General features: G+C 44.6%; 3 protein-coding genes across 11 annotated transcripts; all 3 read right to left on the bottom strand.

The window, feature by feature from the left end:
• Window positions 1-27606: 27606 nt before the first annotated feature.
• PDZK1IP1 (PDZK1 interacting protein 1) lies at window positions 27607-33201 on the bottom strand. The gene is made up of 4 exons (XM_004438515.3): window positions 33094-33201; window positions 30573-30681; window positions 28661-28756; window positions 27607-28023 (listed from the first exon to the last, which is right to left on the bottom strand). Exons 1-4 carry the CDS (start codon window positions 33158-33160, stop codon window positions 27951-27953), a joined length of 345 nt encoding a protein of 114 aa, XP_004438572.1. The 5' UTR covers window positions 33161-33201; the 3' UTR covers window positions 27607-27950.
• Window positions 33202-49628: 16427 nt separating this feature from the next.
• Window positions 49629-64982, bottom strand: TAL1 (TAL bHLH transcription factor 1, erythroid differentiation factor). Of its 5 annotated transcripts, none has more exons than XR_015555755.1 (5): window positions 62051-64059; window positions 58273-58713; window positions 56951-57045; window positions 51162-53189; window positions 49629-49783 (listed from the first exon to the last, which is right to left on the bottom strand). XR_015555755.1 is itself a non-coding variant. In XM_087445986.1 (5 exons), the coding sequence occupies exons 3-5, from the start codon at window positions 58710-58712 to the stop codon at window positions 52735-52737; spliced, it is 990 nt and encodes a 329-aa protein (XP_087302112.1). In that variant the 5' UTR covers window position 58713; window positions 62051-62210; window positions 64900-64982; the 3' UTR covers window positions 49629-52734. The 5 variants fall into 5 exon arrangements, 4 of the variants coding, with proteins under 4 accessions (XP_087302112.1, XP_087302111.1, XP_087302113.1 ...); XM_087445986.1 differs by adding an exon at window positions 64900-64982 and having other exon boundaries at window positions 49629-53189; window positions 62051-62210; XM_087445985.1 differs by having other exon boundaries at window positions 49629-53189; window positions 62051-62210; window positions 63824-64059.
• A 10354-nt stretch (window positions 64983-75336) lies between these two features.
• On the bottom strand, window positions 75337-133491 carry STIL (STIL centriolar assembly protein). Of its 5 annotated transcripts, none has more exons than XM_087445981.1 (18): window positions 133293-133491; window positions 132472-132642; window positions 131075-131160; window positions 119873-119980; window positions 117400-117512; window positions 116897-117084; window positions 115688-115935; window positions 112532-112615; window positions 111141-111227; window positions 107712-107862; window positions 105821-105930; window positions 101918-102032; window positions 99789-100751; window positions 93935-94100; window positions 90477-90708; window positions 85692-85902; window positions 83833-84086; window positions 75337-76842 (listed from the first exon to the last, which is right to left on the bottom strand). In XM_087445981.1, the coding sequence occupies exons 3-18, from the start codon at window positions 131116-131118 to the stop codon at window positions 76053-76055; spliced, it is 3864 nt and encodes a 1287-aa protein (XP_087302107.1). In that variant the 5' UTR covers window positions 131119-131160; window positions 132472-132642; window positions 133293-133491; the 3' UTR covers window positions 75337-76052. The 5 variants fall into 5 exon arrangements, with proteins under 5 accessions (XP_087302107.1, XP_087302108.1, XP_014649316.2 ...); XM_087445982.1 differs by having other exon boundaries at window positions 133298-133491; XM_014793830.2 differs by lacking the exon at window positions 132472-132642.
• Window positions 133492-144179: the final 10688 nt, after the last annotated feature.

Below are 144179 nucleotides of genomic sequence, written 5' to 3'. Positions count from 1 at the left end.
GTTCCCAGGGCAGCTTGCTGGAGCCAGGGTGGACAAATAAGGCCTTGTCCTCCCTGAGTTGCAGTTGTGTGTTTGGGTAACTGGTTGCTGCTATTGGATGCTGAGGGACTAACACAAATTGTTTTGGCCCCCACAGGCTGAAGTGGCTTCCCAGCTAAGAGGGGATTTGAAGTGACAGGATCTATTTATCCCCATCTTGTGAGCCAGACTTTAAAGAAATATTTGTCAGGTCACTGGCTGAACACAGAGACAATGGAAAACAACTGGCTGCCCACACACAACAAGGAATCACACTTTGCAAAAATAGTTTGCATGAGTCACAAAAGGATAGCTCCAGCCCTCAAAAGCAAAATCCAAGTAATCACTGAGCAATGAGAGAATTAGACTTCCAAGTTGCTACAACATAATAGTCAGAACTTCTAGTTTTCAACAAAAAATTACAAAACATACAAAGAAACAGGAAAATATGGCCCACTCACAGGAGGTAAAGAAAATGATATAAACCATTGCTGAGGAAGCTCAGACATTGGAATTATTAGGCAAAGATGTTAATCAATACTCTTAAATATATTCAAGGAGCTAAAGAAAACCATGGACAAAGAACTGAAGGAAATCATGAAAATGATGTCTGAACAAAATGAGAATATCAACAAAAAAAATTACAAAATTACAAAAAGAATTACAAAAAGGAATCAAACAGAAATTCTGGAGCTGAAAAATACGATAACTTAGAGGCCATATATGACAAACCCACAGCCAACATCATACTCAACAGGGAAAAACTGAAAGCCATTCCTCTGAGAACAGGAACAAGACAAGGGTGCCCACTCTCACCACTCTTATTCAACACAGTACTGGAGGTTTTGGCCAGAACATTTAGGCAAGAAAGGGGAACAAAAAGAATACAAATAGGCAACAAAGAGGTGAAACTCTTGCTGTTTGCATACAACATGACTCTATATATAGAAAGCCCTAAAGAATCCATTGGAAAACTATTAGAAATAATGAACAACTACAGCCAAGTGGCAGGGTACAAAATCAGCCTAAAAAAATCAGTTGCATTTCTATATGCTAATAACAAACTAACAAAGAGAACTCAAAAAGACAATCCCATTTACAATTTCAACAAAAATAATAAAATGTCTAGGAATAAATTTAACCAAGGAGGTGAAAGACCTATACAATGAAAACTATAAGACATTATTGAAAGAAATCGATGAAGACATAAAGAAATGGAAAAACATCCCATGCACATGGATTGGAAGAATAAACATAGTTAAAATGTCCATACTACCTAAAGCAATCTACAGATTCAATGCAATCCCAATCAGAATCCCGATGACATTCTTCACTGAAATAGAACAAAGAATCCTAAGATTCATATGGGGCAATAAAAGGCCCCAAATAGCTGAAGCAATCTTGAGAAAAAACAACAAAGTTGGAGGCATCACAATCCCCGACTTCAAAACATACTACAAAGTCATAGTAATCAAAACAGCATGGTTCTGGTATGAAAACAGACACACAGATCAATGGAACAGAATTGAAAGTCCAGAAATAAAACCTCACATCTACAGGCAGCTAATCTTTGACAAAGGAGCTAAGAACATACAATGGAGAAAGGAAAGTCTCTTCAATAAATGGTGTTGGGAAAACTGGAGAGCCACATGCAAAAGAATGAAAGTAGACCAGTTCCTTTCACCATACACAAAAATTAACTCAAAATGGATCAAAGACCTGAAGGTGAGACCCGAAACTATAAAACTCCTGGAAGAGAATGTAGGCAGTACACTATTTGTCATTGGTGATAAAGGGATCTTTTCGAATTCCATGTCTACTCGGACAAGGGAAAAGAAAGAAAAAATAAACAAGTGGGACTTCATCAGATTAAAGAACTTCTACAAGGCAAATGAAACCAGGATCAAAATGAAAGGACAACCCACCAGCTAGGAGAAAATATTTGCAAATCATACATCTGACAAGGCGTTAATCTCCATAATATATACAGAACTCACACAACTGAACAACAACAGAAAAAAACAATCCGATGAAAAAATGGGCAGAGGATATGAAAAGACACATTTCCAAGGAAGATATACAGATGGCCAATAGGCACATGAAAAGATAGTCAACATCACTAATCATCAGGGAAATGCAAATCAAAACAACACTAAGATATCACCTTACACCCATTAGAATGGCTGTAATCACCAAGACAAAAAACAACAAATGTTGGAGAGGTTGTGGAGAAATGGGAACCCTAATTCATTGCTGGTGGGAATGCAAACTAGTGCAGCCTTTGTGGAAAACAGTATGGAGATTCCTCAAAAAATTAAAAATAGTAATACCATATAACCCAGCTATCCCACTACCGGGTGTCTATCCAACGAACCTGAAATTAACAATCCAGAGAGGCTTATGAATCCCCTATGTTCATATATAGGGGTTTCATTGGCCTTATTCACTATAGCCAAGAAGTGGAAGCAACCCAAGTGTCCCTCAACTGATGACTGGATAAAGAAGATGTGGTATATATATACAATGGAATATTACTCATCCATAAAAAAAGACAAAATCGTCCCATTTGTAACAACATGGAGGTACCTGGAGGGTATTATGTTAAACGAAATAAGCCAGAGAAAGAAAGACAAGCACCACATGATTTCACTCATAAGTGGAAGATAAACTAACACACAGGCAGAGAGAACTATTGGTGGTTACCAGGGGCAAGGGGGTTAGGGGGTGGGCATAAAGGGGGAAGGGATGCATTTATACAGCGACTCACAAACAATAATGTACAACTAAAATTTCACAATGTTATAAACTATTATGACATCAGTAAGAAAGTTTTTTAAAAGTACAATAACTGAAAAGAAAAACTCACTAAAGGGATTCAACAGCAGATTTAAGCAGGTAGAAGAAAGAATCAGCAAACTTGAAGATAAGACATTTGAAATTTTCCAGTCTGAGGAGCAGAAAAAAAAGAATGAAAAAATAAACAAGCCGGGGCCTGCCCCATGGCTTGGCTGTTAAGTGGGCGTGCTCTGCTACTGGCGGCCTGGGTTCGGATCCAGGGTGTGCACTGACGCACCACTTCTCCGGCCATGCTGAGGCCCTGCCCCACATACAGCAACTAGAAGGATGTGCAACTATGACATACAACTATCTACTGGGGGGCTTTGGGGGAAAAAAAGGGGAGGATTAGTCAATGGATGTTAGCTCAGAGCCGGTGTTCCTCAGCAAAAAGAGGAGGATTAGCACGGATGTTAGCTCAGGGCTGATCTTCCTCACAAAAAATAAAAATAAAAATAAAAAAAATAAACAGCCTGAGATCTCTGGGAAACCATCACTGATACTAACATTTGCATTATAGGAATCAGAAGGAGAAGAGAGACAGAAAGGGGCAGAAAACATATTTGAGGAAATAATGGCCAAAAACTTCCCAAATCTGATGAAAGATATGAATACAGGCATCCCTCAGAGATATCACAGGTAGTTCCAGCCACTGCAATAAAGTGAAAGCAAGTCACCCAAGTTTTTTGGTTTCCCAGGGAATATAAAAGTTATGTTTACACTACACTGTAGTCTATTAGGTGTGCAATAGCATTATGTCTAAAAAAAACAGTGTACATATCTTAATTAAAAAATACTTATTGCTAAAAAATGCTATCCATTCTGAGCCTTCAGGGAGTCATAATCTTTTTGCTGGTGGAGGGTCTTGCCTGGATGTTGCTGGCTGCTGACTGATCAGGGTGGTGGTTGCTGAAGGTGGGTGGCTGTGGCAATTTCTTAACATAAGACAATAATGAAGTTTGCAGCATCAACTAACTCTTCCTTTCACAAACGGTTTCTCTGTAGCATGCGATGCTGTTTGATAACATTTTACCCACAGTAGAACTTCTTTCAAAATTGAAGTCAATCCTCTCAAACCCTGTCGCTGCTTTATCAAATAAGTTTATGTAATATTCTAAATCCTTTGTCATCATTGCAACAATCTTCAAGCATCTTCACCAGGAGTAGATTCCATCTCACGAAACCACTTTCTTTGCTCATCCATAGGAAATAACTCTTTATCCATTAAAAGTTTATCATGAGAGGAAGTCAAGATGGTGGCGTAGGCAGACTCTGAACTCACCTCCTCCCTCGGACACAGCCAATTTACAACTACTCGTGGAAAAATTACCCCTGAGACAGAACTCAAAACTGGATAAGAGGAACTCCTGCAACAATGACAATCCTAACTGAGGTAGAAGAGGCAGAAACTCCCTTCTGGAGAGGAAAAATGCCACCCTCACAAGCCGCAGCGCCTCACGGCCACCTGGGAACAGCCCAAAGTTACATAGCCTCCCTGGAGGCACGGGGTCCCAAGCCGGGGAGTGCCCCCACTGTGGGAATTTTGTGGACCCAGCACAATGGAGACCAGTGGCATAATATCTGATTTTGCCTGCTCCTAAAACATTGGGGAGTACCCCCAGAAAACCCGATTCACAAAGAAACTAAAAACGGCTCTTAAAGGGCCCGCGCGCAAACTCACCCGTTTCAGAAAGCATCCTAAAATCACCAGAAAGAAAGGTGCACAGTGCTTTGGTGAAAAGAGACCCACCCGATAGGCCCTGAGTGCATCTCAGTGAGAGGGGAGACCTCTCCAGGAACTGGGAAATTGGCGGCGACCATTGCTGTGGCCTGGTGTGGGCATGCTGACACAGACGCCATTGAAGTTCTCCCTGAGGCCTGCTAGCCCAGGGTCTGCCCCACTCACTAGAGCATCGATTTAATCCAGCTCAGCCAGGGCAAGCAGCCCACCCTAAAGACTGGCCTCATCCAACAACAAGCTCTCAGGCAACTTGTGGGCCTGCATAGGTTGGTGACTGGATTCTCTGCAGCCTGGCACCTGAACCAACTTCAGTGTGGCAGGGCATGCAAAAGGAGTGGATGAGGAGTGTGGGGCAGTGGTGGAGTGTGTGGGGCTCCCGCCATGGAGAGACTGGGTCCGCTTCGGGAGGTCAGGGCGTGCACACGGAGCAGGACTGTGTTGACTGTGTGTGGACCTGTGGGCAGCAGCGCTTGTCAGCTGCAGAAGACTTGTGCTTCTCAAAGACCCACATAGGGGGTTTGCCCCACCTTCCAAAGCCTGAAAAATTGGGTGCTCCTGTGCCTGAGGCCAGCCACACTCAGCTGCAATCCTCAGAGAGCTGACAAGAGACCTAAAGGCTGGGGGCTTATAGCAATTATAAGCCCCTGAGCCTAATAACCTGCCACGCTGGGGGCCTACTCACTTAAAAGAAATACTGCAACACAAATGTGGTATTAGAACTTGCAGCCAACTGTGCTGGGGCTCCCCACACCTGATAAAGAGACTGAAGAGCCCACAACAACTACAAACAGCTGAGCATGACAACAGCTGGCCAGGAGCATAACTCGGCCAGCCTGGGTGCCTAAGGGAGAGCAAACAGGTGACAACAGAAGGACACACATAGCCCACATATGGGTCACCCCTGGAACATTGAGAACAGAGGGAAGCACACTTCAGGCCTCCTAAGCCATCACTTACATAAGGTTACCTATCCAAGAGCAGGAGACGTAGCTGACCTACCTAATACGTAGACACAGGCACAGGGAAAGAGGCAAAATGAGGAGGCAAAGGAATACATTCCAAGTAAGGGAACAGAACAAAACCCCAGAAAAGGAACTAAGTGAAACAGAAATGAGCAACCTACCCAACAGGGAGTTCAAACTAAGAGTGTTAAGGATGCTGACTTATCTGGGGAGAAGAATAGATGAACTCAGTGAGAATGTCAACAAAGAAATGGAAGATATAAAAAAGAACCAATCAGAAATGAAGAATACAATACTGGAAGTGAAAAATTCGCTAGAGGGACTCAAAAGCAGAGTAGAGGATACAGAAGAACGGATCTGTGAGCTGGACAAAAGACTAGAAGTAATTACCCAAGCTGAACAGGTAAAAGAGAAAAGAATTAAAAAGAGTGAGGACAGTCTAAGGGACCTCTGGACAACATCAAGCACACTAACATCCGTGTTATACGTGTCCCGGAAGGAGAAGAGCGAGACAAAGGGGCAGAGAATTTATTTCAAGAAATAATAGATGAAAACTTCCCTAACCTAAGGAAGGAAACAGACATCCAGGTACAGGAGCACAGAGAGCCCCAAACAAGATAAACCCAAAGAGGCCCACAACAAGACACATCATAATCAAAATGTCCAGAATTAAAGATAAAGAGAGAATCCTAAAAGCCACAAGAGAAAGTCAAGTTACATACAAAGGAAACCCCATAAGGCTATCAGCTGACTTCTCAGCAGAAACATTACAGGCTAGAAAAGAATGGTATGATATATTCAAAGCGCTAAAAGGAAAAAACTTACAGACAAGAATACTCTACCCAGCAAGGTTATCATTCAAAATGGAAGGAGAGCTCAAAAATTTCCCAGACAAGTAAAAATTAAAAGAGTTTGTCACCAAGAAACCAGTGCTACAAGAAATGTTAAAGGGGAAAAGAGAAGACCACAAATAGGAAAAATTATCTATTTCCATGATAAGAGGGCAATGGATACAAATGCACAAAAAAGAGGTTAGATATGATATCAAAAACATAAAAGGAGGGAGGAAGGGAGTTAAAGAGTAGAGCTTTCAGACAGAGGTCAAACTAAAGAGACCATCAATTCTGTATATAAGGAGAAAGGAACAGAGAAGGACTACTAAAACACTGAGAAAAAAAAAGTTAAAAAATTGCGGTAAGTACATACTTATCAATAGCTACTTTAAATGTCAATGGACTAAATGCTCCAATTAAAAGGCATAGGGTGGCTGATTGGATAAAACACCAAGACCCATATATATGCTGCATACAAGAGACACACTTCAGACCTAAAGACACTCACAAACTGAAAGTGAAGGGATGGAAAAAGATACTCCATGCAAATGGCAATGAAAAGAAAGCTGGGGTAGCAGTACTCATATCATACAAAATAGACTTTAAAACAAAAACTGTAAAAAGAGACAAAGAAGGGCATGACATAATGATCAAGGGAACAATCCAACAAGAGGATATAACACTTGTAAATATCTACGCACCCAATATAGGTGCACCTAAATATACAAAGCAATTATTAACAGACATAAAAAGAGAAATAGACAGTAACACCATAATAGTAGGGAACATTAACACTCCACTTACACCAACGGATAGATCATCCAAACAGAAGATCAATAAGGAAACATTGGCCTTAAATGATACACTAGAACAGATGGACCTAGTAGATATATACAGAGCATTCCATCCAAAAACCAAAGAATACACGTTCTTTTCAAAGGCACATGGAACATTCTCCAGGATTGATCACATATTAGGCCACAAAACAAGTCTCCATAAATTTAAGAAGATTGAAATAATACCAAGCGGGCCGGCCCCGTGGCTTGGCGGTTAGGTGCGTGCGCTCCGCTGCCGGTGGCCCGGGTTCGGATCCCGGGTGCGCACCGAGGCACCACTCCTCCAGCCATGCTGAGGCCGCGTCCCACATACAGCAACTAGAAGGATGTGCAGCTATGACAGACAACTGTGTACTGGGGCTTTGGGGGAAAAATAAATAAATAAAATCTTTAAAAAAAAAAAAAAAAAGAAATAATACCAAGCATCTTTTCTGACCACAACGGTATGAAACTAGAAATCAACTATAGGAAGAAAATCAGAAAAGCCACAAATACGTGGAGATTAAACAAAATGCCACTGAACAACGACTGGGTCAACAAAGAAATCAAAGAAGAAATCAGAAAATACCTGGAGACAAATGAAATGAAAATACGACATGCCAGAATTTATGGGATACAGCAAAAGTGGTTCTAAGAGGGAAGTTTATAGCAGTACAGTCCTCCCTCAACAGAAAAGAAAAATCTCAAACAATCTAACAATTCACCTAAAGGAACTGGAAAAAGAAGAACAAACCAAGCCCAAAATCAGTAGAAGAAGGGAAATAATAAAAATCAGAGCAGAAATAAATGAAATAGAGACCAAAAAAACAATAGAAAAAATTAATAAAACCAAGAGCTGGTTTTTTGAAAAGATAAACAAAATTGACAAACCTTTAGCTAGACTCACCAAGAGAAAAAGAGAGAAGGCACAAATAAGTAAAATCAGAAATGAAAGAGGAGAAATTACAACAGACATCTCAGAAATACAAAAGATTATAAGAGAATACTGTGAAAAGCTATATGCCAACCAATTAGACAATCTGGAAGAAATGGATAAATTCTTAGAACCATACAACCTTCCAAAACTGGATCAAGAAGAAGTAGAGAATTTGAATAGACCAATCACCAGTAAGGAGATTGAAACAGTAATCACAAACCTCCCCAAAAATAAAAGTCCAGGACCAGATGGCTTCCCTGGTGAATTCTACCAAACATTCAAAGAAGAATTAATACCTATCCTTCTCAAACTCTTCCAAAAAATTGAGGAGAGGGGGAAGCTCCCTAACTCATTCTACGAAGCCAACATTACCCTGATACCAAAACCAGACAACGACAACACTAAAAAAGAAAATTACAGGCCAATATCACTGATGAACATCGATGCAAAAATCCTCAACAAAATACTAGCAAATCGCATACAACAATACGTTAAAAAGATCATACACCATGATCAAGTGGGATTTATTCCAGGTATGCAGGGATGGTTTAACATTCGCAAATCAATCAACATGATACACCACATTAATAAAATGAAGAATAAAAATCACATCATCATCTCAATAGATGCAGAGAAAGCATTTGACAAGATACAGCATCCATTTATGATAAAAACTCTGAATAGAATGGGTATAGAAGGAAAGTACCTCAACACAATAAAGATCATATATGAGAAACCCACAGCTAATATCATCCTCAATGGTGAAAAACTGAAAGCTATCCCTCTAAGAACAGGAACCAGACAAGGATGCCCACTGTCACCACTCCTATTTAACATAGTACTGGAAGTCCTAGCCAGAGCAATCAGGCAAGAGAAAGAAATAAAAGGGATCCAAATTGGAAAGGAAGAAGTGAAACTGTCACTATTTGCAGATGACATGATTTTATATATAGAAAACTCTAAAGAATCCACCAGAAAACTTTTAGAAGTAATAAACGAATATGGTAAAGTTGCAGGATACAAAATCAACATACAAAAATCAGTTGCATTTCTGTACACTAACAACGAAGTAGCAGAAAGAGAAATTAAGAATACCATCCCATTTACAATTGCAACAAAAAGAATAAAATGCCTAGGAAGAAACTTAACCAAAGAGGAGAAAGAACTGTACACGAAAACTATAAAGCATTGCTAAAAGAAATTGAAGAAGACACAAAGAAATGGAAAGATATTCCATGCTCTTGGATTGGAAGAATTAACATAGTTAAGATGTCCATACTTCCTAAAGCCATCTATAGATTCAATGCAATCCCTATCAAAGTTCCAATGACATTTTTCACAGAAATAGAACAAAGAATCCTAAAATTTATATGGAACAACAAAAGACCCCGAATAGCTAAAGGAATCCTGAGAAAAAAGAACAAAGCTGGAGGTATCACACGCCCTGATTTCAAAATATACTACAAAGCTATAGTAACCAAAACAGCATGGTACTGGCACAAAAACAGACACACAGATCAATGGAATAGAATCGAAAGCCCAGAAATGAACCCACACATCTATGGACAGCTAATCTTTGACAAAGGAGCCAAGACCATACAATGGAGAAAAGAAAGTCTCTTCAACAAATGGTGTTGGAAAAACTGGATAGCCATATGCAAAAAAATGAAAGTAGACCCTTACCTTACACCATACACAAAACTTAACTCCAAATGGATTAAAGACTTGAATGTAAGACCTGAAACTATGAAACTTCTAGAAGAAAACATAGGCAGTACGCTCTTTGACATTGGTCTTAGCAACATATTTTCAAGCACCATGTCTGACTGGGCAAGAGAAACCATAGAAAAAATAAACAAATGGGACTACATCAAACTAAAAAGCTTCTGCACAGCAAAGGAAACCATCAACAAAACGAAAAGACAACCTAACAATTAGGATAAGATATTTATAAACCATACATCTGATAAGTGCTTAATCTCCAAAATATATAAAGAACACATGCATCTCAACAACAAAAAAACTAACAACCCAATTAAAAAATGGGCAAAAGACCTGAACAGACATTTCTCCAAAGAAGATATACAGATGGCCAACAGACACAGGAAAAGATGTTCCAAATCATTAACTATCAGGGAAATGCAAATCAAAACTACAATGAGATATCACCTCACGCCCGTCAGAATGGCTATAATTAACAAGACAGGAAACAACATGTGTTGGAGAGGATGTGGAGAGAAGGGAACTCTCATACACTGCTGGTGGGAGTGCAAACTGGTGCAGCCACTATTGAAAACCGTATGGAGATTCCTCAAAAATTCAAGGATAGAACTACCATATGATCCAGCTATTCCACTGCTGGGTATTTATCCAAAGAACTTGAAAACACCAATGCATAAAGATACATGCACCCCTGTGTTCATTGCAGCGTTATTCACAATAACCAAGACTTGGAAGCCACCTAAGTGCCCATCAAGGGACGAATGGATAAAGAAGATGTGGTATATATACACAATGGAATACTACTCAGCCATAAGAAACGATGAAATCCAGCCATTTGTGACAACATGGATGGACATTGAGGGTATTATGCAAAGTGAAATAAGTCAGAGGGAGGAGGTCAAATACCATATGATTTCCTTCATTAAGTAGTAGATAATAACAACAATAAATAAACACATAGAGACAGAGATTGGATTGGTGGTTACCAGAGGGGAAGGGGGGAGGGAGGAGGGTGAAAGGGATAATTTGGCACGTGTGTGTGGTGATGGGTTGTAATTAGTATTTGGGTGGTGAACATGATGTAATCTATGCAGAAATAGAAGTATAATGATGTACACCTGAAATTTATATAATGTTATAAACCAATGTTACTGCAATAAACAAAAAATTTTTTTTAAAAAGTTTATCATGACATTGCAGCAATTCAGTCTCATCATCAGGCTCCACTTCTAATTCTAGTTCTCTTGCCATTTCTGCCACATTTGCAGTTGCTTCCTCCACTACAGTCTTGAACCCCTCAAAGTCATCCATGGAGGTTGGAATCAACTTCTTCCAAACTCCTGTTAATGTTGATATTTTTGACCTGTTCCATGAATTTCAAATTTCAAATTTCATCTAGAATGGTGAATCCTTTCCGGAAGTTTTTCGATTTACTCTTCCTGGACCCCTCAGAGGAATCCCTATCTATGCAGCTATAGCCTTACAAAATGTATTTCTTAAATAATAAGACTTGAAAGTTGAAATTACTCCGTGATTCATGGGCAACAGGATGAATGTTGTGTTAGCAGGATGAAGCCAACATTCATCTCATTGCACATCTCCATTGGAGCTCTTGGGTGACCAGGTGCATTGCCAATGAGCAGTAATTTTATGAAAGAAATCTTTTTTTCTCAGCAATAAGTCTTAACAGTGGGCTTAAAATACTCACTGAACCGTGTTTTAAACAGATGTGCTGTCATCCAGGCTTTGCAGTTCCATTTCTAGAGCATCATTCTTAAGGGCCCTAGGATCTTCAGAATGGTAAATGAGCGCTGGCTTCAACTGAAAGTCACCAACTGCATTAGCCCCTAGGAAGAGAGTCAGCCAGTCCTTTGAAGCTTTGAAGCCAGTCATTGACTTCTCCTCTCTAGCTATGAAAGTCCCAGATGGCATCTTCTTCCAATATAAGGCTGTTTTCCTACATTGAAAATCTGTTGTTTAGTGTAGCCACCTTCATTAATTATCTTAGCTAGGTCTTCTGGATAACTTGCTGCAGCTTCTACATCAGCACTTGCTGCTTCCCCTTGCACTTTTATGTTATGGAGACAGCTTCTTTCCTTAAACCTCATGAATCAACCTCTGCTAGCTTCAGACTTTTCTTCTGCAGCTTCCTTGCCTCTCTTGGCCTTCAGAGAATTGAAGAGAGTGAGGGCCTTGCTCTGGATTAGGCTTTGGCTTAAAGGAATATTGTGGTTGGTTTGATCTTCTATCCAGACCACTAAAACTTTCTCCAGGTCAGCAATAAGGCTATTTTGCTTTCTCATCATTTGTGTGTTCACTGGAGTAGCACTTTTAATTTCCTTCAAGAACATTTCCTTTGCAGTCACAGCTTGGCTAACTGGCGCAAGAGGCTTAGCTTTCAGCCTATCTCAGCTTCTGACATGCCTTCCTGACTAAGCTTAATCATTTCTAGCTTTTGATTTACAGTGAGAGATGTGTGACTCACTCTTTCACTTGAACACTTAGAGGCCATTATAGGGTTATTAATTGGTCTAATTTCAATATTGCTGTGTCTCAGGGAATAGGGAGGCCTTGGGGGGTGGGGCGGAGTACCAGCTGGTGGAGCAGTCAGAACACACATAACATTTATCAATTAAGTTTGCTGTCTTTTATGGGCATGGTTAGTGGCACCCCAAAATAATTACAATAGTAACATCAAAGATTACAATCACAGATCACTGATCGCAGATCACCATAACAAATATAATAATAATGATAAAATTTGAAACTTGTGAGAATTACCAAAATGTGACACAGAGACACGAAGTGAGCAAATGCTGTTGGAAAATTGGCACTGATAGACTTGCTCGACGCAGGGTTGCCACAAACCTTCAATTTGTAAAAAGACATTATCTGCAAAGTGCAATAAAGTGAAGTGCAATAAAACGAAGGTGCCTGTATCTGAGAACAACTGATATTTTTCCCATATTGAGTCTGACAATCCATAAACATGGAATATCCCTCCATCCATCTTGGTCTTCTTAAATTTACCTCAGTTATGTCTGATAGCTTTTACGTAGAGACCATATACATTTTTTGTTCGATTTATTCATAGATATTTGATATTCTGAGTGAAAAAATAAATTGTATGGCTGTTTAATTTTCTAAGTACACATTGGTGATGTACAATTTTATTTATTTATTTATTTTTCCCCCAAAGCCCCAGTAGATAGTTGTATGTCATGGCTGCACATCCTTCTAGTTGCTGTATATGGGATGCGGCCTCAGCATGGCTGGAGAAGCGGTGCGTCGGTGCGCACCTGGGATCTGAACCCGGGCCGCCAGTAGCAGAGTGTGCACATTTAACCATTAAGCCACGGGGCCGGCCCCACATTGGTGATATATAAAATGCAATTAAGTTTTGTTCGCAGACATATCCAACAACCTTGTTAAACTAGCTACTAAATCTATTAATTTACCTGGATCTTCTACAATATCACTCACATCATCCAAAAATAATGAGAGTTTTATATCTTCCTTTCCAGTCCTCATGCTGTGTGTGTGCGTATGTGTGGTTTTTGTATGTGGAGTTTTCCTTTTTTGGCCTTACAGCATTGCCTAGGAATTCTAGCATAATGTTAAACAGAAGTGGATGGAATAGTGGACACCCTTGTCTAACTCCTGATCGGGGGACAAATTTCTATATTGCACTATTAAGTATAATGTCTCTGTTGAGTTTTTTGTATAATTTCTTTATTAGAGCACATTAGTTATCTAAGTCCACATTTAAAAAATACCCCAAAATTTGCCAGCTCAAACAACAAACATTTATTGCTGTTTCTGAGGGTCAGGAATTCAGCAACTTAGCCGGTGGTCCTGGCTGAGAGTCACTCGTGAGGTTCAGTCAGCAAGGCTAGTACCCCTTCCAAAGGGCTTCCTCACAGGCCTCAGCTCCTCACCACACGGGTCTCTCCATAAGCTTCTTGAGTATCCTCTCGGTACATCAATTGGCTTCCCCTGGAGCAAGTGATCCAAGAGAGAGTGAGGAGCAAGGAGGGAGCCACAGTACCTTTTCCTACCTGGTCTCTGAGGTCACACACACTGTCACTGCTGCTTTATTCTATTTGTTAGATGGGAGTCACTAAGTCCAGCCCACAGTCAAGGGGAGGGGAACTGGGCTCCACATCTTGAAGAGAGCAATGTCAAAGCATTTGTACACATAGCCTGTTGGTTGTTCATAGGGCATAATGAAATTGTGACTTTATATCTTCATTAGTTCAGGAAAACTCTCAGATATCATTTCTTCAAATATTGCTTGATTCCCTTCCTTCTTCTCACTCTGGGACTCCAGTTGCACATGTATTAGACCTTGTCACCTATCCTCAATGTCTCTATTACATTTTTTTCCTATATTTTCCATCTTCTGTCTCTCTGAGCTTCAGTCTGAATATAGTAATCTGATATATCATACTATTCACTAATTCTCTTGAGTGAAATCATGCCAATGTATCCACTGAGATCTTATTTTTTGGTATTAATATTTCAATTATAGAATTTCTTTCATATTTTTGATAATTTCCAATTACCCATTGAAATTTTCAGTCATGTCTTTTATCTCCTACTTAGTAAGAAAAAATATTTTTAAATTGTCTCATAATTCCAATATCTGGAACTCCTGTGGATCTGTGCTTGTTGTGTGTTGTTTCTGCTGGGTTTTTTTTTTTTTTTTCATGTTGTCTGTGCTCGTTTTGTACCCGGCTACTTTTTACTGTGTACCAGATAAATTGTTGGCAAAATTACTTCTAGACTTAAGATGATGTAACCTTCTTCCAAAGAGGATTAACATTTGTTTATGCCAGGTGCCTGCAATCATGCAATTCAGAATCCCCTGAATCTAAATATAAGAATTTGGATAATTAAAGCTGAGCTGTAGATCCAGTAACCATTTGTGTACTTGAAGTTTATTCCTTTTACTAAGGTGCCCCTTTGAACTCCCAATTCAAAGTAGGTGGATTCCCCAGGCACCTTCCCCAGGGGGGTCTGGAATCTGTTCCTTGTCCACATAGCCACATGAAGCTGCCCACAACACTTCTAAGCTTCTTGGCTCACCTTTTTGGAATTGGCAAGCTACCAAACATCTCCAAATCCCAGGATCGAATCTCTTCTCCCCCTAGCCCAACAGCTCTTCACTACATTATTAGCTTTCTGATGCATTCAAGTAGTATGTGCAACCTACTGACATTAAACGAATAATTAGGAAATATTACAAACAACCATATGCCAAAAAATACAACAATATAATTGACCAAACTGCCTGAGAAGAAATAGAATACCTGAAGAGCCCTTTATCTACTAAAGAAATTGAATTCATAATTTAAAATCTTTCCACAAAGCAAACACCAGTTTCCAGTGGCTCCATTGGCAAATTCTATCAAATATTTAAGGAAGAAATGATATAAAGCCTTTCAAACTCTTTGAGAAAATAGAGGAAGAAAACTCACCAACTCATTTTATAAGGCCAGATTTACTCTAATATGAAAACCAGAAAAAGACATTACAAGGAAAAAGAAAAACTACAGACCAATTTTGTTCAAGAGCATAGCCATAAAACCCTTATCACAATATTACCCAGTAAGTCCAGCAATATATAAAAAGAGTGATACACTATGACCAAATGGGGTTCATCCAACAAGCAAGTTAGGTTTGACATTTAAAAATCATTCAACGTTAAAAAAGAAAACCATATGTTCATCTCAGTAGATGTAGAAAAGCATTTGACAAAATTCAACATCTATTAATCTTTAAAACGCTCAGCAAATTAAGAATAAAAAAGAATTCCCTTAACCTGATAAAAGTCATCTATTAAGAACTCACAGCTAACTTTCTACTTAGTGGTGTAGACTGGGTGCTTTCCCCCTAAGACTAGGAGTAAGATAAGGATGTCCTCTTATCATTTCTATTCAGTGTTGTATTGCAGGTCCTAACCATTGCAAAAAGACAAGAAAAAGTAATAAAAAGTATACTTATAAAGAAGGAAAACTTAAGTCTACCTTTGTCACCTAGAAAAATGTACATTTAACTATCCTAAGTGTACCTCGCACCCATTGGCATGGCTACTATCAAAAAAAACAAATAAACAGAAAATAACAAGTGTTGGTGAGGATGTGGAGAAATTGGAACTCTTGTACACTGTTGATGGAATTGTAAAATGATGCCACCACTATGGAAAACAGTATGCTGTTCTCTCAAAAAATTAAGAATAGAACTACCCTACCATATGATCCAGCAATCCCACGTCTGGCTATTTATCCAAAAGAATTGAAAGTAGGATCTCAAAGAGATATTCATACACCCATGTTCATAGCAGCATTATTCATAATAACCATGAGGTGGAAGCAGCCCAGATGTTCATTGATGGATGAATGGACTAACAAAATGTGGTGTATGCATATACCATATATATTACATGGAATGATCCATGTAATAACAGAGTAGAGTCAGAAACATCAGTAAGAACTCATATTTAATTTAATATAGATAAAGATGATTACATATAGAGATATTTATAGATACGTGTATATACCCAGGATCCCATATATATCTTTGCTCTGTCAGATAAGAGAGCCTAAAAAAAGTAACACCCCAGTAGCAACGACCACACCTAGCACTCAGATCTTGGTTTCTAATACCCTTCTCCAAGAAAAGGACCGAAGGCTTCCTGGAGAAATGGCTGACTCTAGGACTGGGGCAGGAAATACACAAGATGATCCTGGAGTATCTTGTAGTGCCAGAAAGTAAGCAAAAAAGAAACAAACAAAACCCCATTGATGGGTACATGTCAAAGAAGCGCAGGAACCAGCTGAAAGAGCTCTCAATAGCCAAAGCCAGAACAATTTGAACCAGATAAATAAAGTAGTAACGCACTATAACCCAAAATATAAAATAAATTCCCATGAGTTCATACTGCCATAAATAAATGATAGAATAAATTAATAAAAGGAGAGAAAAAGATAGATCTCCCATGCAGAAGAATTCCAAATAATTTATGTAGATACTCTGCCCCCAAGGGAGGGAAACATAACTCCCCACTCCTTAGGTGTGAGCTGTACCTAGTGACTTCCTTGCAAAGAGTATAGTGCGAAAAGAGGAAAGGAAAAAGTAACTTTACAGAGGAGAGAGCTGACAAACACTACCTTAGCCAGGTGGCCGAGGTCAACATCGACAGTCAGAAATCACGTTAACAGCATGTACGAAGTGATAAAAACGTCACTTTATCTCTGTAGTCTTCTTCCCAATGACCCATAATCCAGTCTTATCATGAAAAAGAAGATCAAATTCCAATAATGGGGCACCTTAAAAAACACCTGACCAGTACTCCTGAAAACGGGTGAAGTCATCCAAAACAAGGAAAGTCTCAGAAACTCTCCCAGCCAAGTGGAGCCATAGGAGACGTGACAACTAAATACAACATAGAACAGAAAAAGGACATTAGGTAAAAACTAAAGGAATTTGAATAAACTATAGATGTAACAACCATGTATCAATATTGGTTCACTAATTGTAACAAATGGACCACATTAATGTAAGGTGTCAATAACAGGAAAAACTGGGTACAAGATATATGGGAACTTTGTACTATCGTCTCAATTTTTCTGTAAATATGAGACTACTCTAAAAAATAAAGTCAATTAGGGGCTGGCCCCATGGCGTAGTGGTTGGGTTCATGCACTCCGCTTTGGTGGCCTGGGGTTCACAGGTTCAGATCCTGGGCGCGGACTACGCACCGCTTGTCAGGCTGTGCTGAGGCAGGAGTCCTACATATAGGGTGGAGGAAGATGGGTGCGGATGTTAGCCCAGGGCCAATCTTCCTCAGCAAAAAGAGGAGGAGTGGCAACAGATGTTGGCTCAGGGCTAATCTTCCTCACCAAAATAAATAAATATATGAATAAGTCAATTTAAAAACCCTAAGGGCTCTACAAAAAAGCTGCTAAAACTATTAAATGAGTTGGGAAGGTTGTGCAGTAAAGAGTTAACTCGACAGTCTTGAGATGTCCAAACACTTCACATTCCAAAAGACAGACTGGCTTTTGACTGACTCCCGGGAGATAAACTCTCAGCTCTTGGAACATCTTGCCTGATGAGAGTGTCTTTGTACACCTGCAGCCTGGGGCCACACCAGAAAGTTTATGCTAAACTGTGATTTATGGTGGAGGCCAGGGGCTACGCTGGATCAGCTCCACCTCTGGAGAGGCAGGAGACTGAGTAACTAAAGTCAGTCACACTCTCCATTCTTACACTACTGACTCCCAATGAAAAGAAACCCTGGACACCAAGGCTTGGGTGAGCTCCCCTGGTTGGCCATCCTTTGTACGTGTGGTCACATATCATTGCTGGGAAAATTAAGTGCTGTGCATTGACTCTACTGGACCACAACAGGAATCTCACTTCTGGTCTCTCCTGGACCCCGCCCTATGTGTCTTCTTCCTTTGCTGATTTTCATCTGTGTCCTTTCACCGTCATAAACTGTACTGTGAGTATAGCAGCTTTTGTGAACTCTCTGAGTCCTTCCAGTGAATCATCCATCCTGATGGTGGTCTTGGGGACCCCCAACACAAAGGTCAATAGGTCAACATACAAAAATCAGTTATATTTGTATATACTAGAAATGAACAGCTATAAAACGAAATTACAAACACGATTCCACTTACAATAGCACCCAAAAGTATAAAATATGTAGGAACAAATTTTACAAAAATGTGTTCAAGCCTATAGACTCAAACTACAAAACGTTTGCTAAATAATTCCAGAATTTGCATTTCACTCTTTTTTATAGAATAAATGATTTGATGAAACTCCATTTTTCCCTTTCTATTCTAAAACACATTAGTCATCGTTATTTTAATGTCTCTATCTGGCTCCTCACTATCTGGATCACCAATGGGACTATTCACTGCCCGGACGTTTTTTTCTTTCACTCTTTTGGTCAATTGGACCGTTTCTTGGCATGCCTGCTGAGTTTGTATGAACTGCTGAACATTGTGTATAATGAATTGTAGAGACTCTGCTTAGTGTTATCTTCAGCTTACGAGGGTTAGGTTATCTTCTGGTAGTCACGGGGAACACCGGCAGAGCCTCGTGGTGCCGTTGACGGGAAGGGGGCAATTGGGACGTGGCATTTCCTTTTGGTTATAATACTTGTAATTATACTGTACACTTATTTTGTACCATCTCTCTCCACTTCAGAGCCCAGAAAAGCTCTAAAAGACACCTATAAAAGTTTGAGGGTTAGGGATATGTGGAGAAAGGGACCGATAGACATAGACGAGCATTTTGTGTAATGTGATCTTCATCTCTCTTTCAGGACAAATGGGAAAGGCTCATTAGCCAGAGCTCATATCTTACGTTCTTTGAACACGTTTCCTAATGACCTGGACAACATTACAAGTGTGCCTTCAGTCACCAGTCAGTGCCCAGACAAACAGCTCAGTGACTGAAGGACAGGAAGTAAACTCCTTCGCCATCAGCTATTTCATCCGTTAGCATGCTGCTCCACCTCTTCTCTTCCAATATCTCCAGATCCTACCTAGAAGCAGTGTTTGACAAGACGAAATTCACTCATCTTGGCCAGCACACTTTCCTGCATCACAATGACCTGGTTTACAAATTCAGCCATCAGAACTTCCATTTTAATAAATATTGCCTAGTGGCCCACGAGCGCACAAGTTTGTCTTGGGCTTTGTATTGCCTGAGACCTCCATAAAACAACCAGCTGCCTCAGACACAAACCCTGGTGATGGATGCTTCCGCTGTGCTGGTTGAACAAATTGTAGCATACAGGTGGTCCTCAAGAAATAAATGGTAGCTAAACTTGAGGCAGGGCAGAGCCAGTTCTACAATCTCAAACTCCTGACTTCCAGCTAGAGCTCTATCCTTTAGGGCCACCCCCACGTCTCCCCAGGGATCCCATCAATGGCCACTCCACTCAGACCCCAGCTTGGGCACACTCTGTCCTGCGCAGGAAAAGATGGGGTTGCTGGTCCTGCATTGATCTTCTCAGGGACTATGTAAGCTCTGCCATCTGGTGGCTGTTCAAGATATTACAAGCACAGGGAAAAAGGATGGAGAACAGGAACAGACATTTGCAAGAAAAAGCACTGTACTTTGTGAATGAGCTTTTAGAAAGTGTTTGTCCTCAAAGCAAACTGGAATGTTTCCCTCCTCCCTTATGGGTTACACTGTGGTGTAACTGATTAAGTGTAAATGGATTCAACCCTTAGGTAAACCAACAGAAAGCATGTACCTTACAAGAGCCTCAGAAATGCTCATATTCTTTGATGGAGTCATTCCACTCCTGGGATTTTGTTCTAAGGAAGAGTCATTGCTTCAGGGCTTTGATGGAAGAGGCAGAAGAACTAGGGTCATCCAGGAGGCACGGCGGGGCTTCTGGGACAGGGAGGCTGAGGCTATGCTTTCCAGGCAGTGGGAGCCCACTGGACTCAGCCGATCCGTCGACCAAGCCTAGGTTCACCCAGCCTAGCCAGCTTGCAGACTAATTCCAGACCCTACTTGGTAAAGAAGGACTTTGGGAAAAGGTAAAACCATTTTTAATAACCTTAACTGGGCCAGGTGACAGGAGTGAGCATAGGGTGGGCAATAGCTGGTGGGTGATGGGAATGGGCAGTGGTTGGTAGGCGGGTGGCTGTGCATAAAGGCCCTGGGTCTACAGCATGCCAGGTCTTATGCTAGGGCTTTACACCAGATGCTTACCACAAATATGAAGCAGATCTTCTTTTTAATGTCCGTTTAAGGAAACGAAAACTGAGACCCAAAGAGGATAAGTGATTTGCCCAAGGTCACACAACTGATTTAACTGACTGAACTGGGACTGGCTGACACATCTTCATTCAACAAACACTAAGCACTTGCTCTATGCAGGGATGTCCTGGGGATGTCCTGCCCTCCAGGAGCTCGCAGACATAGGACATAGCCCACCTGGTGAGCGTGGGGAGGGAACGAGGTGTCAGAGAGCCGTCCTGAAGGAGGTGAGGCTGCCAGAAGGAAAATCATGGGCCCTGAACGTGAAGAACATACACACTCAGTTGTGAAACAGCGAGGAGGGGAGGGGAGGGGAGGGGAGCTTGGAGAACTTCAAGGCGTGTCAAGTGGGCGGCAAAGAGCAGGGAGAATAGAGGCTTGGGGAGGAGGTCGTGGCGCAGTGTGGCCATCTAGTGGCTGCTCAAGATAATGACGGCGGCTGTTGCCAACGTTCACTGAGCATTTGCCACACGCCTTCTGTACGTATAGTAACTCATCGCTCTTCACCGCAACCCTGTCAGACGGGCACCATTTTAGCCCTGATTTGAAGACCCAGGTGCTGAGATACCTTTGATACTAACTTGTCCGACATCACACTGATGTAAGATTGGCAGGGGGAATTTCCACCGGGAAGTCTGGCTTCACCCCCACGCCCACGGCCCCTCCCTGAGGAGAGAGGTGCGTCTCGCAGGTGAAGGCTGGACCCCGGCTGGCGCTGTGTTTGGGAAAGCTCTCTCTCGTGGCAGTGTGGAGGACGGTTTGAGCGTGCAGCGGGGGGGAAACAAGGAGCCTGGAGGGCTGCTGCCCATTACGTGGCGCAGAGCAGGAGGCTCGGGTAGGCGATTGCGCCTTGCGACGAGGAGACGGCCGTTGGTGAGAGCAGTCGCAGCGAGTGCTGGCGGTGAAAGTCACGGAGCAGCGAGGGCCAAGGATGGAGGCAGACACAGCGAATGTCGACCGCTCCTCTCAGATGCTTGAAGGGACCTCTCTCCACTTTCCCAGACGCATCTTTCTACGTGGACTGGAAGCTGCACTGGCAGGCATTCCGTCTTCTCCTCAGCAACCCCTTTCACACACGCCCGGCAGGGAGCCCTGTGCTGGGGTAGAATTCGCAATGGATTTAAAGTCAAAAGACCAGGGTCCGATGCCACTGACGGGCTGTGTGACCTTGAGCAAGTCACCTCCCTCCCTGAGTCTGAATATTCTCCTCAAGAAAATGGGCCCGGTTATACCAACCTGATAAGATCAGAATGAGGCTCCAGTCAGAAAGCATCCTACACACCATATGGTGACCCTCAGCCTCAAGTCAACTCCACTCCCACCACCGTTACTGTGCTTGGTTTGCGGGAAGGTCCTTCCCTGTCTCTTGTTCCAGCGCGTTAGCTCTTAGGGCCCAGAAGATTCTTCCATCAGCTTCTCCCCATCCCTCTCTCTCCCTTTCCTCTCTGCTCACTGGAGCTCCCTCTCCTCCCTGACCCTTTCCCCCACTTTGCCAGCACCTGTCCCTACCACCCCCTTCCCACACCCCCAAGCTCACAGCTGGAACCAGTCCAGAGCCCGGTTATTCATTTGCAAAGTCCACATGCAGAACCGTACTGGTCTCAGCAATGCAGAACAAACCCATGAAACCAGCCCCATTATGTTGGTGCCTCCAGAGGTCCAGGAGAGCAGCTGGGCCCAGCCTGTTCTATAACCACCAGCCATGCAGAGCCACTGGCCTCTCACTCAGTCCAACTTGGTACATGCCCTTGGGCAGGTGCCATCCCTTCCTTGGGCTGCAGATTGCACAGTGCAATGTTAGTAAATTGAGCTAAATGATTCTAAGGATTTTGCTAGCTCTGACACACTGCGGTCTTGCATCCAATTCAGTTCATCCTGTAATAATAATAGAAATCAAAAACAGTAGCTAACATTTATTGTGCACTAACAGTGTCCCAGGCACTATTCTATGTGCTGTGTGCATTGTTACTTTTAATCGTCACAACATCTTGTATTAGATAGATGCTGTTTACTGCCCCCAATTTACAGATAAGTAAACTTGAGCTCGGCAAGTTGAGTTGGTGTATCCAAGGTCACATGGTATTAAATGTCAGGGTAGTGTTGTACCCAAGCTGCCTGACCCAGACCCAAGCTCTTCACTTCCCAGTGGGCATCCAGCTCTAAGGCAAATCTCTGGCTCAACTCCTAACCACTCCACGGAGCTTCAGACCAGACCATGCACCCAGCTGCCCTCCAGGCCATCCCCTGTAGATGTCCCACAGGCTCCCAAACTCCATGTGTGCATAAATGCAGCCTCGCCCCACACTTGCTCCTGCTTGTCCCCTGGCACCTGCCATTCTCAGTGCCAGCATATGGTGCCTTTGTGAGAATCAAAAAAAGATGCCCCTCCCTGCAGGTGGACACAGGCCCAAACCAGGTTGCAGGGCCTGGTTAGTGGAGGCACAGTCTGCACCACCCAGTGCAGGGTGCCTTGCTCCACCATCTTCCACCTTGCTCAGGACAATACTGGGACTCATCCTTGACCTCTCCCTCTCTCTTTTTCTCATCAAGTTGTCTATGCTGCTTCTCCAGGAGGCCAGGGTCTCCAGGGAACATGGTCCCCAAAACATTGTCATCCCTTATCCTCTGGAATAATGCCCCAGGGCAGAAGCCACTGGACTCCCAGACCATTTCTGAGAGAAAAAGAGGTGTGTCATCAGGACCAGGATGACTAAGCCCCCAAGAGCCCGGCCCCCACCAATAGTGCATGGAACCTGAGGTCTTCACAGACTTGGCCTTTGGGGCTACAGGAGGGAGCACTGGAGGCCTGGCTGCCCTTGAAGCCCACAAGGAGATCGAGAAAGGTGCTGGCACAATCTGCAGGGGTCCCTAGGGATGTGCCATGGGGCAGCCTCTGGTCCCAGCGCTTTAGGGAGAAGATCCCCGCCTGCAGCTCAGGTTCAAAGGCTCTGCTGAATCCACCCTTCCCACAGAGTGCAGCCACCAGATGGCAGCCAGGCCACAGGCAGACAGAGGGAGAGCAGTCCTCCCCCGACACTGAAGGCCAGATGGAGCAGCTTGCTCTGAAGGGCTTGTCACTGACCCCGGAAACTTCAACCAGAGAGAGAGTGAGTGAGTGCATGTGTGCGTGAGCCCAGGAGGCTGTCTGCACCTGTGAGGGGCTGCGGGGGATGGACTGACATACAGCTGGACAGAAGACTGGGGTTTAGTCCCTTCCTTTGAGTCTCTTCACCACCCCTAGGGCTTCCCTGCCTCTGAGTCCAGCCCTGTCCTGGGTGCTGGTGATGCAGAAAGGGAAGCGACCCTGTTCCCGGCCTTGAGGAGCTCCCAGGCCTGGGCTGGAGCTGGACACAGACAAGTAAACAGACCACACGGTGGGGTGGATGCAGAGACCGCAGGAGTAGCCCGGAGGAAGCCCCTAACCCAGCGGAGGTGGAGGAGCTTCCCAGAAGAAGTGACATCTAAGCTGCACTTAGAGGGCCTTCTGGCACGCCTCAGGTGCAATAACAACACCTACTCTATCTCTTTCCTCCCGCAGCTCTGCAGGAAGGCGTGACAGAACCAGCTGTACTGCCATGTGAGTGGAGCATCTGAATGGTGCCATGAGCAGGGAGAACAGAGCTGGCATGTGAAGCAGAGTCTGCACAACTCTCAAGCTCAAACTCTTGGCTACTGTGTACGTCCAGGGACTGAAAACTTGGAGGAGAGCTGAGCTAGGGGTCCAGGCCTGGGGCCAGATCTGGAGGGGAGGCAGGTGCCTCCCACCCTGGTCCCAGAGCAAGTTCTGAGGGCTCCAGCCTCTGACTTACCTGTGAGGTTGGTCCAAGGGGACAGGGCAGAGTGTGTGTGACTTGAATCACCCCCCCAAGTGACACCCTACACCCCCCACACCCACCTCTACCCTGAGCTAGGAGAGGAAACTCTGCCCAGCAGGAGTCCTGATCTGATGGCTCCCTGAAGCACAATAAGCAAGCGGTATATCTGCTCATGGTACTCTGAGCACGAGGGAAGTGATCCTGAAAATCATCCCGACCACCTGGCACTCTGTGCTGTATCAGCTGACACTCGAGACAACTCCATAGCGTTTTTTCGAAACCAACTCCAGGCTGGAAGTGCCTCTTCAAGTCTAACTGAAGTAAGTAGTGCTGCAATCTGCCTTCAACTCTGCAGTTCCTGAGCGGAGCCTTTAGCGCCTGAGTTTGGACGTGACCTACGTGGAACCCTGTGAAATTCACACGTTGTAGGTAGGGGAGGAAAGGGCGCTGTTCCGGGAAGCAGGAGGAGCAAGAATGTCCTGTAGCAGTCGGACAAACTCCGGTCCCACAGCCAGGGCCTGGCAACCTGAGCCTTCCGCCCGGAGAGCAGGTGGAGTGTTCAGGGGAGGCGATGCCGCACCGGGAAGTGACGCTCCAACGACGGCACCGGACTCTCCCGGCCGAGGGGCGGCCTCAGGCCAGCTTGGGCGGGTGGGGGCGGAGGGGAAGGTACAGCAGGGAGAACCGGCTGGAAATAGAGAAAGGATGCTGGTGGGGAGAGGGGACGGGGAGCCCTGGGCTCAGGTGGAGGGAGAAGGCGGAGACCGGAAGAGACAAGGAGATGGAGATAAAGACGGAGGCCGAGAGACGCGCTCGGAAGAGACAGAAACAGAAACGAGATCATCAAGACTGCGAGAGCCGAGGAGCACACCGGGACTGGGTGGGGCTGCCCTGCAGGGGAGGAGCGGGTGGGGAGGAGCAGGAAGGCGTGAAGGCGCGCCGGCCACTGGGGGTTCCTGCGGGCACAGCTCGCCGCCCCGCCGGCCGGGTCCCTCCCCCTTGTCTGTCATTCCAGGAGCTCAGAATCCCCTCCCCCCGGCCCCCCCCCAGCCCAGCGGCTGCCCGTCCCCAGGCCCCCGGGCGCCGCCCCCTCGGGGCGGGCTGTGCAGCCCCGATAGACGGTGGGGGGCTCAGCTGGTGCGTTATCAGCCTCCTCCAGGAGCGAGCCCGAGCCACTCAGCGGCTGCCAGTCTGAGATTAGGCCTCAGGAGGGTCATTCAGCGCCGCCCTGGCCCGGGCCCAGCCTCCTCTCCCTCCCTCCTCTGGCTCGGCTGGCAGGTGGGAAGGAACGATAAGGACTGGGGGCTCGGGCGGTTCTGGGGCCGGCAGCTCCGTGCCCCCTACCCCCTGTCAGGGCAGGAACATGGGATGGGGGGAAGGTCAGTGCCAGCCCGGCACCTGCAAGGACCCCCAGAGTTCCCACCATCCTGGTCCTGCCACCATGAGGAGGTGGCTGAAGAGGGTCCCGGAGAGGCCCAGGCAGGGTGCTGGGGGTCCTGCCCCAGGGACCGGGGCAGGACAGCAGCTGCCACAGGACCCTGCTGGGAAAACCTCACAGGTGTGAGGGGCTGGGCTTCGCTTGCTGCCAGGAGACAGAGGGATGTGGCTCTGCCTTCAGGCCCTGGCTGGCCGGTTGGGGGGCCAGACTTGAACCCACCCCCACTCCTCTGGGATAACTGGGAGCAGCAGTGGAACAGAATATGGCTTAATGCAGGGGAGAATCATATCCAGGCAGCCAAAAGGTCCAGACCAGGAGGCTGGAAACGAAGAAGGGGGTGTTTGTGCCTTAGCAAAGACCTTCTAGGAACCTCCATCTCTCCTTCAGTAAGTGAGAGGCTGGGCTGGCTGGTCCCCTGGCTCTGCCATCTGTCTAATCAGGAAGACTTCCTAGAGAAAGAGAAACCTTGGCAAGGCCAAGAAAAAGGAATATGCAGAGTTTAAACTGGCAGAGACAGGTGAGAAGGCATCCAGCCAGCCTAGGCTGGGAATCACACAAGCTACAACCACAATTCACTGAGCTGAAGCCCAGAGAGGGGAGGAGACTTGCCCCAAGTCATATAGCAGGGCAGGGGTAGGCCTGGGGCAAAAATGCTGTCATCCCTCTGCTCACGGATCCTCCCTTGGGGGCAGACTGCAAACTAGACCCCAGGGAGGTGAGAAGGGATAATGCAGATTTCAGATGGGTCTCCCCCAGGGGTATTTGGGTGAAGCCTTGGAACAGCAAAGGAATGGACGGAATGGCTAAGTAAGGGGGCTGTGACAGGCAGGGCAGGAGGCAGAGGGAGATCTCTGGGACAAGGTGGACTGCCCTGCCCTCTAGCCCCACTCCTCTGGATCTGGGGGTGCTCCTGCGTGAGTCTGTCTCAGGTTGTCACCCCAGACATACAGAGGCTGTTCCCGTAAAAGCTACAGTCACAGAGGTGAGGGCCTCCAGGGTCAACCAGCCCAACAGAGTCATGCCTCCTGTCTCCTCTCCTTCCACTTCTCTCCCACTAGGACCCGGTTCCCTGTCCCCAACCCCACCCAGGCTTGGGGAGGTGGTGGCATTGTGAGGACATGTCTACTCCAGCTCTGTGGTGAGACTGGCCAGATCCTCCACAGAGGGGGAGCTGAGCTCAGAGAGGACAGTGGCTCTCCCAAAGTCACACAGCAAGTCAGTGGGGAGCCCCGGACTCAAATCCAGGCATCCTGAGTCCTGGCCCAAGACTCTTTCCCGGGCTTCCTAGACCCAAAGCCCAACCCAGAGAGGCTATGAGGAGGGGATAGGGCTGGGTGGATGAGGATGAGTGAACACACTGCAATGCCAGGCAGTGTGGAGCCAGGGGGCTGAGGGTGGGGCTGGGGGAGGGGGTGTTGGCACTACACAAAGAAGAGCCTGGAATTGCCCAGAATCGCAGCTGTGACGAGCAGGTCAGCAGAGGGGGGCGTGCAGGAGGGTTTCTGCCTGGAACAAGGGTAGAGCTGGTGAGCTCCCTGGGCCCAGGGGGCCTCCCCAGGGCTTTCTGGGTAATCCTCCAGAGCCACCATGACGGTGCCTTTGGCAGGTGATTGTCATGATTCGGAAGCAACATGGGACCTGGCTGGAAGCCTGAGGGGCTGTTTCTGAGCCTGGGACCTGAGCCTCAGAAGTACAAAACATCTTTATTTCTCAGAACTGAGGGCCGTTTCCACGGAGGAGGGGAGGAGACATGAGGCAGGATGGGAGGTGCTGAGCTGACTGTCTTCTTCAGAAGGGTCTTCTGAATTGAATTGGGTGGTGGACGCCCAGGAGACCCCCAGGTCACAGTCAGTCCCAACCTGGACACAGTCTGAGCTCCAACCTTGGCTGGCAGCAATTCAAGTGAGGTGGGGCAGGGTGAGGTGGGGAGTCAGCCCCTCACTGTAGATTCCCACACAGAGAAGGAAAGGGTCCAGGGGGTGAGCTGAGCATCCATCACAGGCCCCTGGGATCAGGGCTGGGGCCTCAGGCCAGCAGAGGTCACATGGGGGTGCTCCGGACCCTGCCCTCCTCCTCAGGAATGTTCTCGTAGGCATTCTCGTGCTCACTGGACCTGAAAGAGGATGACAGGGGTCATTGCACCTTCCATCCCACCGCCTTCTCCCTGTCCCAGCCTGTGCTTCTGAGGGCAGCATCTTCCAGAGTAAATGTTTGAGCCCCAGAAGGGGGTTCCATGACCATATCTGGTCTTGCGCTTCTGAGACTGGGGGCCTCTCAGCACCACCTCCATGAACCCTATCTCCCTCCTCCCTGAGCCCCTCCCCCACTGGGCCCCACTGAGCAACCCCCACATTGAGCCCATCTCCCCACTGAGCTGCCTCCCCACAGATCCTTCTCCCCACATTGAGGCCCCCACTCCTCCCTTTAGAGTCCCCTTCCCCCGTTGAGCCCCTTCTCCCCACTGCATCCCTCCCTGTGAGTCCGAGTCCGCCCAGTGAGCACCCCCCACCCAAGTCCCCATCCTTTACTCTTCCCAGACTGAGGCTTCATTTCCCCATGTGTCCCTGCAGTCCTCACAAAGCCCCATCACTCACCAGCCCTCCCTCCCTGAACCCCTCTCCTCACTGCGCCCTGTCCCACGTGAGTCCTCCTCCTTCCCGGCCCTCTCCCTGCTCAGAAAAAGCACCGCGTCCTGAGGTCCCCGGGGGCCCCTGGAGCACAGGGCAGTCAGCCCTGTACCGGCACCTCACCTGAAGCTGGCCACCATCGAGGAGTACCTTCCGTCCGTTCCTATCATGATCCCCTCTGCCTTGTTTCCAGTGGTCATGACCATGTTCATGGGCTCCCTGGGGACAGGGATCATCAGTAGGGCTCCCTGGGCCCCCACCCCTTTGTTCCCCCACCTCCCTCTGGTCCAGTCAGGCCCTGTTCTGGGCTCTGGTTCTCACAAGTCCAAGGGCAGGGGCTGTCCCTTCACAGAAGCCCCCTCTCTCCTGCAGGGCCCCTGTCAGCGGCCTCACACCCTTGTCCCTGCTCCATGGTGGGGCCTCAGGTCCCAGCCTGAGATTTGCAAAAGATTTATCCGAGGCCTCGCAGCAGCCGCCTCCCAGCCTCCGTCTGCTGTTTCCTCTGGCCTCAGCTCAGCCCCCAGAGCAGACCCAGCAGGAATCAGTGTCTGCCCCAGATTTCCACAGGGCTTCCCTCGGGCAGGAGGAGCACACGTGATCAGCGGCCACTGAAGGCAGAGCCAGGCCAGTGGAGGAAGAAACCATTTCCAACAAAAGGCTCCTTGCCTCTGACTCAAGTTTAAACCCGCTGCAGGGTCGCCTCTGCCCCCATCTCCCCTGCAACTGCTCTCACAAGGGTCACAGGGACCCTTACCGCTGCCTGTCTTTCCTCGGACCTCCCACAGGCACCTCAGACTTAATATGTCCCAAGTTAAACTCAGCAGTCGCGCCACCTGCCTCTTGTGTTCTATGTCCCAGTGAGTGGTCCCGTCAGAGCCTGGACATTATCCCTGTCCTTCCTCCCTCCTGCTTGCTCTGTCCCTGTCACCAACTCCTGGGGGTCCACCTCCAAGACAGCTCTTAGACTGTCCCCTCTCTCCATCCCCTCTTCTGCCTCCACAGTCCAGACTCTCCTGACCTCGTGCTCAGCCCCCTGTTGCTCTCCTCACCTAGGCCGGCCCCTCCCCCACCCCTCCGCCAGCGGGCAGCCAGAGTGATGCTGCTCAGGCTGCATCCCCTCCAGAGCCTGGCTTACAGACTTGCACCGGACTCCTGCTGCACTAAAGATAAAGCCCAAAGTTCGGGGCATGGGTATACAAGGGTCTGCTTGACCCGGGCCCTGCCTACCTCTCCAGCCTCTCCATCACTCTCTCCACCCGTGAGCTGCTTGTGTTCCCTCAGTGGGCTGTGCAGGGCTGCTGCTACACAGGCACCAGGCCACCTGTGTGAGAGCTGGGGGCAGACACAGCCTTGCCCCAGCGTCAGCAAGTGCCCAGTGGCCAGGATTTCAGCCCATCCCCCTCTGTACCCGCTGCCCTGCCCCTAACTCAGGACCCCAGGTGCACTCGTCCCTGGATTGCAAGATTGCCATGCTCTTCCCACCACACTCTACCCTGAGACTGGCTCCTCCTCACTCTCCAGGCATCAGGATAAACGTGCAGTCAACCAGCGGCCGTCTCTGACGCCCCTGCCGGCCAGGTCAGGCCTGCCCTGCGCTCTGCAATCTGTCAGCGTCAGTGCTTGCACCTCTCATTGCTCCCTCCGTGCCTGCCTTCCCTTCCGGTCTGGGAGCCTGTGAGTGCAGGAGTTGTCTGTCCCATTGCTCCTCTGTACCCCCGCATGGGCACAGCAGTGGACCCTGAAGAAGGACGGAACCTTCCTTTCCAGAGGTTTTCACAGGCCTCATCACAGGCCGGGCCACCCCAACCATACAGATGGAAATATTGAGATTCCAAGAAGAGAAGACATTTCCCCAAATCCCACGAGCCTGAGCCCTCGTCCCCGAGACCCCAGACCTCAGCATCCCTTCCACGCAGTGAGAGGACTGGACTCAGGGTTTCGGAGGACCTTCTCCCGCTGCTAGAGCAGCAGCATGGTCCTGGGGCACACCCCACTTGCACCGGCCCAGCCCCCAGGGCCCCTGGACAGCACTCACGGCTCTTCCTGGCACCAGAAGTGGTTGACAGCAAAGGCGATTGCAACAAGGACCAGGAACACGGCCACGGCGATCAGGCCCTGCATCCAGGGCTGCAGGTTCCCCAGGCCTGGAAAGAGGGGGTGGGGCTGCTACAGCAGGTGAGGCCACAGTGGGGGCAGCAAGTGCAGAACAGGCAAGGGAGGGGCCCACACCCCAAGGGCTGGGGCCTGTGTTAGAGGCCACCAGCCAGCTGCCAGGACCAGGGGAGACATTCTGGGGTGGCAGGGGTGGGAACAAGGACCCATCTGACCCCCCTACTGAGCTTAAGAAACGGATGGCGGTTTGGAGGAAGGAAAACAGGAGTTTGAAGAAGGAATGAGGAGCCAAGGAGGAAACAGGCCTCAGAGTGCTGTGTCTGAGATCCAGGCAGCCCAGAGTCTCCCCACCCCCACCGGGGGTCACATGCAGGGCACCCCAGGGAGTTCCTGGGCCCTAGGGACCAAAGGGCAGCCCCCTGGACAGCCAGCCTAGGCCCTGTCCATTGGAGATGGGTCCCCTCCTCTCTGGCTCCCAGCGGCTGGCACAGCCCAGAGCTAATAGGACTGGGCTGGCATCTGGAAGATCCTGTTCTGTAACCAGAGGTTTCTCTGGTGCTGGGTGGGGCATAGGAGTGCAGGGCAGGCGGGGCTGCTCAGTCAGGGGTGCCCAGAGAGAGAGAGGGGACAGAACGTCTTTGGGAGGGTAAGACAGAGGGGCGAGCTCTCCTCTGGGTCTCAGGGGCCAGAAGGAAGCTTCAAAACCTCACCCTCTTTTGGCTCTTCTGGCTGGGTGCCCAGGGGACTAGGCCAGAGCCTAGGTCGAGGCCCATCCATGCACCTTGACCCTTGATATCACCTCTGACCCTCAAGTTTTCCCAGAAGTCTCTGCCATCAGTCCACTGGCAGCCCCAAAGGCCCTACTTTCCCCAGACATCACTGTGCTTCATGAGCCCGAGGGAGCGCCACCCTGCAGAGGACAGACACACAGCAGGTAGAGGTCCCAGGAGGGGACAGAGGCCAACAGGAGGCTTCTGAGGGGTCCTGCCTCCAGGCCAAAACACCAGCATCCAGTGCCATCTTGTACTTTGAGGGACCCAGGCTGGGCATCAAAAACCTCCTTTTGCCTCACTCCCACTCAGAAGTCTTTCCTTAAGTCTACCTTAAAGCTCTCCTGCTGAGTGAAGGCCCTGCTTCTTCTCTGAGCTCTCTATGAGCCTGGCAGGTATCAGGAAGGAAGACGGGGTCTGGGAACTCGCTGGCCTGTGGTCAGGTCAGACCTTGCTCATCTCCTTAAGTAACAGAAGATATACAGTGTGCTTACCCCGAGTTCCACTGTTTACAGTGGTTACCCTGAGACTCATTGTCTCCCCAAGAACAGTGGCTCACACCTGTTCCTTCCCTAGGTCAGTGATTGCTCAAGGATTGAGGGTTAGGGCTCAAGCCCTGGGAGGCCTCTTCCTGCTTCCTGCAGTCTCTGCAGCCAACTCCCTCCAGAAACACCAGGGACCACAGTCCCCTGCTCCTCTTTCCATGTGGCCCAAGGGTGAGCATATGGCACAATGGGCAGAGCCTGGGGCAGGAGAGAGGTGATCTGAGCCCTGACCTTTCTTGCTCTGCTCTGTGACCCACACAAGTCACTCAACCTCTCTGATCTTCAGTTCCCAAGAGGGCTTCCAAGACCTGGGAGATAGAGTTGAGGCAGACGTGCATGAGAGCTCAGGGCACCTGCAAGGAGGGGGTGCTCTGGAAGCATCTTTGCCAGCCCCCTGGGGACCCAAGTCCCACCCACAGAGTCCCCAGATGCACATGCAGATCTCGGGGCGCAGTGCTTCACCGATACCAAGCCTTTCCACACCCCTGACCTTGCAGCAGCCCTGGGAGGTGGGCAGGGCTGGTTTATTAGCCTCATTTTATGGATGGGAAAACCAAGTCTCGGAGAGGGTCAGTGATTTGCTCTAGGCCACACAGCAAGACAGAGGCAGAGCTGGACAAAGAGCTCAGGTATGTGGTGAGGGCCACACTGGGGACTGTCCCCTACCCAAGCCCAAGAAGCTGAAGCAACCAGGACTCAGGCCAAAGCCACGGCAAACCCCTGGCATCACCACCCCTCCCCTGGGACAAGCCTGCCATCGAGGGGTGGCTCGGGCCCCACTGCCACCCTCCTTGTAGGCCCGACCCCTGTCCTCAGGACCCAGCCTTCTTTAAGGCAATTCTTGCTCTTAGAGCCTGGGTCTCAACTCCTATCCCCCACCCAAGACCCAGCATTTCCCCTGCTGCCCCCATTTCTCATTTGTGGAAAACGAGTCACAGACAGAAGCTCGGCTCAGCAGTCTCTGCCTTTGGAGGTTCCTCTGACTAGCCGAGGCCCTGCTTTCCCCTCCAAACTACAGGTGGCAAGGGTGATGAGGGCCAGAAGACCACCCATCCACCCCTGGGTTACCAGCATCCAGCCCAGCCCGCTCCTCACCACAGCCACCAGGGCTGGCCCGGTCCTGCGCTACCTTGTTGACAGCTGGCGGGGGGCACTGCTGTGAGCAGGCCCAGAGTGACCAGGCCGAGGGCTGACATGGCTGCAGGCAGCTCCCGGGCTTTCCCTCCTGCCCCTGGTATCTGGGCTCCTGGAGCTGCTGCGGGTCTGTCGTGTCTGCTGAGATCAGCCTAGGCTCAGTGTGAGCCTGGAGGAGAGGAGCTCGTAAGGAAGAAGGTGAGGGAGGAGGGAGAAGGGAGGTGGAGGGAAACTGCCCTCCCTCCCATGCTAATGAGCTGCTGGCCTGGCCTCCTCTGGCCGGTGCCCAGCCCACTCAAGCCGGCATTCGAGGTCATCTTTCTGAGGCCGGCTAAGGAAATGGGTCTGAGGACCAGGGAGATGTAGAGAGTGTCGGGGCCTCACCTCCAAGCCCCAGGCCTCCCCAGAGTTTTTGCATCAGCTCCCCCTTCCCGGCAGTGGGGCTGGACTGGGAAAGGAGTGACACGTTATTGCTCCTGCTGTGAATGAGCCCAGAGGGCGGGGCCTCTTGGAAGGCTGACAGTGGGATTAAGAAATTTGCTGGCTGGAGAGCTTGGGGAAAACCCAAGAGCTGGGAAAGTTCAAAGCTGTCCCTCTCCTTGAGCCTGGCCTATGTCCTGTTCTCCCCTCACCTGTCCCTACTTGGCCAAGCCACACCCTGGGGCCCCAGTCCTGGGACACAGCCCTGGCTTCTATCCCTCTACCCCCAGCCCAGCTCAGTAGCTCTCTAAATCCACCTTCTCCCATGGGCACCACGACAGAGGGCCTGAAGGTCCCAGTGGCTGACCTTCCCGACCCAGCCCATCTGACCTGGCCCTGTTCAGCTGTTCCTCCTGGCCCCAGATGTGGTCCCTGGAAGCTGGGCGGAGCCTCTCTAGGACAAGATCTGGGCTGGTCAGAGGCATCTACACACACCTTCTGATCCATCTCTACCCATCACAGGGAGAGAAGCGGGTGAACACAGCCGCTAGGGGGGACAAAGGAAGAACACCCCCAGGTGTCAAGGTCCAGTCTGGGGTGCTGAACCCCCAGGATCTGGCCCTCCAGCGAGGCCTGGGGCCAAGGGTCACGCTGGTCCCCCGTGCCCCAGCCACCTGAGGAGTACAGGAAGACGGAGAAGGTGAGAGTCAGGCTCCACACACCCCAAGAAAGAAGGAGCCAGCAGACTGGGGCCAAGTCTCAGAGATGGAGGGTCCCCAGAAGCCAGAGCATGAACTGGAAGCCCCTCCACAGCCTCCCTGCTCAGAAGCCACCAAACTACTGCCCAGGGGACCTCTTGGGCAGCCCTTTTTCTGTGGAGGGTCTGCAGTGGCAGCACTCAGACGTCACGCCTCGTCCCTGCTCCTGTGTGTGTGTGGGTGTGCGTGTGCACATGTGTGTGCAGTGGGCCCCATTGCCATCCAAAGATGGGGGTCTCCAGTGACCTAGGGGAACTTTGCTTCGAGTTGAGTGAAGCCTTCCATACGTATATGTCCTGTTCTTCCTCCTTATCCCAACTGGGTGTCCTCAGAATCTTCTGGCACAAAGTTTGACAAGAGTAGGCACTGTGGATGTTAATGAACAGCCAGGGAGTCACTGACCGGAATGCAAGGAACAGGGTTGAGTTTAACAAACATCTGCTGAGGCCTTCTTGGAGAGTTGGAAGCAGGAGAGTCGCATGGTGAGATGTGTGTTTGAGAAGACACCTCTGGACACAGAGTGGAGAAGGAAAGCGGAGTGCGAGGCTGGAGGGAGGCGGCTGCAGCAGCCACACAACCAGGGACACGGCCTGCTCCAGGGGAGTGGCAGTGGGAAGGGATGTGAGCCCTATGTAGGAGGCTAACTAGACAGGACGTGGTTGCTAGAACACAGTGACTAGCAGGGAGTGGGCGGTGAGGGATAGGGAGGAGCTAAGCCCTAGCTTTCTGGCTTGGGCGGCTGGTGCATGGTGGCTCCTCGGAAGGGGCCGGAGCAAGTTTGGGGAGGTGGGGAGGAAGGATGAGCTACAGGCTCAGATGTATTGTGCTTGCGGTGCCTGTGGATCCTCCAGAGGCGTTGGGATCCCTGGGTCCGGAGTAGAGAGCTGGATCTGGGAGCCGTCTGTGGCACAGCGTTGGTAACTGAGTGGAGGGAGCGCATGGTCTCCCCAGGGTGTGCATGTGAGTGCAGTGCACATGTGTGTATGTGTGTGGTGTAGGGGGTGGGGGTGTAACAAGAACAGGGAAAAGAAGGAGGCAGTGAGGGACCAGGACACAGCCCCAACACATAAGAGTCTTTCAAAGGAAGAGGAGTCAGGATGGAGCAGGAGGAAGAAACCCCAGAAGAGTGGGGTGTCCCAGAAACCCAGGAAGGAGAGGGCCAGGAAGACATGGGCAGGACGTCCCTGCCGTGACCCCCTCCAGCTGGTGGCCCCCGAGAGCAGCCCAGCCTCTCCCATGGGTCCCTGAGTCGCAGGTCCTGCCTCCCTCGCCCAAGCGTCCCCCCTTCCCTAAAGAACCAGGGGAAGGACAAGGACTCCCTGGGCCATGCTTTGGGGGCGGTGGGGGAGGGGAATGAGCAGGAAGGACATCAGGTGACCAACAGGAGGAAAACACACCTCTCAGGTCAAAGTCCCCAGCTTTGGAGCAAAACAAGTTGTTCCGGAAAAGGGGAGCGTGGGTGGATGGATGCTTGGCTTTGAGGCTGGTCCCTGCTCCCTGGGTGTCCTCATCCGCTGAGGGGGGTCATCTCCTCACTGTATGGACACAGCCCTGCGTCCCCATGGCAACAAGCTGGGCCACCTTGCTGGTCTGGCTTGGACCCAAGATCTGGACTCAGGCCTCAGCAGCCCCACGGGGCTGGACCCTGTGTCCTCATCTCTGAGCCGCTATTCCATCAGTGCTCAGTTCCTCCTTCCTGTTTACAGCCCAGCTCTGCTACCCCAAATCTTCTTGTTCCCTGAAACAGGCCCTCCATCTAGCTGGACCTTGTGTGATTCCCCTTCAGAAAAGCTTAAGCGAACCTAGGAGGTGCCTTTCTCCACCACCACATCCTGCCTGCCATTCCAGTTGTTGCCAGCAGGTGGCAGAGTCCAGCTCCAATCCCAGACTGGTTGGGGAGGGCAGGGAGGGGGCCGGTTTGCAGCTAAAGATTCTGCAACTTCCCCTCCCTCCAGCCCCCCACTTCCGCCCCTTTCCAGGGGTGGTTTGGAGGAAGGGAGGGTGGTCACTGACATGTGAACAGTCAGTGATGCTGTGAACAGCGCCCATGGCATGCTCAGGGCTGTGCTGCAGAGAAGCAGCAGACGACTGAATTGTTAAGGAAGGCGTCCTGGAGGGATGCTAGGACAAAAGTTACTGAATTGTTGGACCTAGTAGAAACACAGCTCGGGGAAGGCCTCCAGGAGAGCTCAGCCTGAGGAAAAGCAGAGCAACACATTCAAGAAGAGTGTTTAGAGCACAGAAATAAATGTTTTTTCCACTCATTCTTATCATATTTCATCTCTTGAATGTCTTTGCTGCAAGCCTGAGAGCTCCTGGAGACTTTGTTTTATTCATTCAAACAGATCCTGTATAAACCCCTTAAGGGCTTCCAGCAGCTCTTAAGATACTATGCAAACTTCTCAGCATGGGCTTGAAGACCTCACAACTTCCTTACCCTCCTCTCCAGCCCCAACTGGCCCCATGGCCGCCTGCCACTTGCTAACAGTAGCCAAGCCCTTTCCCACAGCAGAGCCTCCTCCACACTTGCTCCTCCCTCCTGTTTGTCTGGTGGACTCTAACTGATGCTGCAAGTCTTGCCTTAAATGTCAGTTTCTCCAAGGGGCCTCCTCTGATCTCCCTTCTCCCCCACCTGAAGTCACTCCTTCTGTGACTCCCCGCTGCTCGTCTCTTCACAACCATTATCAAAAATTGCAATTACATATTGATTTGTGTATATTTACACATTTAATGTCTGTCTCCCCAGAGGAAAGGCATCGTCTGTGTCACGCCAGCACGCTAGTCCTGAGCACAGTGCCTGAGCACACACCCAACACACACTTTTTTCCTAGCATCTTCCTCCAGGACGCCTGCCTTAACAATTCAGTCGTCTCCTGCTTCCCTGCAGCACAGCCCTGAGCGTGCCGTGGATGCTGTTCACAGCATCACTGACTGTTCACATGTCACTCTCAGTATATCCGGTGCCTGCCTCCGGCCTGGCAGAGACCAGAAGCTCAGAGAATGATTGTTGAATGAATAAAGCATTTCAGCTCTAGTTGGGTCTTTTCTCTCTCTGACCTCTAGGGCAGAGGCTGGTACTGATTCATCTCTGTGTGTCGTCATTGTTCGGAGGAGTTGGAGCTGTCCAGCCCTGGAATGAGAGTGAGCTCCCCATACCTAGAAATGTGCAAGCAAAGGCCAAGCGCCAGGTCATCCAACAGGGGCGTCTGCAGGAGGGGTTCTGGCCCTTCCAGCTCTGGAAGCCTGTGATTCTGCGACACCATTAACAGGCTATGATAGATTTTCATATTTTAATCAGGTTCTGAGGGAGGGGGCTGGTTAGGACTGTGTGAGTCTCTCTTCTCTCAGACTCAGCATTTCATCACCTGGTCCCCTCCACTGAGCACTCCCTTCACAAGGGCCCAGGGCAGAACTCAGGGGTTCATGAACTTGCACAGGGAAAACATTACATCAGTATTTCACTAACCTCTAACTGAAATTTACCATTTTCTTCCATTAGGAATGAAAGCAACAAACCACAGTGTCTCTGTGATATTTCCTATCATCACACAACTGTCACAGACATTTGGATATATCATTTATGATATATGGGACTGTAACAGTCATTAGACCGTCCGCTAGTCCTTGTTATTTATTATATTATAAAGATACACATACTTACTATATTACAAACTGGTATTTTTAATATTTTGATAACTATATTTCAATATAATTGGTCTCCTTTGCAATGCTACACATTATATTTGATGCATTTAAAAACATTTCTCCAAGAAGGGGTCCATAGGCTTCCCCAGACTGCCCAAGGCACAACAAGAATTAAGTCCTGACTCACGGGGAGCCTGGGGCAGGTCAGCCCAAGCAATGCCTCATGATCTCAAGGTCATACCTGGAGAAAGACTGGCACACTCTGCACGGAGGCTTTCTGGAGCTCAGAGCTGGGGGCCATGGTCAGATTGCATGGGTGCTTGCCCCCACAGAGGGCCCCAGCGCCTGGGAGCTGGAAGGGGCAGAAAGCACTCTGGAGCCAGCCAAGCCAAGGAATGTCCTGGCGGTGACTCCTGGGTCCTAGGCGACCCCACTGGGCCGGTGAGATTTATGGCAGGACTGGCCAGTGGGGGAAGATCGATCACCTCCTCCTGCTGCCCACTCACTCATCCATCCAAGAAACTAAAGGGCCGGCCCTGTGCCGAGAGCCCCGCCTGCCAGCAGAGGTCCCAAAGCCAGAACTGTGCCCAGTGGTGCCTGCACAGCCCCGCCCCCTGCCAGGGCTGCAGGCTGGCAGTGGGACCGCGCTGGGGGCTGGTTTCTAGTCAGCCTCTCCCGGCCTCAAGGCTGATCCCGGATGGTGTGATCTTGCTCCTCATTTTTCAGCCAGGGAAACTGTGACCCAGAAAGAGACAGTCGCACAGTAAGTTAGTAGGAGAGAGTGCTAAGCGCCGGGTGTCCCTGTGTCCAGCCCAGGGCTCGGCCCCTCTGTCAAGCACCTGCTTGTTGGTCAGTTTCCCAAACAGCCTCTGGCTTGTTTCATTCATTCTCTCCACACAGAGTGTCCACCACGGGATGGAAATACAGCAGTGAACAAGAGAGCTTATGCTGTACAATTATCTAGTTACAGTTGCATCAAATGTTTCAAAGGAGATGGAAGGATGCTAAGAGCATATAAATGGAGATGCCCTCTAGTTTAGGGAATCAAGAAAAGGTAGTATTAGGTCTAAAATTCATTCAACAAACATTCATTGAATGCCTCCTGTGGCCCAGGCACTCTGAGATGCCAGGGACACAGAAAGGAAGAAAACAGTCCCTGCTCCTATGGAGCTCACGTTCTAGAGGAGTCAGCCAGGAAACAAACACATAAAAAGATGCAATAGGTCACATGGCAATTTGGGAAAGACAAGACAGGAGCAGGAGAAGGGGGGCTGGCAGGGAGGGTGCACTATTTTACAGATTCCTCGGGGAAGGCTCCTGTAAGAGGAGACAGGTAAGCAGGGCGCTGAAAGTGAGGAAGCAAGATGTCCAGCTGTCAGAGAGGAGAGAGTTGCAGGCAAGGAGGACAAACAGCAAGTGCAAAGGCCCTGAGGAAGGAGCATGGCGGGAGGTGGCAGTGTGGCTGAGGAAGTGAATGCAGGGAGAGGGCAGGAGACGAGGTTTTAGAGGCTGGGGCGAGGCCCGCTTGTGTGGGGCCTTGTGAGTGACCATCAGCACTGAGGCTTTAGTCAGACTGGGAGGGCTCTGAGCACGAGAGAGACCAGAGAACAAGAAGAGCAGACGCAGGGAGACCAGTTAGGAGGCCACTGCAGTCCTCAGGTGAGAGATGACCATGGCTCAGGTCAGGGCGGCAGCCGTGGGACTGGGGAGACATAATTTAAATCCAGATATATTTGGAGAGTACAGCCGACATGATTTGAAATGTGAGAGAAAGAGAGGAGACAAGGATGGTTTCAGGGTTTTGAGTCTGCTCGGCTCTAACAGACTGAGAGGGGGAGGCTCAGGGGGCAGGCGTCCCGGGTTTGGTTTGGAGATGGGTCTGGAGTCTGGGGTCAAGAGGCGAGGTCCAGCTGGAGAGGTACATTTGGGAGATGCCGGGCAGCGATGGAGGAGCTCCCCTAGGACCTGGGAAGAGAAGATCTGCAGTGCTGGGCTTGGAGAGGGGGAGGGAAGAGCACTTCCGGGCTGGGCAAAGAGTGCAGGCACCGGGGCTGCTGGGAGGCGGGCCTGGCTGGAGAGCAGGGGTGGTCGGACAGAGGTGGTGAGGACCTTGCAGGACCTCTACCTCACAGGTAATGCCGCGCCATTACAGGGTTTTAGGCAAGGACGAGACATGGGCAGTCTTGCGTTTCAGCAAGATCTTCCCAACCACAGCTTGAAGAACAGGTTAGACCCGGCAGTGAGCTGTGGGGGTGTCCAGGGGAGAGACTGTGCAGCTGGGGCAGGAGCAGTGCACGGAGAGAAGTGGGAGGATGAAAGAGCAGTTTAAGGGGTACAACTAAGGTGACTGCATGGGTGCAGCGAGCGAGGGACTCAGAAAAGTAAAGTGAAGGTGGCACCCAGGCTCTGTCTTGGACAACGCTTGGACATTGGTGCTATTTTCTAAACTAGAGAATTCGAGAAGAGCAGGAAGTTGGGGGTGAGGAGAGAATATGTCTTCATTCACTTAACAAAACTTTCCAAAGTGTCTGTTCTGTGCCGAGCACTGTGCCAAGCCCTACAACCACACAGCCCTCGGGGAACTCAGCTGCTGGTGGACTAGCCAAGCATCAGCTCGAGCCAGACGCCGTCCCCGCGCAGGTGCGCGGAGTTAGCAGCACCTGGAGCACATCTCAGGATGCAGCTCAGCACATCGTCAGCGGGAAATAGAGGCTTGGAATTCGGCAGGCAGCTGGTGGATGGTGACGGAGGCCCCAGGCAGGGACGATGTGGCCGGGATGGGGAAGGAGGATAAGTCAGGCTAGGAGCCAGCCCTGAGAAATGCCTCCTCGAGCGGATGGGGGGTAGATCCCCATCTGAACTGAAGGGAAAACAAAGAAGCAACACACATCGCCTTTATACACTTACCATCAAACTACGAGCATCGGGCATGCCTCTCACGCCAGGGCCTGGAGAGTCATGGCACTGACTTTATTTCATCCTAAGTAAAACTGTTTTCTTCCCTTGTTACTAATTTTGCCATTAGTCTATTAAATATTTGGAGAAGCTGAGATTTCCAGGCTGAAAAGGAGCAGCCTCGGGGGTCTCTGTCTCCAAATACCTGCAGGGCTGCCCCACATCAGACAGAGTTGTGCTCTGTGCCCTCTTGGTACGGAGCTGGGGATGATGAGATGAAGCACAGAGAGGCTGGATTTGGTTCAGTGAGAGAAAGGCCTGTCTCAAAGACCTGTCTAGTGATGGCAGAGATGACTCCGAAAGGTGGTGAGTTCCCCATCACTAAAGGTGTGCAAGTAGGAGCTGTGAGCTTGCCAAGGGAAGTAGAGCACAGCAAGGGGAACAGACTCAATGCTGGAGTCCCTGGGGTCCAGGAGGGGTGAGCTGGGGATCGAGATCCTCACCCACCGCTAGCTGTGTGACCTGAGCAAGTGTCTTCTCTTCTCTGAGCTTCTGGTTCCCAGTCATGCTGCACCGCATTGGCTGGAGGATAACGCATCTGAATGCCTTGCAGCGGCAAGGGGTAAGTGTTAGGAGCACCCAGATCTAAACAGGGTGTCGAGTGTTTGAGCTGTGCTCCCCTGTCCCAAACCAGAGCTTTCTCATAGCAGAAGCCCCACCCAGCAGGGCGGTGAGAGGCGTCACCGGCCCATTCTGTGGGCCACCTGGTCACCGCCTCTCAGTCTACAAGCCACAGCCAAACTCTCCGACCATTTCACAGTCAGAGCTTCTGTCTGAAAGGTCAGGCTTTGACCTTCAAAAAGAAAATAACTTTAAAAGGCTGGGGCTGCATCAAAAGTTAAACAAAACGCAATTACAATTTCACAGTTGGGGACAAAAGAAACATACATTTTTTTTAAAAAAAGAGGAAATACAACAAAACGTTCATTGGTGACCTGGGTTGAGTTTGTGATTTTTTTTTTTTTTTCTCTTTCTGTTCTTTCCAGAGTTTCTAAATGAGGAATGTTTGTTGGGGGGGAAAAAACTTGTAGTTTGAAAATACACAAAATAAATGTACATTAAAAGGCAAAATCAAGTCACTTTTCCAAATTTTTACCAGTGCCCTTAAATAGCCCAAAAGTTAACCTGGAACCTCTCTTTGCCAAAGAATCTGTCCCTGGCCAGGCAGAGCCACTGGGACTCTGTGGCAGAGCCCAGTCAGCCTGTTTTCTGGCTAATTGGAGGCTGCCCCACCGCATGCTCCTAGAGAGGCCTCCCAGGTGCCAGGACACACGTCAGAAACATCTGGGTCCTGCCCTCCAGCTCAATCCATGGTGAGAGAGCTACAGGTAACATCCATAATGCCACCACTGCTTAAAGGAATGCTTGCCATTAAGACTGTGCCAGGCACTTCAGATTCATAGCCCAGTGAATCCTCCCAGCAACACGAGGTGAGCACTGTGCCCTCAATGCACTGGCAAGAACACTGAGGTTTACAGGAATTAAACTCAGAAAGCAAGTGGATCCAAAATTTGAATCCACATCTATTTGATTCTACAGCTCTTAAGTATTACGTTATACTTCCTCCTCACATTTAAAAAAATCAATTACTAAAAAGCAATGAGTACCGTGAAGGAGGTGTGCAATTGGAACCCCAAGTAAGGAGCCATTAAACTCCCCTGGGGGAAGGAAAGATCAGGGAAGACTTCCAGGAAGAGGTGACATTTGAGTTGAGCTTTGAAGATGAGTAAGAATTTACCAGAACGTAGCACACAACCTGACAGAGTGGAAGTTCAGTAGATATTTTTAATTAAATCAACTAATAAAGATTTTAACTGAATTTACCGACGAAATAACATGATGTTTGGATTTGCTTCATAATAATCCATTTTGAGGACAGGGAGTGTGGGGAGGGACGGAGGTGCAGATGAAACAAGACTACCCATGTGGACGACTGTTGGAGTTGGTGATGGAATCATGCCATTTATTATATTATCCTCTCTATTTTCATGTATATTTGGAAATGCCCATGATAAAAGGAAGGTAATGATCCATTTGTGCCCACTCACCCTGAGGATATGATGAAATAATTCAGTAATATTTACTGAGCACCTATGTGCTCCCCACACACACTGGGCATGATGGAGCCACCAGTGACCAGTGACCCCCTGTCCCAGCACTGCCAGCTCACAGACCAATAGGGAGATGAAGGCAGGACTCATAAATGGGGAGATGGCGAGCAGCACCCAGATATGGGTCCAGGGGCTCTGTGAGCTCAGAAACAGGAGGGACCCCAGTCCATGGCTGGAAGCAGCAGATTCGGTTTAACACACAGAACTGTGGCTGGGGGTGGGAGTCCGCAGGGAGGCATCTCAGGCAGAGGCCGAGAGGTGAGGAGGTGAGAGATGATGGCTGTGGAACACAGGGGAGCTCGACAGCCCCTCATGACAGGATAGAGAATAGGCGGAGAGAGAATGAGGCAGCGTTTTTCACTCCCATCTTGAACTAGCGATTTTTTAGGACTCCCTGGAAAACACAGGGAGAGGCTCGGGACCACGTTTGCTACCCATCCCTCCCCCAGTCTTAGCCCACACCCCCAGAGCACTGGGAGGCATCAAAGTGAGTGACGGCAGGCTAATCATGGCCACTTGGGTCTGAGAAGGGCCCCTTGTCTCTCTGAGGACCCTCCAGTGAGGACAAGTGAGGACAAAAGCCAAGCCTCCCTCCGCCTGCCACTGCCCTCATTAGCATCACACAGAAAGCCTGCCAGCCAGACTCCCGGCCTCAGCCACCGCCTGGCAACTGGACCTGCCGGCCTGGCTTTGGCCAAGCCCCAACCGAGCAGATGTGGACCCTAAAGGGGCCTGTGGCCAACCCTGCCCCCTCCTCAAAAAATAACAAGCCAGGCAACACGGCCTTGTCCTGCCGGCCCCATTAGCCCCGCTGCCCCACAGAATCTGGTGAGGCCACCAAAAAGCCAAAGGGATTTGGAGAAGCATACATCCAGAATCAAAGGATCTTAGAGACCTCGGCTTTTACCTGTCCTTAGACCCCCAGAGTGGAATCTCAGCATCACAGACCAGGGCCAGGTAGTGGATTGGCCCCTAGTGTAGACGGTGCTTTAGAATGTGCCACTGCCAAAGAACAGAATCGCGGCCTCCCGGACACTGAGTCTTGAGCAGGGTAGGCAGGTAGTGGGGCATCTGAGCGATGAGGTCCTGGGGGTCCTGGGAGAGATTGCCTGGGGGCTTGGGGCTGGGAGTGCCTGTGTCTGTGTAGATCCCACCTATTCAGGGGTGATGGAGAGGGGCGTGAGAGTGATGGGGCAGCCTGATAGCCCATTGAACACGCAGCTCCCGGGGGGATCGCTGGAGAGAGGGGCGGAGCACAGAGAGAAGGAACCAGGGCCAGCCTGTGTGGGAACGGCCAGAGGGCAGAAGGCCCGGGCCCCCGGGATCCCGCGGAGCCTGGGACCCAGGAACACCACACGTCTCAGACTGCAGAGGGGGAGCTGGGAAGGGCTGGGGACCCTGGGCTCCCGGGTCTCAGCTGGCTGAGCTGTCACCAGGCACGGGGTGGGAAAGGGTATTCCACCCTGGTCCTGTAGCTCCACTGGGTCTCAGAAAGGCAGGGGTCTTGTGGGGGCTTAATTATGGGATGGCAAGGGGGTGGGGGCTGGGCAGGGGGAGGGGATGTTATCTTCAGATCACCAGCTGCATAAATGAGATGGAGTCAGGAGAGACTGTGTCTCCCCCACATCTGGGAACTCACAAAATGACATATAACCAAAGCTGACTTCCCCTCAGAGGAGTCCCGTCCTGCCAGCCTGGCATACCAGCAGTATCCAGGGGTTCCCCTGCACTGGCGTGAGCGAACTGGCTCCCCAAACAGCCTGGGTCAGGATCCCAGCTGGGCTTCTCTCTTAGCCACTTGACCTTGGGCAAATCTGCGACCTCAGTGTTTCCTCATCTGAAAAATGGAGTGACGGGCCCCTCACACTGGGTCCTTGGGAGGAGTCAATGAGATAGCAGCGCTGAAAGACAGCCCTGCGGTACCAACACAGACCCTGAGCACAGGGGAGGCTCACCTTCGGGGGCCCCACATCCGCTTCCCAGCTTCCCAGGTCCGTGGCCGGGAGCCCTCAGCCTCCCGCTACCAAAACCTGCTCCTCCCTGGGGCATTGGTATTTTAACAGGTCTGCATTTAAGTCAATTCAAATTTTAAAATAACCAAAAACTCAGTTACTCGGTTGCCCAGCCACATCTCAAGTGCTCATTGGCTACGTGTGGCCAGCGGCCACCGGGTCGGACAGGGCAGATACAGAACACGTCCAACATCACGGAAAGTTCCATTGGACAGCGCTGGCCTAAAGGGGTGAGAGAGCCCCAGGGTGGGAATCAGGAGACCCAGCTCCAGCGCCAGCTTGGCTCCTAGTTCATGCTGAGTTTGCACAAATCCCTTTGCCTCTCGGAGCCTCAGTTTCCCCATCTGTGCAGCCTACCCCACACTGCGCAAGGCAGAGCACAGCAGGGCTCGACGAGGACCTCCGGGTTGTTCTACTGCCCCACTACCCTGGATCAGGCTACGTGGAGACAGGTGGTGGGTGGAGCTCTGCTGATGGAGGTGGGGGATCCCCCATCCTGGCTCCAGCAGCTCCAGAAAATACCCAGGAGTCCAGAGCTGTCGGGAAAGGCTCCCTGAGTCTCAGTGTCTCAGACAATCGTCTCCGGGCCAGCAAACCCAGAGCTAGGAGGGCAGGCCCTGCCGAGGGCCAGAGCATATCTCTCCACGGCCTTACACAGGCCTCGGGGAAGCCGGAAGATCCCAAACTCATCCCTCGGAACCAGAGAGAGGCTGGGCAGGGCCCTGGGGAGGAGGCAGCGTCAGGGGCTGGTCCAGAGGGGAGGGGAGGTGCGACGAGCAGAGTCAGAAACGTGCTATCAGCACTGCCGTCCTCCCCACTTCCTCTCTGGAACGGATCACATCCTGTTATTGTGTGGACAGAGAAGGCCAGGAGGTGAGGAGGGAGGCAGGGCTCAGACCAAGCGAGGGGGGAGAAAGGAGAGCCAGAGGGAATGTCACAGTGGGCCTCAGGTACCTCCAGCAGCACAGCCCTGCCCGACCCAGACAGCCCAGCAGGAGCAGGAGCAGCTCACGCCTGCTGTTGGGAGAAGATGCTGGGGCTCAGGACAGGCTGCGCCTCCCTGCAAAGGCACCTGGAATAAAGGAAATGGTACCTCCTCCAGGAAGCCCCCCCCCCCAGCCTCCTCTTCAGGCTCCTTCAGTTCAGCGAACATTTACTCTGGCCTCCACTGCCAGGGCCACTGGGCATCTCTCTCACAGCACTTGCCTCCAGGGTCGTAATGCTCCGTATCTGTTCCCCTCCACCCTACTTCCACCCAGCCTGCCAAACCCTCAGACAGGGACAGGGAAGAGGCCTTGCTGGCTCCCCAGCACTGCCCGGCATGGTGCAGGAGCAGAGGAATTCCTGCTGCTGTGAATGGTTAATGTTCCCGCTACCCCGCCCTCTTGCTCTCTTTTGCCATTCCCAAGCGCAGCCTTATCCCAACCCCATTTCCAGCAATAATAATGGCTTTCTCTATAAAACACAAGCACTTTACATATATTATTTTGAAATTCCATGACAGCCCTGTAAGACGGGTGTTAATTCTTCATTTAACAGATGAGGAAACTGAAGCTCTGAGATGTTAGGTGATTTACGGAAAGTCACACAGCAAGTGCAATAAGCAGCCCTGGGACTTCAACCGGGGTGAGTCTGACCCCAAAGGCCAGGCTCTTTCTGTGGCCCACCTGCCTTTCCTGCTCAGTCCTACTTGTGTCCCGAGCTGACACCACATCGACTGTCCTCACTGCCCACAAGCCTGTCCTCAAGCTGAGCCCGTTGCTGTAGGCGAGCCCTGCAGTGCCCACACGGACTGCTCGCAGCCCTGGGCAGGCTCCGGGACTAGCTGAGCTGCTGTTCCCCCACAGACCAGGCCTTTCTGCTCCAAGAACACCAACGACGTATGGGCTGTTTCCTCTTCCTCTCCTGAGGGCAGTGAGCGCTGGGTCTCGACTCAGACCTGAATTCAAATCCTGAGTAACCCTGGTGAAGCCCCGTGCCCTCTCCAGCCCTCATTTCCTCCTCTGGACAACAGAGAGGGTGCCCTGGGCAAGCCTGACTCTCTCCTTTTCTGACTCCCAGCCTCTACTGCTGGACACTGCGCCTGGCCCCGTGGCCTGTCCCGAGCAGGCCGGTCAGAGGTCTTGCCTGGCTCACGTGGGCCACAGGGCCAGAGGGGCTGCTGGCTCCTGGGGAACAGTTAGCTGTTTTGCAAGTAGGGAAAGGGGAGTGGGCGCATGAGGAGGCGAGGCCGCTGTGAGCAGACCAGATAAGCAGCCTCCTGGTCTTCATCACCCCGCCTCACCCCGCCCAGGTCCAGGACGATAACCGGGCTGTCGGGGCCCAGCCCGAGAAAGCTCATACCCTGCCTTCCCACCAACAAAAGGGGCAGAGCTGTCCACCTGCCCCTGACCAGCCCCGGGCTGTGGCTTTAGGGGGGGCATTGGAGCAGGCATCTTTGTAGGAATGCCCCTGCTCCCCCCACCCCATCCACCCCCTCCACCTTCTCATTCCATGCTGCTCTCAAAACTGAGCTAGAAGATTCCATACGGGGGAACCTTTTCACTCAGCAAATGTTGAAAGGGGCCTGTGCCAGGTCTGACGAAGAGCGCCAGAGGCGACAAGACAAATCCAACTTGGTCTCGCCCCGAGGAGCTCGTGTGTAGTGGGGAAGTGGACAGGTGGACACACGTCACACAGCACAGAGTGAAGGAGGGCCCAGGGGGCACAAAGGAGGCAGCTGACCCCATAGAGGCAGGACAGTCTCCTGGATGCTGTGGACAAGTTAACCAGAAGAAAGCAGGGTGGGAGCAGAGGACGGATAGCACCAAAAAGTGCAAAAACGGGACGGTTAAAGAAAAACTGCAGCCCAGAACAGAAGGAGAGTACAACGGGAGCAAAGGGATGAAGGGCGAAGCGGAGAGAAGCAAGGCTAGAGAGACCAGCAGGCCTTTCAAGCAGGGTGCCCGGGGGCAGTCCCCTCCCTGTGGTGGACACAGGCTGTCCCGGAGGCAGGAGGCCTGGTCCCACTCTATCTGCCACTGCTGTCACTGTTCGTTGGACGTGTGGCCCTGGGAAGACTCCTTTCCTCTCTGGGCCTCAGTGTCCCCACCTGGAGACGAGGACACTAGTCCAGGCGACCCCCAGGGCCTGGCCAGCCTGGGCAGCCACAGCCTCACAGTCTCTGCCCGGTGGCCAGCGTGCTGACTAGCTCTTCCTGACCTCTCTGCAGTGGACTGCCTCGCCCTCTCCTGGGAAAGGTCCTCCTGGAAATTGGTGCTCCTCCCTCCCGTTCTTCCGTCCACGACAGTCAGGCTGCTGCCTCGACCCTCCCCTGATGTTCTCAGCAGTCAGCAGCGACTCCACGTTCCAAATCCAGTCAACACTTTCAGGCCTTGTCTTGCTTGCCCTCTCAGCTGCGCCGGGCTTGGCTAACCACCTCCTTGACCCCAAATGCCCTTTTGCCTGAGCTTCTGAGACACCACACTCTCCAGCTGTTCCCCTGCCTCCCTGACTGCTGTCTCAGCCTCTCAGCCTCTCTCTCTCTCTCATCCCTTCACCATGCTGCTCCTCAGGCCTGTGAGTACAGGCCAGGCCCTGGGTCCAGGGCCCACCCACCATCACCAAGGCCGCTCCCACTGGCCTCCCTGGCCCAGGACTAAGTCTCAAAGCAAGGAGCTTCCCTAGAGGCCAGAGCACGGCCCCAAGCACGTGGTGCCTTTGCCCTCCTTGCTTCGGCTGGACGCTCCCTAGGACCGGGGCAGCCAAGATCAGAGCCCGGTTGGATGAACAAGGCTCACCCAAAGGAGCCAGAGTTATCCTTGGGCCCTTGAGTTCTCATCTTAGCACATCTTTTTTCCTTAACACTAATCACCTTCTATCTTTACTATATCCACACTATAATCAACACACTTATTATGGTTGTGTGTGTCTGTGTGTTTACTGTCTCCCTGCTAGAATTTAGGCAACACAGGAACAGGGATTTTGGTTTTCTACATCGCTGGGTCCCAGTGCCTAGAACAATAACTGGCCCATCATAGGGGCTCAATAAATGTTTGTTAAATGAACAAAAGAAAGAAAGAATGGTACTCCGTCGGAAATGCCTACCCCCCTACTGAGGTCCTCGAGACCCAAGAGTCACCACGCAGAGGCCTCCCCAGAACCCAGAGGCCTGATTCTGAACAGCATTCCCGTTCCTGAGCCTCCACTCACTGCTCCCACAGCCTCGGCCTCCAGCCCTGAGCCCCACGTGAGACCTGCACCCCCAATCCTCAAGAGCCATCAAGCCATCAGGTAACCTGGGACCCTCCTCTCGTGAGACCTTAATCTTTCCAGAACCTACAAGAAAAGCACCTGTCCCAGCCATGGGAGCTGAACTCCACATACAGAGGGGACCCTCCACAGGGTGGCCCTGAGCCAAAAGTGTGGGTGCACAATGCTGAGAAGAGGCCCCCTCTGTGAGGCCTGGCACAGGGAAAAGAATGAGAACCCAAGTGGGGAGCCTCAGGGCAGGGGCTCTCACTCTGAGAGGATAGCCGAGTCCTGGAGGCTCCCCATTTCAGGGAAGACAGGTTCTTGCCACGTCTTTTCTTTTAACGTCCCAACTCTCAGATCTAGGGGTGCAACATGCCAGCACAGAGTCCAGGCCCCTTTGTAAAACTTTTATTTAGAAATCTTCCCAATATATCCTCATACATATATACACACATCATCACCACATGGGTTTTGTCGCTACAGAGTCACGCCCACAGTGTCGGCCTCCGGGCTGTACAAAGGCGAAGGTACCTGGAACGGTCACTCCTCTTCTGCAGAAAAACACAGAGACCAACGCAATTCATCACGTACAGTACAACATCGACGGAAAGTGCTGGGCCCGCCCACAGGGGCAACGCGCCATGTACACCGGCAGGGGGCGAGCCTCGGGCAAGGGGCCACGTACCATCGGAACCACAAGTACGACCAGACCCCCCCAAAGGCGAGATAGTTTGTCGGCTGACTATAGATGCTGTGCCCTTGGTTGTGTTTTTGGAAAAGGATAAACGTTGTACCATCTTGTCGTTTCCCACGCTACAGACAAAAAGAGTATGACTTTTTCCTAAAACAGGGGATACCCTCCAGTCATTACAGTCATCTTTGATGTCATGTTTTCTTCACCTTTACATTTTTCCCCTTTTTTACAGATATTATTCTTGGAATGTGGACATTTCTTCAAGGGTGAGAAAGGACAACGGTATGGTGGAGGGAGGGGGGTGTTAGAAATGAAAATAAAAATTATGGATCTTCTCTAGTTCTTACAAAGACCTGAAGCTTTGCCCGTCCCTACCCAGGCCCATTTGGAGTAGTTTTCTTATGTTTTACGTATTCTGCCCATGTTCCAATATCTCTTTTCCATTCTCACTCCTGTGCCTTGTCTGGGAATGAGACAGAAATGAGGTCAATCTGGAGAAATGAGGCCAATCTAGATAACATAGACAAAAGTGGTCTAGAACCTAAATTACCCAAACGCTGTGCAGTCAGGCAGACCAGCCCACTGCCCAGGTCCTGGATTCAGGGTGGGAAACCCCACTGCAGGACTGATACTGAGGACAACAGAGTTCTTGACGGTCTCAAAATGCTTCTACCTTCATGATTCCATTCAGCTCACAGCACAGTCCCAGGAGACAGGCCAAGCCAGGGTATTTATGAGAACCCAATACTCAGAGCGAGAGCTTATCCAGGTCACAGCAAGTCTGAGAGAAGCGGAAGCCTGAAGCTTGAGTTCCTGAGTGAATGTGTGATGCATCTCCTAAAGCCCGCCCCCCGCCCACACTGCAGCCACCTGTCACTCCCAAGTCAAATTAAGCCCCCAGGAGCAAGCACAGCCTTAGGACCGAGGACAGGTGCTCCATCCTTAGACGGATGGGCTTCCCACAGGAGCTGCCAAGTATTGGAAATGCACCAATCCTAATGTTCATCAAAATAAGATTTTGGGGGGCTGAAGTGGGATGGAAAGTCACAGAGCTACAAGAGCTATGTTGCTCCCATCCCGACGAACTGGGCCCCACAACTTAAAAGGAAGAGGAAGGGAGCAGCCGTCTGCATACGGCTGGCTGCACTCAAGGCCCCATCACGGCGAGGGCAAACCATGGTTCTTCCTACATTGCTATGGACAAGGCAGGGCCATAGGATCGTTTTCCCTCTGACCTCAAGGGCAGAGCCTGGTGGGAGACGGCTGGGGTGACTTGAGGGTACAATGGCGTATATAGGACTTGTGTGCACTGGGTTCCATGTGCTCGGAATGCAGGTCACAGGCAGGCCTAGCCTTCAGAAAGCCACGTCCCACCATCCGGATTGACACAGATCAACGAGGGGGCAGCAGGCCACTCTACAAAAGGATTCTTCACTTTACAAAAGGACTTGCAGCAGTATTTCCTTAAAAGATGAAGGATAAGGATTTGATTTACAAAAATTTCATGTACAACTTTTGGAGGGGCACACTCCTGTAGCATTAAGCCCACCTCCCATACACACACTTGATGACTGAAAGCTGCACAATAGCGGGGTGTTTAAGACTCTGCTAAGTGAATGTGCACATGTTGGGGTCTCAGCCAGGGACTGGGCTCTGATCGGGTTCCCCATGCCCTAGACATAGGGCTGGATCCTGGGGCATACCAGGACCTAAAGAACCCACCAATAACTGAAATCAAGCAAAAATCCCAAATGCTAGGAAAAAAGTCCCGAACACCAGGACAGAGATAGTGCTCAGCAGAACACAGACCCGACCATCAGCAGACAGACACCCTGCAGCAGGGAGGGCCCTCCAAGCGTCCCCGAGAATGCACAGACGGGCTGCACAGCCAGTCACCACAGCCCTTCAGCACAGCGGCATTTGCTCACTGCATGAGCAGTGGCGTGCGGCTGAGAACACAGGCAGGCAGCTCTGAGACACCACCAGGATGGGAAGCCCGCGTGCCCGAAACAGCTCTGGCTCAATTTCTCCCTAGTCATTTTCCCGTTTCTCTGCCTTCGCACGAAGCCCAATGGGGCACATGCTCACAGCTGCAGACTCGGCCCCCGCAGCCACAAGGATCAGGAAGGCAAGTCTCAGTGGGAAGAAGGCAGAGCCTTGACCCCCAGGGCAAGAAGTAAGGGCTCCTGGCTTTTCTGACCCTCTGGCCCTGCTAGTCGAGACCGGGCTGTCCACTGGCCGTCTTCTTCAACCAGGCCCTGAAGAAGGCACCTCGAGCTCCTGACTTTGCAGGAGCTGGCAAGCTGAATGGACCAACGTGGGCCTGGGAGAAGACGGGGCTCAAGAATGGGCAGCTACTGGGTACCTATATATTTGGACGGAGTGGCCACAAAAGCCACTCCAGCCAGCTCAGGAGGGGCTAATGGCACGGCAGAGGCTGCTGGACGCCTCAGGTGAGAGCTGACAACCCCAGGTCTCAGCCAAGACAGGGCTCCCAAGCTCCAGGCCAAAAGCAGTGCCACTCAAGCCTCTTCCTTGAGAAGTCTTCGGGATTTGGGGAAGGGGAAGACCGTGCCGTCTTCATAAAAAGTACCTACCACTTCGCTCCATTTTTCTGTTCTCCTGCTGAGGCAGGAACCGGGACAGCCAGCCCCAGGGCAGTCAGGGCTGCCCAAGTTCAGACATCAAGGAAAGCTCAAGTCCATTGCCCTGCTTCAGAGCTGCCCAATCCTCACCCACCTGCCCTGAAGCCCTCCGGCCCAGCGGCCTCGGGCACCCTCCTGGATGGTCCTGGGCGGCCCCGGACCATCACCGACGGCCTGCTCCATCAGTGGCGGGCAACACGGTGGGATGGAGGCTGCGGGCCGTGTGCTTGGGCGCCGGCTCCTCCGTGTAGCTGTCCGGGCTGGCTGCCCCGTCGAGGGAGCTGCCGCAGCTGGAGTTGGGGGAGAGCACGTCCTGCAGGAGGTCATCTGGAGGCCCGCCACCCCCTCCTCCTCCCCCACCTCCGCCAGCCCCCACCACAGGGTCCTGGCCAGGCTTGGCCCGCTGGGTGCCCTCCTCCTCCTGGTCACTGAGCAGCTTGGCCAGAAAGTTGATGTACTTCATGGCCAGGCGGAGGATCTCATTCTTGCTGAGCTTCTTGTCCGGGGGATGCGTGGGGATCAGCTTGCGGAGCTCAGCGAAAGCCCCGTTCACATTCTGCTGCCGCCATCGCTCCCGGCTGTTGGTGAAGATGCGCCGCACGACTTTGGTGTGGGGACCTGGTAGGAGGACAAGGGTTAAGAGACAGGCTTACAGATCCCCCAAGGCATCTTCTCCCCTGGGGAAGGAGAGAAACTATCCATTGGAAAACTTGGGAAACCCAGAATGCCTTCTTTTCCTTTTGCTTAGAAACTCTTACTCATCCTTCAAAACCCAGTTCATTTGTTTCCTCCTCTCTGAGGACCTCCCTCAACCCCTCTAGACAGAACTAACCAATGGCCATGGCCCTACAATCACTTGATCTCCATCACTCTTGATCATTACTGTACGTTTCTGTGCTTGTCTCCCTCTCTGGGCTGTGAGACATGTAAGGACAGGGACCATATATCGTTCATTCCTTCATTTACTTGTGCCAAGAGGCCATACAGCAATAGTTAGAAAAACAAACTCTGGAGCCAGACTTTCTGGGTTCAACTCCTGTCTATTCCTCACTAGACAGTGACTCTGGGCAAGTCACTTAAACTCTCTGTGCCTTAGCTTCTTCATCTGTAAAACAGAGATAAAACTAGTAACTCAAGTCCTAAGACCGTCACGTGGATCTAACAACAGGTCAAGCACTTAAGACAACACTGACCTCAGAGTAAACATTCAATAAATGTTACCTATTATTATCCTTCTGTCTGTTATTTACTCACAACCAGGCACTGTGCTAGGCATTAAGGAATAATGGTGACAAAACAGACAGGATTCCTGCCCTCACGGAGCTTATGACAGATGATGAACAAGTAGCAAACAAAAAACAGGAGGCTGGATGTAAATGAAAGATGGACAGGAGCCACCACACTTAGCTGAGCTGGTTGGGGGTGACATCAGAGGGGGTGACAACTATAAGGTAAGAACTTAGGGCTGAAGAAGAGTCACCCAGGTACAGGAAGGCAAGAGGGAACGCCATGTGCAAAGGCCCTGGGCTGGAAAATGGCTAAAGCCAGCCCGGCTAGATTAGTGTGGGTGAGATCAGAGCAGGCTGAGTCCAGATACCATAGGGCCGTGCAGTAAGGTCCCATATCTTAAATTTTATTCTAAAGATGAATGGAAAGCCATAGTAGGGACTTAGTAAATATCTGCTGACTGACAGATCATGCTGGTAGGTGGAGGACTGGAGGAGAGAGCAGAGGCCAGAGGGAAAGGACCTACCCTCTGGGCTCTCTCCCCCAGGAGAGGAGTGGAGCGACAGCCATGCACAGGCATGGCCTGAGGCTCTAGGCAGGCATCCAAGGGCTGCCTCAGTCTCCCCACGTCTACAATGCACTGATTACAGACTGGACCAATATTCACGAGCGTCCATGGACTAAGACTTGCAGAGCAGTGGCAGACACCAGTGTGCATGTATCCAGCACCTATGGTGTGCAAAGCACTGCACTAAATGCCCAAGCGTGACCGAGGATTCCCAAAGCCAGGGAAGACAGAGGAGGGCCCTGCTAGTGTCCCTGAGCTCCTGGGCTGAGGTGGCCGCCTCCCTCCCCAACACTGAGGCACAGAACCGGCCTGGGGTATCCTCAGGAAGCTCTGCACACGGAAGCAACTGCTCATCTGGGATTTTAGTTTGCCCTCTTCCGGTGACCCTGGAAGCAGACCTCAGCGGGTGGAAACGGGGTGGGGGAGAGGAGGAGAGGAGGCATCAGCACCTAAGGCCCACCGCTCATTTCACAGCTGAGGAGACTGAGGCCAGCACTGAGGCTGACCTGGCCCCTGTGGTCAGTCTGTGACCCAGCTCATCCGTGCGGACACTTCCTGCCTGATCATCTCTCTCTCTCCTACATGCACGCACACGCGTGCACACACACACTTATACACACACACACCACGTTTTCCTGGGGAGGATCACTCATCCTCTGCCCACGGTGCTTCTGAAGCTGTCTTTCCAAACGCCAGCAGGCCCCAGCCCAGCTGACTCTTCGCCAAAGGCCAGACCCAGGCTGGAAAACACAGCACACCTGCCGGGCCGTCCTCCCCTGGGCACCTCAGAGCAAGTCACTTGCTGTTCTCTGGCCTCCAGGCCAGATAGAGGGGAGTCCCTCAGCTGTGGCACAGGGAGGACAGTCCCTGCTCCATGGCTCATGCTGGCTGATCTTGATGGAGCTTCTAGGTGGGGAGGGGGGGCATTACGACTGTTGTCACAGCTAGAGGTACACAGACTCCAGAAGGAGCACCCACCCCAAGCCAGGCCCTAAAAACACTTTACCCACTCTGCTCTTTCAACTACCTGTGAGGAAGCCATTATTCTCCTTACTTTACAAGTGAAGAAACTGAGGCCCAGAGAAGTTGAGCAACAGGAATCCATGCAAAGTCCTGACTTAAGACCTTGCATTAGTTCCACTTCTATGGAAAAAGAGTCTTTTGGTTAAATCTTTTTGGTTAAATCTCTGATTTCAAAGTCCCGTGGACATACCCTGCACCCCCACACCCTCCCCTTCACCCCTATTTCTGTCTATTCCTCTCTGGCTCCTTCTCAGACAACTACCCACCTCTCCACACCTTTCTCTTTCCGGAATCTGTCCATTCCTCTGTGTCCTGTCTCTCTCTGGCCAGGCACTGAGTGGGTGCTCAGTAAATACTGGTAACATTGATGGGTAATGGCTTCCCTACACTCCTGCCCTCCCCCACCCCTCACCCCCTTGCCCCATCTCCTCTTCCTCTCCTCTGTGCCTGATTTCCTTGCCTCTGGCCTTTGTAGAAAATGTCTCTTCCCTGGGGAACTTCAGAGCTGGTCTCGCCTACTTCCTGTTTGGTACACCCACCTCCTGTCGACTAATGAACCCCTCTTTAACCTAGCAGCACTGACACCCCATCACCTTTCCCTCTCAACCCTACACCCCTGTGCCCCAGGCTGGTTGGATCTTTTGAGGTCTGGTCCTTGTCCAGGCTCCAGCGCCCCCACCTCTGCAGAATACCACGGAGGGCTTCCCTCCAGAACCTCCAGCTCAATACACACATCCCTCCCAAAGGCGCCTTGCATAAATCCCAGTCTGGCTCCAAGGCCTCAGGTGCCCTTCCTCAGGAGCCCCAGTCTCCAGCCAGGCGGAAGCACTGGGAGCTCCAGGGACTGGCTCCAAGTCCCTCAGCTCTGAAGAGCCTGCTCTCCTGCCCCCTGGTGCTGGGGCCATCTACTACATCAGGTCAACCTTGGAAAGAGGGAGGGGATGCTCCAAATTTCCCGTTCATCCAACCCCTTCTCCCAAATTCAGGGCTAAAAACTACTCAGGTAGTTCACAACAGCAATGCTGAGGCCCTTCTGGGGGAAGTGAGGGGGCAGGGTAGAATCTATGATGTCAGGAGGGGAGCCCAGAGCGTGGAAGAGGGGACAAGAGGGCCCCACAACGTAGGGACCTGGGACGAGACCCCTGAAGGTGCAATGCCCAGCAGGGAACAGACTCCAGACTCCAGAGGGCACTTGGGAGGAGGTGCAGGGAGTCCCTGAGGGTCAGGGCTTAGAGTCAGGGGGACCACCCATTTCTGCCCACCCCCTAGGATCCTTGCCAAGTGTAACAGAGCCAGAGTGGGGACTACAGCTGACCCTAGAGGTTTGGGCTAAGCACCCCAATGTGTCCTCATCCCCATGTCCCCTCTTCCCAAGACTGTGAATGCGCCCCCCTCACCCTCTTGCAGGGTGAGGGACTTTGGCAGTTGGGGGTTCCAAGGTGGCCCACCCATCTTAAGTGAAACACCTACGGAGCAATCTCCATCCCCAAATGATCCCTCCTTCAGGGGGCTCTAACCAGCCTGAGGGGAGAGGACAAAGATGGGGGCAGGGCAGACTCACCATCAGTAATCTCCATCTCGTAAGGGGAGGGTCTCCTCTTCACTCGGTTGTTGGTGGCGAACATAGGGAAGGCATCCGGCTCCCCAAAGAACCCACTGTGGGAGGGAGCAGGCAGATCACGGGGATCGCATGTAGGATGGAGGGGAGAAAGAGGCTCCTTAGCGATCCTCCCACATATTCTTGAGCCCCCCAGCCCTGAAAAAACAAGGGCAACCCTGGTCCCCTCACACCTGAATTGGGGATAGGAGCATGAAACACACACACAGAATCAGAGGTGAACATTTGCAGCAAACACAAAAATGAACACACACACCTCCCAGAGACAGACATAGTCCCCTCCCCTGATACAAGCACACAATCCACAGATACCTCCATTCCCAAACAGGTGTTCACACTGGCTGACTTGGCCTTCACACCTCACACCTGGTGCAGCTTCAGCACCACAGAAGGGCACACAGTCCCCTTCCCCCCACCTCACCACACCTGCGCCCTGGCCCCACGGGGCCGGTGGACAGACAACAGACAGGAAACCCTGACTCATCAGCGCTGACGTGCCCCTCCATCACCCGCCGGGGCTCTCTACAGCTTCGTGCTCAGGGTCTCCAGCAGACTCCCTGACTGTCCCACACTGTCTATCCCTGCCTCATCTTCCTGTGCCCACCCCAACCTGTCTCCATCTCTCCACCGTCTCAGCGGCCTCAGCCGGGAAATGGACACCCTCACAGCAAGCGGAGTACAGGCCCGGGCCAGAGACCACAGCTAGGGGCAGACACGCGGCGGGGGTGGGGGGGTGGGGGAGCATTCCCCAGGCGGGCCCTGGAAGCAGATTCAGAGGGGCGGGGCCTCTTGCAACCGCCCTCAGATCGTTGTCTCTTACCTGTCCGCAGAGAGCTGCAGGTTCCAGAATTTCACAGCGGAGCGCATTCAGACAATCTTGCCTGGTATCCACACTCACACGACTCCCTCCTGCCCCCACCACCACACAGCACACCGTGCTTCTGCTCACACCCAGCCGCAAGCCTTCAGTCCCGCTCCTCCGCTTACACACACCCGTGCACGCTGCACAGCCACATGGCACCCCCAAATCTGCCCCTCTTGCGCGCACACACTCCCGCAGAGGGCTCCTTTCTCACTTGCGCACGGGGGGCCCAGCTTCTAGACTTTTACGCCCGCGGGTTTAAAACAACCCTCTCTCTTCCTGCGCTCCGCTCCAGTCGCACAGCCCCGCCAGGAGAAGGGCAGTGGGCTCCCGAAGGGCAGAGGGGGAGCCCCGGGGGTCCGCGGCCGCCTGCCACCCCCGCCCCTCCCGCCCGGCCCCTGACCTGCCGAGCGAGGCCAGCGGCTGGCTGAGGCTGTAGAGCAGCGCGCGGCCGGGGGCGGCGGGGGCCGCCAGCGCGGGCGGGCTCAGCTGCACCATGCGGCCGTCGCCGGGCAGCTCCGCGGGGGCCGAGGCGGGCGTGGGCGCCGGGGCGGGAGGTCTGCACAGCTCAGTGGTGGGCACCCGATGGCGCGCTTCGGCCGCCGCCGCGTCGCGGCCCTTTAAGTCCCTCGCGGCGCCGCCCCCACCGGCGGGGCCGCCCCCCGGGCCGCCGCGCGCGCCCAGCTCGATGACCGGGGGCTCCGCGGGGGCTGCGCGGCTCGTCTCCTTGGCGACGCCGTTCAGCAGGACCAGGTGCGGGGGGGCCATGCGGGCCTCGGCCGCGTCCCGTCCCTCTAGCGAGGGGTCACTGCGTGCCGCCTCGCTCGGCGGCCGCTCCGTCATCCTGCGGGCAGACAGACAGACAAGCGGACGCCCGCTTTGACCACCGCCCCGGGCCCACCCACGTGGGGCGGGGTAAGGGGTGAAGGGCAGAGAGAGAAACTCACGCACCGAGACGTGAGAAGAAGCGGACAAACTTGGCGCCACGTGGACACACAGCCGCTCTCGGGGCCTAAAGACCCGCCGGTGCTGGGGCGGGAGGGAAAGGGGGTCTCTGGTTTGGGAGAAGAGGGGAGGGCGCCTGGAGACAGAGACTGAGGGCCAAAAAGACAGAGATGGAGAAAAACGACGCAGACATTGGAAGAAAAGGAATACAGCCAGCGAAAGAAAAACAGAAGGGGAGAAAGGAGGAAGGAAATGTAGAAAGAGTCAGAGAGAAATATCACCCCGTTCCCCTTCTCAGGCCGCAAGGGAAGAGGAGGGAACAAATCCCCGACCGTGTTCTTCCCGCCCCCCTCCCGGTTTTGGCGGGGAATCTGTCGCGGGGAGGTTGGGTGTTTTTCCAACCTCCCTGGCCTCTCAGCAATACCTGCTCCCAGCCTAGAACCACACACATGCACCCAGAAACCTGGTGGGGGTGCAAGTAGGGAATTTAGGGAATGGAGGCTACAGGGCCTGGGGTCCACTCTGCCACAGCTGGCAGAGAATTATCCGAGGAACCTACATCCCCTTTCAACACATGTCTTCCGGAGATGAGACATCAGGAAGCGGAGAAGATGATCCGGCCCTACCTCCCTGACGCTGCACCTCCTTCTGCTCAGCTGGACTCAGAAGTGAGGTAGGGTCTGGAAGGGAGGCCTGGCAGAGGTGGTATGGAGCCTGGGCATTCAGAGGGTGCCCCTGAGGCCACTGGGGTCTGGGCTCCCATGCACGAGTGGGAAGGGGTGTCAAGAAGGCCCTTGGACTCTTCCAGCACTCCGCCATCCCCCTCTCCCACCTCGGTGTTGTCCTCTGGGAAATGGAAGGAATGCCTCATTACAGTGAAATGCTCAAGAAAATATTATCATTAGATAACATTACCATACATTAGTTAACATTACCATAAGACTGGGCTAGCAAGGGGACCGCCTTGCCCAAGGCTACAGGTGCCTATGTGCCACCAGATCTCCCACCTGACTCTGTCGGCGCTACCCTCCCATATACACCTTCCCATATATACCCCGGAGCAGAGGACGCTCCTTCTCTCCTCCACAGCCACACTGCGGGTGACCGCAGAGGCTCCACTCCCCACTCGCACTTGCTCGGGTTCTTCCATCACCCTGCCTCCATGCCGATGGAGCCAAGCCTCCACAAGAATGAAAACAGAAAAACCAGGAGACTCTGGGTCCAGAGTTTGGGGATGTTTGCGAGTTGTTTTAATAAAAAAATTAAAATACAGTCAACTCGACAGGCTTCATAAGATGTTCGAAATAAGGTTTCTGCTCTCAGAATCATATAATTGGGGTATTTTATAGCACAAATAAATACACAAAAACCCAATTCCTCCCCAAGCCAAGTCTATTTAATTACTCCCAGCAGCCATTGAGCTCCCATTCTGCCACTGCACTGCTCTGGACCAGAGTCGGCCTGGGAACCATCCTCCCACCCCAGAACAGAGACCAGACCTTCTGAAACCTCCTCCGGAGCTCAGCTCAATTGCCACCAGACACACATAGCTGATGGAGAATCACCATTCAGACAGTGCTCGTGCCCTGGGTCTGCCAGCCCCATGGGCTCGGCCGGAAACGACAAAATCCCCAAGACCTAGTGTAGAGAGCTGCAAAGGCAGCGGGTCCGAAACGCTTCACTGGAAGCGAGTTTACGATTATGGCGGAAACAATAGATCTGTATCCATAGAGTGGGACTGCCAAGACACTGTGGCCACTAGAAATGCACCAGAGGTATACCAGTCCCTCCCCATGGCTCCCCTGCGGTGGTGAAATGCACCAGAAATATACCATCACAGGCAAAATATACTAGCCCCAAGGTGCTGGCTCCCTACCTTACTGTCCCCATGCACCGTTGTGCGTTCAGTGACACGTGCTTCAGCCCCAGCCTCTAACCAAGTGACCAGCAGTGCACACTGCAATTGCCAGACTGAGCTCAGGCTCTCCTTATAACACATTTATACCATCTGACTAATTCCGAGGCTCCCTGCAGGAGCGGATCCCTGAGGGGCAAGAGGAGCACATATTCCAGATGAGCTGACCCTGGCCCCAAATGCCCTCTCCAGAGCCTATCTGAGGCTCCCTGTGAGAAACCTATGATTGGCCCCCAGGGTCTGTGGCAGACCTCTCCCCGCCCCTCCCGGACCTCAGAAAAACCTAGTGGGCTCTTCTGCAACCCGGATCGCTCAGGCCGGGGGTCCGTGCTCTGGAGGAGGCCACCAGAGGACTCACGAGCACGAGCACGTTCGGTTGTGGGTTGTTGGCAACTAAATTCCATCACTAGGCTGCGTTACAATTACTGAAAGGAAAGCCTGAGTGATTTTTGTTTATTTGTTTTTATTTGGGGACGATGCAGGAGCACAGCAAAGGTTTCGATCTGAGTCCCACTAGACTAGAGCACTCGACCATTACAACTCCTCTGTCTTTGTGCGGCCAAGACCCAGCTCGCAGCCCCCAAAACCGGATCCTCATCTCCTGTCGCCAGACTGGCGCTCGTTTCCGTGAGGCCTGAACAAGGCCGGGATCCCGGGAGCTCCCCGGGGGCAAGCGCCGGGTCTGGGCAGCTCCCGGTTCCCGGCGGGAAGAATTTCTTAAATGAAAATAGCCTCTGCCTTGCCTGGGGCTGGAGCCACCGCCTAAGAGCCAGCCTCCTGTCCCTCACACCCCTGGGGTGTGAGCCCCAAGCCTGCACGAGAACCAAAATCGCCACTGAACAGAACCATTTTCCCCGCTGCTGCAGGAGTGGAGGGGTGTCCAGCGCGGCCCCACCCTAGGCCTGAGGCCCCGGTCAGGCCCACCCAAGCTGGGACTGCGCTAGCCTTGATGGCTGCGGCCTTCTTCCTGCCGGAGCCCCGGGCGCAGGCAGCCAGCACCACCCGGACAGTCACCCCAAAGTTATGAGCCTGTGAAACGTCCACAGAACCGGGACCGATGGGAGCGGCCTGGGGGACTAAGTCCAACCAGCTATTTTCACCCAGGGTCGAAAAAAGAAAGGCCCTCGCTGGCAGCCACAGAGGCAGAGAGGCCACAGTCAGCAGCAGAGTCAGATCCCAGATTCCCAGCTCTGGGTTTGTCCTCCCCCCCTCCCCAATCTGAGACTGGACTGTCCTCTGTCCTCAGCCTCCCCCACCCCAGGCAGGAACCCAAGGCCTTACTGGACGCTGGTTCTACCGATCTCGTTGCCCAGAAACTCACCTGGGGCATATTTAGAGAGACCGGTCCTTCTGAATAGGATCTCACTCCTCCTCCGGAGAGGGGCGGGAGCCGAGGTCCAGCCGGTGGACGGGGGTCTGTGCTTTCCCCCCCTCTCTCTCCGAGAGACCAGCAGTTAGGCCGCGGTGTGGTCCTGGGCAGTCTGCCGCGCCCAGAGCGCGTTTCCAGGAAAGATGGGGGTGGAGAGAAAGAGGGAGGGCGAGAGGGAGGGAGACAGAGAGATGGGGGTCAATGGCTAGGAATTACCTCACGTCCTCGCCAATCAGCCGAGGGAATCGCGCACAGTTTTCCGCCCCCAACCTGCAGGTGTTTGAAGCCTCCCCCCACCCCCATAAAAAAGAACCCTACACCTGAACAGTCAGGACTAACTAACTAATCCAACAACCACCACCCCGCCGCAGACTGCCCGGAACATTTTGGACCCTCCAACCGGGATGTCTGGTTCAGTGTGGCCGAGTTTGTTTTCTAAGCGTTGACGTGTCTACGCGGTTGGCTCGGGAACCCTGGTCAGGCGGGAGCTGCGGCTGCAGCGCGGCGTCGCCCGCAGCCCGGCACCGGGGGCAGTGAGGGCGATGCGTGTCGGAAAAGGTGAATCAGTCTTCAGACCGTGGTCGGTGGGGCAGAACCTCCAAGGCCCCCATTCTCTCCAAGACCCCTGCCTGCCCACCTCCAGCCCAAAGCGAAACCAGAGCCCAATTCCAAAGGCTACTTTCCCGCAGGAATGGAGTCGGAAGGGCGCGATCCGAGAGGATGGGGGAAGAGGGCGGGATGTCTGATCTATCCAGGTCCCTTCTTTTCTTCCTACTGATTAAGAAAAAGAAAAAAGAAAGAAAGAAACCTCCGCCTTCCCCTCAACCATTCCTACACGACGATTTTCGATTTTTCGGTGTTCAGAGCCGCAGAGTAGGGGAGAATTCTAATAATTCCTTGCAGCAATAAACAAGGCAGAGAGAGGAGGGTAAAAACAATCCATTCCTGCTTCCCGGGGTGTAACGGTAGCGAGATTTACGTTGCTTTTTTCTTCCCCCTCCGGAGGGTTTTGTTTAATATGTTTTGCTTAAATCGTCCAGTTTATGATCACATATCGAAGTCTTGGACTAATTGCAAAGGCCTCCTTCTTTTTGCCCCTGCTTTGGTGGAAATATAGGAATAATTCTTCCCTGCAGTTTTAATCCAATGTGGGAGATTTTCTCTCTACTCTTCTAATCCAAATGGGGGAGGGCTGGGAAGAAGGAGGAATCCACCCATTCCTGGTGTCTGAGGTCGAGGTTCCTTTTTGCTTTATGACCAAGTCTCTGTGTCCGTCCCTCTCTCCACTTTCTCTCCCTACCCCAAACCCAGCACTTAAAAAACAGAAAGCTGGTGGGGACAACCGCACTGCTTTGTTATCGCTCCCAAGAAGCTAAAAGGGACAAGCCGCGTGCTCCTGGACGACTATTGTAATTAAAATACAATGATGATAATGGTGATGATGATGATGATGACATTAGTAACTAGAATAACTAGCAAAACAAAATCCTTTCTTCCGAGCTAGGGCAGCACTCATTCGGTCCCTCCACGGAGTCCGGCCCCGACCACCGATGAGACAGGTACCCGACCCACGCGGGAATGTCGCTCACTCGAGGAGGGGGTGGAAAAATGTTGCATGGAGATGATCCCGAGGGTTCCCACCCGAGGCGCGAGGCCTGGAGAAGGCGCCCATTGTCTTTCCTGGGCCTCTCCCACAGCCCCCGCGGCCGTACCCGCGAAACTGACCAGAAATGGACGAAGCCTGAGTGCGTCGGGAAGCGAAGCCGGCGGCTACCGGCTTGAAGGCGCCGGCCTCTGCGAGCGCTGCTCAGCTTCGAGCCTGGAAGAGCCTCCCACTCACTGACAAACCCCTCAGACACCGAGGCGCAGACTGGCCTCTGGACGGAGCAGCCGCCGACAGGGCTCCGTCTGCCCATCCGAGCCAACACTGGCTTCCGAATACCGCATAATTTGGAATAAAATGTGAAACCCCTCTCCCCGCCCCCATGCCGCCTCCTCCACTTGAGCCTCCATCTCTCGCTCGCCCTCCTCCTCCACCCCCCAGCGATTTGCAAATGCACTTCTAATGGACACAGGCACACAGGCACACAACTCAGTAGGACAGGACCACACGGGGTCCAGCCCCACAGAAGGGAGGCAAAGTAAACACAGCCCAACATTGCCCCGCAAGCCGACATGGTCAGGGCCGCGCATTGTCCAACACGACACAAACGCAATCGCTCATGGACACACAACCCAACGTACTCAGGATCACACACGCCCGACACAACAACGAAGCCACCAAATACAATCGCAAATGCCACACAACCCATCACACAGAACCAGACTCATGATGAGAAGGCAAACGAGCACAATTATATACAACGATTAAAACGCAGAAGGGCCTCGAAGAATCCAAATCTACACACCCAAACGGCGCAGACACCATCACACTCGGACACACAACCCATCGCCAAGAAGACCACGCTTGGAAGTCAACATTGCCCACAGCTCATACACTCAGTCTCACAATCCCACCGCATGCACACAACCACGAAGAAGAAATGAAAACCAACCACCGCCTCGCGCATTTCTGTATATTGCGTAAGGAAAAAGGGGAAGGAAGGAAGAGAGTCTCCGAGGCGGGAGGGGCGGCGGCGAGCGCGAGGGCATCTGTGGAAAATGCCCCCCATCGAAAGAAACCGAGGGGAAAGGAGCAAAGACCTCTTCTGCGAGTGGAGGAAATGGAGGGAGGAAATTGATAGGGAATTCCGTGTGAGACCGCAGGTTGCTTTGCCCTAGAAAAAGGCCAGAATGCTCACCTTTTGCCGCTACTGGGGGACGCGTGTGGCCATTTTGAGGCCTGGTCCTCAGTGCGAAGGCCCGCCCCACGCCCCCCGCCCGCGCCCCAGTCCTCCACCGCCGCGCTCTAATCCCGCTCACGTTCTGGGCCTCGTTAGCATGGGCCGAGGCGCGCCGGGGCCGTGTGCGCCGCCGAGATAAGGCACTGCCGCGGGTCCGCTTGCCCCCGATAAGCGCCTCGGCCATTATGGGCCAAATGATTCATTTTAATTTGGCAGTTTCACCGGAGGGAGTGGGGACTGGTTGCACAGCGCTGGGACCGGCTCCGGAATGCGCCGCCGAGAGCGTTGGGCGCGCTTTCTAGGAGCCGGCGGGTGCAGCACCATTTCTGATCCTGAGGTCTCTCCGGAACCGGGCTCCCCACAACCTCAGCCCCTCGGCCATTCAGACACCGTTCTTCAGCGACTCTAATGCCAGCACTCCGAAGACCACGACAGCAAAACCATCACTCCCAACCCTTCTCTGGCATTCACTCGTTCTCCAATGTCCTAGACACTCAGATTTCAATGGGCAGTTCGTCTTATCCCAGAAAGCTCCCCAGCTCCTCACTGACCCCTCACCCTCTTCAGCCCTGGCTCTTCTCTGCTCTAAAATGGAGCCTGCTTGCCTCGAATGTCATGGACTGAGCTCACACCCAGGGGCTCTATGGAGGCAGAACTGGTGTCAACGGAGAGACTAAAATGTCCCTTCTACTGAGTTTCAGGCTGAGCCCAGAGCCCGGGAACATCCCTCCTCCCATAATATTTTTAACGTATTAATCTTGCTACTGAAGCCGTGTTCTAAGCTCTCTACAAATATTAACTCATTTAGTTCTCATAAACAGCCCTACGAAGTCGGTGCTATTGTTACCCTCTTTTTACAGATGAGGAAACTGAGGTACAGAGAGTAAAGTAACTTTCCCAGCATTCCATATCTAGTGAGTGGAGGAGCCTGGTCTGAAGCAAATTTGGCACCAGAGTCCTGGAGCCCAGCGGATGAAGAGGGGCAGCTGGAGTCTAGGCTTGGCAGAGGCACCTGGGCTCAGCTTACACAGGGACCAAGATTGGTGCTATGGGGTAGAAATATGGGTTCAGTGAGGGGTGGGCCACTGGGGCTTAGCCCTTGGAGAGTATCTGGATTCATTCTTGTGGTGGAGTGGAAATAGCACAGGCTCAATTCTTACAAGTCGCTTAGCTCTGAACCTCAGTTTCCCCATCTGTAAAATGGGGGAGATAATATGTACCTCACAGAGTTGCTGTGAGGATTAAGTAAAATGATTTTTAAAAAGGTGGTGGTGAGGGCAACAATCCATGGAACCTCCCCCAGCCCAGAGCCCAGGACAACTTCATATGAGCTTGCATGGGAGTTCTGGTTATGGGTGTAGAGAAGGAAAGTAAGGCAGCGATGTGACTTGGCCGAAGCTCATAGTGAGCCAGAGGAAAAGCTGAGACCCAAACTCACGCATCCAGCTCCCAGGCCACCACTCTCCCCACCTTCCTTCCAGCATCTCTGGTTTGAGCTCCTTTGGGAGCCTGAAAACTAGGGAAAAGCCCCTTGTTTGGTCACAGACAGCCCAGAGTGTGGCCGCAGTCTGAGTCCTGGCCCTCCTTGACCATCAGGACAACCCTCTGCAAAGATACGGTTAATTTGGTGCAGCCTGTCCCCTCTGCTCCTCTTGTGCTCTCTGGTGGAAGTCAGGGCACCATGTGGGCACACGTAACTTTTACAGAATCCCACGGGAGAAGGGCCGCCCATGTCCTGAGAAAGAGTCTACTTCCTGGACTTGCCACGAAGCCTCCCCTGGCCCAGCCACACCAACTGCTCAGCAGGGACCCTGAGGAGGGGTCTCTGGGGCTGTTCAGCCCCATCTCTCCCTCTCTCCCCATGGCTCCAGCCCTGCCTCACCCACTGTCATCAAATCAAAGTCTCCCTCCATTGTGCCTTTGCTTCTGCTGGTTCTTCTGCTTACTGCCCTCCTCTCACATCCGTCCTTCAAGACTGAACCTTTCTGCCACTTGCTCCCCGAAGCCACCCTGCAACAGGGTTGGCTTTCATCTCTCCCTCCTCTCATCCCTATTGCTTTTGCTTGGTTGCATCCCTTAATAGAAAGGGTAGGAGTCATATAATTCTGAGTTCAAAGCCCAGCTCTGCCACCCTTGGGCCGTGGCACCGGTGGGCAAGTCATGTCATGTCTCTGAACCCCTGCAAAAAGGGGCTGGCCATTCCCACATCAGGGAGCCCAGCCAGGGAATGCTTCCCTCGGAAAATGATGCGTGTACTGAGATCTAAGAGCCAGATCTGAGGGGCAGGTAGAAGTGTGAGCATTGACAGCCTTCCAGGTGGGCGGAGGGCTGAAGCAGAAGGGCTTTAGGTTCACGGAAGGAACAGAACAGAGTCCAGCACTGCTGGAGCAAGCCTAGGGACAATTTAAAGAATTTCAGGGGGAATCATTTTGTTTAATTGGTTTGAGGGTGGGCTAGCGTCCTATACAGCCTCAGATTTGCATTTCTAGAAAGCTCTTTGGCTGCAAGGTGGAGAAGGGGTTTGTGTGGGTGGGCAGGTTGTCCGGAGACCACTTCTGAGGCCAATGCAGTGGTCCAGGGGAGGGAGATTGGGGTGCGCATGCAGGTGCTGGCAGAAGAGATGGCAAGAGGTGGATGAGGATGGCATGTACTTACGGTACAAAATAGGATTTGTAAGAATTGGGTCTGGGGGGTGAGGGGGAAGGAGAAATCCAGGAACCCTCTGGGGTTCTGGCTCTGTTTTGCCTAGATGGTCCGTTATTCCTGGAGATGGGGCCTGGGGACCAAGGGGCAGGGGCGGGGACTCTACATTTGCTCTTGAACTCTTTGAGGTTAGGTGCCTTCGAGGGATTAGCTTACCGGGCATTAAATGACCCTGCTGTGCACCCCAAGGGCTGTGGGGAAGGAACGCGGACAGGCGGCGAGGCTTTTGTCCGCGGGGAGTGTGCCCAGCATCTGTCCGCGGGCGGGGAGGTGACCATCCCCCTCTATTCGCGAATCTCCAGATTCTGACAGAGCCTGGCAGCCGTCCCTGACCTGTCCCCCAACCCCCCGCCTGGGGCTGGGGGTCGTGACGTCTACACCCTCACCCTCCCCTGTTTCCGATGATCGGTGGAAAAACGGAAACTGCGCACTGAGCGGGGCGCCGCCTGAAATAGCATCTGGTGCCTGTTGGTCAGCGCGCTGCCCGAGCGTCCAAGAGCGAGTGACGCGGCCCGCGGCCCCGCCAGGAAATGCCACCCCTCCTCCCCCCCGCACCGAGTGGGGCCTCCAGCGGGCAGGAAACCCGGAGCGCCTGGGCTGGGGGGTCCAGGGGGAGGGGAGGTGGGACCCAGACTGGTCAGTCTGAAGTCTCTTCCTGGAGCCGAGCAGCAGCCCCAGAGAACAGCCTAGCCAGGCTTGGGGCCTGAGGCCATCGTAGCCGCTCTCGGGCCTTTCTCCCATCCCCACCTCTACCCGCACCGAAGGCAGGGTTCTCCCTAAACCCCGAATTCGAGGCTTTACATTTTTTTCAAGTGTTTCTGCCTACCCTGTCTCTGGATACTGGACGATCTCTGAGCTTCCTCCCCGGAGCTTGTCCTCTGGAGGGATGCCGCATGTGCACTCTGGTCGGCAGCCAGATGTATTTTCAGATCATTTCTCTGGCCGTACTATGTGCCCCATACTGTCCTAAGCACTTCCTAAATACTCATTCAGTTAATTCTTACAACAACCCAGTGAAGTAGGGACTACCATTACCTCCATTTTGTAGGTAGCCAACTGAGGCACAGAGACATCAAGCAACTTGCAGAGGACATCCAGCTGGTAAGTAGTAGAGCCAGAATTCAGGCCTAAGGCAGCCAGGCAGTCCTGAGTTCCCATCCCTGCTCCCCCGCTTGCCGCCTGTGTGTTTCTAGGAAAATTACTTAATCTCTGAGTTTCATTTTCCTCATCTGTAGAAGGGAGATAATTGTCCATACATCATAGTGTTCTCAGGATTTTTTTTTTACCCTATTAACCTTTTTTTTTTTTTCCAGAGGAAGATTAACCCTGAGCCAACACCTGTGCCAATCTTCCTCTATTTTGTATGTGGGTCATGCCACAGCATGGCTGACGAGTGGTGTAGGTCTGCACCTGGGATCCAAACCCCAGCTGCTGAAGTAGAGCGTGCCCAACTTAACTACAATGCTCCGGGGCTGGCCCCCTCAGGATTATTTATTTATTTATTTATTTATTTATTTTGGTGAGGAAGATTGGCCCTGAGCTAACGTCTGTTGCCAATCCTCCTCTTTTTGCTGAGGAAGATTGGCCCTGGCCCTGGGCTGACATCCATGCCGATCTTCCTCTAATTTATATATGGGACGCCTGCCACAGCATGGCTTGACGAGTCGTGCCTCGGTCCACGCCCGGGATCGGAACCTGTGAACCCCGGGCCACCACAGCGGAGCGCAAGCACTTAACCGCTGCGCCACGGGGCCGGCCCCCCAGGATTATTTTTAATGGTTAAAAACTCTGATTTGGAGATGTCATTGTTTCCCCCTTCCACTTCCGTATGACCATCGTCTCCATTTTTCTCCTTCCTTGTCCTGGAAGAGCCTTTGCCGCATCAGTAAGCAGGCCTGAGCCCAGAATTCCAAGCTTGAAATGTGGGGAGACTCATCTCTGTGCTTCCAAACCCCAGCGCTGCCACCCCAACTCTCAGGGACGGAAAGGACTTCGCTCTAATTCAGTGGTTCTCAAAGTGGACCCTCAGCATTCCCTGGGAACTTGTTAGAAAAGCAAATTCTCAGGCCCCACCCCAGTCCTGCTAAATCAGAAACTCTGGGAGTGAGGCCCAGAAATCTGTTGTAACAGGACATCCAGGTGACTTCTGATGCGTACAAAAATCTAAGAACCGCTGCTCTGGTTTACAACCCTCGTGTGTAGCAAAGGCCAGTGTAAGAGAGTTGAATGTGTTATGAAAGCACTGTGCTTCCTAATGTTTTGATGCCATTTCCCTTTCTCTAACCCCGGCTTCTCATACAGAAGATCAAAGCTGCTCCAGACTTACGGAACGGGTAGTGCCTGAGCTCGGCTGTCCTCACAAGCAGCAAACCCAGACAACTCTGCCATCAATAGTTTTGCTCCCAGAGCCGTCAGAAAAGGACAGAACATGTGTGCGGCCAGCAGCCTTCTGGCTAGCAAATAGCTGCTGGTGGTCACCCGGGGCCTTGGCACTCGTGTACATGTAACTACTTGTGAGCGGGATCCCTGGAATCCTGAAGGGGCCTGACTCTATGTGCCGAGCACCTGCTGTGCGCACCTGCACCACTCCTCTCCCTGCTTCCCCCTCTGTTCTGTCATTTCATCCTCCACAATAACCCTGCCCAGCTGCTAGTGTGACCCCCACTTCAGAGAGGAGGAAACAGGCTCATCTCACACAAGGCCACTCCAGCTGGTCAGTACCCATATCGCCTTGGACCCAATGTCCTCTCCATTCCCGCTGACTGTAATGAAATAGTTGCTACACTGGGAGAACTGCTTCAAAATCTTGGACACTTTGGATAGCACTGTGATACGTCCTGGTTTAAATCCCTTGTCATCCTAAAGAGGATAAACAAATAGCCAAAAATCTCACGAAAAGATGCTCAAACTTGCCTTAGGGAAATGCAGATTAAAACTGCGATGGGATACCACATAACACACCCACTAAAACGGTTCAAATTTAAAAGACTGACAATACCAAGTATTGTTGAGGACGTGGAGCAACTGGAATTCTCATACATTGTTGAAAGGAATGCAAAAATGACTCAACCGCTTTGAAGAACTCTTTGGCGGTTCACTATAAACATACAGTTGATAAACATACACTTACTTGGGAGAATTGAACAACAGAGAGCCACAAGAACTCTTGTACACGAGTATTCACAGGCAGCTTTATTCATAATAGCTCAAAATTAGAAACAATCCAAATGCCCATCAGCAGGTGAATGGATAAACCAACTGTGGTACACTCATGCAGCAATAAAAAAAGACCAAACTACTGATACATGCCTTTTCTTTCTTTATGGCATAAAGGGGAACAGTGAGGGCCTAGGTTCGATTGCTGATACCTAACTTACTCAAATACCATGGCATATGACAGTATGGTCAGAGAGGCTAGAGCCCTGAGTTCCAGTCTCAGCTCTGTGCTTGCTGAGCTGTGTGAACTTGAGAAAGTCCCTTCTCTTCTTTGGGCCCGTGTCCTCTATTGTACAATGGGGACCCAGTGATTTCTGAGGGCCCTGCAGCTCTGACACCCTTGGATACCTGATGTCATCTTTTCCATTGTGTTTTTAATTAGTCCCTCTTGTCCTCCCGGTCCCAGACCTCCCATGAAGAGGAAGGACACAGGGCTCTCCCCAAATCCATCCATTTCCTGGAGTTCAGTCTCTGACCAGGAAGTGGGAAAGCAGGATTTCCTCTGAGGATGTCCTCTGTGACCCAGACAGTTCCAGTTTGGGAAGTGGAGAGGAGACAGGGACCCTTTCGAACAGATATTATTACTCAACATTTTGGTGGGGAAAAGTGAATTCTCTTTTCCTTTTTAAACTATAAAAACATATTCAGCATTATAAAACATAGGGAAATCTTTTCCTCATCTGTGACTGTGGAAATCCTTCAAAATCCTTCAAGGTCCAACTCCAATGCTAACTCTTGCAGAAGCCTTCCCCTCCTCTGGACTTGTAAACCACTCCTCACATCCTATTTCTGCATCATCAGTTGATACAATTACAGAATGTCAGAGATACAGGGGCTAGCCCCTTCACCTAAAAAATTGGGAAACTAAAGCCTACTGATGTGAAGTGATTTGCCCAATGTCACAAAATTTGGGGCAGAGCAACAAGAGGAATCCAATTGTTGCTGACTCCTAATATACCTCTTCATCTCTCCATGCATTCCAACCAGCTGTTCCCTCTATCAGAAATATCACTTCTTCCTTTTCTCTTCCTTATTGCTCCTGCAAGATTCTGGAAAAATCTAGAACGTTCTCAGAATAAGCCTCCTCCCAGCTTAATATAGTCTCGCGTTTTATATAATTTTATTATAAGCACTGACCTCACTGTATTGCTGTTTACATGTCTCTCCCCCATTAGATCGAGATCCACAGGGCAAATTTGTCTTGTTCATCACTGTATGCTCAGTATCTAGCACAGCGCCCAGCAGAATCAACACTAGATACCTGTTGAATGATTAGGAGTAAACAAGGTGCTGGTGGGGAGAGGAAGAATGGAGGAGGGCGGGGCTGCCGCTGCGCTAGATGCTCTGGAAGGACACACTAGGCTGATGTCCTGGTGGTAACTATGAATGTGTGACCTTGGCCCAGTTATACCTTGTGTCTGTCTCATCTGCTGTAGAAAGGGGGTAATGATGCCTGCCATACATACTTCAGTCAGGTTTTGGTTGTGAGGATTGTAGGAAAGCCGTACAGTAGACTCAGTGGGTCACCATGAGGTAAAATCACTGCAGTGAACTCTTGAACATTAACAGAGCTGGGGTTGCCTACTTCAGGACTCTTGAGTTAAAAAGTTTCTGATCTTGGCTAAGGGCAAGGAGACTCCTTCTTGGGGGAAAATAAACAAGGGCAGCTTGGAGGACAGCGCATATTTGAAACAGCATTGACTGTCGTATTTGAAACCATTCATTCAGCTCAAGATTTGTTTCTTGTAGGAAGCTCTTCCTGAATTCCTCAGGCCTCAGAAAAGTTGTATTTCTCAGTGACTTATTAAGAGCTTGAGTCCTGGAGTTATACTTGAGCTTGAATCTCTGGTAGCAACTTACTTGGGTAACTTACTTCCCTAAGGGTGTTCCCTCAACTATAGGATGACAGTCACCAGCTGGGGTCAGCCAGGAGGCTTAAATGAATTAACTTTTTTTTTTTTTAATTTTTACTTATTTATTTTTCCCCCAAAGCCCCAGTAGATAGTTGTATGGCATAGCTGCACATCCTTCTAGTTGCTGTATGTGGGACGCGGCCTCAGCATGGCCGGAGAAGCAGTGCGTCAGTGCACGCCTGGGATCCGAACCCGGGCCGCTGGCAGCGGAGTGCGTGCACTTAACCGCTAAGCCACGGGGCTGGCCCAATGAATTAACTTTTCATTTCAGTTAGTGGGAAGTGCTCTGCACAGCGCCCTGTGAGCACAAGGTAAGTCCTAAAGAGATGGAAGCTATCATGATTACACTGCTGTGGCTCCTTACAGTCTGGATCACTCATTTTGGCTTTTCATCATACACTGTCTCATACTGTTCTGTGACTGTTTCCAGGGTGTATCTGTTTTCTCTTGAGTCTTTGCAGCTGGCAAAGGACAAGGCTTATGTCTAACATGTCTACATCCACTTCTGTGGAGCTTAGCACAGGCAGGGCAAGGCAGAGGACAAGTGAGCACAGAATCAGCAGCCAGCAAGGGGCTCGGAGGTTGAGTGGGGACGTTTGGTGAAGGTGGGGGAGTGCCAATTGGTCAGCACCCAGACTAAAGGGGTTGTTTCCCAAAAGCTCCACTATTTCCTTATTCCATTTGAAGTAGCACCCCTGTATCTATAAACAGTATGCTGTGGGACTGAATGAAAGAAAAAGATTCAGGGAAATGTCACTTGAGAGGCTATCATATCCAAAGTCTTTTAATCCACTTTCCCCACTAATGCTTTTTCCAAAGATGCCTAAAAGCTATCATAGCAACTAATTTGCTAAATAACTTCCCTTGGCAAAACATTCTTCTTACAGAACTTTCTGGAGGAGGCTTCAGTGATGGTCCCTCTTCTCTGGACATGTGTTTAGGAGCAACATGTTTTGTTGAATTAATCTGCAGTCTAAATTCAGTCTCCAAAACTGCTTAAGTGTCTTATCAGAGGCCTTAAATTAGATGTGGTAACAGAAGTGATGGAATTAGATTTTGCCTAAATAGCCTCAGGTTCAGCTTTTATTATTCAGATAGAAAGCTTCTTTTTTGGTGTGAAAATTACAGGGTTCCCAATGATAATGGTATAGTTAATGAAGCTGTCAGTTAATTCAGAGGCATTGTTTTTTTCAGTAATGTGCAATATAAATTGTACCCACACCTGCTTCTTGGGTGAAACACTGGGGTTAAACAGCACACTTGAAGTGGCAATGACAATTCCATTACTTAAAAATTTACTCCAGTGAAACCTGTAAGTGGATGTTTATGCTATTTATTAAAATAACTAAAGCCCCAAATGATGCTTATGGAAACAAAGAGAAACACAGAGACTCATTGTCATTGCCATTTCCATGTCTTAATTTTAACCTGAAAGAGCAACGCCACGGGGAAACATGCACCACGGGAACCCTGGCTTCAGCACGGGACAGCAGAGAACCACCGTGTAACTTACTTCGGCTTGCTAACAATTGTTTTATCAGATTATTACTTCAGATGGCCCAGCTGCATTGGAAAGTATTTAGAGATCCAAAGTCCATTTCTTTCCAGTCTACGTATTGAACTTTGATATAAGGCAATGACATCTAACTTCAGCAGAAGAGCTTTATCTCTCAAGTGAATGTGGACTTTTTTTCATTTATATTCAGAAATGACAGTTTAAAACCTAATTTTTAAGAAGGTGAGGGAAACAAGGAAGCAACTACTGATACACTCAACAACTTGGATGATCTCAAGGACATTATGCTGAGTGAAAACTAATTTCAAAAAGTTACATAGGGGCCAGCCCAGTGGCGCAGCAATTGTGTTCATGCATTCCACGTTCACAGCCCAGGGTTCACTGGTTCGGATCCCGGGCATGGACTTAGACTCACGGCTCATCAAGCCATGCTGAGGCAGCGTCCCATATGGAAGAGCTACAACTCTACAACTATGACACACAGCTATGTACTGGGGTATTGGGGAGAAAAAAGAAAAAGAGGAAGACTGGCAGCAGATATTAGTGCAGGGCCAATCTTCTTCTTCTTCAAAAAAAGTTCATAGTATGATTCCATTTATATTAACATTCTCAAAATGAGGAAACTCCAGTGATGGAGAACAGATCATTGGTTGTCAGGGTTAGGGATGGAGGGAGGGTGTATTTTAAAGGGGTAGCACTAGGGAGTTTCTTTGTGGTATTGGAACAGGTCTGTATGATGATTGTGGTGGTGGTTATGCAGATCCATAATAAATGATAAACTTCATAGAGCTATACACCAAAAAGTAAATAAATGAGTACATGTAGAAACTTGTGAAAGCTGAAAGATCTGTAGTTTAGTTAACATTGTGCCCAATGTCAGCTTCTTCGGTTGATCGTTCAATATGGTTATGTAAGAGATTATCATTGGGGGTTGCTGGGTGAAGGGTACCCTGAACTCTCTGTATTATTTCTGTAACTTTTTGGGAGTCTAAAACGTTAAAAAAAAAAGTGGAGAGGATATGTTATAGCAGAGGATAAAAGGAAGCAGTCAATCGAGACATTTTTATTAAATTCCATTAAAAATATTGAAACATTTGAAAAACTCACACGGTTTATAAAACACACTCATACCCAATAATTTCTTATTCTGATAGTGCTATATGTTGAAAATGTTATATTAACATCAACCCGCCAGTCTGCAAAAGTTCTACTTCCACAGAATTTAACACTCATCTTAATTAAGAGGACATATATACTCCTTGTATAAAAGATCTTAAGTTATTTTAAAAAATAAAACCTTCCCCTTAAATTCAATAAAGGTTGATTTAGCTAATTTAGTCAGGGTCATGATAACTTTATTTTATGTTCTTTTAGGCGATACTGGGTAATGCAGACATGCAACATGCCAGGAAAATGGACTTACTTTTCAAAATGTACAGTAGAAGAGAGCAGTTGAGAATCAGAGTTGGATAGTTTCTGTTTATCTAAATTTGTTGAAATAACTGATCTCAGGATTTTTTTTTTCAAAAGGTTTCAGTGATGCTGGACAGCTCTATTTGAACAAAGAGAACTTAGCCCTGCTCCTAGCCAGCCATCTCACAGACAATCAGGTCACTTGTTCAGCTCTTTGCAATCAGCTGCTACCAAGAAAGAGTGACCCGTAAAGTGACTAGGTATCACAAAACTACAAAAAGGCTCTGGCTTCCCTAAGTATCTTCAGGAGACATCCCGTCCTCATATCAGGAGGGCAGGGAGTTAAAGGTCTAAAATAATTTTGGCAACTGTCTGAGACGCTTTACATCTAAGAAGGTGCCTACTGAATTCATACTATTCATTTGCTTTAAAGTTTCAGAAGGTTTTAAACTTTCAGGAAAAATTGGAGTGTCCCTTTCATTTTCTTTCTCAGGATGTTGGGTAAACTCTACTTTTCCAGTTCGGAGATTCACTGCAGGACTTGGTTTAAGGTTGTTTAAGAAGAAAGCTGGGTTTTCATTCAACGGCTGTGCTGCTTTTAGCTGAGCAACTTCATTTGTAATATTTCTCAATACTGGCACATCTGTGTGGGTGCCCACAGAGTCACAGTTAGAACAACTAGTTACTTCACAGGCACTCCTGGAGGGCTCTTTCTGACAATCAAGTTGTTCAGGTATGGATGTAAGGTTTTGGTTCAATAAATGTTCACTTTTGCTATCTGTGTTGTTCAGAGGATCCTCTTCATCTTCACTATTGTCACTGCTTTGTATGAGTCCATATCTCTTCATATATTTTTTGGTCGCAAATGACATGTTGTTTGGTGAAATTAAACTAAGTCCCACTGTGCTTCTGTCTGTATTAATATGTAGAAGGCTAAAAGATGAGTCACCGTTATTTTGGTTTGACTGAGAGAGAGAAAGTTGTGACAGCTGATTTTCATTTAAATATTTCAGGGCTATAGCATTTGCCTCCATGCTCAAATCCATACCACTGGGGCTTAAGCCACTCATGCCAACATTAGCAAATGACATGTAGTTTAATCCAGAGATCACTGCTTCAGGGCTGATGCATGCCAACACACTGAAAGACACAACAGAGTAGGCCATCATTTATCTTATTCTGAGTACGAAATAGTGTTATTCTAAACGTGTTCCATTCTATGAAAGTAACCAAACGTCTTCAGCTTTAAGCTTCATGTTGCTTTTTATCTGAGTGCTAAAGATATCTAAGTCTTGATGATCCAGATACATTCAAGGGATAAATATGATAACCTAGAAAATAATCCACGATTTAAAGACTGAAAGTGAAACACAAATTAATTTTCCTAAATTTATCCATTAGTCATGGTTTTAAGACCAAATACAAGGCCCAAAAATGTAAAAACCATTCAATATTGGTAAAGTAAAACAAAAATAAAACCAAACAGAAACATATTTGATAATATAACATTACAGGCTTTGGTGAGTAGCTCAAAATATTAAATTGCCCATAGTTGAACAGATTAAAGGGCCGGCCCCGTAGCCTAGTGGTTAAGTTCAGCGCACTCCACTTTCATGGCCTGGGTTTGGTTCCTGGGCACCGACCTACACCACTCGTCAGCGGCCATGCTGTGGCAGCTACCCACATACAAAATAGAGGAAGACTGGCACAGATGTTAGCTCAGGGCAAATCTTCCTCAGCAAAAAAAAAAGACATTCCATTTGTAATGAATGAAAAACATTAGTCAGTCTCTGGATATGGCCGTGTGTGTGTATACACTAATTTTTTTCATTTCACATATAGATATAGTCTTCAATTCACTTTGATTGACGTTATCTCATTAACATTAACTAATTGACTAGCCTTTTCCTTTATATCGCACATAAAACATAGATGCTAATTTTTATTGATGTCTTATTATGTGCCAGGCACTCTGCTGACCATTCAGTATCTCATGTAATCATCATGGAAACCTTCCTGAGGGAGGTCTTCCCTGTCAAATACCTCAACCTTAGTCTCCCTGCCAACACTTCACATTCCCCTTTCCCTACTTTTCTATTTTCTCCTTAGCACTATGGCTATTTATATCTTTAACTCACATTTCTTATTTATGTCTAGCTCCCTCAGGAAAGGCCATGAGGGCAGGGATTTTTGGGTGTTTTTTTTCCACTACAGTATCAGTGACTCAAACAGTGCCTCTCACACAGTAGGCACTCTAAATATTTGCCGAATGAATAAAAGAAATAGGTACTATCATTATCTTTATTATACAGTTGAGAAAACTGAGGAATAGAGATTTTTAACTAAGCTCCCTAAGTTAAGCAGCTAGTAACTGGCAAGCTGAGACCAGGTCGGCCTTACTCTCTGGGGCTCTAGAGCCACTGTTTCACTATACCGTACTCAGCAACTTGTATTTTGCTATCAGATATTCTGTTCCCTAAAAATTAGAGTCCTTTGTTGTGGTAAACAGTACATTCTAGTCAAAGAATATGCTATGACTTTCCATATCATCCAACGAAGAAATTCAGCTATTTTATATGTGCAGCCACTGCCTGCATCCCTACCCTCACAAAACCCAAAATGTCTCAGATATTTTCAGTCTCATAAGCACCTGAAATTTTGAAGAAGCGATTTCAACCATTAATATTCCCTGAAACCACTGATATCATCACCAAACAATGGAACAGAGTGCTTAATAATGCTAGTCTTGATAACTACCTTGAAATTCTTCCTTAAGCTTCTTGGTACCTTACTGCTTTGGAGATTGTCTTAATAAGATGAAAGAGTTACTACCAATTTATCTAGACATTGTTCTTTTATGATATATTCATAGTGATAATATCTTCTGATATAGTCTTTTTCTACTTTCTTTGCCTATTTCCTCAAAATTATAAGTAATTTGCATATTAAAGCAGATGACTTGTACATATTAAAAAACATATAAGCATAGTATCTTAGATAATATTAATGTAAGTAATTTTAAAAAGCAAAGACTGCTAATTTAAAATGTTAAATATTTAGAAAAAGTAAATCTAATTTGAATTACATCTTCTTTTATAGAATGGTTAAAGGATCTATACAAATCCATGAAGCAGTCAATATCAGTTTAGAAGGTTCTTCAAGTACCATTGTCTAACACAGTTAGCTAGTTTCAATTTGGGGGTTGAGGGAAACACCATTACTTTGAAAACAAAACAAATCAATAGTACTCAGAACCAATGCATATAAACACTAGGGTAATTAAGATGAAAAGCAAAAGGAGGCCATTCCACTAATCAAATCCTAAAAGCCTTGAGCACAAACATACTATGTCACAATCTCATTAGATGCACAGTCACAAAAGGATGATGAGAGTCCACTATGTTTGAGTATGAGAGTTACACGCCAACAATTAAGGGGAGCTCAAAAATTATTCCAACTTACTTGAAGATGAAAACCAACCTTGACTTATTGTCCTGTTTGAATCCTGATTATCTCCTACTTACCCTACATAGGGTTTTCAACTAATAAGTAAAGAGCAATGAAGCATCTAGAGGGATTGCTTAAGACCTCTTTGGAATTCAAAAGGTCACTCCAATTAGGAATATGCCTGTAGAGGCTACAGCCAGACCTCAAACCACAATCTCCATCTTCCCTACAATTTCTAGATATAGGGACCTTCTGGGACCTTCTTTCATTGCTTTCCTGCCTTTGGACCCTCTTAATCTCTGCAGTGTTCTGGAACAGAAAAGCAGAAAGGAAATCTTCCTTCCCCTGTCTTAGCTACTCTCCTGGTAGGAGGATCTGCTCCTGAAGTCCAGAATTGGAACATGAAATAAGTTTTCACATAGATACAGTGACAAAAGACAGCTGGTTTATAGAACTAAAGGAACAGTATGGATTTCAAGGATTATAAAGATTACTTTCCTGCAATACTGAACTACAATTTATAACACTATTTCTATAGGAAAATACATCTTAAATTCTAAACTGCCTTATGAACTTTTAGCATACCAGTTATATTACACTGACATGTGGTAAGAGATAATGAGGCCACAAATGTTGACAGTAAGTACGACAGAGGCAGTAAAAATAAAGCAGTCATTGTAAGCTTCAGTGATGACCCGAGTAGGTGGGATTTCTTTCATTCAGGAAATGCCTCATTGAAGATCCACTAAGTTGGTAGAGGTAATGAGGATTCACAGATATACAAAATTTACAATCTTGCTAGAAAGGTTATCACAGAACATGCCATAATCTATTAGGAATAAGGTATTCTGACAGTACGAAGCATCAATATTCTGGCAAAGGGTCCAGGAAACCTTGACAAAGGAGGTGACATCTGAGTTTAGCTTTGAAGGATAAGGATTCTGACAAGCAGAAAGGTGAAAAAGAGCATCCCAGGTAAAAGTAGCAGCAAGGACCCTTGCAAATGCCAATGGTGGGTAAGCTGAAACTTGGTAGAGAGTGGCAGAAGATGATATTAAAAAAACAAGTTTAAGACAAACTGTGAAACAATGTGAATTAATTAGGTAGGCTGCACATAGTTGTATGTTTGGAGTATCCTCTCAGCCTAAAATTATTGACAAATAAAATCTGACTTCTTCTATGTGCTGGAAAAATTGTTTCAGTGTAGTTTCATTTTTAATCACAATAATATTTAGAACCCATTAACAATCAATAAAATATAAATTAAAAATAATTTAAGATATTTTTGGTCTAAATCAGCACAGATCTTTAAAAAGGGCAATTTTAATATAGGGTAATCATATAGAATACAGTATGAAAATCCTGCTAACGTTAGGTACCTCTCCTATGTGCTTGCATAGCATACTATATCCTCTTCCTTTTTATAGCAAGTATCAGAGTATATTATAATTGACTATTTATCTGTGTGTCTTCTCCACTGAGCTGTAAGCTCTATGAGGGCAAAGATGTCTTTACCAGGTTACCTTGGATACCAAGATATCTCAAAGCTGGCTCATATTAGAAGCTCAGTACATACATATTTATTGAAGTAAAATGAGTGAAAGGATTGGTGAAATAGTAATACATATAGCTGGTAGGAGTGTAAAACCTTACTCTTTCAGAAAGCAATGTAGCAACGGCCTTAAAATTTTCCTACCATTTTGAGTTAGTCTTTCCATTTCTGAGACTCTATTCTAAGGAAATAATCCTAAAACTAAAAAGTTCAATCTTTGCAAAAAGATGTTCATCATAGCAACATTTAAAATAGTAAGAAATTGGAACCAACTTGACAAGTTCTTTTCAGTTCTGACAAGAGGCGAAAGGTTAGGTAAACAAATGCTATGTCCCACTTGATGGATTATTATAACACCATTAAAGATGATGTTTAGAAAGGGTTATAACAACTTGGAAAACACACTTATTTCCCAATATAAAGCTAAAAAAAAAATTCTTTTTTTTTGTGTATACAGCATAGTCAAAACACAAAGCAGCGAAATATATACTACCATCAGACCCTACGAAAAAATTAAACAAGCAGTAATCAGCAGAACAAAACAGTAAACAAAACAGAACAAAAAACAAACTATGGACTTGGGAGTTAAAGAGCAGGTTTAAAATCACAGGTGTGAGGCCTTGAGCAAATTCGTATTTAATTTCCTCACCTATAACACGACTAATAACAGTATGTACCACATGGATTATTAAAAAGATTAAATGAAATATTGCTACATAAAACTTTAGCACAGTTCCTCACACATTATGAGCACTCCATAAATGGTTGCTATCAAAATTATTTTAGAAAAAGAATGAAAGGAAATACAAAAGCAAAATTTTAATAATAAATGAGTTTGACTGTATGAATATGGGTTTTTCTTCTTGTCTGCTTTTCTAAATTTTCCGAAGTTTCCAAAATAAGCTTATATTACTTTGACAATGGAAATAAAACAAATATCAAACTCTATTTCCAAAGCTCTACAATATTTTATACAACAATTTATACCTTACTACAAAACTTAAAAAAATACATTTCATATGAAGCCATGTTATAGCAAAATTTTTGACAACTTACCCCTCTATGGAAATACTTAATTTAACATATTGCTTTAAACAGAAAACAATTTTTTTCACATCGGCTTTCACTTCTTTGAGAAAATTATCTTATATGAAACTAAAATCCTTTCTATGAATGTGTATCTATGAATTTTTCAACTCACATAGATAAGCAAATTTTTAAAATGGGTATAGCCCACAATATTAAATGAAAATACCTATTTTATAATGTTAAGTAAAGAAAAATAATAAAATTGAATACATAGTAAAACTGCAACTATGTTTCCTAAAAAGCTAACTTTCTTTGGCTGTTATTAGTTCAGATGACATTTTACTCATTTTCTAAAATTCCAACTCTGAGCATATATTATTTTTATAATATAAATTTAAATTTATTTAAATTAAGAACAGTCTTTATTAAAACAATTTGACTACCCCACACTGATACATCAAAAAGGCTTTACTTTCCATTTCATTGTAGGCATTTAAAAAATGAATCAAGTTCATTATGTACTGAAAATTTATTAATTTCAATGTTTCACACTAAAGACTTTAAAATAGGGTGGCCACTGTAAAGAAACATATTACCTAAAAACTACTCCCCAAAGGCATTCACACCAAAATATAAGGGCTCCACATAGATAGCAGGGTGATCTGTGCATTCCAATTGACGTTACATAGCTTCTATCTCACAGTATTGAAATAAACTCTTCAAAAATGCTAGCCTCACTCTCCTATACTGTTGGTAGTAATATAAACTGGTACAACTATTCTGGTGGGAAATGGCAACATCTACCAAAACTTTAAATGCCCATATCCTTTGATCCTGCCTACTTCTAGGAATTTATCCTACAAAGATACTTGTACAGGGCCGGCCCCGTGGCTTAGCGGTTAAGTGCGCGCGCTCCGCTACTGGCGGCCCGGGTTCGGATCCTGGGTGCGCACCGACGTGCTGCTTCTCCTGCCATGCTGAGGCCGCGTCCCACATACAGCAACTAGAAGGATGGGCAGCTATGACATACAACTATCTACTGGGGCTTTGGGGGAAAAATAAAAAAAAAAAAGATACTTGTACAGGTACATGTAGAATGATATTCTCTTAGCATTGTTTCAGATAAGAAATAAGAGATTTAGCCTAAAAGTCCATTAATAGAGGACTGGGGTTCACTATATTATAGTACATGGGTACAAGAGAATATTATGCAGCTGTTTAAATACATGAGAAAGAACTGCATATACCTATAAAAAGAAGTATCTCAGATATAATATTAAGCAAAAGAAACCCAAATCGAAATACTCATTGCACACACACGTACCTGAACACGCATAGAACATTTCTAGAAGAATACAAAAGAAACAGTTAAGAGAAGTACTCTTGGAGGAGTCAGACTGAGGATTTTGGAGAGTGGGGACTTTTGCATTTTATCTGATATTCATTATGTGTTATGTGTGTTATTTGATATTTTTTTAAATTGTGAGACTGTATTACTTTTGTAACTAGAAAATAACAAAACTAATTAACAGAAAACATGCTAATTAACCTTAATAATATAATTTCCAGATTTTATCCTCTTTAAAAACAAATATGTGCTGACGTCGTCTTTGATGAAGAGGAATCTACACAGAAGAACACAGCCAGTTGGAACTGGTGAGCAATAAGGAAGGTTCATGTAACTATACTCTTCAAAACACATTCCTACAAAAAGGAATGTTTTTGCTTTTTAGATGGTATAACTGCATACCTGTATATCCAGTAGCTGGCCCAGACCCTATCGCCTCTAGGAAGACTTTCTAGACACCAGAAATGAGTAAATGCTCATTTCTCTTTCTCCAAGACTCTCAGAGCATTTTGTTGGCATCTTTACCCAGGAGACATCCCATAATCTCTCTCAAATTCCTTGTGTATATAATCCTCTCTCCCACTAGAATGAAAAATCTAAAAGGTAGAGATGATCTCTTATTCATCACATATACAGTAGGTCCTGAAGAAATGATGAATCAATTGAATTGAGTGGCAAGCTTATACCTTTTCTCATGAGACTACTCTAATACATCTAAAATTTTTTCATCTTTTAAAACAAATGTTAAAGTTACCTGGCATGATCCACTTTATGTGCATTTTTCTTCATTTTAGTGGGAGAATCAATTTTTACTCCAAGGCTTCTTAGTTGCTTAAGGGTTGCATTAAGAACACAATCTTTGTCCACCAGTCCTGACTCATGTTTTTTTTTCTTCGTATGGTAAACATTTTGGGTTCTGGTGCATTTGTGACTGACAACTACTGCTTTGGTAGATGGCTGCTCAGTCTCTTTAGAAACTGAGTTATTTAACAGGTGGTTCACTTGACCCTGATAAAAAGAAAAAGGACATATTTGAAAAATCACTATTAATCTTAGGAAACAAAAATGTACATAACCGCATAAGTAAGGCCAGGGAAAAAGTACAATATTGTCTTGCCAAATTCTACAAAGTATAAACTATATTTGCAACTAGTATAGGATTTTTTTAAAAGAGCCCATCCTAATGAATTATTTCTTCAGACCCTAGAGGAAACTTAGAATGTTTGTTCATAACTTATTCATTTTATTTTTTTTTATTTTCTTTTTGTGAGGGAGATCAGCTCTGAGCTAACATCCATGCTAATCCTCTTTTTTTTTTTGCTGAGTAAGACTGGCTCTGAGCTAACATCTATTGCCAATCCTCCTCCTTTTTTTTTCCCTCACCCCCTAAGCCCCAGTAGATAGTTGTATGTCATAGTTGCACATCCTTCCAGTTGCTGTATGTGGGACGCGGTCCCAGCACGGCCAGAGAAGTGGTGCATCGGTGCGCGCCCAGGATCTGAACCCGGGCCACCAGCAGCGGAGCGCGCACACTCAACCGCTAAGCCACGGGGCCGGCCCAGAACTTGTTCATTTTAAAACAGATTTAAAATCATTTGAGTAATATTTCAAGTGTTTTCAAGGATTTATAGTAAATTCTTTATAAGCAAAAGTTTTAAATCACTCTTTCATGTGAAAAATGGTAATGTTTCAGAGTTATGAATTAGATCTTATGTTACTTTCAGAACTTAATGTCTCTTTTCTCACTTTGAATGAGAACAGCCTGTGATAGTATCTCTGCCTTCGTGATGTTAAAGCATATTTCATTCCCTGAGCACACAGCTGCTAGCACCAGTCTAGGACCTAGCAGGCAAATAACAAATACATGTTCATTGATGAATACTTAGGGCCCTATGAAGTATGTTTAATTAGCCTTCAATTATAAATGGAGAAATCAAATATTCCAAAGTCTACAATTTGGATGGAAGTGACAGCCAGGGTCATTCAACTTTCAGGTCCCAGTTTATATTCTAACTTTTCCAAGATGACTATTTCCTCCAACCAGAATTATCCCTTTTTATTCTGTGCTGCCTTTGCTTACAGCACTTGTCAGCCTGTCCTATAATTGTTTGTTACTGATATTGATGTGCTATTCCCCCAGGTTCTTAAGAGCAGAGACTGTCATATTCATCTTTATATTACCCACTTTACTTAGTTCACTTTCTTAGATTAAGCTAAGTGTTCAATAAAAATCTGCTTACCTGAACCAAAATCAGTAAATATTATCATAAATATTCCTTACTTTCCAATTCTCAAACTTCTTGCAAACTCTTGCTTGTTTTTTCTGGTACTAACTTGAATGTGAATTTGGTATAATATCAACACATATTTTTTAAATAAGGCTTTTCTTCCCCCTAGCTATCTAAGTTTCTGATGACTGGTACGCTTACAGTAAATTACTGAATTTAGGCTATCACAATTTATGAAAAGCCAAAGGAAATAAATGATATATCATTAACTTGGGGAAAATCTTTTCACATTCAAGTTCCCAATCAGTTTAAAGATAGGAAAGGCTTAACTAGTAAACTCTAAATAACCATCTCATAAAAGATGAAATGCTTTACATTTTCTTACCAATAAATCCTGGTATATTTTCTGGTTATCTGATGGTTGATGAGGCACAGGTTGCATTACTTGCTCAGTTTTAGGTTCCCCTGACGTTACAGCGTTATTAGCACCCTCTGTTGGTCCACTCTGTAAGCACATGCTTATACTCTCGGCCAGCACGGAATTTGGAAAGAACACAGGCACATCAGGTTCTTTTCTCACAACTGGAGAAGAGCTGCTTCAAAGGATATATATATAATGTGTTAGTTATCAAGGTGCCTTGAACGTAATTCTGTCACATGCTACAATGTGGATGAACCTTGAGGACATTATGCTAACTGAAATAAGGCACTCATAAAAAGAAAAGTATTGTATGATTCCACTTATACGAGGTATCTAAAGTAGTCAAATTCATAGAAACAGAAAGTAGAATGATGGTTACTAGGGTCTCAGGGGAAGGGGAAAGGGAAAGTTGTTGTTTAATGGATATAGAATTTCATATTTGCAAAATGAAAAAGTTCCAGATATCTGTTTCACAATAATATAAATATACTTAACACTACTGATCCGTACTTTTAAAAATGGTTAGGATGGTAAACTTTATGTTATATATTTTTTACCAGAACAAAACAAAAACCTTAAATGGTTTATTAAAAGAAACACAATTCCTTATTCTGCCAATCAAAGCTCTCCAAAATTTGGTAAACTTGGCTTTTCAGCCAACGTCTTATAATGCCCCATTTTACTTTATATTCTGAACAAACCGGATTACTAATACTCTGAATTCAGTCCATATATTTTCTGTCTACAATGCAGTACTTCTCAACCTTGGCTACACATCAATATCACTTGTAAAGTTCTAACAAACACAGCTGTTGGGAGCTCTCCCTTCAGAGATTCTGAAGGTGAAGGGCCCGGATTTACCTATATTTCCAAATGCCAGAGTCAAGAATTGCTGCTCTAAAGCCTTTAAATTGGCACACTCTTGTTAAAATCCTTTCTACCCTTCAAGGGTCGTTTTAAGTTTGGTTACTCCGTGATGTCGTTCTAAAACTCTAACTGGATATGTTCTCTCGTTTCTTTTAACCCCCATTAACACTCTCTCTTATCCCTTAAGTCACATATATTCTCATTTATAATACAGTTATCTGTCTGTTTATCATGCCTTGGGCAAATTTATTAGTTGCTCTGGGTCTCAGCTTCCTCATCCATAAAACGGGGAAAATGACATCCACCTCCCTGGGTTGAAAAAAATGAGAGGATTAAAGGAGATACAAAGTGCTGAGCATAGTACCAGATGTACATAGTGGGTGATCCACAATTGTTAGTTCTCTTCATCTCCTGCTGCTTTCCCCTTGTTCCCCAAACATTAGATTGAACCTTTATCTTCAACCATGTTAACTAATTTCATTCACTTTAATGAAAACACCAAAACTCTCAAAAGTAGAAGCAGAAATCCAGCCTTTAGAGATCTTATGGCTTTTTGGGAAATTACTTGTACTGAGCAGGATTTTTATCATCCAAACATTTTGCAAAACACTTTATTTTTAAGGAGAGTCCATGTCAGTTACTGAGTTTGCCTTATTCCATCTTTAGCTAAATGATAACAGTAATTAGGTATTAGGCACTGTTCTAAGTGCTTTACATATATTAACTCAATCATCACAACAATGCTATGAGATAGGTACTTTTATTTTCTCCATTTATAGACAAGAAAACCGAGTCATCCAGAAATTATGAGACCTGCCCGTCGTCACTCTGCTATGATTCAAACCCAGGCAGTCTGGCACCAGAGCCCATGCTCTTAATCACTCTGCTATACTGCATTTTCGAGAATTTTAAAATATCAGTCTTGGTGTCTAAGCTAGCAAGCAAAAACAAAAGCTGAAAAAGAAGAAAAGAACCAAAATATTAAAGATTTCAAACTTCAAAAGATTTAAGATTAAAACAAAATTTTAAAAGATGATTCTAACATGGCAAGTATCAGTAGGTGTGTCCAAAGGTTGACTTCTAAATAAAAATAAGGATCGTTTCAAAAGAAAGTCTCTAAATACCACATACCACTACTTTTCACTGGGAAAAAGCAATCAATTACCAATTATGCTGCAAGGCAAATAAATTCATCCTTCACAGCCTGCTTTAACATCAGAAAGACAAATCGATCCAGCAAGACATTCAAGGGGGACAGGGAACTCAAGGGGCTAGGTGCCATGTATGAATACTTAGCAGTGGGAACCACAGCATGAACCAGACCAGATGTTTGGGAAGAGTCCTAGAGAAGCACCAAAACTACCATGGACAACACTGGAGATAGTATTTAATCCAAATCAATACATTCTGTTGAACAAAGATTAGATTTACATCTAGTTATATGTTAGAATCAATAGAGCTGATTAATTGCCTGAAAAAGCAATTAACTACATTCTATCAATTAACTCAGATCTGTTTCTGAAGTTAAAAACCACAATGGATTGGAGATTTTTAAAGTTCTGACTTAAAAATTATTTCAGGGGGAAAACTCCCATAATTCTAGAAAGCAGTCTACAGTTTACAGAAGTCAGTCAAGGAGGATAAATAAGGAAAACCACAGTTCATTCCTCTTTGTTCTCAGTTTCTAAAATCATTCCAAATAAATCATGGACTTATCTTGGGGCTCACCCTGAACTGCTCTTCCTATCAGTGAACATTTACAAAGTAGCTCACATGGGGAACCACACACTGGGTCAAGTTCTGAAGATACAGAAATGAATATGATCCCTATTCTGTAGGAATTCAATCTATGGGAAAGACATGTATACAGATCTTCTAACACACTGTGGAACATGCTATGAGTACTTAATTGAATTATATGATTAAAACATATACTATACTGAGGAGACAAATATTTCTCTCTAGTTTTCTGGAGGGGCATGTTTATTGTTTTAATCATTATTATAATCTGAATAATTTAAAATGTCCAATACTATTACAAGGCTTATAATTTAAAAAAGTAATCAAGTGCCTGCCCCATGCCACCCCATCACCAAATTCACATAGTTTAATTGTTTCACGTGATATATTACCCTGTGGTATTTTACACCTACATTATTCCTCTACCTTCAAAATTTATTCTACACCTGATGCCTTCCACCACTTCCACAAGTCCAAGGCACCTTCATCTCACTTGGTCTTTAGTCTACTAACCAGTCTCCCTACTTCCACTCTTAACCTCTTTCAGTTCACTTGCTACAAACAGCTAGAATGGTCTTTGAAAAATGAAAAATCACATTATACTACTCCATTGTCTAAAATCCTCCTCGGCTTTAATGAACTAGAATAAATTCAGAACTCCTTTCTACAACCTACAAAGCCCTACACAATTTGGCTCCTGCCTATATCTCTAACCACATTTTCTATGGTCTCCCTCTTAGTCACTATGTCCAGTCACAATGGTACTCCTGCTTGTTTCTGGAACTGTCAAACTCATGCACACCTCAGGGTCTACACTTGCCATCTCCTCCACTTGGAACACTCTTCTCTGGGTATTCTCCTGGCTGGCTCCTCATCATTCAAGTCACTGCTCAAATGTTACTCCCTCGGGGAAGGCTTCCTTTACCACCCTACTTAACACATCCCCTCGCTCCCATGCCACCATCCCAGTTACACTCCACTTGATCACTCTGGTTTATTCACTTGATCACTCTGGTTTATTTTCTTCAGAGCAGCTGTCACTATACGAAATTATATTATTTGTTGTTTATGTGGTTACTGTTTGTCTCTACAACTCATGAAAATTCCATGAATTAGGAGCTTTGTCTAACCTACTGCTCAATCTCTAGGGCCTAGTTCTGTGGCAGGACATACCAGAAACTCGAAGAATATTTGCTGAATTTGTTTCTAAATTTGCTGAAGATCTAAATTACTTTGGAATCCTTATTTTCTTTAATAGAAAATTTCATAATGAAATAATTTCAAACACAAGAAAGAATAAACAAGCCATTATATACAATCAGTTTTAAAAATTACCTACTCAGGGGCTGGCCCGTGGCTTAGCGGTTAAGTGCACGTGCTTCGCTACTGGCGGCCCAGGTTTGGATCCTGGCGCGCACCGACACACTGCTTCTCCGGCCATGCTGAGGCCACGTCCCACATAGAGCAACTAGAAGGATGTGCAACTATGACATACAGCTATCTACTGGGGCTTTGGGGGAAAATAAAATGGAGGAGGATTGGCAATAGATGTTAGCTCAGAGCTGGTCTTCCACAGCAAAAAAAAGACGAGGATTAGCATGGATGCTAGCTCAGGGCTGATCTTCCTCACAAAAAAAAAAATAAATAAAAATTACCTACTCATAGTCAATCTTATTTCAATTATACCCCTAGCCATTTCATCTTCCAACAGGTGATTCTGAAGTAAATCTCAGATAACATTTCATATATAAATATTCAGGTTGTATCTCTCAAAAATAAAGACTCTTTTATATATATAATTGTAATATGGAGAATCTTTAAAACTTTACAAAATTCAGGGCCCCAGCTCCATCCGAGACCTAGTGTTATCAGAATCTCTATGGTGAGGTCTGAGCATATGTATTTTTGAACTTTTCTTGAGATGTTCTGATTCAGCCAGACTGTCACACATCCAATGATTGAGATCTGGGAATGCTTCTAGCAGGCTAAGAATTGTCGATTACATAAGAACCAAAGCAGGAAAGACATCAATGAAAACACCATTTACAAAACAAATAGTTTCTGAGTTAGAACACCAAAAGAATATTAGAATTTATAAAGAAAAAATGAAGTAGGATGAAAACTGAATCAAAGAGACCTTACTTGGATACAGAAAGTGGCTGACTAAATTCTTCTTCCACTGCAATGTTGCTCTCTTCAAAACTGGGAATGTCAACTGCTTTCAGTGAGGACGCACTGCCTGGAGTACTTGTGACTTCATTGTTAATATCAACAGAAAAATTCATGTCCTCACTGGAAATCTTGGTATCATCTTGCCTCAGCTGAGATTCAGTCTCTTGATCATCACGTGCTGCATTCCAAAACAGGCTGGCACCTGGAGGTTAAGTGATTTGATTTAACCGATACTGATGAAACAAATATTCAACTATAAAAATAATTCTGAGAAATCTTTGTTAAGTAAGATTAGCTATATTATTTTAACACAATTACCTAGAACTGTTTTCAGATTATATTTCCTCAGAAATGCCATGAAGAGGTAAGTGAAAGGTGATAAGATAGAAAACAGGTACAAAGGGAAAGGCGACAATGTGAATCTGCCCCTTAAGAGGTACAGCTTCTCAAATGAGGTGCTTTACATATTAAGGTTCTGAATACGATTTGGGGTGTGTGTTTGTATGTCAAAAACTGTTGTTCTGAAAAACAGGAGAAAATATATAAAACACAAATCACTAGGCTCTCTGATTTTGATCCTTAAATACAATATTTATGAGCTATATTATGGATATATCAGACATGTAAAGTCAGACATGTATTTAAAAATCAAATGTTTCCCAAACTTTATGGATCACTTGCACAATTATTTGCAGAACTATTTGCATGTATTATTATTTGCTTACTGTTTTTCTTTAAATCAAGTCACTTTATTTTTACCTAGCTTCATTTCTATGAAATCATAGATTTGATGTGCTAATTATATTTTTTCCAATACTCACAAGAATAAATATATCTACAAAACATAAAATATTTATCTGTATAGCACTCCAAATCATCTTGTGAATCTGAGTGGTATGCATTCCACAATTTGAGAAATACTGCCATACATAATGATTTCAAGAAATAGTTAAAGCCAAAAAGTAAATCCAAGTCAAAATAGTTTCTATTTTGAGGTCAACTTGAGTTACTTTATGAAAATAAATCAATAAAAGCATGATTTAATTTTGTATTCACTAAACATTTAAAAAAAATTTTTAAAGGACAATTTTGAAAAAGTTACATAAGTGCTGCTACTCTTCCTGACTACATATTGATATGCATCTTTAGAGAATTAAGTATTATTGCAGAACATGCTTCTAAAAGCCACTTAGTTCAAATGGTTATTAATAATTCATTTTTCTGCACACAAGTAATAACTGAATATGAATCTATGAGGTTTCAAAATATTTGAATTCTATGTATCATGCTTAAAAACTTGTTTCAAATAATTTCAGAATATCACTTCAAACAGGTGAATGACTTCAATCAATTATCATTTATTCAGCACACTATGTTTTAGGCATCATGTTAGGTAGCGAGATACTAATGAGTAAATAAGGCAGTGTTCCAGATCCCTAAAGCTTATAGTCTAGTGACAGATACAAATGATAAGCAAATGTAATACAATAAGCACAGAATTTTACCAGAGGACAGAGGAGGAAACTGCACTTTTTGGTGTGCTTATTTAGCTGACAGTACCCACAGCTCCTTTACCACCACCCCTCTACAACACACACACATACTTCCCTGGGAACTGTCACCTCTCCAATTAGCAAAGGTGGGACTCCAGCAGACACACTCCTATGTGCTTCTCAAACCCCTTACCACTGAACCAAGGTTTAAAACCTAACCCAAACTAGGCCAATCAGGGTCTTTGCTATTTGAAACTGGGACTGAAGGATAGTAAACTGGTTTGTGTACATGGCTAAAACTTTATAACACACAAACTTTGAGCTCTAGGTGAGCTATACTTTAAAATGTAAAGTAGTGAATGAAGACTGCAGACAGAGTTGAGTAAAAAAGCCATGTAGAAAAACTGGATAGTCCTAATTGTATTCCAGGTTCTAGTTCTAGTTTTTTCTTCAAGTCCAGCCCCATTCTTGGCCTTGGTTTTCATGAACCATCCCCATATCCTTCCAGTAAATTCCTCTTCCTTGCTTAAATTAGTTCAAGGTGGTTTACGTTACTTGCAGCCAAAGAATCTTAACTAATACCTGAATTTGACTTATAAATTTAAATGAAATGAATTCTTGCTACCCTCTACATGGATAGTATAATATATGAGTTCAGAAAAGACTATATGTAAAAATCTGTCTTCCTTCTTTATTCTTCCCCTTAAATTTTTATTCTCCTGGCTCAAATATTCATCTGTTACTTTCTCAAGTCTTATGTCATCAACCACCTCCACTCTTCTGACATTTGAATATTAGTATCTACATTTCCAAAAGTAGCTCAGTCTCAATAGATATGTAGACTGAACTCATCTTCTCTCCTCTGCTTCTCTAACTTGCCTTCCCTCTGTCATCCAGGTTTAAAATCCTGGAGAAACTTTCATTCATCTTTAATAAATGTTTAACTTTGGAATAATACTACATTTACAGAGAAGATAGTACAGAGAGTTCCTGGATACTCCATACCCAGTTTCCCCTGACGTTAACATCTTACGTTACTATGGCATGTTTTTCAAAATCAAGAAACCAGTATCAGTACATTACCATTAACTACAACTCTAGACTTTATCTGGACTTCACCAGTTTTTTCACTAAGGTCCTTTTTCCGTTCCAGGATCCAATCCAGGACATCACATTGCATTTAGCTGGAGTAACTTTTGAACCTACCTCTTCCAACTGCCACATCCAATTAGTTACCAAATCTTATCAACATCCTACATGACTCTTCCTCTTCATTCTTATCATCACCACCCTATGTACTAGACATCTTGTTAGATCCTGGGGACACAAAGACCTTCTTGAAGATTTCATGGTCTAGTGGCGAGTAAACATGTAAACAAATACATGTCATTTACATTATTAACTCATTTTTTAAAAAGGTCTTCAATGCTGCTTACCAAATGAAGTAGACATTCCTTTGTGAAAGATTTAATAAAGGCTCTGCATAACACAGTAATGTAGAGTACTAGACCACTCAGAGCCCTGTGTTTTCTCACCAAACTCATATTATTTTCTCTACCCAATCTGTTCTGCCATCTCTCAATTCCACGTACTAAAATCCTACATACCCTTCAAGACCCAGAATTAATAACACTGTAGAGATGAAACCTCCCCTGATCCCTCAAACCACAGATGACTTCTCTTATTAGAATTGGGTCCAGACCAGGAAAGTAGCAAAAACAAACAATGTATTATGTTATGTGGTTTCATATCTGTTTTCAGATATAGTTTTATTTCATAAAGAGTAAAATTACACAAAGACTTAAACAAGTTATACTCTCATCACCTTGGTTTTGGTTCTATTGGTACCATGCACCAATTTCAATGTAAAAATTTAAAAAGTAGATATGAAAAGCATTTTAAAAAAATTCCTTACAAATAAACAAATGAAATTACCTGTGCTCACAGCAATGCTAACACTTTTTCTCATGTGCAAATCAGGGGAAGACTGTGCTTCCATGGAAACCAACTCCATCCGGCTTGCAGCTTGCACCGTGTCTTCAACAGTGGCTGTCTTAGGGGAACACGGCTGCAGAGACTGTGCTTCCAACAAACGCTGAATCTGTATCAATTAAAAACATACTTGAACTGACAGTGAAGTAATCAACCAAATTGGCAGCAGAGTTTAAAAATGAATTACAGGGCCAGCCCTGTGGCTTAGCGGTTAAGTGCGCGCGCTCCGCTGCTGGCGGCCCAGGTTTGGATCCCCGGCGCGCACCGACGCACCGCTTTTCCGCCCATGCTGAGGTCGCGTCCCACATACAGCAACCAGAAGGATGTGCAGCTATGACATACAACTATCTACTGGGGCTTTGGGGGAAAAATAGATAAATAAAATTATTTTAAAAAAAAATGAATTACAAAGTGTCCCAGTTATAAATAACTTTTACCTATATTCTCTCACATTTCAACTAGATCATACCACAAAACTTATTCAATGTAGAAAATCACTATCATTCATTATTAAAAAGCACTTAAGTGGGTTAAGTGTAAATTTAAAAGTGAAAACACATAGGTGTTTAGATTAGCATTCATAAATTGACACTTGTGTAGAAAAGTCTCAGTGTTAACACTGCAAACCAACATTTTATTCCTATTTCACTTACAAATCAAAATTAACATAGGAGGTATACTCTAATTTTATATACCAAACATCGAACATTTTTTATGCAAGACTCTCCTTACAAAGGTTAATCAGAATTGCCCGTGTTTGGCGATGCTGCAAGTGGAAATATTAATAATAGCTAACACTTACTGAGCACTTCCTGTTACTAAGAGCTTTTACGTATGCTTTTGACAACAACCCTGTGAAGAACGTACTACTATTAACCACACTTTACAAATAAGAAAAGTTGAGGCAAAAATAAAGTTACCTGCCCAGGTCACATAACTAACAAGTAGCAAAGCTGAGGTTCAAACACCAAAAGCTTCCCCTCCTTCTTTTTAAATTGAGATAGAAACCACATACCATAAAATTCATCCAGTTAAAGTATACAGTTCAGAGGTTTTTAGTATTCACGAAGTTTGCAACCATCACCACCATCTAATTCCAGAACATTTTCATCAACCCCCTCAAGAACTCTGTACCCACTGGCAGTTACTCTCCACTGCCTGTGTCCAAAGCCTCTGACAACCATTAATCTACTTTCTGTCTCCAGAGATTTGCCTATTCTGGACATTTTATATAAATGGAACCATACAGTATGTGGCCTTGTATCTTGCTTCCTTCACTTAGCATAACGTTTTCAGAGTTCAATCGTGCTGTAGTATCTATCAACATTTTATTCCTTTTGATGGCTGAATAATATCCTATTGTATGAAATGTCATATTGTATTTATACATTCATCAGCTAACGGACACTGGACTGTTTTCATCTCTGGCTATTATAAATAATGTTGCTATGAACATCTGTGTATAAGTTTTTGTGTGAGCATATTTTTTCATTTCTCTTAGGTATATATGTAGGACTGGAAGAGCCTCCCTTTTTAAACACTATGATTTTCTATTTCCCAACAAATTATACTATTGTGTTCAACTCATCTCATTAATTTTAGCAGATTAACTTTATTATATAGAAAAATAAGTATTATCAATAAATTATTAAGATCAGTAGAAGTATAACCTGCACTAATAATACAAAATACTGGGGCTGGCCCCATGGCATGATGGTTAAGTTTGGCACGCTCTGCTTAGGCAGCCTGGGTTCACAAGTTCGGATCCCAGGCACGGACCTACACCACTCATCAGCCATGATGTGGCAGTGACCTACATAAAAAATAGAGGAAGACTGGCACAGATGTTAGCTCAGGGCTAATCTTCCTCAAGCGAAAAAAAAAAAGAGGAGATCGGCAACAGATGTTAGCTCAGGGCTAATCTGTCTCAAGCAAAAAAAAAAAATAATACAAAATAGTATATGTACTTATTATAGTGATTTGGAACATGGGCTTTGGTGTCATAAGGACATAAGTTTAAATTCTACTTTGCTACCTTTTGGAAAACCTATTTAACCATTATGAGCTTCAATATTACCTAAAACTAAGGTAGTTGTGAGGATTAAGAAATAAATAAAATAGTTGTAATTTGTTGAATGTTTACTATAGCCAAGTCTTACACTAAGCACTTTATACATATATATACTAATTCATTTAACCTTTAAATCTACATATAATACCAATCATTGCTCCCAATTTAAAATGAGAACAGTGAGGTTTAGAGAGATCACATAGGAAACACTTGCCAAAAGATATTACAAAGCTATAGTGATTAAATTGAATGGTACTGGTGCTGGAATAGACAGGCAGATCAATGGAGAACACAGTACAGAAACAGATGCAAACACATGATACTTTCATTATACAATAAAAAATACATTTCCAAATCATTAACAAAAAGATATACTATTCAATAAATATATGGGGCCAGTCATCTGAGGATTAAAAAGAAAAAAATCTCATCTCATACATCAAAATAAAATAAAGCAACAAATATAATCCTGGAGGGGGAGGGAGAATGAAGAATAAATATTTTATAATCTTGAAGGGAAGAAAGCTTTTCTAAACACAATACAAAATCCAGAAAGAAAATGACTGATAAATCTAATTATATCTAAACTGGAATATTCTGTATAAAATAGTTAAAATGCAAAACACTTAAGACAAACTGTAAGAAATACTTACCACACATATATGGTAAAGAATCAATTTCCTTAATATACAACAAGCTCTTTTAAATTAATTAGAAAAAGACTTAATAGAAAAATGGGTAAACAGAGACTTTACAGAAAGAAAATACAAGTGGCCAATAAATAGTAAAACGATCAATCTTACTTATAATAATACAATGCAAATTTAAAGTTTTTATTTATAAGACTGATAATAATTTAAGAGTTTGGTATGACCAATATTGGAGATGTGGAAACAGTTTTGGAGAATTAAATTGGTGTAACCTCTCTGGTGGCCATTTTCAATCACTCAAGTTACAAAATATGTATTAAGCAACTGTTATAAGTGAAGTAGTATGCAAGGTGCTAAAGAACACAGTGATGAATCTTGTAAGCTCCCACCCTAGAGCTCCCTAGAGACAAAAACCAAAAGCATGTAATTAAGGCCTGAATGATGAGAAGGAGCCAGCCATTAGAAAAATCAAGCAAGGGGGACATAAGGTAAGCTTTGTGGTAGATATGTGGAAGAAGGGTGTCAGTAAGGAAAGAAAAACAAGAGACAATTCTTAAAGACTAAAGTGGAAACATGCTCATGTTTTTGAAGAACAAAAAGCACACCACTACAGCTGAAGTGTAGTAAACATGGAAGTGGCAAGAGATGAACTAGGAGAGGAAGACAGAAGCTGAATTCAAAGGGTTTTGAGGGCAACGTAAGGATTTAGATTTTATTCTAAGTGCAATGGAAAAACCCTGAGAGTTTTAAGCAGGAGCCCTATGATCTGACTTGAGCTTTAAAAAGATGGCTGTGGTGCTTCCAACTGCAGGAAACATGAGGGGACAGTACCGGAAGCAGCATGTATGGATAAGAGAAGACAATGGTTTGAATTAGGGTGGTAGCAGGAAAGATGGTAAAGAATAGTTAAGTTCAAGATATATCTAGAAAGTAAAACCTGGGTTTTTGACACCTAGGATGTCGGCCTGAACGATGGGATAAGAAGTGATGTCATTAACTGAAATAATGATAATGAAAATAATAGTAATAGTTAACATTTACTGAGCACTAACTATATGCCAGGCACTATTCTAAGCCATTACCTAGTAACTCTTCAATCCTTAGAACTCGATAAACTTATACATATTCTTATTTTGCAGATGAGAAAACTAAAGTCAGAGAGGTAAAGTCACTTGCCCAAGATGGCGTAACTTATGTTATAGCAAAAGAACCCAAGGAGTCTGGTGACAGAGCCCACTCCCTTAACCACTACACTAAAATGAGACTTGGACTATTAGGAGAGGAACAAGTTTGGGTATCTTTGAATATTTAACATGTGTGTTCTTTGACTCCACACCTTAATTCTAGGGATCTATGCTACAGAGATACATGAACATATGCAGGGAGATAGAAGTTTAAGAATGCTCAATGCTGTACTGTTTGCCAAAGCAGAAACTTTAAACTGTTGAAATAATCAATAGGAGATGAAATAAAAAATTTGCTTTATATCATTATAATGGAATCCTATAGAGAATAAGATAGTTCCATATATACTTAAATAGAAACTGTTATGAAACTTTTCAAAAATTTTAACTAAGATGGTACCTAAAAAAAAGGAAAAAAATTCACATGAGCAAAATATTCTGTGTATTTATCACAGGAGAATTTTCTACATCATATTTTATATTCTCCAAGTATAATGACACAGATAATCTAGACTAAAGCCAACAGTCTATAATTTACATTTTAAATACATAAATCCCCAAGTAACTAAGATTTCTAAATAGCTTAAGAGATCTTTTCAGCCTTTATAAGTCTTTTTCTTCTTTTTTTTTGTGAGCAAGATTAGCCCTGAGCTAACATCCATCGCCAATCCTCCTCTTTTTGCTGAGGACGATTGGCCCTGGGCTAACATCCGTGCCCAACCTTCTCTACTCTATATGTGGGATGCCTGCCACAGCATGGCTTGACAAGCGGTGCGTAGGTCCACGCCCGGGATCCAAACCTGAGAACCCTGGAGCGGCTGAAGCAGAGCGCAGGGACCCAACAGCTATGCCACTGGGCTGGCCCCAGTCTTTTTTTTTCAACAAGACAGGAGATAAATGAGAAAGATTTCTTTTCAAAGTGAAATATTTAGCTACATTAAAATTTTGTCTAATGTTTATAATTTGTTAAAATTCAACTTATATTTTACAATTTCAAAGAATTAACCTTCTAAGTTTAAAAAACAGCAAGGCTAAATTTTTCTCAGGTGTCCTAAAGCATTTTTTAGCAGAATTTGAAAAATGTGATTTTATAAAACAAAGATTTAAAAAATTTTATAAAACAAAGATTTAAAAAAAAAAAATCACACGTATACATGCCCATTATACATATATTTGTGTAGTTAAAGGATCATGGAAAAAATATGAAAGAATGTATTTCAAGTTGTTTCCATTGGTACAGTGGAAAGGAAGGAGGGTGGGGATTTGTGGTAGAAATGTGGAAGAAGGGTGTAAGGAAAGAAAAAAGACAATTCTTAAAGACTAAACTGTGCAGATATAATTAAAAGACTAAGAACTTTGCCATAAAGGACTGAAGAACGGAAGCACTGCAGGATAGAATGAGTGAAACAAGTCTAGTATAGACACAGAGAAGAGGTTCTAAAACTATTATGTACACTAGCTAAAGATTAGTATACATACTATACAGTTAACAAACCAGAACTGTATCAGAATCCATTGTGCAGGCTTTATATTAAGTTGTATATAAAGGTTTAGTAAATTATATAGACTTTTCATTAGAGACAAAAAACAAAATAAAAGTACAATTGTCCTGTAGGTTAGGATATGCACAAGACAGAGAAGAGAAGGCTTGCTTTCTAGTCCTGGTTCTACTCCTAACTAGCAAGGTGTCATTGGGTAAATTATTTTCTCTCCCATCCTCATTTTACTTACCTGTAAAACAAGAGGGACTAGAATTCAGTTTCCAAGATGCCTTTTAGTTCTGACATTCTACAATTCTACTCCATAAAACATAATTACTGCAGAATTGCCAGTTATTTTTAAGAAACCAGATTAATACCAAGAATTTAAGAGAAGTAAGAAAGCTAGCAAACCTGTGCCTGAAGCAGTCTCAGCTGTCTGTCTTGTTCTGTAAGGAACCTATATGCATCCGGAGATAGTCCCATCATTCCATTATCCGACCCAGTCTTGGGTGTGTGCATGCATACTGCACAAGGCTGTGGGTTACACGAGTCCACATGTGAAGGCAGTCTTGCCACAGGTGATGGTTCTACATTGCTGTGGGGAGAACAACCACCCATGCTTCCCTGAGGTATCAAGGCTATAGGACTACTTGAAGAATAGAACGCATTATGGTACAGAGCTGGACATCCACTTGGGTGAAATAACGAATGTTTTTGAAGGGCTTCAGACTGGAGGTCTTGTACAGATCCCACCGTAGTCACTCCTTGCCAAGAATTTATTGGACTACATTGAATATGATGCTGACAACAACTGCAAACTTCTCTGGAATAGTAAGACAGTGGTGGGGGAGTAGGTATCTGAAGTTCCATCGGTCTTCCTGAATTATGGAGTGAAAAAACAAAATTGTGTGGGTGGGTCTGAGAGGCAAGAGAAGACTGCCTGGAATTAAATGTGGAGGATCTTATAGGATACTCTTCTTTGTGTACATTTCCAGCAGAAACTGTTTGTAGCTTGTCAGATATATCAGGAGATGGCCCATTAAGAGAAAATGGTTTAACACTGTTCCTAATATAGGAGTTCCCTTTCTTACAGATAGATGGCTGTCTTACTTTGCAGTGTCTCAAAGGAGCAGTGCCCTGGTTTAAATGATTTGGCAGCCCTCCCAAGGAAGGCTCTCCAGCTTCAGTTTCTGGGCTGTGTTTCTCACCATAAAGCTGGGGTTGCAATGACTCCAAGTGTTCAGAGTGGTTAACCAACAAAGGAGGACTTTCATTATTCACCATTTCCAATGGGTTAGGCAGAGGGTTTGATTCTATGAAATCGCCATCCAACACAAGTGAAAGTTCAGGAACTGATGGTTGGATCTCAGAAACCTATAAACGGGAAATGTAAGAAGAAAAAGTATTTTTTAGGAGAAAGATATATGCTTCATTTTCCTTAGACTAGTATTTCCCAAATTATATCCAGTTACATATTAAAAAGTGTTTATTCTTTATTTAGACGGTTGACAAATATTTTCTGGGCATCTTCTATGTGCTAGGCACTAGGAATACAATTGTGAGCAAAATAAACAAGGTCCACGCCCTCACAAACTTACTTAACGATGGAACTCCTTTTATTGGGACACTGATTAATGTTGCTTAGATCACAGAATACAATATGGGAAACTTTTATAATAGACTTTTTTTTTCCATCTCTCTGCAAAAAAATGATCTGAAAAAAAAAATCTGCAGGATGTTTCAACAGATCTAGTAGCAAATAATGTTTCTGCATCTTAAAAAAGGCTCTTCCCATAAATATTTCAGAATACTTTTCTACTAAGTAAAATTATTCACTGTTATTCTTTTTACTGAAATCAACTAAAAGAGTTAGAAGAGAGCAGAAGAGTAAACAAAATACTCACTGTAGTGCATTTGGTTAGAATTTGATATTAATTTAAAAAATTTTTTCTCATTCCTTTTTTTCCTAATAAGTAATTAGTCCACTTAAGGCACAACAATTCTAAGATAACCTACTGGTTGGCCGCAATCAAAAAATTATGAATTATGACAGGGGTTATTAGCAATCTCCAAAAGCAAGTAGAATGTGTTCTCAGAATATGGTAACAAGAACCAAAGTCAAGCTCTGGTGATAGTATAGAATGTTGAGTCTACAGGGGTTAAAAGCACTAGATTCTGAAATCAAACCTCCTGAATTACTAGCTTTATTGAATTCCAAGCCTCCGGAATTCCAGCTTTACTACTTACTAGTTGCGTAATCCTGGGCAGGTAACTTAACCAATCTGTGCCTCAGTTTTCTCTGGGAATAATAATTATATGTATTTATTACAATATGTGTACATATGCACATATATTATTACATATAATAATTAGATGTACCTGTGATGAATATATATAGATAAAGCCATATAGATATATAGGTAGCTAGATATATCTTAGAATGAAACAAATAAGTTTTAGGTAGTATTATTGAGTGCTTTAACATGAAGACTTTTAGGTTTCTAACCACAAAGGTGAGTTCTTTATAAGATCGGTGATACCTTTTGATTCACTGGATGAGGACTAGGAATTGGTCTTGGAGAAAAGTCTTCATCTTCAACACCAGAGTCATGATCATTTGTTGGCATGTTCCCTGGAGATGACTTTCGAGACGACCTAAAGAGTAGAGGGGAGACAAGAAAAGTCTTCAGTAATTTAGTGTTCATTTGTTTTTTCTTTTTGAAAATGAATAAAGTCCTTTAATATGCCACAGTAGTAGCTGGATCATTTAATTTAGTGTCTAACAACCACAAATTATTTTCTTTTCCAGGCCAATGTTAGTTGCCCAGGAAAGGTGGCCCAGTCAGACTCATGCATAATAAACTACCTCCTTTGCCTGATCACGGCAAGTTTAACCCAATTACTCTCAATGTCATAACAAATCAACAGTTACTGAGCATCTTCTGTTGAACCACTTTGAGGAATGTAGAAATAAATAAGACATAGCACTTGCATCACAAAATTTATAATCTGGTGACAGAGATGTACACTCACTGTATTAAACACACAGCATTAAACACTCACTGTGTTAAAAAGGAAAATTGAGTAAGGAATTACATTTTCCTATGTACTTTTATCTGTGATGAGAAAATACTTTGAGAGATTAATTGATGTACCTCCTCCCATTTAGTCAGTTGTAGTCATTGTGTCACATGTAGCATGCCCCAAGGAAACACAGAACAATTTTGAGTGGTAGTACTGCAGTTTCAAAAGCTGAAATTAGAGTTTAAGACTAAAATTTAGAAGACTATATGCATCAGGTTTTTTTACATCATAAACTAGATACAGTCTCAATAGGTTAGGGAAGAAGAAAGAAAAGCCAGAAGAAAGCTAAGCAAGCTTAGACATTAATGGAATCCCTAAGAAAGGGTCCTGCATCCTGTCTCCCTGGCAGGGAGAACAACAGAAACCCCGAGGTAGATTTGGAAGATCTGACAGCAGAAGAAACCTTTGCCCCAAACCCTGGTAGTCTAGAGAGGCAAACACTCCCAGAGTTCTTTCTGTGCCAAGGTGCTGCAATGAAACAAGAAGAATGTCTGCATGGTTTGCACCAGTCCCACAAAGCTCTCCCCCACACCCAGAAATGACACGGAGAATACAGAATGATATCATGAGAGTAGTATGAACATGACACAGAGCACCAGCGACCTGAACAGGGTAAGGAGGTCACAGCAGGAACCTGCACAAACCTACTGTCAAAGACCAGAGGCAAATGAAAACATCTCAGCAGATGGCAGCATGGATGGATGATAATCATGTTACCCCACATCACCGGTACTGGCACAGCGTTAGTCCCTCTAACTTACATATAACCTCAGAGGAAAGAAGATAAACAGACCTTGAATTGACTGAAATTTAGTTTCTATAACCCAGTATAATGAATAGGGGCTCAAAATAGAAATTAAGTTCAATTACTTTTAAAAAGAAAAAAAGTTACATTTTTTTGTACACTTGAGTTTGTGGCAAGGAATTAATATTTGCTATATACTTATGATAAACACACACATAAAATTTCTGACATTGAGCAATAAAATCCATTTCTGAGCTTTTTTAGCACCCAAGGCAAAAACAAAAAACTTTATGTTGTATAATTATAATACCAGTTCTCTAGGCAGGACAAACACTTTACTAAAATCTTAAAATGACTAATCCTTCTTAAAGCTTTGGTCCGAGTTGAAAATAGACAAGGTTTCCAACAATAATGTTAAAAAAATTGCCAGTGTCTCAATTTGGCTTTTTCTTCCATAAATATTCAATAAAATCTTGAATAAAGCCTTAAAACTTAAGACAGTGAAGGTGTCCCTGCAAAGCTATAAGAATTTAGTTTTCTGATGACCTAACCTGTTTCAAGGATAATTTAAAATGCTCAAAGATGGAGAGGGTATACCTCAGACATCTTCCTAATCCTCAGAATCTGTGAATATGTTACCATGCATGGTAAGAGCGAGTTTGCAGATGTGTTTAGGTTAAAGATTTTGAGATGTGGCGATTATCCTAGGCTCAATGTAATCACAAGGATCCTTATACAATGCAGGCAAGAGGGTCAGAGTCAGAGAAGATGTGAAGATAGAAGCAGAGGTCAGAGAAAGAGATTTGAAGATGCTATGCTGTTAGCTCTGAAGATGAAGTAAGGGGCCACCAGACAAGAAATGTAGGATGTTGGGGAATAAACTGCTGGAAAAGGGAGTAAAATAGATTCTCCACTAAAGCTTCCAGAAGGAATGTAGCCCTACCATCACTTTGATTTTAGCCCCAAAGATCCATTTTGGACTTCTGATCTCCAGAACTGGAAGATAATAAATTTGTATTATTTTAAGTCACCAAGTTTGTGGTAATTAGTTAGAGCAGCAACAGGAAACCAATACAGATACAGTCATAATTCCCATTTTACAGATGGGATACTGATGTTTAGAACCAGAACTTGAATACAGATATGTCTGATTCCATAATCTGAACTCACAACTACTAACGTTATACAGCCTCTATAAATAGTTGGCATAGTTGGCATCTATTTTAAACTTGTATCCCAGTTAATTTCCACCTATAGAATCAAGTGTTAACAACAGATGAATGAATGCTATAAAAAAAGGTCAAACCATTTTCTCAATAATTGCCATAATCTATAATGAATCTTATACCTGCTGTTTCTCATGCAAGACACTAAACAGATAGTATTAAAGGGGTCCAAAGACAGGTTAAAGTTATAGTCAAAAAGTTGAGAAAAGGACAAATCAACTGCTGGGCAAGTTAAAAATAACAATAGTTTCTGAACTACAGAGTCAAAGAATAAACCAGCATTCCAAAGTAACTTTTAAATGAGGTTATTAAATATTTGGCAAATATTAACTTAAATTTATGGACCTCTCAAATAATATGGAGAACATTCAACACTCCAGCACTGGACTATAAATTCCATGAAGAAAGAGATTATGTCCCCATCTGTTTTTAACATCGCCATATTCCCAGCCCTTAGCACATTATCTGGTACATAGTAGAATAAATGAGAAAGCTGGAATAGGGATATGAAGGGTTAATTTTATGTCAACTTGGTTAGGCCACGTACTCAGATATTTGGTCAAACATCATTCCAGATGTTTCTGTGAAGGTATTTTTTAGATGAGATTAACACTTAAATCAGCAGACTCTGAGTAAAGCAGATTATCCTCCATAATATGGGTGGCCCTCATCCAATCAGCTGCAGGCCTTAACAGGAGAAAGACTGACCTCCCCAAGAAGAGAGAACTCTGCAGTTAGAACCTTTGGACTCTAACTGCAACTCTTCTCAGCCTGCTGGTAGATTTTGGACTTGCCAAGCCTTCACAGTTGCATGAGCCAATTCCTTAAAACAAATCTCTATGTATATACATCCTATCAGTTCTGTTTCTCTGGAGAACCCTAATACAGAGAATATCTTCTTTAGCACAAAAGGTATATAGTGACCTAAAAAGTCACAAGCCATTATTTAATTAATATTGCCCAAGTGTATTTGCTTTAAAAGTTTTAAAACAATTTCATTTTTAGGTAGAGAAGTTATTTTTTATAATAGTTTATCTGATAGGTCCAGGTTTTAAACCTGGTTTAAAACTACAAGAAAGGGAAGAATGAACAAAAGGCAAACTAAACAAAACCAGGAGGCTTCTTCCTAAGCCAGATAATTTTCTTGACAAATACTTTCTCCTCCATGTAATAAATCAACTCAAATGAGAACCATATTAGAGCTGTCACTTCATTAAAATTATCATCCAACTTCCAACTATGAAGGAATGCATTTAAAGCAAGGACACCTATGGTACATAAGATATACAAATAGTTTCATCAGAAATAATTGAAGAGTTAATTTAATTACTCATCAAAAACTACAAATGTAATAAAAATACACATGATGATAAAAATATATCTTTTACCTCTTAATTGAAATATTCTTGGAAACTTTATTGAAAAACTCTGTTTCTGCATTTTGGCGTCCAGCACTTAGTTCAAAATGGATTGGATTTTTGTCAGAAGGTTCAACATTCTGAAACGAAGTAAGTCATAGTTTGAGATCTGATTTAAATAAAAACACCAGAGAATTCTATTAAGATGAAAAGTAGCTCTGAAGCACTGGGGAGAGGGGGGCCTTCTGATTTCTATAATTGTAACTTTCCTTTTTTATTATGACTTTTTAAATTGAGATATTGATGTATATAACATTATATTAGTTTCCGGTGTACAACATAATGATTTGATATTTGTCTATATTGCAAAACACTCACCACAATAAGTCTAGTTAACATCCATCACCATATAGAGTTACAAATTTTTTTTCTTGTGACTAGAACTTTTTAAGATCTACCTTCTTAGCAACTTTCAAATATACGATACAGTACTATTAACTATAGTCACCATGCTGTACATTACATACCCATGACTTACTTTATAACTAGAAGTTTTTACCTTAATATTTGGTACAAACCTTCACCCGTTTTGCCCACCCCTCACCTCCAACCTGATGCAACCGCCAATCTGTTCTCTGTATCTACTAGCTCTTTTTTTTTTTTTAGATTTCTCATATAAGTGAGACCATGCGATATTTGTCTTTCTCTGTCTGACTTCTTTCACTTAGCATAATGTCCTCAAGGTCCATCCATGTTGTCACAAATGGCAGGATTTCCTTCTTTTTTATGGCTGAATAATATTTCATTATATATATACATATATACACACCACATTTTCTTTATCCATTCATCCATCAACACACTTAGGTTGCTTCCATGTCTTGGCTATTGTAAACAATGCTGCAATGATCATGAGGGTACAGATATCTTTTCAAGTTAGTGTTTTCATTTCCTTTGGATAAATACCCAGAAGTGGAATTGCTAGATCATATGGTAGTTCTATTTTTATGTAACCTTCTTTTTCAAACTGTCCATTTCCCTGCTACATAAAGGAAAGTGTAAACTTAATTACCTATATTATGTAACTCATTCAATAACTAGGGATTCCATTAAAGTAACTCTGAACTGAGAATATGATCTAAAGAATAAACTAAGTAAATGATATACATCTCTAACATAGAAATAAATTATTAGACTTCATTTAAGATGATTATATTTATAATTAAAATGCAAAAACTTGATTCATGAACTGATACAAACTATAAATGAAAGAAGGCACAAAATAAGATCTGAGTGGAAATACATGGTTATTTAGAGGTACTCAATATTTTTGTAATAAAATACAGAATTTTTTTATTATTAGTCTGAGACAGAGGACAACTAATCATTTTACTGAAAAGTGGTCTTTGAATGTTTTTACATAATGACACTTATGGTTTCAAAGATCTACTTTTTCTGTGACCATCGCTTAGATATATTTCTACGTCTTTTATTAGATACAGCAACAATGGAATTCTGATTTCTAGGATTATATATTATAAACACTGACTTTTAAGTGGGAGAAACTATTTGTTATACCCATACATTTTAAAAATAAAACAGAGCAAAGAAAACACTAAGATCACAAATCAACTCTCAATATCATAAAATGATACTATATATAAATTCCTGATATATTCTTCAAAGGTTTTAAGAAAAACATGGGCAAGTTATTTCCTGTATTATAATTTGGCTTTAGAGATATGGTCTAAAACTTACGAAATGAAATTAACCATAAATGAATAAAGTTAATATTCAATAACATTGATTATAAATAAAGCCTAATAATTTGAGTCACTATTTTAAAGGGTAAAGACTATTGGGTTTAAACTGCCAATACGCAACCCTCAACAGTCATGTGCTAGGTAATCAAATCACTTACTTTGAAAAGATGTAGTGTTTCCTTGCTGGTTAGTAGCTGGAATTGAAGGTCAGGTAACCTGCCATCACAAGGGAGGCATTCGTAAAACTCAGGATCCTTATGTGTCACAGAATAGAGAACTATAATGAAATTTCCAGATTCTGAAAAAACCCTGGAAAAAAATTGCCATTTAATTACAATTTACCAAGGATAACAAGAGTACACTTAAAGAACTCTAAGGGAGTCTCTCAATCTAGTTAATAGACTGACTAAACAATCTAATTTTGTGGAGAAAACTGGGGAGTAAATTTATGTTTACTTTTTATGTTATTGATTTTTAATTTTTAAGATACATTTTATTATGAGACACATATTCCTTGTAAAAACTTCAAACAAAACAGGAAATGTATAAAATAGAAAATGAAAACCACCCCATTCCACTCCCCAGTTTAGTGTATATACTTCCAGAATTTTCCCCTGGGCATACACAAACATCTTATACAATTAAACAAAAATAAGGCCATACCATACACACTATTTGCAATTGCTATGTCTTATCTATCTTGGATTTCTTTCCATGTCACTATTATATATCATACCTCAGACCTCCTTATTCTTTTTTAGTGACTATCCAGTATTGCAACTTATAGATGTGCCATTACTGACTCACCTAGACTTCTAAAAATGGATATTTAAATTATTTGCAATATTTCACTATTATAAACACTGATAAAATGAACATTCATTTTATTACTCACTATATGACTCAATAAATATTTGTAAAGTCATCAAGAGTCCTTAAAATATATACTAAATTATTTAAAAATACTTTTAGTAGTTGTTTCTACTTTGCAAAATGTTGAATGAAAAATAATTTGGGGGGGATATATTACACTATTAACAAAGCAAAGTATTGGAGGTCAGGGAGGCAGAACGCCTACTGCTGAATTCCTCTCTCTGGAGTCAGACAAGAGCACTGCTCGGAACACTGTAAAGCAGCAACCTAGGCTATGTTGAGCAGTGCTGACTCTTCTCTGGTTCAAGGGTTTGCAGTAATTACAGAGTTTAGTTATCAAAGAAATTGCCTAATACTTCAAACTGAACACAAACTAACAGAGAGAACTTTAAAATTAATTTTACCGAACATTTACTGTCAATAAAAAATTAAAGCAAAAGAAGTCATTGATGAAAACTTAACTGTACTAACAAACACACTAAAATAAACATTTAATTTGTTTTATTGCAAATAAAACTAATTGCCTTGTAAAGTTGAAACAAAGTGTAAAAAGTAGAACTGTAAAAGCATCTGAAGAAAATACAAGAGATTTTTTATTTCAATAAATACTCCTGGAGTGGGAAAATCCTTTCTAAACAAGATAGAAAAAGAGATTGATAATTTCGACTTCAAAAAAGTCAGTTTGGGGAAATATCATTAACCAAAGTTAACTGAAATGACAATCTGGGAGAAAAAAAATCTTTGCCATATATGTATGCCATATATATACATACAAAGATACACACATAGAGATATACACACATATATTTTTATAATATATATTTATTACATAAAATCTTTGCCATATATACACACACATACGTATTTTTACAAATATATTTCTGTATTTTATATACTATATATATGTGTATATAGAGAGAGTGAGAAACAGAAAGAGAACTCTTACAAAGCAATGTGAAAAAGATGCACAATCCAATTTAATAACAGTAAGAGACATGAATAGGAAGTTCCCAGAAGATGAGGTTATAAAACATGGGAAAAGACCATTTTTCATCTACCAGATTTGCAAAGATCAAAAGTTTAATAATGGCCTTCCAGTTACCTCTCTGAGGTCTTGCTACTCTCCCTTCCCTCACTCCTCTCCAGCCACACTGGCCTCCTTGCTGTGCTCGAAGATGCAAGGTGATCTTTCACCTACAGCCTTTGCACTTAATGTATCCTCTGCCTGGGACACTGCTCCCGACAGCCACATGGCTTACTCCCTCACCTCAAGTCTTTGCCTCCCTGACCACTCTATTCAAAATTGCGACTCTTTACCTGCCACTACCATCCAGACATGCAACATCCTCTTCTCCTGCTTATTTTTCTCCACAGCACTCATCACCTTGTAAAATATTATTTATTTTACTTATTTGTTCTGTTTACTACCTATCTCTGCAGGGTCTTTATTGTGTTTACTGCTTATCCCCAACATTATGAACAGTGCTTGGCACATAGTAGGAACTCAATAAATATTTGTTCCACAGTGTCAGTGAGGGGATGGAGAAAACATGCACTCTCAAACACTGTTGGAAGGATTATAAATTGGCAGACTTTGAAGGGCAATTTGACAGTATCTACCCAAATTTAAAATTATATACTCTTTGACCCAGGAGAACCACTTTTAGGAATTTATTCTACAAAAACACTAGTATATGCACACAAAAATGTATACACAAAATTGGGTGCGAGAAAAAAACTAGTTTTTAAAATATAGTATATATTATTTACTGTATAGTTATAAAATTATGTATTAAATCTGTACACGCCAAATTGTAATGATCTCCAAGGTATAATGATATAGAGAAAAAAGCAACATACAGAAAAGTAAGAATGGTCCACTCCCATCTGTGATTCAATTTTTACATGCCAAGGGAGGGTGATATTTGCCTATGCATTGAACATTACAGGAAGGAAGCACAAGATTCCATTGACAGTGATTATCTCTGGGGATAGGATCTGGGGAAATGGGGTGGAAGAGAGACTTATTTCTATTATGTATCTTTATGTATGTCTGCTTTATTACCATGTACTCGTACTGCCTTTTCAATAAAGTTTTCTTAAAAAGTGAATTATAGCCACCCAAGATAGATAGACGCTTTGGAATTTTCATTTAATAGATGAAGAAGAGACTGTAAGAGACAAATAGTGGTATTACATACAAAATAACAAAATTAAATGGAGACTTGAGGTTAGAAATAAAGTTTCCCTGCTAGTTCCCATGCTTCTGCTTTAGTTCCAGGGAGAAAATTAAACACCTTGTATCAAATGTTCCTTAGGGTCCTAGTGGTAGCACTCTATAACTTAATAAGATACTTGTAACAAATTCCAACTCATTTTCAGTCACTTCACTGAAAATTAATCTATTTATAAAATAGGATACTAGACTACATGATTTCTAGGGTTTTTCCCATTCCTAAAAAGTATATCTTCTGTGTAGAGTTCTGCGGTTAGGCAAATGAACACCTTTGTATTCCAAGGATAGTGCAACCTCACCTTTCTTGTCTGGTTTTATTCCCATTTAATGTAAGGGTTGTTTTCTTTAACGTGCTTGTTGTTCCGGTTTGTAAGTATTATAAAAGGTTAAGGCACTGCAAGAATTTTAAATGAGACCAATAAAATATGAATGGGGGAAAAGATCAAAGTAAAATACTACAGAAGAAAATATCACTTACCTTTCCTGAATAGAAGAACTGAACATGTATCGCAAGCAGCAAGCCCATACCTGAGGACTATAGACATGTATAATTCCAGACAGCCAACTAAAAGAAAAAATAGAAATTAAAAACTGCAGTCATTTACATATTAATACTTAATATATTTTAGATTACATTCTTCTCAAGATAATATGGCAGAGATTCTTGGCATTCACCAGCAATACACTAAAGGCCTCATAAATAAGAAATCTATATGCACTAGACCATGCTGATAATTAAGAGGGAGAAGATATATAGATACAGATATAGATATATAGATATATAGACAGAGCTTCTTTCTCTCTGTCCTCTTCCACCTGAGATGAAGGGAAAACGAAAAATGGTGAGAGAGAAAATAGTTAACAAGAGAGGTAAAAGTAGGAATCAATTAGCCTGGACTGCAAAGAATTAGGGCTGAATTAGGGGAGAATGAAGTTAGCAGCCTAAAACTATACAGTTATTGAGAGGATTAAATGCCATAACATATATAGGGAGCCTGAAACACAGAAGGTTCTTAATTGATATTCACTTAGCATCAATGACACATAGCCAATACCAGGAACATAGCAAACAGACTATAAGCAGATTTCATGTCCACAGAACATTTGTCCATTCTCATTGTTTCACTTTGCACATACCATTCCCTACATGGGTTCCCCTCCCCATCAATCTTCCCTTCTATTATACAACCACTTAAAGGTCCAGCTCAAGTTTGCCTTCTCTAAGAGAATGTCCCCTATCATCTCTTTTACAAATACTAATAGTGCTCACTGTCTATATTGCTCATTGCATCGTAAATCATATACTTCATTATTTATCTTTCTATATGTGAATATTTGAATATTTTATCACCTCACCTGACTATAAATTGCTTGAGGAGCTTTAAATCCCAAACATAATAATATGCATAGGGTAAGCACTGAATAAATACTTAACATAAATTTCTGACTGAATAACCTGTCCAAATGTCATTAACCACTAACTCTAAAAATAAAGCCATTAACACAAAGGGGAATTTCCGCAAAATTGTCTGGCAGTGAATTTCAAACAGTGTTATTCTGAGCCCTGGGTTCTTCAGGATGCATTAGTGAAGAAGGTTAAAGAAATGGCTTGAAGGCTTCAACTTCAACCAGAAGAATTCAACTTCATCTGTTTTATATATGGGAGTTCTTCCTAAGATTGGGCAAAATCTTGTTTTAACTGATTCTGCTATTAAAATAAGAAAGCTTAAGAATCATTGGCCTTTGTGGCTTTATAAGGTGATCTAAGAATTAATTACATATTCATAGTACAACTGATTCACACGCTTATCATATACACTTGAATACATATGTGGCTGAAAAGATTTTCATAAATAATGCAACACTTACATTCCCACTAATGGTAGAGAATAAACCTTGGGATCAGATTCCAGCAGAAGTAACAATTTGCGTGTTTCATCCATGGTAAGATATCTAAACAGAAGACATTCATGTTAAAACAACTGAAAGTATGTACTTTTTACCTAAAAGAGATAATCTGAGTGTTGAAGAAGCATATTTTAGACAGGGGAGATGATTCAAATGAATATTTTCTCTCACACACACATGCACACAAAGAAAACAGTTCAAAGTGTAGAAAGACTGCAGTTAAGAGGAAGAGATTACACCGATTTAACATCTTAAAATTTCTAGCTATTTACTAAAATGGTCATTGAAGGGGCCAGCCTGGTGGCGCAGCAGTTAAGTGTGCGTGCTCCACTGTGGTGGCCCGGGGTTCGCAGGTTCGGATCCTGGGCGCCCACCAACGCACTGCTTGTCAAGCCATGCTGTGGCGGCGTCCCATATACTTAGAGGAAGATGGGCATGGATGTTAGCCCAGGGCCAATCTTCCTCAGCAAAAAGAGAAGGATTGGCAACAGATGTTAGCTCAGGGCTAATCTTCCTCAAAAAAAAAAAAAAAAAGAAAGGTCATTGAAGATTACCCACTTTTTAAAAAAGTTTCGCTCTAAAAGTGTCAACTTAAAAATTTTAATCAAAAATATTAAAATCCAGGCTGACAATTTTAGAACCAAATACGTTTCCCTGGGAAAAGTAAATTTCCTATTACTGGGAATGTTCAAGCATCCAGGAGACTTGACAAGACTGCAACAGAAATGACTTCTCACTGAAGGAGGCTGAATTAGGTGAGGTATAGTCAACCTTCCACGTACTATATTCCTCCAACCACTATCAGAGAACTTTGGAACCATCATGATAGAATCTAAAAGCTCACTTTTCCCTAAAAGAACATTATGCTACACTTATACTTTATTATATTGATTATTGACAATAAGCTTTAAGGATATGGATAACTGCAGCAGAACTGTCAAATGTTAATTTTATTGTTATGGCTTTAAAACAATGCCATTTGTGATATAAAGTCTTTTTTTTTTTTGCCAAACCTCCTCCTTTTTTTTTACCCCCCAAAGCCCCAGTAGATAGTTGTACGTCACAGTCGCACATCCTTCTAGTTGTTGTATGTGGAATGCGGCCTCAGCATGGCCAGAGAAGCAGTGCATCGGTGCACGCCCGGGATCCGAACACAGGCCGCCAGTAGCGGAGTGCGCGCACTTAACTGCTAAGCCACCGGGCCAGCCCATGTGATATAAAGTCTTAATAGTACCACTGAGGACATATTTTATTGCTATAATAACCATAAAACACAAAGATAATGAGTTTATCAGGCCATGTGACAGGATAAGGAAGCCTGAGTTGGCAGGAGATTTAGCATCAACAGTGACACACCTGCCTTGAAAGCTCTTCTGCCTTGACCACCTGCTGAATTCCTATTCTGTAAAAGAATCAGCTCAGACTTTCCATGATCTTCCCCGGCAATTTGGACACACTTTCCTGCTTTCCCTGCACTGTATATAAACCCTCATTATGTCTACCCATATCATATTTACACATTAATATACTTAATGGACAGTAAGTACAGTTTTTTATCTATTTAATTCCAGTGTCTAACACAGTATCTATTGCATAATGGATCTTAATAAATATTAGAATAAATAAAGGAATGTGGTCAAGGAAAAGGACAAATGTCACAAATTAAATAATTCTGGGTAGGAAAGGGCAAGAGGATACGGGATTAGATAGAATATTGAACATCCTTGGTTACTACTAGCATGCCAAGGGATCATAGAAGGATAATTCAAAGAGAGGTAAATTCATGCTTCACTAGTAGATGGGCATGGGTACTGAGGAAAACAAATTAACTTTTTGGTTAATTTTAACACAAATTCCCATGTCCCAACTGAGAAGTACTTTATTACTCCAAGAGAATGAATGTTCCACTTAATTCAAACATGTTTTAATCACTATCACTTTTGACCACTCCATGACTGTGGAATATACCAAGACTTTTTCCTTTGTGTTGCTCTAACTAGAAAGGTGCTCTGGTCAGCACATGGGACTCAAAATGAGCCCTTTCTTGCTATTCCAGGGACTCTCTGAACAGAAAATCCTCTTTTCTTATCCTCTTTTGAAGAGGCATTTTTAGAGGATAAGACTCGAAGCTGAGTATACCTTGGAAAACATTTTTGTCTCTAGAAACCTAACAGGAACTAGGGTGGAGTCAGTGGGAAAGGAAGCCAGAAGTAAATTGCTTAGACTTTAAAGCAGAGAATGCTTACATTGTCTGACCTAGCTCAGTAGACAATAGATAAAGAAAGTGGATGAGGATTCAGGGAAGCAGCCCTGCTGAGGATCAGATAGGAACTAAGAGTGGTGATAGGAAGCCGGAGAGGATGCCACTCCAGCTGTGAGGAAACTCCACCCTCAAGTGGTTGACAATTTAGTAAGCAAAAATACTATGAATTTTTATTTAATTATCTCCTTTCTCTATCTGCAGTGCTCTTTATTCACAACTAAAACTGCATATCATAAATAAATTATCCAGCCTCTATTAGGCTCATAATCAGTCAGATTATAGTAAAAAAAAAAAAAAAAATGACAACGACCTAAAACCTAGGCAAAATACAAAAGGCAAAATGATATAGAGGATAATTTCTCCTTATATTTTCAAATCACAAAATACAAGCAATTTTTTTTTTTTTTTTTTTAATTTTATTTATTTGTTTTTTCCCCCAAAGCCCCAGTGGATTGTTGTACGTCGTAGTTGCACATCCTTCTAGTTGCTGTATGTGGGACGCGGCCTCAGCATGGCCCGACAAGCGGTGCGTCAGTGCGAGCCCGGGATCCGAACCCGGGCCGCCAGCAGCGGAGCGCACGCACTTAACCACTAAGCCATGGGGCCGGCCCAAAATACAAGCAATTTTAACATAATTTTTGCCACTAATTTTTCTTGGGGTGGTGGGCGCAACTCTTTAAAGAAAACCATATTCAGCAAAGATTAAAAACTTCATTTTTCACCTTCTTTTATTTATCTAGCCACCACAGATCTCTGGAATGTAAAATGACTCATAATTATATTATGTAGATACCATGAAAATATAACACTGTGACCAATATTTAACATTTTGGATTAATAGATCTTTTACTTACCCATATTTATAGGTACCTTGAACTTGAGAAATACTCAGATTACTGCTCAAGTTTCTCGCAAGAGCTGTTGGAATAATGGGGATGGGCTTCACAGGTGTGCATTTAAAAGTATTTGCTAGTGTTACTGCTGCCCAGTGCAAGTCAAAATCCACACTGTCCAGACGCTCCCTGGAAGTGACATGAGCTCTTAGGGAAAGCAATTTACCACAATCCAAGGAATCTTTGCTACATACGTGGTGCTGCAGAGCCTGAGGAATCAATATCACACAATTATTTTAAAACTGAAATTTGTCCGTACCTGTAAAGGTTTTGTTTCATACTGGTGCATATATACATATATATCTTGCACTAACAAAATTCAACAATTTCTGATTTGTGACATTTCAATTCTCTCATTTCTTCCATGTGACCAAAAGGTTACATAAATAACTATGTCAAAGCAAGTAATATTTACTGTATCAAGCTCCATCACATATTTCCAACTTAGATGTCCCAGCAGCAATTCAAATTGTTATTGGAAAATGTCACTTCCAATAACTATTTATTACATGGGAAAAAAATGGACATAAATTAATTCTGACTCAGTGTCAGAGAGTCCACTCCTCTTTGATTCTTTTATTACCCCAAATTGTCAAGTTACTTCTTCCTCTGTAGTTGCTCATGCCAAGTGTGACACTTCTAGTCTCAGAGCCACCAATCTACTACAGGCTAACACACACCCCTCTCTAATACACATCTGACTACTGCAGTGGTCTAACTACTCTCTCTGACTTCAGTCAGCCTGCGCTATCAGGTTAACTATCCCTGATTTAACAGTATTTCCTCTTTTCAGAAACTTTCAATGACTCTACACAGCCCATATGACAAAGTTCAAATTCCTTAGCCTGGCAGACAAGGCTCTTTATAATCTGGCCAAACTAATACTCCAGTCTCACTGCCCATAAATCCAACAAAAATCTACACCCTTTATGTCACCCTGAGTACACTTTGTACTCTGCTATCTTGGTCACACTGCTTTCTCTTCTAGAATGTTACCCATATGACCTACCTAGGATTTCTGTCCTCAGAAACCATATTTAATTGCATTTTAGGTCAATATTCATTCAATTAGTAATTATTATGAATACTCATTAAATACAGGCTTATTAAAATAAGTACACATAGTTTAATTCTTGTGTTAAGAATAATCAAGTTATCAACAAATTTCACCTTAAAAGCTGAACTGAAGTCATCTGCACTGTGAACTATTATTTCTCTTGAACAAAGTCCTTGAGTATGAATTTTGCATGGAATCACAAAGTCCCCAGGAAGAGAAGCAGTAGGGGTTCTTTCTAAGCACTCAGGTACTTCTCGACCAGGATCAAAACGATCTACTGTCAATGTCACACTTTCTTCATCTGAAGAACAAAAACAGCAGTTATTATCTAGCATGCCAATTAAAAATGTGAAATCCCAAGTAAGCCTACGTTATAGCAAAGCGTTTTATTCATACTAATAGTACACTAAACTCTTATTCTAAAAAATGACTTGCATATATATTCTTGCACCCAACCAGATTGTGAAGTCTGTGATGGGGGGGTGTCAAGTTTTATTCATCTTCATAACCTTGGTATACAGCAGAGAAAATTAGCACAAAGTACATTACAATAATTGGCTGAATCGGTAAATATAAATCCTATCATAGTCATAAAAATATTTTTTTAATATATTACCTTCATCTACTGTGAGAGAACCAAGTAAAAAACATGGCAAGTTTTTTTTATTCTGCTTAGCATGACGACAAGCAAGTCGGATAGCCTTTTCAGTTACCACAAGCTTTGGATTTCTGAAAAATAACAGAAGCCTTTTATGAATGTGGTGAATCTGATATCCTAAAGAACCCTTCTGCCATAAAATGCTGCCTAAAACATAACACATATCTTTTAAAATGTACAGAAAGATCATTGTTGGGAAATCTTAGGGTCAAAGGCAGGGGGTAAGGGAGGGCTGCCTGAAAACCAGAAATGCAATAAACAGACACTGAAGTTAAGCTGTTCTCCAGGCATTTGCTTACTTTTATGAACCAGAGCAGGGATTAAGAAACTATGAGGCAAGCCTCCTGTTTTTGTAAATAAAGTTTGATTGAATAAGTCACATCCACTTGCTTACATATTGTCCAAGGACTTCAGATACCAGTATTATTTAATATGGAATATAAATATGATTAAAATATTTAAAGACATATAGGGGCCAGCCCGGTGGCACAAATGGTTAGGTGCGCGTGCTCTGCTGTGGTGGCCCGGGATTCGCCAGTTTGGATCCCGGGCATGCACCGACGCAGCGTGTGTAGAGCCATGCTGTGGCGGCGTCCCATATAAAGTAGAGGAAGATGGGCACGGATGTTAGCCCAGGGCCAGTCTTCCTCAGCAAAAAAAGAGGAGGACTGGCATCAGATGATAGCTCAGGGCTGATCTTCCTCATAAAAATAAATAAATAAATAATAAAGATACATAAAAGGGACTCCAAAATATGAGCAAAGAAGATACTATCAAAAAAGACCAGGCAAATTTGAAAAAGAACCACAAAGAACTTGTAAAAATAAAAATATAATCAACTTGGGGCTGGCCCAGTGGCGTAGCAGCTAAGATCACGCGCTCTGCTTCGGTGGCTCGGGGTTCGCAGGTTAGGATCCCAGGTGCAGATCAATGCACCACTTGTCAATCCATGCTGTGGCGGCGTCCCATATAAAGTAGAGGAAGATGGGCATGGATGCTAGCCCAGGGCCAGTCTTTCTCAGCAAAAATACAAGAGGAGGATTGGCAATGGATATTAGCTCAGGGCTAGTCTTCCTCACAAAATATATATATATATAAAATCAACTAAAAACTCAGTGGATTATATAATAACATGGGAGTAAGTATATGAATGTTTATTATTATTCTATAAACTGTGTACATATATTATAAACTATCTTTCATATATATGGTATACTTCCACGTTTAAAAAACCTAAATTAAGAGGTTAGATGGCAACTAAGCACAGCTAAAGAGAAAATTAGTAGAGTTGAAGAACAAACAAATTACTCAAAATGCAGCATAGAAAGATAACAGAGAATACAAGATAGGTTAAGAGACATGGAGAAAAGAATGAATAAGTCTAACAAATATTTAATTGAACTTCCACAATGCTTTCTCTGTTTTTGTCAATGATACCATCCATCCTTCTCTGCCAACTGGTTTAGAACTTAAATATTTTTTGATTTGTATATTTCCTTTAGTTCCTATATTCAGTCCACCATCAAACACTATAAACTGTTTCTCTGAAACACTTCAGGTGTTTCTTTCCCTTTGGTCTCAATACTGCTACACTGCTCTAAGCCTGTATAATAGCTACCATTTATTGAACACTTCCTATGTTCCAGGCACTGCGCCCAATGCTGCTTTACAGAGTTTGTCTCATTTAATCTTTACAAGAGTATTATGAAACAAGTATCATTATCCACATTTTTTAAATAAGGAAACTGATCCGTGACTACTTTACTGAGGTCACATAAATAAGAAGTGGCAGAATCAGGATTTGACCCTCCAGACAGTCTGACTCCAGTTACAGCACCTTAAACCATTATGGCATAAATTTATGTTGCTGAGATTACAGAAAACCATCTCGTAGGTAGCTGACTCTAGGCTCTCCCCACTACGATCCATCCTTCTTAGGATTCTGCTTGTAACAAGTAACTCCCTCATAAACAAAATCTCAGTGAATCTCTATTTCCTATTACTTTAAGCCTAAGCTATGTCTTTCTTTCAAGATTGTGGTCATAACCATAATATTTTATATTCGATACGGTCTATCCACTCAAAATCAGTTCAGTCTTCTCAATGCTCTACAAAGACATCATGCTGAAGCATGATGAAAAACCCTTTCAGTTTTTTTGTATTTTGTCTCTTTTGAATTCCTATAATACTCAGAACTTTAGATTTGCAGAATATTTTAACTGTGAAATTAAGATTACCTCTCAAAACCACGAGGAACACATTTAAAATGAAGTGGTAGGGATATTTTTTCTGAGGGGAGCTTCAGAATGGAAAAGTAAAAAAAAAAAAAAAAAAGAAGAAGAATTATTAGTCATAGTAATTAAGTTTGCCTTACACATCCTTTTGATTTCTGTTTATACTGGTTTGATCTGAAAAGAGAAACATCTTATACCTGTAGTAATTGAGATGTAAGTAGATGAAATCTCCAATTGGCATTGGGTTCCAAAGAGCACGTTTTGATGGAGGAAAGTAGAAAGGTACCATCTTGCTTGAAGGAAACCTTTAAAAAAATTTTTGTAAATCGAAGCACAATGAAAAGCAAACTCAGTAGAAATTTTATAAGAAACAGTTTAACTTTAAATGATGGGACTTTTCAGATTACTTTTGTAATTTCAGAAGAGTTGAAAAATAATTTTAAAAAGTAAAAGAAAGAAAAGAAAAATTGCTTGTAACTCTACTAGCAAGGGAATAAGCACTCAAAATTTAGGTATGGCTTTTTCTGTCCATTTTTTCCTTTGCATATATAAATTTATACACACACAAGCTTTTAAAAAAGAACTGAGAGTATCAATCCCATAGAATCTTTAATAACAGAAAAATAAGAATAAACCATGAATTTACATTTAAATTTAAAATCTGTCCTTCTGAACTAATTTCTAGATAATTGCTAGATAATACCTAATAAAATTATTTAATACAATAACTTAATGAAGTTATTAAAAGCACAAAAACTTCTCTTACAGTGAGCTACCCATAACAGTGCATTTGCATGGTGGTAGACTATTAAATACTAGTTGAAGTGAAAGACTATTATATCACACACTAAGAATACCTTGTTCTAGATTACTTTCATGTACTATTGGATGTAGCATCTCTACTAAAATACTAGCCCCAGTTTACTGATCACCGACTATGTACCAGGCATCCTACTGGGCACTTTTTGTTGTTAGTGCTGTCAAGTTGATTCCAACTCCTAGTGACCCTGTGGACAGCACAGCAGAACCCTGCCTGGTCTTTCTGCGCCATCCTCTCACCTTCTGGCACTATATCAGGCAATGCTCTGCTGCTATTCAAAGGGCTTTCGTGGCCAATTTTTTGGAAGTAGGTGGCCAGGTCCTTCTTCCTAGTCTGTCTAGTTTGGAAGCTCCACTGAAACCTGTCCACCATGGGTGACACTGCTGGTATTTGAAATACTGGTGACATAGCTTTTAGCATCACAGCAACACAGTCACAACAGAATAACAAGCAAAAGACGGGTGGTATGGTTCTCTGACTGGGAAATGAACGCAGGCCGCAGCAGTGAGAGCACTGAATCTGAACCCCTAGTCCACCAGAGCTAGCTACTGGGCACTTGACATACACAGTATTTCTCACTAAAACTATTCCAGAAACACTATATCATCCACTTTATAGATAACAAACTGTAAATCTCCTAACTTTATACAGCAATTAAGTAGCAGAGCTAGGATTTGAATCTAAGTGTGGCTGATTTTAAAGCTTATACTTCTGGAAGTTGAATGACATAGTGCTTTGGAGCTTGGGTTCAAATCTGGCTCCATCACATTCCTACATGTGTGCTTTCAAATCCCTGTCTAATTTGAGCTCATAATATCTATAAGAAGGATTTTTAATCTCCCTTTTTTGAAATGAGAACATAATCTGAGATTAAGAAATTTGTTCAAGGTCACAAAGCTAGTAAGTGACAAACTATCAATTTATGTATGTCTTATTAGACATAGATTTAATAACTTATTTATCACTTACCAGTTGGTGAAAGGCAATGTGACGCAGGGGTTAAAAGCAAAGTCTGGAAATCAACTGGTTAGATCTGAAACCTGGCTTCAAAATTTGCTAGCTGTGTGACCTTGACCAAGTTATTTAATGTCTCTGTGCCTCAGTTTCCTCACCTGTTAAACAGGATAATATCAGTATCTCTGGGTAGAGTTATACTGAATATCAAATGAGTCAATAAATTGTTTAGAAAAATTCCGGGTTTATTCTAAGTTCTCAACATTAGCTATTTCTCTTTGCTTTCAGTAGTAAATAGTACCTTTACAGCCCAACCTACACTATTTGAATTTTACTTCCTCACAGTATAGAGTAGAAGTCAAATCAGGTTTAAACTCCAGCAATACCAACTGGGTTGGTTAATTTCTCTAGATTACAGTGTCCCCGTTTAAAAAAAACAAAAAAAGGAGGAGGATAATAATAGTGCCTAGGGCCGGCCCCGTGGCTTAGCAGTTAAGTGCGTGTGCTCCGCTACTGGCGGCCCGGGTTTGGATCCCGGGCAAGCACCGACGCACTGCTTCTCCGGCCATGCTGAGGCTGCGTCCCACATACAGCAACTGGGGGATGTGCAACTATGATATACAACTATCTACTGGGGCTTTGGGGGAAAAAAAAAAGGAGGAGAAAACAAAACAAAACAAAACAAAACAAAAATAATAGTGCCTATATCTCAAAGGTCTGTTGTAAGGATTAAAAAGAATAACGCAGGGCCTGCCCCTGGGCGTAGTGGTTAAGTGCGCGCACTCCGCTGTTGGCGGCCCGGGTTCGGATCCCGGGCGCGCACGGAGGCACCATTTGTCAGGCCATGCTGTGGCAGTGTCCCATGTAAAGTAGAGGAAGATAGGCACAGATGTTAGCCCGGGGCCAGTCTTCCTCAGCAAAAAGAGAAGGATTGGCCCCGTGGCTTAGCGGTTAAGTGTCCGTGCTCTGCTGCTGGCGGCCCAGGCGCGGATCCTGGGCGTGCACCAACGCACCGCTTCTCCGGCCATGCTGAGGCCGCGTTCCACATACAGCAACTAGAAGGATGTGCAGCTATGACACACAACTATCTACTGGGCAAAAGATAGTTGGGGGAAAAAAATAAATAAATAAAATTATAAAAAAAAAAAAGAGGAGGATTGGCATGGATGTTAGCTCAGGGCTGATCTTCCTCACAAAAAAAAAAAAGAATAACGCATGCTTGCGCCCAGACCCCAGAGGCAGCAGCCTCCCGGCACCTGGGCACCAGCGGCGGTGACGCCTCAGCACCCGGGCCATGCTAGTGGCGGCAGCGCACCTGCACCCAAGCCCCAGAGGCGGCAGCCTCTCAGAGCTCGGGCATCAGCAGCGGTGGCAGCACACCTGTGCCCAGGCCCCAGCAGTGGTGACTCCACGATGCCCCGGCCCCACCAGTGGCAGGGCGTGCCCGTGCCCCCACACCAGAAGCGGTGGCAGCTCAGGCCCCACCATGCCACAGCCCCAGCTGCTCTGGCTAAACCGTGCCACAGCCCCAGCTGCTCCAGCTCGATCATGCCATGGCCCCAGCTCCTTTGGCTCAACTGTGCCCTGTGCCCAGCTGCATCAGCTCGACCATGCCCTGCCCCCAGCTCCTTCAGCTTGACTGCCCCACCAGTTCCAGCTGCTTCAGTTCAGCCACGCTCAGGCTCCAGCTGACTTGGTGCCAGCAACTTCAGCCCAGCCGCACTCCAGTTCCAGTTCCTTTGGCTCAGCAGCACTCCAGCTCCCGCTTCTTCAGCCCACCCGCACTTCAGCTGCAGCTGCTTCAACCCACCTGCACCCAAGCCCCAGCTGCTTCAGCCTAGCCGCGCTCCAGTCCCAGCTGTTCCCACGCTCCAGCTCCAGCTGTTCCCACGCTTCATCCCCAGCAGCCTCCACTCAGCCGCGGGCCGACCAGAGCACCTGCGGATCGAGGCAGGCAGAGAATACACAGCCCTTGACACCCACCCAGCAGCAGCAAGAGGAAACTGCAACCAAATATTTTCACTATGAGGAAAAATAAGCCTAATGACAGAGAATTCAAAATAGTCATCATAAAAAAGCTCAATGAAATACAAGGAAACACAGATAGACAATTCAATGAAATCAGGACTTTCTTCACAAAAGATATTGAAACTATAAAGAAAAACCAATCAGAAATCTTAGAGGGGCCGGCCCGGTAGCACACAGGTTAAGTGCACGTGCTCTGCTTTGGCGGCCCGGGATTTGCAGGTTCGGATCCCAGGCACGCACCAACACACCACTTGTCAAGCCATGCTGTGGTGGCATCCCATATAAAGTAGAGGAAGATGGGCATGGATGTTAGCCCAGGGCCAATCTTCCTCAGCAAAGAGAAGAGGATTGGCATTGGATATTAGCTAAGGGCTAATCTTCCTCACACACACACACAAAAAAGCCTTAGAGATGAAAAACATACTAGAGGAGATAAAGACAAATCTGGAAGCCTTAAGCATCAGGGCTGACAATATGGAGGAAAGAATTAGCAATATTGAGGACAGCAATGCAGAAATGCTCCAGATGGAGGAGGAAAGAGAACTAAGACTAAAAAGAAATGAAGAAACTCTCTGAGATCCGACTCAATTAGGAAATCCAACATAAGGATTACAGGTATTCCAGAGGGACAAGAGAGGGAAAAAAGAGCATAGAACTTGTTCAAAGAAATCATAGCTGAGAACTTCCCAAACCTGGGGAAGGAGCTGGATATACCAGTGAACGAAATAAATAGATATCCTAACTATATCAACATGAAAAGACCCTCTCCAAGGCATATTGTAGTAAAGCCGGCAAAAGTCAATGACAAAGAAAAATATTACGGGCAGCTAGACAAAAAAAAAATAACATACAAAGGAATTCCAGTCAGGCTTTCAGCCTATTTCTCGACAGAATCTTTACAGGCTAGGAGAGAGTGGAACAATATATTCAAAATTCTGAAGGACAAAAACTTCCAGCCAAGAATACTCTATCCAGCAAAAGTATCCTTCAGATATGATGGAGAAGTAATAACTATCCCAGATAAACAAAAGCTAAGGTAAGTGATTGCCACAAGACCCTCACAACAAGAAGTGCTTAAGAAGGCCCTCATGCCTGAGGAAAAAAAGAGAAAGGGCATTCAAAGTTTTGAACAAGGAGGAAAACAGGTCGACAAAACCAGAAAAATTGCAGTTCTCTATCAGAACAGATTAGCAAACACTTAATTATAAAACCAAAGATCAAGGGAAGGAAAACACCAAAGATAAATATAACCTCATCACTTTAAACACAAACTGACAACACAAGAAGGAATAAGATGTGACAACAATGACTTAGAAGGGGAAGAGGAAAGGGATCGAATCAACTTAGTCTAAGGGAATAAGAGGCCATCAAAAAATGGACTATCACATCCACGAGATTTTTTATACAAATCTCATGGTAACCACCAACCAAATAATCAGAACAGAGTCACATAAGATAAAGAAAGAGAAAACTAAGAGAACCCCCATACAGAACTACAAAACTGAATTGGTAGTCTGAAATACACAGGACGAGAAACAAAAGAAATGCGAAAGAACTGGAAAATGAGCAATAACATAGCAACAATAAGCCCTCATATATCAACAATTACCCTCAATGTAAATGTACTGCACTCTCCAATCAAAAGACACAGAGTGGTGGGAAGAATTAAAAAACAAGAGCCAACAATATGACGCCTCCAAGAAACACATCTCAGCTCTAAAGACAAAACACAGGCTCAGAGTGAAAGGATGGAAGGCAATACTCCAAGCTAATGGCAAACAAAAGAAAACAGGTGTTGCCATACTTATATCAGACAAAATTGACTTCAAGATAAAACAGGTAATGACAGACAAAGAGGGGCAATATATAATGATAAAAGGGACACTCCACCAAGAAGACATTCACCTGTAAATATATATGCACCCAACACAGGAGCACCAAGGTACATAAAGCAACTATTAACAAACCTAAAAGGTGATATTAACAACACAATAATAATAGGGGATCTTAACATCCCACTTACATCAATGGATAGATCATCCAGACAGAAAGTCAATAAGGAAATAATGGACTTAAAGGAAAAACCTGACAAGATGGACTTAACAGATATATATAGAGCACTCCATCCAAACACAGCAGATTATACATTCTTCTCAAGCACGCGTGGAACATTCTCAAGAATAGACCATATGTTGGGAAACAAGGTATGCTTCTATAAATTTAAGAAGACTGAAATCATAACAAGCATCTTTTCTGACCATAACTCCATGAAGCTAGAAGTCAAGTATAAGAAAAACACCAGGAAAGTGACAAAGTTGTGGAGACTCAACAACATGCTACTAAACAACCAATGGATCATTGATGAAATTAAAGGAGAAATCAAATCATATCTGGAGACAAATGAAAACGAAAATATACAGCAACACCTCATATGGGATGCAGCAAAAGTGGTCCTGAGAGGGAAACTCATAGCAATACAGGCCCACCTTAACAAACAAGAAAAAGCCTAAATAAGCAACCTCAAACTAAGCCTAACAGAATTAGAAAAAGAAGAATAAACAAAGCCTAAAGTCAGTAGAAGGAGGGAAATAATAAAAATCAGAGCAGAAATACATGAAATTGAAATAAAAAAAACAGTAGAAAGGATCAATGAAACAAAGAGTTGGTTCTCTGAGAAGATAAACAAAATTGAAAAACCGTTAGCCAGACTCACCAAGAAAAAAAGAGAGAAGGCTCAAATAGTTAAAATTAGAAATGAAAAAGGAGACATGACAATGGATACCACAGAAATACAAAAGATTATAAGAGAATACTATGAAAAACTATATGCCAACAAATTGGACAATCTAGAAGAAATGGATAAATTCTTAGACTCATACAACCTCTCAAAACTGAATCAAGAAGAAATAGAGAACTTGAATAGATCGATCACAAGTAAAGAGATTGAGACAGCAATCAAAAATCTCCCCAAAAATAAAAGTCCAGGACCAGATGGCTTCTCTGGAGAATTTTACCAAACATTCAAAGAAGATTTAATACCTATCCTTTTCAAACTATTTCAAAAAACAGAGGAAAATGGAACACTTCCCAACACATTCTACGTGGCCAACATCACCCTGATACCAAAGCAAGACAAGGACAATACTAACAAGGAAAACTACAGACCAATATCCCCAATGAACGTAGATGCAAAAATCCTCCACAAAATATTGGCAAACTGAATACAGCAATACATTAAAAAGATCATACACCATACCAAGTGGGATTTATACCAGGGACACAGGGATGGTTCAACATCCGCAAATCAATCAATGTGATACACCACATTAACAAAACGAGGAATAAAAACCATATGATCGTCTCAATAGATGCAGAGAAGGCATTTGACAAGATCCAACATCCATTTACAATAAAAACTCTCAACAAAATGGGTGTAGAAGGAAAGTAACTTAACATAATTAAAGGCCATATATGACAAACCCACAGTCAACCTCATACTCAATGGGGAAAAACTGAAAGCTGAAAGCCATCCCTCTGAAAACAGGAACAAGACAAGGGTCCCCACTCCTGCCACTCTTATTCAACATAGTACTGGAGGTTCTGGCCAGAGAGATTAGGCAAGAAAAAGGAACAAAAGGAATACAAACAGGTAACGAAGAAGTGAAACTCTCACTGTTTGCAGATGACATGATCTTATATACAGAAAACCCTAAAGAATCCATTGGAAAACTATTAGAAATAATCAACAACTATAGCAAAGTTGCAAGGTACAAAATCAACTTACAGAAAGCAGTTGCATTGCTATATAGCAACAACAAACTAACAGAAAGAGAGCTCAAGAAGACAATCCCATTTACAATTGCAACAAAAAGAATAAAATATCTAGGAACAAATTTAACCAAGGAAGTGAAAGACCTATACAATGAAAACTATAAGACATTATTGAGTGAAATCAATGATGACATAAAGAAATGGAAAAATATTCCATGCACATAGATGGGAAGAACAAACATAGTTAAAATGTCCATACTATGTAAAGCAATCTACAGGTTCAATGCAATCCCAATCAGAATCCCAAGGACATTCTTCACAGAAATAGAACCAAGAATACTAAAATTCATATGGGGCAACAAAGGACCCTGAATAGCTAAAGCAATCCTGAGAAAAAAGAACAAAGCTGGAGGCATCACAATCCCTGACTTCAAAACATACTACAAAGCGATAGTAATTAAAACAGCACGGTACTGGTACAAAAACAGACACAAAGATCAATGGAACAGAATTGAAAGCCAGAAATAAAACCTCACATCTACAGGCAGCTAATCTTTGATAAAGGAGCTAAGAACATACAATGGAGAAAGGAAAGTCTCTTCAATAAATGGTGCTGGGAAAACTGGACAGCCACTTGCAAAAGAATGAAAGTAGACCATCTTCTTTCACCATACACAAAAATTAACTCAAAATGGATCAACGACCTGAAAGTGAGACCTGAAACTGTAAAAATCCTGGAGGAAAATATAGGTAGTACACTATTCCTCAGAGGCCATAAAGGGGAATCTTTTCGAATTCCATGTCTACTCAGACAAGGGAAATGCAAGAAAAAATAAACAAGTGGGACTTCATCAGATTAAAGAGCTTCTACAAGGCAAACGAAACCAGGATCAAAATGAATAGGCAACCCACCATTTGGGAAAAAATATTTGCAAACCATATACCCAACAAGGGATTAATCTCCATAATATATAAAGAATTCACACAACTGAACAACAGAAAAACAAACAACCTGATGAAAAAATGGGCAGAGGAGGGGCCGGCCCAGTGGCATAGCCGTTAAGTTCACATGCTCTGCTTCAGCGGCCCGGGGTTTGCAGGGCCGAATCCCGGGCACGGACCTACACACCGCTTATCAAGCCATGCTGTGGCGGCCTCCCATATGAAGTGGAGGAAGATGGGCACGGATGTTAGCCCAGGGCCAATCTTCCTCAGCAAAACAGGAGGATTGGCAATGGATGTTAGCTGAGGGCTAATCTTCCTCACAGAAAAACCAAAAAAAAAATGGGCAGAGGAAGTGAACAGACACTTCTCCAGAGAAGATATACAGATGGCCAACAGGCACATGAAAAGATGCTCAAAATCACTAATCATCAGGGAAATGCAAATCAAAACCACACTAAGATATCATCTTACACTCATTAGAATGGCTATAATCACCAAGACAAAAAACAACATATGCTGGAGAGGCTGTGGAGAAATGGGAACCCTAATTCACTGCTGGTGGGAATGCAAACTGGGGCAGTCTCTATGGAAAACAGTATGGAGAGTCCTCAAAAAATTAAAAATAGAAATACCTTATGATCCAGCTATCCCACTACTGGGAATCTATCCAACGAACCTGAAATCAACAATCCAAAGAGGCTTATGCAACCCTATGTTCATTGCAGCATTACTCACTATAGCCAAGACATGGAAGCAACCCAAGTGTCCCTCAACTGATGATTGGATCAAGAAGATGTGGTACATATATACCATGGAATACTACTCAGTCATAAAAAAAGACAAAATCATCCCATTTACAACAAGATGGATGGACCTGGAGGGTATTAGGTTATGTGAAATAAGCCACAGAGAGAAAGACAAACACTGCATGATTTCACTCATATGTGGAAGATGGTTGGTTAACACATGGATAGACAGAACTGTGTGGTGGTTACCAGGGGCAAGGGGGTTGGTGGGTGGGCACAAGGGATGCATTTTATGTGGTGACTGACAAACAACAATGTACAACAAAAATTTCACAAAAAAAAACAAAGTATAATGCACGCAAAGTGCTCAGCACAGCACCCGGCACATTGCAAGATTTCAATAAACGCTGTTATTAGTCTTTTTCTTAATCTAAGGTATACAGCTAGACTTTGGAGGCAGGGAAGCCACAAACGCCCTGAAATTGGGTACAAAATTTTGCATGTATGTATATAAGTGCTTCTTCTTGGGAATGGGATTCATAGATATCAGATATTCAAAGGGGTTTGTAACCCCAAAATAATTCAGAACTGCTGCCCTAAAGCCTATAGATTACTGAAAACCAGAGATCACTAAATGAGTAAAAAATACTAGCGTTGAATATATCAGGAATAATCAGTTTAAATCACAGGAGTATATTATCTCACGTAGAATGTAAGGAATGAATTTGACCCAATAAGAAAATAAAAAAGAGAATTATTATGCAACAAGTTCTCTCAAAGAACATAAGTTGACAAATTTTTAAAGAATAAGAGGTGCCAGTAGAAGGGCCAAAATTAAGTGAAAGGAATATGACAGCCTCTTTAGGTCATGTTTCCCACTTTCTTCATCAAGAACATCTGGCACAAAGAAAAACAATACAGAGAACAAAGGTAATTCATGGATCCAATTCTAGTTTAGAAAAAAAAAATTCACATGTCAGCACTAATTATTCTTCCCTTGGGGAAAAAAAGAACAATACATGATCCAAAGAGCCCAATAACATAAGCTAATTTACCTGGCCCCCATAGTAATGACAGACTGAGATAATTAGGAGACAGGTGGCAAGCTCCTCCTTCCTACCCCACCTGAGTGGGAAAAGACTTAGAGATATTTAAGGAAACTTGGTATACCCAATGTGAAATTTTTCCCATCAAGGAATCAGGGTTTAGAAGAGGGAAGGAACTCAACCACTTTCCTACTTGTCTAGGATGTAAATAAATATGTATGTGATTTTTACCCTCAAGAGTTCAGATACTAGGGCCGGCCCCATGGCTTAGCAGTTAAGTGTGCGTGCTCTGCTGCTGGTGGCCCAGGTTCGGATCCCGGGCATGCACCGACACACCGCTTCTCCAGCCACGCTGAGGCCACGTCCCACATACAGCAACTAGAAGGATGTGCAGCTATGACATACAACTGTCTACTGGGGCTTTGGGGGGAAAAAAGAATAAATAAATAAAATTATTATTTTTTTTTTTGTGAGGAGATCAGCCCTGTGCTAACATCCGCCAATCCTCCTCTTTTTTTGCCGAGGAAGACGGCCCTGGGCTAACATCCGTGCCCATCCTCCTCCACTTTATATGGGACGCCGCCACAGCATGGCTTGCCAAAGCAGTGCGTCGGTGCGCACCCTGGATCCGAACCAGTGAACCCCGGGCCGCCGCAGCGGAGCGCGCGCACCCAACCGCTTGCGCCACCACGCCAGCCCCTAAAATTATTAAAAAAAAAAAAAAAAAAAAAGTTCAGGTACTATTTCCCATCAATAAAAAGATCCCTTGTGAAACTACAATAAGGGAAGAAGGGAATGAGACCAATATTTACTTAATGTCTACCACGTACCAGACCCTTTAGTTTAGTAATTTTATTTAATCCCTCACAATAATCTTTTGTTAGATAGAGATTACTATCCCCAATTTACAGATGAGGAAACTGAGGCTTTGAGAAGTTAATTAACTTGATCAAAATCACCCACCTAATAAGTAGTAGAGCTGGCATATGGACCCAAATTCTCCTGACTCTAAAGATATTTTTTTCTTCTATTTCAACCTACCTTCCCAAGTTATGTGAGCAGCTATGAAAAAAACATTTTTATCTATACCTGGTATTCATCTGGGGCCCTGCAAGAGGATACACAGGCTCCATGATAGTTGGTGAGTGATTTATTCAATTTCAATATCCAGTATCCTAAAGAAGTAAAGAGAATATTACTAATGAATGATAAAAACAAAAAATAAGAAACAAGATTTAACCACATATTAACATAATTAGGTTACTTATATGAAGTGTCTTCATCTATAGATTCAATAGGATAAAATCGTTGTGGATTCTGATCATTTTCATACTTTGTAGTCACTCAGCCTATAAATTAATGTTAATATTTATTCTAGGCAGCAAAACCTACCAATATATCTACTCATTAAGGAAAGTACAGATTCTGTCCCAAGATTCTTGTATTAACTTAGTGAGCTGGGTAGGGCAGGTAGCATTTAATATATGAGACTTGGACCAAAAGTCTCATAATACTCAGAAAATCACAAAGCAGCAGATAGGAACAATTTGGGCTAGATATTTATTGGGTCTATAACAAAGTCAACGAATCTTCAATCTTGTGCGGATGGAAGACAAATACCACATCCCCACAAGCTAACTTGTATCAGTGCAAAAGTAATGGTCTTTCTTTTGGCTCCACCTGCCCTCTCTGGGCACTCTCATCCACTCCCATTGCTTCCATACCCATCTGTATACAGCAGACTTACAATTCCACCTCTCTTCTGAGTTTCAAACTCATATTTCTAATTGCCCATTGGATATCTCCATCTAAATATTATCAAAGCAAAATACAGACCTCATAGTCCTTTCTTGACAGTTCACTACTTCCTATATTCTTTTATTAAGTCTTAGAGTTCGTTAGGCCCTGTTCATTCTATTTTAATTTTGGCAAAAAGGAAGTGTCAGAAGCAAGGTAAGGGAGGAAAGAGTTATTAATGAAGGCGCAGAAGTCATTTAGAAGAGATTTTCTAGACAGAGTTAGAGGCTGAAAATATTTACAAGAACAAAATCCAATTGAAAGTGCCCTTGTAAGGTTGGCTAAAAAGTCCCTCTTGGAGATACCTGGACTTCAAGCAGCTTCCATGGAATGGAATGCAAGTTTTAAATTCTAAAGCCCTTCTACACCACTTGGTTGTCTTGGATAACAGTATTCGAATTGATAACTGTAACTCTAGGAAATATATAAAGTGCCATTTTTCTTCATTAAACATAAGAGTCTTAAAACTCTGAATTTGTCTCTTCTTCTTTTACGCATTAGGGAAAAGATAATGTTGATCCATTCCTCATTTTAAAACAACACACATGAGACAGTTTATTGTGACAGTATCATACAAGCAATTAAAGCTAGTGAAACTAAAACCTCCACAACTAATACCTAGCAAAACACATTCTCCTCGGAGAATGGCATCACTGTGTTTCAAATGGAAACCATCAAGTCATCCTTACCTCTCCTTCCTCCCTCCTCCTCCATTTAAATTCTGTCTTTCCATCTCCATTACCATAGTTCCTGACTTCATCAACCAGATTTACTGGAAAGTCCCCACGGTGCTGCTAGAAGGGTATTTCTATATAAATCTGATCCAATTATTCTTCTGCTTAAAAAGTTGATGGCTCTTCCTTAAATATAGAAAAAAAGACCTGCACAATCTGGCCCCACTCTATTATTCCAATCGTATTCCTTATCCACTCATCCTACATCCCAATCAGACTGAACTACTTGCAGCTCCCGAGTTTGGGTATCTTTGCGCAGACTGTCTGTCTTACTTGGAAGGCCCTAGTAAACCCCCACCATCCTTCCCAAGCCAACTCGAACATCACTTCCTCAGCGAAACAACCTCCCAGACACCCCGGTGATGTTCTACCGCCTGTGTTCACACACGGCATTTTCACATTTCCCTGATTAGCATTACTCCCAGCAGACATCAAACATCGCCTGATCCTTTACTATGTAGCTGTCTGAGCAACATAATGGGAAGGATGGAGAACGAGCATACAGGGCTTCAGTCCTTAAGAAATTCTCGCAGTGAAAACAACTTTAAACGGCACGTTACCGACCGCAAACCTCTTTCACACACCTTAAGTACAAACGATTACCAAGGAATTCGAGGTCCGCTTAACTTATTCCTCCCGCTAGTTCCCCTTCACGCCACTGGCCCCAGGCTTCAGGGGGGCTGAAGCCCCCACGGGGCCCTGAATGTTGCCCACCGTCCTTCCCCGGGCCCCGCTCCCGCCCCTCAGGCGAACCCGGGGCACAAAGGCCCACTCACCGCACCCTCTGCCGAGCTGGAGTCTGTTTGTTGAGCCGGAACAGAAGTCGGCTCCAAGGAGCGCCTCCGCCCACCTCGCCCAGCCTCTGGGACGTTGGGTAGCGGGAACCGAGGCGGCAAACTCAGGCCGTGAAACCGAAGCCCGCGCCGCGTCCGCTGACTGGTCGGAAACCCGACCGGTCAGGGAGCAGGGGCGGCGCCGGAAGCGTCACGCCCGGTCGCCGTGACGTGATAGGCGCCAGCCAATCAGCACTCCGCACCGGTCCCGCGCTCAACCAATCCCAGGCCTCCTTCGAGAACTGAGGGCGCCACCGGAGCTCCGGGATGAGGATCCGGAGGATTTAAACACACCGTTTTCGTCAACGGTTAAATTCCGCAGAGGGGCGGGCCTTGCGCGCGCGCAATGAAATGCCCAGCCAGGCGGACAGGAGGATGGCAGAGAGTGCCGGAAGTGTTTGCTTTCTTGATTGTTGCTCGGCGACTAGAAGTGGACCAAACCCTTTACTTGAATGGACAAAAGAGAGAAGTTATATTTCTTCCAGTTTCTTTCCTAAGAAGCATCCTCCCCTCTCAAGAACATAAATTTTTTAAAAAATTCCTTCCTGTTGAGCAGAAAAGAACGTGACATTTATAAACCATTTATACTTATCTCCACAACTAATACTGGTATTATGTATGGTATTGGCATATGGTATTAATATTGGCGTGATAATTTATAGTTATCTCCACAACTGATATTAGTAACTGGGTCTTCTCTTCTGCCAGCCAAGACTACTCTGCAGCTGATTGGCAAGTTCTTTCTGGAGAGAGATCCAAGTGTTACACCTCGATGGCTGCCCTCCATGGGTTACATTAAGTGCAAAGGCCCTGGGATATGAGCCTTCTGGCATCTTCCAGCAAGGAGGCCAGTCTCTGCTGAGCAGAGTGAGTGAGAAGAATATTAAGAGTTTAAGGTGAAGGAGGTGTTGATAGGCCACATAGGGCCTTATAGGCCATGAGAAAGATTTTTTCTTTTTTTTTCTTTTTTTGTGAGGAAGATCAGCCCTGAGCTAACATCTATGCTAATCCTCCTCCTTCCCCACCTCCTACACCCCAGTAGATAGTTGTATGTCATAGTTGCACATCCTTCTAGTTGCTGTATGTGGGATGCATGGCCGGAGAAGTGGTGTGTCAGTGCGTGCCCAGGATCCGAACACGGGCCAGTAGCAGAGTGCGCACACTTAACCTCTAAGCCACCGGCCGGCCCCATGATAAAGATTTGATTAAACTCTTGAGTTAGATGGAAAGCTATTGAAAGATTTTAAACAGGGGGCTGACAAAATCTAATTTTAGGTTTTAAAAGGACCGCTGTGGTTGTTACATTGAGAATAAACTGTAGGACACAAGGGCAGAAGCATGGAGACCAGTTAGAAGGCTGCTGCAGTAATCTAGGGGAGGGATTAATGGTGACTTGAACCAGCATAGTACAATGGAGACAGTGAGAGGTTGCTGGATTCTAAATATATTCTGAAGGTAGAATCAACAGGATTTGATTACAGATTGAATTTATGATGTAAAAAAAAAGGGACCCTGTGTGAGCCCCTCATGATTTATGGTTTTCTTTAGAACTACTTTAAGATATCTTAAAGAGAAATGTAAGATGATATGAGTTAGACAAAAAGGAAGGGGAGAGCATAACACATAACTCCCTACTCCTTAGATGTGGGCTAGGCATAGAGACATCTTTCCAAAGTGTACAGTATGGAAAGGAGGAGGAGAAAGTAACTTCACAGTAGAGAAACCTGACCAACATTACTTCAGCCAGGTGATCAAGGCCAACACTAATAGTCATAAGTCATGTTAATAGTAGGTACACTTGGGATGCTGTGATGAAAATGGCACTTTACCTCTGTGATCTTCCTTTCAATAACTGATAACCCCAATCTTACCCTGAGAAAAACATCAAATTCCAATAGTGGGGAATCCTATAAAATACCTGACCAGTACTCCTCAAAACTGTCAAGGTTATCAAAAACAAGGAAAGTTTGAGAAACTAGCCAAGAAGAGCTGAAAGAGATACGACAAATAAATGTAATGTGGTATCGTGGATGGGATCATGGAACTGAAAAATGATACTAGGTTAAAAACTAAGAAAATCTAAATAAACTATGGATTTTAATTAATAATGTACCAATTTTTGGTTTGTTAATTGTAACAAATGTATCATACTAATATAAGATGTTAATAATAGGGGGAACTGTATGTGGGGTATGTGGGAACTCTGTACTATGTTCTCAATTCTTCTGTAAATCTGAAACTGTTCTAAAAAATAAAGTCTGTTAAAAAGAAAAAAGGAGGGCCGGCCCCGTGGCTTGGTGGTTAAGTGAGCGCGCTCCACTGCTGGCGACCCGGGTTCGGATCCCGGGCTCGCACCGACGCGCTGCTTCTCCGGCCATGCTGAGGCCGTGTCCCACATACAGCAACTAGAAGGATGTGCAGCTATGACACACAACTATCTACTGGGGCTTTGGGGGGAAAAAAATAAATAAATAAAATCTTAAAAAAAAAAAAAAAAAAGGAAAGGGCAAGAGGAGAGTTGAAGTATACGCTAATTTGTTGAACAACAATAATAAAATTAAATTAAATGTCTTTTTTGCTTAATAATAGCTCAAATAAGAAAAAGACTTAAGGGGCCTGCCCCATGGCCTCGTGGTTAAGTTTGGCACACTCTGCTTCGGCAGCCTGGGTTCAGTTCCTGGGTGCGGACTACACCACTCGTCAGCAGCCATGCTGTGGCAATGACCCACATACAAAATAGTGGAAGGTTGGCACAGATGTTAAATCAGGGTGAATCTTCCTCAGCAAAAAAAAAAAAAAGAAAGAAAGAAAGAAAGAAAGAAAAAAGACTTCAATTAAACATTTTATTACCACTGCACTTCTAAGCAGGATATACATTTAATGCTATGCATAGAGTAGATACTTTTTGAATTGAATAAAGAGAAAAGTAATCCTCATTTTAGGATTGGAATGACTCAGCCTTATATTTAGTACAGCTTGGAGGTGCCTAAAGAGCTTATTCCCTAGATATTAAAAAATTCTTTGAATTATGGTATAATGTAACAAGCACTGGCTTTGGGGATCGCGCCCCAGTTCTGTCATTTAATCTCTCTAAGATTGATTTTCCTCATTTGCATATTGTACATTATCATAAAAAAGAGTTAATGCATAATGAGGGTGAAAGTTAATTAGAAGGCTGCCCATATATTGTAGTACAGGTGTACTGACAATTGACAGTGTTAATAAATGAGCAACACATTGCCATGCATTCATAGAGACTGAGGGAACTGATCTGTTAAATTAGAAAGAGAATAAGCTTAGTGAAATAAAATCTACAAATGCTATGCCAAGGACCTACTACACACTAAGCTTTGTGCTAGATGGTATGGGGACTTGGAAGGATATGAGAAGCATAGAACAAGGAAGGCACAATTTCATAGGTGGGGTAATAAGAAGTAATCATCCAAACCAAATATGAATTATGGTTAGATTGCAGGCCAGTTTAAACAGACTGAATATATACTATGCTATTCTTAATCCCTGTTTATATATATTTATGTCATTTCAGGACACTATGGAATTGCTATGGCTTTTGGCCCCTACTGAAAAAAGCTACCAGTCTTATGTTTCAGATTTGCAAGAGCTTTAATTTGCTTCACAGAGAACCATTTCCAGTATGTCATACTTTTAAAAAAATGTATGAATTTGTTGCAAAAACAATGCTATAACAATAAAAATATTGTAAAGGGAAAAATTGATCCAAAATTCTACATCCTAACACGTCAATTGTTTTCATTTTTCCTTTTTCCCTTTTGGTCCCTGTCCATGTGACATGGTCTTTATGATTAGACCCGGTAAATGTTCAGTGTTATAAACCCTGATGTGCCTGCTAATAGGCTGGCTGTGGGAATTAAAGAGCTGTTGTTATCACCAGGAACAGGGAAGTTGGAACCAGATACCAGTTCCATTACTTATTTACTAAATTTCTCCAAACACTCAACTTTCTCTTTCTCTTTTTACACTTCTGAGCTAAGCTGGACTACTGCTTTTTAAAAACAACTACAGCTTCACTTTTAAGGAACATATTTTTAAGGAGGATTGCTAATCTGTCAATTTATGCAAAATTCCTTTGAGATCTTGAACCTGTTGGGAGAGGTAACAATAAGTTTGTCAAGTCATGTTGATCTTTTTACTTAATTTTTAAAGCTTGGATTGTTTGGAATGAAGACTAGAATGATCAAATAATACACACTGGTAAATTCTCTGAAAGTATTTGCTAATCTGAGTTAATGTACCATCATCCTGATTTTGCATTCAAGGAAACCATAGGTATAACCAACCTATTATACTTGCAAAGTTAATACGCAAAGATGCTGTAAGACCTGCCAAAGACAATCTCCCTCCACTGGTTAGCCTGCCATTCTACAGTATGGACCTGACTGAGCTCAGCTGACAAAGTCACTCCCGGGAGAGTAGGTATATTGTCTGTTGCCAGATTTGGTACATCAGCTTTTTAAAGCCCATGTTTCCTTTAAGTACATCAGCTTTTTAAAGCCCATGTTTCCTTTAACTAATGCTCTCAGAATCTTTTTTTTTTTTAATTTTATTTATTTATTTTCCCCCCCAAAGCCCCAGTAGATAGTTGTATGTCATAGCTGCACATCCTTCTAGTTGCTGTATGTGGGACACGGCCTCAGCGTGGCCGGAGAAGCGGTACGTCGGTGCGCGCCCGGGATCCGAACCCAGGCCGCCAGCAGCGGAGCGTGCGCACTTAACCACTAAGCCACGGGGCTGGCCCTCAGAATCTTTGATAAAAGGTCCTTTGAAAAGCATTACAGCAATAACCATGCAAGTCTGAATAGCAGGAATCTTCATTTTAGAAACTCCATTAAGCATCAAGTTATGTAATGGGCTAAGCATCCCTCTAGGAAATAGATCACAATATAATAGATGGCTATGAAGGTCTGAATGCAAAGCATATGGCCTGCCACCCACCCACCTATGCCACTCACACACTGTGTCTTTGCTCCATCACCCAGACTGATCCTAGTAACCAGTTCTTAGGTATCCTCGAGGAAGCTATCTCTGGAATGACAGGGAAACAGGTGCCAAAGACCACTGTAGAAAGAACTTGAGTGGCAGCAACCAAGTCAGATAGTCTAAAGCTTCCAAGAACCTTGGAGTTCCCTTAAGAGAGTGAATTATTATGTTGTAACAATAACACATCATGCTGCACAAAAAGAAATCATACCTAGTCCTTTCCTTCAAGGAGCTCTAAATCTAGTATGGAGATTCATAATGCACCACAGTGCTACAAAAGACATAAGTAGGGATGGGGTGAGTAGGGGGAGAGCTGTAGAAGCACAAAAGAGGGACACCTAACTCAGTCTTGGCAATTAAGAGAGAGCTTCCTGGAGAAGGTAAAATCTGGGCTGAATACTGGAAAATGAACAGCACATGGCCAGCAAAGAGGCATGGTCAAGAACATGAAAATGGAATTATGGGAACAGGTGATCTCTTTTGAAAGGGCAATTATGATAAATAGGACAGATAAATGATGACAAGGCTCTATTTCTTAAGTCCCTAGAGAGTGCACTAGGAACACAGCTATACCCTTGGGATAGTAGCCATGCACTGATTATATGCCCAAAAGACCTAATGTGCTTGATGATAAATAAACACATACAGGTAGGAGTGGGTTTGAGGATAGCTCTTGCTATACATCTTTCTAGGACCAGTCTTCTGGTCTGTAATAGAACTTACTTTGAAGGGATTTTGTGAGTAGGGAACTTTTTATCTCATAAGAGGTCAGTATTGTATAGAAAGAATGCAGATTTTGAAGCCATACACACTGAGTTTGAATTTGACTTTGCCATCTACTGCCTTCGTGGTCTTGAACAAAGTACTTCCACTTCCTGGCTCTGATTCTCCATCTGCAAAATGACAGTACTAACTTCACATCATTATGAAGATTTTGTAAGGCAAGGCTGATGTTTAGTCGACACATACAAGTTGGTATATAGCTATTCCCCTGAGCACTTTGAGTGCCCCCTACTCCTCTCCTGGGACACTGAAGACCTCCCTGTGATCCAGCAATTAGAGGGCTGATGTCCGGCACAGCAAATCCTGGCACAGAAATCTCTAGAGATATTCTGATTGTACTGATTATTAACAAGTTTGAATATCATCCAAAAAATAAGTAATGTAAGTGAAATGCTTGGCATGTAGTGTATACTGAACAGATATTAATCAAGTTTATTTAATCTATGGATTCAATCTATGGGTTTAGATAGGGAATGGCTCTCTACTGGGTGACATCCATTTATTCAATATATACTTATTGTGGCATTGAAGGTGGTTGTTTGCATCTAGGTGGAACTCACTGCTTCCCTGCCACCTCCAAGGAGTAGGAGCACTGATAGGAGGCTAAAACAAAATGAGCTCTTTGGGGACAAATCAAGACCAAGGTGCTAAGAGTTAGATCTTTCACTATGGACAAGCAGAGGGGTTAAATATTCAAGCATCAGAGTAGCATGATGTCTTTTATGAATCCTAGCCTCCTTGGCTTGGCTCCATGCAACTGCCTGGTGTGGTGAGATAGGTCTTTTTGGAAAATTCTTCCATACGTCTCCTCTCTCTACTTGCAGCACTATTCACCCTGAACACTTCTGGTCACCAAATATGTGGGGGGGAGGGGTTCCCACACCAAGCGTTTGTTGTTGTTGTAAGCGATTAAGTTTGGTGGTTGGTTTGTTACATAGCAATAAATAACCAGAACAGGCCTAAAGAGCCAACAAATAATAAATTGTTCTTTTGCCTAGCCTTGTTCTTCCTGGAAATAACTCCCTGGAAAACCCTTGGCAGAGATGGGTATCTGGGTTTCACTTTTTTATATCTTTCTCCATTAATATTTTCCTTAGTTCCCTAGCATGGTTGTCAGATGGGCAAGGTACAGGATAATAAATACTCAACTTACTGTAGTCATAGTTCTCCAGGGAGACAGAGAGAGGAAAGTCCCTACATATTGCTGTAGGTAGGTATACTATGAAGTTTAGGACCCAACCTCCTGTGTGGAATCCTTAGGTCTGGTAGACTCTATCATGGGAGCAAGAAAGATTGTCTTTTTGTCTCTGGCCTAAGGCCTTCGCTAAAAGTATGTGAATAGGGCCTAAGGCCTTCATTAAAAGCATAAGAATAGCTTCCTAGACCCTTTTTCCATGGACCTCATACCCTTGACATCTTTCAACTCTGACGATTATGCCAGAAGAGATACAGAACAGTCAGTTAAGAGAACACACACAAAGGAAAAGAAGGCACATTTGCTTCAATATGGCCTTTTTTGTACTCCTACTACCTTTTAGTAATATGACCAGTTGTTCTTGTTTTCTGCTGACATATGTCCTAGCTCCTGCCTGGAAGGTGAAAGGTTTAGAGCCTTCCTCTGAACTTGGATTGGACTTCTAACACCAGACATTCTGCCAGGTCAGGGGTCAGCAAACTATAGCCTGTGAGCACCTGTTTTGCTGTAGCCTACAAGCTGAGAATGGCTTTTGCATTTTTAAATAAGTGAAAAAAATAAAAGAAAGAATAATATTTTGGGATGCATGCAAATTATATGAAATTCAAATTTCAGTGTCCATAAAAAAGTTTTATTGGAACATACCACGCTCATTGGTTTATGTATTGTGTGAGGCTGCTTTTGCACAAGGACAAAGTTGAGTAGTTGCGACAGAGATGGTATGGCCCACAAAACCTATATCACAACTTTTGGCTTCTATTTCATCTGCAAAATGAGTGTAATAGTAACATCTATGTCACTAGGCCAATGACATAGTAGTTACGATAGGCCTCAATAAACAATCAAAAAAGGGAATATTTTGAAGCAATACGAATAATAAGTTATTAATAATAAGATTTCTCCAGCAGTGATAATCTGAGACATTCCATTTCTCCCTCCATGGTGGGAAGGAAAAGGTAGAAATTTTGGAAAGGAAGTAAGTAGGAACTGAAGGGAGAAAGGATAAGAGGAGCAAAGAGAGTGGGGAGAAGGACAGGAAAAGAGAAATAGATGGGGAGAAGGGGAGAAAGTCAGAAATGGGAAAAAAAGGGGAGGAGGGTTGGGAATAAGTGAAAAAAAAGAGGAGAGGGAAAGAGTCAGATGGAGAGGAGGTGGGAAATACTGCTCAGGAAGAGGAAAGGAGAGGTAGAAGGAAAGGGGGCATGGCAGGACAGAAGACTAAACCACCATCCTCCCTTCCCGTTTGCTGTCATTTACCAACCTTCCTGTCACTTGGCCCTCAATAACTCAGTTCCTCTCTTGTAGTCTCTCTCTTCACACCAATACTATCTCACTTAAATTTCTACTTGGATGATAAATCTAACAGCGTGGCTTCCAGTTCTACCAACAGGGCATGCAATCAGCCTCAGCCTTCCATTCCTGTGGTCTCACCCTGCGTGGGCTCACCCTGGACCTCAGCATCACCAGAAACTCACTTCCTCTGAAATCTCAATTCCAAATACCCGACCCAGACCACCAGCATCCGTACTGCCAGCTCACTTGCTCAAGTACCCCACTGCAACCATTCTTCAACATGAATGATTCTAACACCTTGGCCCCTTTCCCAGCTCCCTTCCACATCTGCACTCTCAGCCCTCAGACACCATCATTTGCTTTCTATATGGTTTTGATTCTACCTACATTATCATAAACATTCTCTTGCAAACACCCTCTTGGCCCTCTCTCCCTCTGTTGTATTTGCTTGGCAAAATTCCAACCCTGGATGAACTCAACAATCTGTCTTCTCTTTGCCTGCACCCGAACAGTCAAACATCTTCAACTATTTTAAATTCATGATTTCAAATATCAAATGAGCTCTTAATATTGCTCAGAAGTCCTACTGATTAGTTTTCATGAGAAAACCAACATCTCTACTATCAAAGATGTCTATTTCATAACTTCTCTCTCCTCAAACAACCTACTCCACTATCTTTGCCCTCAGCTGATGTTGCCTTTTCTTTACTGAGAAAATAATCAGACAGGAACCTTTCTTACCTTCAAACTTCCCTGCAACTGTACCCTGCTTGCAACTGCTACTACAGATGAACTTGCTCGTCTCTAAGACCTTTTAAGTCATCTAAGGCCCTCCATGTGCCCTTTGGAACACATCTGATTTTTCTTCTCAGGGAGTTACCTCTCCCTTTCTATAAAATCATTCCTAGTAGCTTAGCCCATTACTAGCACAGCATTGCCCAATAGAACTTTTTGTCACGATGGAAATGTTCTGTATGTTTGCTGTCCAATACAATGGCTACTAGCCACACGTGACTTTTGAGCACTTGAAATGTAGTGTGACTGAGGAACCGAATTTTTAATTGTATTTAATGTAATTAATTTAAATAGCCACAGGTGGCTAGTGGCTACCTTATTAGATAGCATGGCTCCCACTGAAACCAGTACACAGTTAGCCATTGATGATTAGGTAGCTAGTAACAAAGTTTTTTTCTTTTTTGCAACTACTGATTATAGCTTTTAGTTGTTCACTGGCCCATTGTTAACCGTGCTGCTTAGGCAACATGCTATCTGACTCTCACTAGGTTCCCGTAGATAACATCTCCCTGGCGCCTGGATCACCACGGTAATGGGTGTTTGAGCTGTTTTTCAGGAATTAGGACCCCCTTGTCCAATTCAGGCTGGTTAGACCACCAACCCATTAACCAGGCCCACGAAGATGCCCAATAAGTGACCTTTTGATGTCAAGAGGCTAAAAATTCCACCCTCAGATCATGCTAACACCAGCATTTTGTGAACGCATGTTCTATGAAGAGGCATGAAGTTTGACTACACTTGTGCAGATCATCAATTACCTCACCTCTAATCATCTATCTCCACACTTCAGACCACCTTGCCCCCTACCCCATAAATATCCCTGAGTCCCCATTTTCCGGGAAGCAGATTTGAGACTCATTCTCTGGCTTCCTCGCTTGGCTGCCTTGTGATTAAGACCCTCTCTCTGCTGCAGTCTCATCTTCTCAGTGTTTTGCTTTCTGGGCGACAGGCAAAATCGAACCTGCTTCAGTAACACTCTCTCTCATCCTACATAAACTTTGCCTTGACCCCTTATTCTATCATTTTCATTTCCTCATCTCCTATCCACTCCCCTTTCAATCCAGCTTCAAATTAAATATAGTGTGTGACCTGCTTTGGGCAAAACTGTAGACCTCATAGGTCGAAAGTCAGCCTGTTGCCAAATCCAATTTATCTGTACTCATCTGCTTTTAAGACAATGTTCACAACCACACCACCACAATCCCACCCCAAACACTCTCCTTTCTTTGCTGGAATGCCACATTCTCCTGATTTTCTTCCTACCTTTCTGGCTCTTCCTTCCCAGGCTCCTCCTCCTCACTCCAAATTTCAAAGATCTGTGTTCACCAAGGCTCATTCCTTGGACTCCTTTTCTTCTCCCTTAAGATTTTTCCCTCAAGCAGGGAGCAGGGAAATAGAGTTACGGTTAAAGGGCTTCCCATTGCAATTAGAATATAATCCAAACTGCCTTCCAAAACCAAAGGGCCTGAAGGACCTACCACCAGCCGAACTCTCCCAACCTTCCGTTCTCTCTCTCATTCATACAGCTCTGGTCGCACTGGCATTCTCTAACACAAGCCGCTTTCGGGCTTTTGTACACGCTTTTCTATTTTTGTGGGACACTCTATCCCAGTCTTTGCCTGGTTTTGCTCTTTCCTCTCCTTATGTCTTGATTTAAATGTCACCACTTCAGAGGCTTTCTGTGACTACCTTTCCCAAATGACATTCATCCCTTGTTATTTCTCCGTTTTTCCCCTTCAAAGCCT

Source organism: Ceratotherium simum, chromosome 22 (genome assembly GCF_057802395.1).
Source record: "Ceratotherium simum simum isolate JZ-2026a chromosome 22, ASM5780239v1, whole genome shotgun sequence".
Classification (NCBI taxonomy): Eukaryota; Metazoa; Chordata; class Mammalia; order Perissodactyla; family Rhinocerotidae; genus Ceratotherium; species Ceratotherium simum.
This window is presented reverse-complemented; position numbering and strand designations above follow the sequence as displayed.

Excerpts from the sequence above, each read along its gene's own strand:
- PDZK1IP1 (XM_004438515.3), bottom strand. The coding sequence starts at position 33,160 with ATGTCAGCCCTCGGCCTGGTCACTCTGGGCCTGCTCACAGCAGTGCCC. Across the intron at positions 30,682-33,093 it reads CCCCGCCAGCTGTCAACAAG|GCCTGGGGAACCTGCAGCCC; the intron begins GTAGCGCAGGAC and ends CCCTCTTTCCAG. Across the intron at positions 28,024-28,660 it reads TCGATGGTGGCCAGCTTCAG|GTCCAGTGAGCACGAGAATG; the intron begins GTGAGGTGCCGG and ends ATCCTCTTTCAG.
- TAL1 (XM_087445986.1), bottom strand. The coding sequence starts at position 58,712 with ATGACGGAGCGGCCGCCGAGCGAGGCGGCACGCAGTGACCCCTCGCTA. Across the intron at positions 57,046-58,272 it reads CCGCTGGCCTCGCTCGGCAG|TGGGTTCTTTGGGGAGCCGG; the intron begins GTCAGGGGCCGG and ends TCCCTCCCACAG. Across the intron at positions 53,190-56,950 it reads CGAGATGGAGATTACTGATG|GTCCCCACACCAAAGTCGTG; the intron begins GTGAGTCTGCCC and ends TCCTCCTACCAG.
- STIL (XM_087445981.1), bottom strand. The coding sequence starts at position 131,118 with ATGGAGCCTGTGTATCCTCTTGCAGGGCCCCAGATGAATACCAG. Across the intron at positions 105,931-107,711 it reads AAACACTACATCTTTTCAAA|AATGTTGAACCTTCTGACAA; the intron begins GTAAGTGATTTG and ends ACTTCGTTTCAG. Across the intron at positions 102,033-105,820 it reads AAGAATATTTCAATTAAGAG|GTCGTCTCGAAAGTCATCTC; the intron begins GTAAAAGATATA and ends TCTACTCTTTAG.